General features: G+C 47.1%; 8 protein-coding genes across 12 annotated transcripts; 2 read left to right on the top strand and 6 right to left on the bottom strand.

Annotated features, from left to right (window-relative positions):
- Window positions 1-1,236: 1,236 nt before the first annotated feature.
- Window positions 1,237-5,042, bottom strand: LOC308349161 (spermatogenesis-associated protein 31H1-like; the record flags this gene model as incomplete). Its single annotated transcript, XM_080813682.1, has 2 exons — window positions 1,784-5,042; window positions 1,237-1,256 (listed from the first exon to the last, which is right to left on the bottom strand). The coding sequence occupies exons 1-2, from the start codon at window positions 4,887-4,889 to the stop codon at window positions 1,237-1,239; spliced, it is 3,126 nt and encodes a 1,041-aa protein (XP_080669808.1). The 5' UTR covers window positions 4,890-5,042.
- Window positions 5,043-5,194: 152 nt separating this feature from the next.
- LOC308349160 (uncharacterized protein) lies at window positions 5,195-7,902 on the bottom strand (the record flags this gene model as incomplete). The annotated part of the gene is made up of 2 exons (XM_080813681.1): window positions 5,892-7,902; window positions 5,195-5,224 (listed from the first exon to the last, which is right to left on the bottom strand). Exons 1-2 carry the CDS (start codon window positions 7,836-7,838, stop codon window positions 5,195-5,197), a joined length of 1,977 nt encoding a protein of 658 aa, XP_080669807.1. The 5' UTR covers window positions 7,839-7,902.
- Window positions 7,903-7,950: 48 nt separating this feature from the next.
- On the bottom strand, window positions 7,951-19,243 carry LOC308349159 (uncharacterized protein; the record flags this gene model as incomplete). Its single annotated transcript, XM_080813680.1, has 4 exons — window positions 16,309-19,243; window positions 15,594-15,648; window positions 8,053-15,381; window positions 7,951-7,966 (listed from the first exon to the last, which is right to left on the bottom strand). The coding sequence occupies exons 3-4, from the start codon at window positions 14,502-14,504 to the stop codon at window positions 7,951-7,953; spliced, it is 6,468 nt and encodes a 2,155-aa protein (XP_080669806.1). The 5' UTR covers window positions 14,505-15,381; window positions 15,594-15,648; window positions 16,309-19,243.
- Window positions 19,244-26,224: 6,981 nt separating this feature from the next.
- Window positions 26,225-52,294, bottom strand: LOC308349018 (glucokinase regulatory protein-like; the record flags this gene model as incomplete). Its single annotated transcript, XM_080813556.1, is given in 21 exon segments — window positions 26,225-28,785; window positions 29,248-29,382; window positions 31,424-31,573; window positions 42,642-42,725; window positions 42,832-42,929; window positions 43,087-43,201; window positions 43,586-43,662; window positions 43,996-44,093; window positions 44,319-44,417; window positions 45,063-45,181; window positions 46,299-46,404; window positions 48,724-48,803; window positions 48,805-48,819; window positions 49,778-49,831; window positions 50,015-50,081; window positions 50,436-50,509; window positions 50,876-50,944; window positions 51,545-51,613; window positions 51,781-51,825; window positions 51,828-51,938; window positions 52,235-52,294. Coding segments are annotated over 21 exon segments (1,896 nt in total). The 3' UTR covers window positions 26,225-28,614.
- A 1,605-nt stretch (window positions 52,295-53,899) lies between these two features.
- LOC308349526 (fibronectin type III domain-containing protein 4) lies at window positions 53,900-57,229 on the top strand. 3 transcript variants are annotated; one of them, XM_080814250.1, is made up of 7 exons: window positions 53,900-54,314; window positions 54,521-54,665; window positions 54,746-54,861; window positions 55,091-55,295; window positions 55,928-56,017; window positions 56,319-56,443; window positions 56,617-57,229. In XM_080814250.1, the coding sequence occupies exons 2-7, from the start codon at window positions 54,545-54,547 to the stop codon at window positions 56,650-56,652; spliced, it is 693 nt and encodes a 230-aa protein (XP_080670376.1). In that variant the 5' UTR covers window positions 53,900-54,314; window positions 54,521-54,544; the 3' UTR covers window positions 56,653-57,229. The 3 variants fall into 3 exon arrangements, with proteins under 3 accessions (XP_080670376.1, XP_080670377.1, XP_080670378.1); XM_080814251.1 differs by having other exon boundaries at window positions 53,910-54,314; window positions 54,503-54,665; XM_080814252.1 differs by lacking the exon at window positions 53,900-54,314 and having other exon boundaries at window positions 54,562-54,665.
- Window positions 57,230-59,187: 1,958 nt separating this feature from the next.
- IFT172 (intraflagellar transport 172) lies at window positions 59,188-93,298 on the top strand (the record flags this gene model as incomplete). The annotated part of the gene is made up of 48 exons (XM_080813679.1): window positions 59,188-59,226; window positions 61,879-62,022; window positions 62,247-62,359; window positions 62,791-62,830; window positions 63,129-63,194; window positions 63,406-63,485; window positions 63,698-63,785; window positions 64,837-65,051; window positions 65,948-66,071; window positions 66,469-66,564; window positions 67,898-68,059; window positions 68,425-68,478; window positions 68,696-68,799; window positions 68,976-69,061; window positions 73,376-73,488; window positions 74,312-74,479; window positions 77,524-77,660; window positions 77,828-77,935; window positions 79,376-79,460; window positions 79,768-79,860; window positions 80,385-80,462; window positions 80,685-80,933; window positions 81,113-81,191; window positions 81,385-81,505; window positions 81,681-81,825; window positions 82,361-82,450; window positions 83,038-83,135; window positions 83,261-83,396; window positions 83,481-83,597; window positions 83,916-84,058; window positions 85,160-85,253; window positions 85,366-85,430; window positions 85,612-85,792; window positions 86,039-86,148; window positions 86,262-86,391; window positions 89,020-89,118; window positions 89,286-89,395; window positions 89,524-89,587; window positions 89,709-89,795; window positions 90,089-90,205; window positions 90,756-90,866; window positions 91,043-91,162; window positions 91,672-91,767; window positions 91,976-92,035; window positions 92,122-92,220; window positions 92,550-92,703; window positions 92,843-92,934; window positions 93,144-93,298. The coding sequence occupies 48 exons, from the start codon at window positions 59,188-59,190 to the stop codon at window positions 93,231-93,233; spliced, it is 5,250 nt and encodes a 1,749-aa protein (XP_080669805.1). The 3' UTR covers window positions 93,234-93,298.
- Window positions 93,299-93,372: 74 nt separating this feature from the next.
- Window positions 93,373-94,979, bottom strand: KRTCAP3 (keratinocyte associated protein 3). The gene is made up of 7 exons (XM_080812759.1): window positions 94,908-94,979; window positions 94,583-94,767; window positions 94,435-94,494; window positions 94,054-94,260; window positions 93,805-93,939; window positions 93,582-93,694; window positions 93,373-93,456 (listed from the first exon to the last, which is right to left on the bottom strand). The coding sequence occupies exons 1-7, from the start codon at window positions 94,933-94,935 to the stop codon at window positions 93,450-93,452; spliced, it is 735 nt and encodes a 244-aa protein (XP_080668885.1). The 5' UTR covers window positions 94,936-94,979; the 3' UTR covers window positions 93,373-93,449.
- A 150-nt stretch (window positions 94,980-95,129) lies between these two features.
- NRBP1 (nuclear receptor binding protein 1) lies at window positions 95,130-106,267 on the bottom strand. Of its 3 annotated transcripts, none has more exons than XM_080812756.1 (18): window positions 106,133-106,267; window positions 102,876-103,105; window positions 102,566-102,688; window positions 102,020-102,121; window positions 101,282-101,371; window positions 101,089-101,129; window positions 100,627-100,721; window positions 99,031-99,114; window positions 98,788-98,846; window positions 98,536-98,634; window positions 97,204-97,336; window positions 96,928-97,033; window positions 96,726-96,776; window positions 96,493-96,628; window positions 96,219-96,272; window positions 96,065-96,128; window positions 95,756-95,811; window positions 95,130-95,679 (listed from the first exon to the last, which is right to left on the bottom strand). In XM_080812756.1, exons 2-18 carry the CDS (start codon window positions 103,083-103,085, stop codon window positions 95,575-95,577), a joined length of 1,608 nt encoding a protein of 535 aa, XP_080668882.1. In that variant the 5' UTR covers window positions 103,086-103,105; window positions 106,133-106,267; the 3' UTR covers window positions 95,130-95,574. The 3 variants fall into 3 exon arrangements, with proteins under 3 accessions (XP_080668882.1, XP_080668883.1, XP_080668884.1); XM_080812757.1 differs by lacking the exon at window positions 106,133-106,267 and adding an exon at window positions 105,343-105,542; XM_080812758.1 differs by lacking the exon at window positions 106,133-106,267 and adding an exon at window positions 105,168-105,277.
- Window positions 106,268-111,902: the final 5,635 nt, after the last annotated feature.

Here is a 111,902-nt window from a genome sequence, read left to right as displayed (position 1 = left end):
CTGCGACATCTCCTCTCAGAGGGACGGCGACATCTCTTCTCAGAGGGACTGCGATATCTCCTCTCACAGCGACTCTGAGGGCTCCTTTCAGAGGGACTGTGATGGCTCCTCTGAGAAGGACTTCGATGGCTCCTCTCAGAGGCACGGTGATGTCTCTTCCGAGGAAGAATTCGATGGCTCCTCTCGGAGGGACTGTGATAGCTCTTTAGGGAAGGAATTCGATGGCTCCTCTCAGAGGGACGGTGATGGCTCTTTAGAGAAGGACTTCGAAGGCTCCTCTCAGAGAGACAGTGATGGCTCTTTAGGGAAGGACTTCGAGGGCTCCTATCAGAGAGACTGTGATGGCTCTTTAGAGAAGGACTTCGATGGCTCCTCTCAGAGAGACGGTGATGGCTCTTTAGGGAAGGACTTTGAGGGCTCCTCTCAGAGAGACTGTTATGGCTCTTTAGAGAAGGACTTCGATGGCTCCTCTCAGAGGCACGGTGATGTCTCTTCCGAGGAAGAATTCGATGGCTCCTCTCGGAGGGACTGTGATAGCTCTTTAGGGAAGGACTTCGATGGCTCCTCTCAGAGGGACGGTGATGGCTCTTTAGAGAAGAACTTCGAAGGCTCCTCTCAGAGAGACAGTGATGGCTCTTTAGGGAAGGACTTCGAGGGCTCCTATCAGAGAGACTGTGATGGCTCTTTAGAGACGGAGTTCGATGGCTCCTCTCAGAGAGACGGTGATGGCTCTTTAGGGAAGGACTTTGAGGCCTCCTCTCAGAGAGACTGTGATGGCTCTTTAGAGAAGGACTTCGAGGGCTCCTCTCAGAGGGACGGTGGTGGCTCTTTAGAGGACTTCGAAGGCTCCTCTCAGAGAGACGGTAGTGGTTTTTTAGGGAAGGACTTTGATGGCTCCTCTCAGAGGGACTGAGACGGCTCTTTAACGGAGGTCTTTGATGGCTCCTCTCAGAGGGACTGTGATGGCTCTTTAGAGAAGGACTTCGATGACTCCTCTCAGAGGGACTGTGAGGTCTCTTCTGAAGAAGGCTTCGGTGGCTCCTCTTAGAGGGACTGTGATGTCTGTTCCGAGGAAGACTTTGATGGCTCCTCTCAGAGGGACTGTGATGGCTCTTCTGAGAAAGACTTTGGTGGCTCCTCTCAGAAGGACGGTGATGGCTCTTCTGAAGAAGGCTTGGGTGGCTCCTCTTAGAGGGACTGTGGTGTCTGTTCCGAGGAAGACTTTGATGGCTGCTCTCAGAGGGACTGTGATGGCTCTTTAGAGAAGGACTTCGATGACTCCTCTCAGAGGGACTGTGATGTCTCTTCTGAAGAAGGCTTCGGTGGCTCCTCTTAGAGGGACTGTGATGTCTCTTCCGAGGAATACTTTGATGGCTCCTCTTAGAGGGACTGTGATGTCTCTTCCGAGGAAGACTTTGATGGCTCCTCTCAGAGGGACTGTGATGGCTCTTCTGAAGGAGGCTTTGGTGGCTCCTCTTAGAGGGACTGTGATGTCTCTTCCGAGGAAGACTTTGATGGCTCCTCTCAGAGGGACTGTGATGGCTCTTTAGAGAAGGACTTTGATGGCTCCTCTTAGAGGGACTGTGATGTCTCTTCTGAAGGAGGCTTTGGTGGCTCCTCTTAGAGGGACTGTGATGTCTCTTCCGAGGAAGACTTTGGTGGCTCCTCTCAGAGGGACTGTGATGGCTCTTCTGAGAAAGACTTCGGTGGCTCCTTTCAGAGGGACTGTGATGGCTCTTCTGAAGGTGGCTTCGGGGGCTCCTCTCAGAGGGACTGTGATGACTCTTTAGAGGAGGACTTCGATGGCTCCTCTCAGAGGGACTGCGATGGCTCCTTTCAGAGGAATTACGTGGGGTTCTCTCCCTTAAGAAGCTATATTGGTTTCGCTTCTTGGGTGTGAGTTTCTCTTTAAGGTGACTGTGTGAGGTTCTCTTAAGTGAACCGTGTCGATTTCTCCCTCTGGCTTGAACTCTGGTTCCTCTTTCGGAGCTCTTGGACTCCTGGCTGGAGATTTCACATCTGTAGGAGTTTTTCTTACCTTTGCTGCTATTGTCGTTTTGAACAATAACCACAGGCTGTCCGGCTGACGTGGTTTTGAAAATAGCACTTCTTTGGGAAACTATGGACTTGGGTAGTTGGGTATGTCTAAGTTGGAAAGAGCTACCTCTTTTTGGTTGATGAGCTGATCTGAATTGCTGTATTTCTTCCCATAACATCTTCTGCTTAGTGGTTGTGTCTGTTGGCTTTAGCTTAACCACTGACATCCTATCTCTTTTGATATCTCTTGATGAGGAATAATCTCTGGCTTTTTGTTTTGGATGGTGGTTTTTGCTTGAACGCAAATGGTCTGGCCTTGACCTATCCTCAGGCTTCTGTCCGGGAAAAGCCATAATTCTGCGTGCTGTCTGGAATGCTTGCTTTAGCCCTTGAAAAAGCAGTTGAATGGATTTGGGTTGGGAGGATTTCTTAGATTGTCTTTTTGAAGAGGCAGTAGTTGTCTGAGATGCTCCATTCCTCTTCCCTCTTAACTGGGCTGGTAAATCCCGAGAAGAACTCCGTATTGTGGTTCTACCATTTGTGTAGAACTTTGTGTTTTGTGTTCTGCCTCCCGTAGTGATTCTTTTCTTTGGGTATTTTGAACTACGGGTCTTTTGGGTTCTCCTTTTAGCCCATTTTCTATCCTGATTGCTTTCAGAGTCACTCTGTGGTAGAGAGTGAACTTGAGTAAACTCATAGTGCCCTGGCCCTCCAGTTGTCGTCTTTCCTGCTAGGGCGGGGCTCCTATACCGTCTTTGCCTCACGTGGACTTGTACAGGAGCACGAGACTGGGAAGATACAGACCAGAAATCCATTGTAGAAGTAGGACTCTTGGAAGCTCGAGTATAGACTTTAGCTTTCCTTAGTGATGGTGATCTAGAACTCCTTGGTGTGATGGGTCTGTCTCTTCTGTGATACTTTGGGACTTGGGATCTTTTCCCAGTTTGCAACCTAAAGCCAAGACTCACCTTAATCTCTCCATGGCCTTCGGGAGTGCTTACAAGGTGGAGCTGTGGGTAGATAAGAAGGTAGGGCCCCAAAGTGCCCTGTAATTTATGACAGCAATTAAATCCTACACATCGGCCACACTGTAGGCAGATAGGGTATTTTAAAACGAGATCTGAAGTTAGAGGTGGAGGTACATTGGGGGGTATTTGGCTCCTTAACAGTTTTGCTGCTATTTTTAGCTGCAGATCTTGTAGCAAGTGGAACTGTTCTGACAAGTCAGTCTTGGCCCGGGGAAGGTAACTTGGCTTGAGACAGTGTTGGGACTCAAAAATCCTTGTCTGTGAACTCTGTGAGTTCTCACTCTCTTCCATTGGAACAGAATCTTTCCTAGTGAAAACCATATTGAAGGGAGACTCTAAATTTACTGGGACAGGAGGCTGGCCCTCTGTACATGAAACAGGCATGTGCTGAATGACTTCCTGGGATATATCACTAAGCTTCGAGCTTTTCTTTCTTTTCGCGCTAGCCCCAGAGTATTGCTGTATTATGGAGGACATGGGGCTCCGTGTCCACATCCTTAAGGCTATTCTTTGTTCGTGACCGTGATACGAAGTATGTCTCTGAATGTAGTTTTTGGACACTGAAGTCTGAGAAATAATACTTTGACTCTTCTCTAGCAGACTCTTGGAAAGTTCCATCAGTTCCGCAGGAACCCCAAATAAATTCTGAATAGATTGACAGATACCTGCGGTGGCTCTTTCCGTGAAAGATGTTTGAGAACAAAGGTTCCTTTCCATAGTGGTTCCCAAGACATTCCCTAACACTAGCATATTGGAGAGATATTTTCTGGGTAGTCGCTGTCTCCAGGAGTGATTCTCCCAGACATTCTGTTGTCTGCTCAAGACAGACCAGTTAAGGCCTCTCTGAGTTCCTGATCCTGACTGGAAGGTCCTAGATGGTGATCTCCAGCTTTGCAGTGGATGTTGGGATGGGCGCTGGAGTGAATGCTCTAGCTTCTCCACCTGCTTCTGATCAGTCCTCTTAGATACGACACCCACTCCTGGGATCTCAAAATGTGGGATTTCGACAACGTTAGCTATCTTATCAGAGGGTTGATTGTGAAGGGACAAGGGAAGGGTTGAAGTTTGTATCGTAGTAGGGTCTCTAAAGTATTCTTCAGACTGCAAAATATCTGTCCCAAAGTTTTTTATATCCAAGGCCCTTGACACTTCTGGCATCTCCAAATCACAAAGGCTTCCTAATTCAGATGCTTCGACAGAGCTTGAGATGAGCGAGTTTGAAGAGTTCTGTAGAAATCTAGAGAAATAATTCCCTATTTGGAACTCCTGTCTTGAAATAAAATCCTCAGATTCCCTATTCCGATATCCCTGGACTAGATTCAAATCCTCACGTTCCATGATTTGAGGAGGCCCTATTTTTATCCCCATTCCTTTCACAGCCTGAAGCCCTTGTTCATGAGTGAACACTGTAGATTCCTCCAAAGGAGATGCTGGCTGTGAGAGTGATTCTGAAGATTTCTCTTCGGTATTTGGCCTCAGAGTTAGTTCTACAGGTTCTACCATTTCTTGAAGATGTGGCCTTGGGAAGAAATCCAAGCAATCCATTACTTCAGTAGCTGATCCTAAGGAGACTCCTATTGGTTCCACAATCTGAGGAATTGGTAGTGGTGCTAATTCCTCAGATCTCACAATTTGAAGTGGTGGCCCTGGGATTAACACAGTCTTTACAATGTGAAACCCTGTCAGCTTCATTATATCCAAAATCTGGTGTGTTGGCTCTGTGGTTAATTCCTTTGATTTTACACTTTGCAACCATAGCCCTGAGGTAAACTCAGAAGGTCTCACATCTTGTACTTTTGGAGTCAGTTCAACATAGTCTGCCATTTGAGAGGTTCCCCCTGGTGTTAATGCTACAGACTTTACAACCTGAAGTGGTGGCCCAGGAGTCACTTTCACATACTCAGCAACTTTGGGGGCGCCTACTGAGGTTCTTCCTATTGGTTGAGCAGCTTGAAGCAGTGTCTTTGTAGATCCTGTGACTTGATCTAGCGGCTTTGGACTAATCCTCATAAACTCTGTAATTTGACCCTGTAGTCCTGGAGCTATCTGTGCATATTTCATACTTTGATTCTGTGACTGTGTCAGCCCCATTGGTCCATCCCCTTGCTGCCATGTCTCAGATGGGAGCTCTACAGATTCTGCATGTCCTGGAGCTTGACCTGTTTGCCTTGGGGACAAATCTAAAGATTCCTCCCGTTGAAGCCATTGCTTAGAGGTTGAACCCACAGATTCAGGAACTGGATATTTTAGCCTTGGTGTCATCTCTGAAGATTCTGGGACATGATGTAATGACTTTGTAGTCAGTGCTTCTGATTCTTCCCCTTGCAGTCTTTTCTCGGAGATCACCTCCACAGATTCTAGTGCTTGAGGATAGGGCCTTGGAGCGCTCTCTGCATATCCAGTGGTTTTACTTATTGGCTTTGGGGTCATGCCAAGGAATTCCTTCTCTGTTGGCCTTGCTTTGGGGGTCAACCCCATAGTTTCTGTAGTGTGATGCTTGGGCTCTGGTGTCATCTCTTCAGATCCTGTAACTTCCTGCACTGGCCTTGTATATGATTCCCCCAAGTCCTTAACTTGAGGCCATGACTGAGAGAGCAACTCGAGAGTTTCTGGGATTTTCTTTAAGGTTAATTCTAAGGCTTCAGAGCCTTGATTCCTTAGCACATGAGTCAGGTCAACAGATTCTGGTACTAGAAGATCTAGCCTTAGAGGCACTCCTGAAGATTCCATGGTTTTACTTGTTGACTTTGGGGTCAACCCCACAGATTTTTCTACAGTTTCATTGCCTCGATGGGCCAACCTTTCTGTGGTATGATAAATTGGTACTGAAATCAAATTTACAGATTTGGAGACTTGATGCTTTGGTGTTGGGATCACCAAATTCACAGATTTAGGGACTTGAGGCTTTGGTGTTGGGATCATCTCTGCACCTTCTACAAATTGATGCCCTGGCCTAGGGATTATCTCAGAGGAGCCTGTGATTTGATAGCTCCTCTTTGGAGTTCGTTCCTCAGATTTTGTTCTTTGAAGCAGTGACCCCGGTAGTAACTCTACAGATTTCATATCTTGTTGCAGAGATGCTGAAGACAATTTCACATGTTTTATACTTTGCAACTTTGCTTCTGGAGTAAACTCCAAAGGTTTCTCACCTTGTCGCTGTGATTCTGGGGACAAATTTGAAAATCTAACACTACTCAGCATGGGTCCTCGTATGAACTTCTTAGTTGGCTCTGGTGCCAACTCTATTGATTTCATACCTTGCCATCCTGAAGTCAACTCTTGGCAATTCATACCTTGCTGTTGGGACCCTGGTGTCAACTCTACAGATTGCACATCTTGAAAACATAGTTCCGGTGCAAAGTCCTCAGAACTAACACTTGGTGACCTCAGGCATGGTGGAAGCCCTGAAGAATTCTCACTTTGAGGCTGTAGCTGTAGGTTTGACTTCAAAGATGTCACATCTTGAGAACATGGCTCTGATTCAAACACCACAGATTTCTGCCTGAGGCGAGAAATCAAATCCTTAGAATTCACGTCTTGAGGTTGTGGCCATGGTTTCAACTCCAGAGATTTCACATCTTGAAAACACAACTTCGATGCAAAGACCACAGATCTCTCACTGTGCTGCCTGACGTGTGAGGGCAACTCCCCAGAATTCATACCTTGAGGATGTGGCCCTGGATTTAACTCCACAGATTTCACTTCTGTAAAACATGGCTCTAGTGCAAACATCTCACATTTCAAGTCCTGCGGCTCAGAGCCTGAAGCCAGTTTCACAGAATTTCCACCACAAGACGCTGGCTCTTTGTTCGTCTTCACAGACTTTACATCTTCAAGCAGTGGCTTTGGTAAAAATAACACAGATTTCATACCATTCAGCGAAGCGCCTAAAGTGAACACTGAGTGCACAACTTGTTGCCATGACCCACAGTGATTCTCCAAAAACTGGATTTCTGGAAACTTTGTCCCTGGAATTAACTCAGAAGGTTTTACACCTTGCAGATGTGGTCCAGGGTTGAACAGAATAGCTTTTGTACCTTGATATTCTGACGTAGGATTCAAGTCAGAGGGTTTCATGCCTTGCATCTGTGGGTCTGGATTAAACTTTATGGCATTTATGCATTGACGTTCTGACCCAAAATTCAAATCAGAAGAATTCACACCTTGCAGCTGTGGGCCACAGTTTAATTCTTGTGATGTTATACCTTGAAACTTTGTCCCTGGACTCAATTCATGTTTCACATTTTGTAAATGTTGCACAGGGTCAAACATAAGAGATTTTATACCTAGAACTTCTGACCCCAGATTCAAATCAAAAGATCCCATACCTCGACATTGAACCCCTGAAGTCAGCTCAAAAGATTGTATACCTTGCCAAGGTGGCCCAAGTTCATGCCCCATAGAGTTAGCACATTGTAATTTTGGCTCTGGATCCAACTGCAAAGAATTTACACACTTCATCTGTGGCCCAGGGTTGCATTCCATAGGTGCTACAGCAAGAAACTTTGACCCTGGAATCAATTGGGATTTCAACTCTTGTAAATGTGGTTCAGCGCTGAACACCACAGATGTCTCACTTTGATTCTTGGACCCCGGATTCACCTGAGATCCTGTACCTTGACATTTTGCCCCTGAAGTCAATTCAAAGGACTGCACACCTTGCAAAGGTGGCCCAGGTTTGCACCCCACAGAATTTGCACATTGTACTTTTGGCTCTGGATTCAACTTAGAAGAATTGACACACTTCATCTGTGGCTCAGGGTTGCATTCCATAGGTGCTAGAGCAAGAGACTTTGACCCCGGAATCACTTCAGGTTTCACATCTTGCAAATGTGGATCAAGGTTGAACACCATAGTTGTCTCCCTTGGGATCTCTGAACTCAACTCAGAAGACTTTGTACCTTGAAGTTTTGAAACTGAAGTTAATTCAGAAGGGTTTATACCTCGCAAGGGTGGCTCAGATTTGCATCCAACAGAATTTACACACTGAAGTTTTGGTTTTGAAATACATGCAGAAGAATTCACATCTTGCAAAGGTGGCCCAGGGCAGAACACCTGGGATTTTATACCTCGAGGCTCTGATCCAGAATTCAACTCAGATTGTACACCATTCAGTTGTGGTCTAGTACTGAATGCCCTAACATGTATACACTGAAGCTGTGGGGCTAGATTAAATTCAGAGGATTTCTCACCTTGTAATTTAGGCCGATGCTTCGTTTCCAGAAATTGCTCATATGGAAGCTTCCTGTCTGTGCACAACTCAGGTTTTATCTCTTGTAACTGTGGCCCAGGATTGAACTGGAAAGATGGCATACCTTGAAGCCTTGATCCCTGGCATAACTCAGAGGATTTAACATCTTGCCACTGTTGCTCAGGATTGGATTCCTTAGATTTCACGTCTTGGAGCTTTGTCTCTTTGCACAATTCTGAAGATTGTATATGTTGCAAATGTGGTCCAGGGGTGTATACCACAATTTTCACACTTTGAAGCTCTGGCCCTGGTTTCAACTTAAAAGACTTCTCTTCTTGCCACTGCTTCCTGGCATTGAACTCGGAAGATGTCACATTGCCAATCTTTGATTCCAAGGCTAACTCAGAGGGTTTTGCGACCTGGAACTCTAGGTCATGGTTGACCTCTGTGGTTTCCATTATTTGAAGCTTTACAGACTCAGGAGATTTTGCACCTTGCACCTTTGCCCCAGGGCTGAATTTCAGAGATTTCATGCCTTGAATGTGTGATCCTGGTGTCAACATAGGCAATTTCCTCTTTTGTAACTGTGGGACTGACTCAAACCCCAAAGATTTCACATCTTGCGTCTTTGCACCTAGAGTCAATTCAAGAGGTTTCATGTCTTGCCACGTGGTTCTGGTAAGGAACTCCACAGATTCTCCACTTTGAAGCTTTGTTTTTGGTGTTAACTCAGAAGATGGTATACCTTGTAACTGCAGAACCGGTTTTAACTCAACAGATTTCAGATCTTGGAGCCTGCACTCTAGCATCAGATCAGATTTCTCACCTTGTCTCTGTGGTCTGGGGTTGAACTCCACAGACTTCACACCTTGAAGCTTCCTCATCTGAATTAAATCAGATTTCCCACCTCGTAGCTGTGGACCGTGGTTGAACTCAGAGGGTTTCACTTCTTGAAGTTTTGACCCCGGGATCACTTCAGAAGATCTCATACCTTGCAAGTGTGATCTAGAACCAAACCCTGCCGATTTTTTATCTTGAAGCTTTATGCCCATGATCAACTCAGAACATTTCACATCTTGTAACTGTGGGCCTGCTTTCGTACCTGAAAACTTCCTCTCCAGGGTCAAATCAGAAGATGTCTCACCTTGTAACTTTGGATTAGCTTTCCATTCTGCAGATTTCACACCTTGAAGCTTTTCCCTTGCGATCACTTGTGAAGATTTCACATCCTTCAAGTGTGGTCCAGCCTTGAAATTCATAGATTTTACATCTTGAAGCTTTATACCCATGATCAACCTAGAAGATGTCATGTCTTCCAACTGTGAGCCTGACTTGAAATCCACGGACTTCACTTTTTGAAGCTTTGTCCCCTGTATCAATTCAGAAGATTTCACACCTCTCAGCTGTGGCCCAGGTTTGACATTCACAGATACCACATCTTGACACTTTGTTTCTGAGATTAATTTAGAACATTTCACTCCTTGAAACTGTGGGTCAGGGTTGAACACCAGTTGCACATTTTGAAGCTTTGATCCAGGGGTCCGGTCAGAAGATTTCACGACTTGCACGCGGGGACTGGGACAGCTTTCTTTATGTTTTACATTTTGAAGCTTTGTCTTTGAGGTCCTTTCAGAGGAATTCACATGTTGTAACAATGGCCCAAGGTTGAAATCTGTACATTTGGTACCTTGAATCTTTGTTCCTGGGATCAGTGTGGAACATGTTATACCTTTCGACTGTGAACTTGGATTTGACTCAGTAAATGTCTTATCTTGGGACTTTATCTCAGGTGACAACTTAGAAGGTTTTAGATCATGCCACTGTGACCCAGAGTTGAAATTCTCAGATTTCACACCTTGAAGCTTTGTCTGAAGAGTCAATTCAGATGACTTCAGGCTTGTCAAGTGTAGTGGGGAGTTCAATTCTCTAGTTGTCTTGCTTTGTAGTTGTGACCCTTGGCTTAATACCCCAGATTTCACACCAGGAAGCTGTGGATCTTCCATAAGCACCAGAGACTTCACACCTTGAAGCTGTGCTCCTGGGGACGACTGTAAGGGTTTCACTTCTTGAAGCTTTGCTTTTGCAGTCAATTGAGTAGATTTCCTATCATGCCTGCAAAGCCTAGATTTCAGTGGCATAAGTTTTGTATCACAGAGCTTTGACCTTGAAGTCAGCTCACATGATTTCACACTCCTCACCTGTAGACAAGGATTCAAATCACAGTCTTGAAGCTTATGTTCCTGGAGTGATGCCGAAGATTGTGTATCTTGGAGCTTTGGCCTTGGAGTTAATGCAGATGACTTTCTATCTCTTAACTGTATGAAAGGTTTCAACCCTAGAGCCTTGACACCTTGAGACTGTAACCCTAGAGACTTCACACCTTGGAAATCAGGTCCTGGTATCCACTGGATACACCTCACTCTTTCCAGCTGTGGCTCTTTTTTGAACTCAGTAGTTTCTACATCTTGAAGCTGTGGCTCTGAGGTTGATGCCAAAACCTTCCCTTTTTGCAGCTGTGTTCCTGGGAGCACCCCGGGGGTTTTCATGTTCTGCAACTGCGGCCCAAGGTTGAACTCTGTATATGTCGCACCTTGGGTTTTTGACCCTAGAGTCAATTCAGATGACTTCGCATCTCTCAACTGTGTCGAAGATTTCAACCCTACAGATCTGACACCTTGAGACTGTGACCCGAGATTTGACTGTACAGATTTCACAGCTTGGAACGTAGGTCCTGGTATCCACTGAATGCATCTCATACTTTGAAGCAGTGGCTCTTGTTTTAACGGAACGGTTTTTACACAAAGCTGTGGCTCCGAAGCTAACTCTGAGCCTTTAATTTGGTGCAGTGGCGCCCCTGGGGTCAACTGAGGAGACTTTATGCTTTGCACCTGCGGTTCAGGTGGCTCAGGTTTGAATTCTGTAGGTTTTAAACCTTGAATATGTGATTCTGGAGTCAAGTCTGATTTCATACTTTCAAACTGTAACTCAAAATTGAGGTCTGCTAATTTTTTACCTTTACATTTTAGCTCTGGAATTAGCTCCAAAGACAGCCCATCGTCCGACTTAGCCACTCCCTTCAACGGCTCTGAATTCACACGTTGCTGCTTTGGTGAGATTACAGATAGCGTGCCATCCTGTTCTGGCCCAGAAGTTAAATTCATGAGCGCCGTCTCTTGAAACTGTTGCCTTGGGCCTAAATCCACAGTTTTTCCTCCGGGAAACTTTGATCTTCTCGCCACTTTCACAGATTTTACTTCCTGCTTGTTTAGCCTTGGGGTCAACTTTACAGCTTTTACACGTTGCGGCTCTGAATCTGGAGTTTCCTCTACAGACTGTAAACTTTGATGCTTTAAACACGGGGTACTGTCAACAAATTTACTCTCTTGGGTTTGTGGCTCTAAAGTCAGTTCCTTGGGTTTCACACCTTGCAGTTCAGACCCGTGGAGCAATGGCCCTGGTGCAAAAGGCACAGCTTTCTCACCTTCCGTCTTGGGCTCAAATTTCAATTCCACAGTTTGCACATCTTGCAGTTGTGTTCTTTGGACCAACTCCACAGCTTTGGAGTCTTGAATTCTTGCATGCAGAATCAAGTCAGAAGTTGTACCTTGAAGCTTGGTATCTTTGGTGCTTTTCACAGGTTTGACATATTCTATCCATGGCACTGTGGTGATCTCCATAGATTTCTCACCTTCCAGCTGTGGACTAGGGGTTAGCAAAGTAGATTTTGTACCTTTTAGACCCTGTCCTGTAGTTAAGACCACAGATTTCACATCTTTCAGCTCTGAGGTCAACAGCTCAGATTGTACACCTTGAAGTTTTGAGTCTGGGGTCAGCTCCATTGCTTTCATACCCCCCACACCTGGCCCTTGGATCAATTCAGAAGACTTTATACTTTGGAACTGTGTTCTTCTAGTCAACTCAGAATAGTTTACTCTTGGCAACTGTGACTCGGGAGTCAACCCCATAGATCTTTCATCTGGTTTCTCTGGCTGGGAGACAATTCTATAAGAAATGTTACGTGGAAGTAGAGATGTAGTGGTCATTACTGCAGATTCTGTGACTTGATGCAGTGGCTTTTGGCTCGTTTCCTTAGATGCTGTTCTTTGGCCCAGTGATCTAGGGACTGTCCCTACATGTTCCATTATTTGATGATGTGACTGTTTTGACTCAGTCAGATTTCTGATCATGGGGTCAGAAGCCAACCCCATAGTTTCCATCATTTGATGGCTTTGCCTTGGACTCCTCTCTGAAGATTCTAAGATCTGATGCCATGGGGTCAAACTTGGAGATTCCATGACTTGATGAGGTAGTCCTGGGGTTAATGCTGTAGTTTTTGTGCCTTGAACATACGGTTGTGGAGTCACCTCCACAGAGTCTTGCACTTGAATGCATGACCCAGGAGTCAACTCCAGAGGTTTCCTGACTTGAGATACTGGCCCTGAGGTCAAATCCTGCGTTTCCGCAACTTGTGATTGTGGCGTTATGATCATTCCCATGGATGACCCCAGTGCTACTGGAGTTACCTTTAAAGAATGTATGGATTGATGTGATGGCATTGGAATCATCCCTACTGATTCTGTGACTTTAAGTGGTGGCTTTGGAGGTAAACCCACAGATCCTACCACTCCAGGTGGACCGATAGGTGGAGGAGAGCTAGAAGATGTCAAACCAACTGGTTGAGCTGCTCCTGGGGCCAAAGTTGCAATTTCAGACTGTGAATCTCCAGATTCTATAACGTGTGGCGGTGCTGGTGGAATCATTCCCACGAAATCCATAGCTTGTAATACTGCCACTGGAGTAACTTTCGTGTAATCAGTAACTTGATGCAATGGACTGGAGATCATTTCCAATGATCTTGTATTTGGACATATTGGCCCTGGAGGAATCTTCAGTGGTCCTGTGATTTGACTTTGTGGCTTTGAGGTTATATCCACTGATTCAGTAACTTCAGGATGTGGCCCGAAAGTCATTTCCACAGTTTCCAGAACTGTATATTGTGCCTTTGGACGCATCTTTCCTGATGGTATGACTTTATGGTCCAACGATGTGGTTATTTCCCCTGATTTCATGGCTTGAGATGGTGTTCTTGGGGTTATTCCCACGGGTTTTATGATATGTAGATGTGATTCATTAATCATCCCCATAGAATCCATGACTTGAAGCAATGCTGCAGGAGTTACCGTCACATTATCTGTGACTTGGTTCGGTGGTCTGGAGGTCATCTTTGATTCCATAACTTGATGCTGAGCACTTGATGTTACCTCCACTGCTTTAGTTACTTGATATGATGGTTTAGTGCTTACACTCACTTTTTTTGTGGTTTCCATTGGTTTCCCAACTTTGTCTGGTGGCTGTGGGAACAAACCCACAGATTCTATCACTTCTGAATGTGATTCTGGGATCATCCCCATTGAATCCATGACTTGAAGTAATGCTAAAGGAGTCACCTTTATGCTATCTGTAACTTGACATGGTAGCCTTGGGGTCAATTCCACATTAGTCATGTGGGACTTATGCTGCTGAAGACCCGTGACCCTCTGTTCTATATTAAGTTCTAGAACATGTTTTGGCTCCTTCTGCAGTCCAGTGGTTTTCTCTGGAATTATGTCAGCTCCTAAACTTTTGGGAAGCGGAGTGCCCAGTGATGTAATTAAGGGCCTGCATTTAAGGATTTGCGGGCCATCCCCATGTTGTGACTGCTTACCTGGGATAAATGACTGTGAAATTTTTGTTTCTGTTCTATTTAATCCAGATTCCACTCCAATATTCACATGGAGCTGAAATGATGGACAGTTTGGGAATTTATTGTAGAGACTTTGTTCAGTGCTTTGATGAATGGGCACAGATACCTGGATTTGAGGTTTCTCTGGCTCGGGAACTCCTCCTTGTGCCTCAATTAAGTAATTCAGCATTGCCCACGATTCCCTCACAGGCAGAGGCACTGTCTGTTCCCTCAAAGTATAAACCTTCCAAGCCATATGTCCCTCTAACTCCCCCCTAGCCAAAGGAGAGAGCCGGATTGGAGCCCACCCCGAGAATCGTGGTCTTGCCTTGGTGAAAATCACATCTGGCCCATGATCCAATGGCAAAGGACTCTTGCTCTCTCCCCCATTCTTTGTTTTTTCTTGTTGGCAGAGATCTGGGGATTCAAAAACAGAGTTGATAAAAGAGTTTTGGGATCTTAAGGGTGAAAGAGCTGCCAAATTCTGGAAAAGTTTTGATTTCCCAAACCCTTGGTTCCTGAACATGGAAGACTGGTTTTTGGGTAAACTAGGTAAACCATGGCTCCGGAGTTGCCAGGTTGTTCCTTCAGAAAAGACGGGAAGGTGGGACAGGCTGGAGTTGTTGCATAATGATCCGGAGGAGCTGCTGTCATTAGTAGAATGTTTTGCCTTCTTACAGCCACAACAGGGTAGAACCGGCTCCTGAGCCACAAGCACAGAGGAGGTAGAGGAAGAAATCGTATCCTGTGATTCAGGCAAACTCAGTTCCAGAAGACTTGATCTAAGAAATAAAGAAAAGTTTCCATTTGCTTTGAGGCAGGAAAAAGTACGACAAGGGAAAGGTAGCGGCTATTTCAAATGTGAAATATTTTGGCCTGAGGGAGAACAATAACAACAAAAGAGATTCTTTTCCCCAATATCCATTACTTATGTAAGGAATTCCTCTACGAGGAGGAGAGGAAGGTATGGGTCTCCATTCCAATCAGAAATGATCCATGGACTAAACCTTTGGACCCAGAATTTATCCCCGCTGCCAAAACGAAGTAAATAAGCGACCAACTAACAATCTCTCTTTTCCCTCTCTTTTTCCCTCCCTCTTTCCCTCTCTACTACCTCCCTTCTTCGGTCTCTTGCTCCCTCCCTCTTAAAAGTTCTACCACCTTTGGGGCATCTGGCTAGGTCGGTTGGTAGAGCATGCAATTCTTGATCTCAAGCATTCGACCCCCACATTGCGGGTAGAGTTTACTTAAGACAAAAACAAAAACTTCCACCACCCAACCTCCTCCCAGAAACGACCTTCCCTGACCTTGCACATTCCAGATGTTGGAAGATCTGTTGAAGACTTCTGTCCATTGACCAGAGTGCATACTCCTGGGCCCATCCCATAGGGAGACCTGAAAAGCTGGACACAAGAGTAGGTTAATGTCACTGAAGTGATATTAAAGTACTAGTAAGGAAACCAGTAAGAATAGTGACTTAACTTAGAAAAGGAACAGCTGTCATTGTGAGGGAAGTAAAACAGTACTAGGTACCTTTCTCCTAACTCCTACAGAGTTTATCAGTAGAGTAAGCTGAAGAGAGGAGGAATAGATAGTGAAGGTCAACTCTACTCACTGTGTCGGATTAGCTTCAGAGCAGCTCATCCTAAGATTTTCTTCCCCCTGGGAAGCTGGGAGCAGAGGTAAAGAAGCTTTTAGCACCTGAATTGTTGATAGCACCTCTACCTTGTTCCACCCCCTTGTTTTACAGATAAGAAAACGAAGGTGAAATCATGCCTAGGATCATTAAGTTAATGAGTGGTAGAGCTCAGACTTAACCCAGGGCTCAAGTTTTTATATTTTGAACTCTACTATGCTGCCTTCACCATGTAGTAGATTAAGCTGTTGGAAAGAGCAGGAACAATCATGCGAGTAGGGAGTTGGAGTAGGGGAACCAAAGTTCATAACACATATTTTTTCCCCCCAAAGGAGTCTATCCAGTGCCTATGACAGGGGAAAAAGTTATTGGAACTTCCTGCACCAAACATTAATCTCACCAGATTTCTTTCCTGATACTTTGAGTTCTGCACAAAAGGAAAATTAGGCAAGAAAGCATGGGGAAAGGAAGCATAGGAAGAATTATCAATCTGTTTCTATCTCTTTGGAAGTTGCTAAAAAGAATCTAGCATCTTTGGAGATGCTAGAAAGAATAAGCACATTTCTTTCATTTACATAATCTCTTTCAAATTCCCTCCCTCAACCTGTTATTGAAGTCTGGAGTCTTAAAGCAGACCCACAGTTGATTTGTCATCAGCCTTGAGCTGAAGAATAAAGGATAGGATCTTTCTGACCTGTGAGTTTCTGGATCTTCTTCGGTGTATGCTGCTTTGAAGTCTAGAGAGGCACAAAGAGAAAAAAATAAAATCAGAAAATGTTCTAGGTTAGAGAATCAAGAGCACATTTCCTCCTACAGACACAAATATTGATACAGTTGGTGTCCATAACCACAGCACAAGTGGCACCCCATTCATGTATTCATAGATCATTTAATGAATGCTTACTAGGTTCTAGGCATTAGGTTGGGTGCTAGGACTACAAAGATAAATAGGACCCCTGTAGTCTGGGAATTCACATTAATGGGGAAAACAGATGTCTAAACAGCTAAGTTATAATACAGTGTGGTAAATATATAACCCATAAATAATATGTAAATAAATAGATAACAGAAACATCTAAATATAGTAATAAATAAATTATTAAAATTTATAGATATATTAATAAATAAATATATAACAGAAATATAAGTGTTAGAGAATAAAAGGACAGTGATTAACTGCCTGGGAGAGATGGGAAAAATTACTCAAGAAGTGGCCATTTGTACTGGCATCTGAAGAATCAGCAGAAAGTTTTTAGGTGAAAAAAGAGCATTCCAGGCAAGTCCAAAGCAACATCACCCAGAAGATTATAAAGTCACAAGTGTCAGGTGCACATTTGCTAAGACAAAAGCGGAAAACATAAGGTGGAAGCCAGATTTTACCAAATGATGGAATTTTTATTTTATCCTTTAGGTCAGAATTTCCCGATCAGTAACGTAAACTCCTGAGTTTTTTGCAAGCATGTTCCAAGTCACTTGAAAGGCAGAAATTACATTTGTTACCATTTCAAATAAAACAATTTTGAATCATGATATCAGTCTTGGAGAGTGTATTATAAGAGCCTACATAATATTATTCATAGTATTGCCAAATGTTTTAGCTAAACAATGTTGAATAAAAGTGTTAAAAGCAAAAATTCTCCCAAGAATGGTGGTTCAACCTAAGAAAGTAAATCAATGTGATACACCACATTAATAACACAAAGGGGAAAAAAACTGGACAATTATCTCAACTGGTGGAGAAAAAGGATTGCCAAAATCCAACACCTATTCATGATTTAATAAAAAAATAAAAACACTCAACAAACTAGGGATGGAAGGGAATTTCCTCAATATAGTAAGGGGTATTAATGAAAAACCCATAGCTAATATCATTCTCAACAGTGGAAGCCTGAGAGCTTTTCTTTTAAGGTAGTGAACAGACAAGGATGCTCCATTTCACTACTTTGCTTTAACATTGTGCTAGAAACTCCAACCAGAGCAATTATGTAAGAAAAGTAAAAGCTGGGGCGCCTGGGTGGCTCAGTGGTTAAAGCCTCTGCCTTCCACTCAGGTCATGATCCCGGGGTCCTGGGATCGAGCCCCGCATTGGGCTCTCTGCTCAGCAGGGAGCCTGCTTCCTCCTCTCTCTCTCTGCCTGCCAAATAAATAAACAAAATCTTAAAAAAGGAAGAACGAAAGAAAGAGAAAAAGAAAGAAAGAAGGCAAACCAAGCCTCCTTTCTAAAAAAAAAAAAAAAAAAGAAAGAAAGAAAGAAAAAGAAAAGCCATCCTTTCCTTTGGAAAGGAAAAGTTAAACAATCTCTATTCATAGACGACATAACCTTATTTACAGAAAATCATAAAGAATACACACACACACACAAAACCCAATTAGAACTAATAAATGAATTTATTATCAGTAGAGTTTACAGATATGCAGTATCAGAGTTACAGAATGTAACAGAGTTACAGAATGCAGTATCAACACCCAAAAATCAGTTGTATTTTTTTTTAAGTTGGCTCCATACTGGGCCCAATGGAGAGCTTGACCTCGTGACCCTCAGCTCAAGATAAAGATCAATATCAAGACCTAAGCTGAGATCAAGAGTTGGATGCTTAGGGGTACCTAGGTGGTTCAGTCGTCAAGCGTCTGCCTTCTGCTTGGGTCATGATCCCAGGGTCCTGGGATCAAGCCCCACATCTGGCTCCCTGCTCAGCTGGAAACCTGCTTCTCCCTCTCCCACTCCCCCTGCTTATGTTCTCTCTCTCACTGTATCTCTCTCTCTGTCAAATAAATAAATAAAATATTTTTAAAAATAAATAATAATTTAATTTTTTAGAAAATGATTGAAAATAGAAACCCTGCCTAAGATTCCAGCCTGCCTCAAGAAGTTGGGATTTATCAGCCTCCACAAATATATTAATATCAGCCAATTTTTCAATCTCCCCCCACCCGTGTGTGTGTGGGGTGTGTGTGTGTGTGTGTGTGTGTGTGTGTGTGTGTGGTGTTATAATAAAAACACATCTGGTGTTTGTCCCAGACTCCTGACACAGAGCTTCAAAAACACTGGGAATTTCCTGAGTGATAGGAATGCCTTGGTTATGCTAATGAGGTAGAAAAGAATCCTTACTTCTCCCTTTACTTTAGGAGGCTGAATTAACCTTGATTCTAGAATCTGATCCAGACATTATTAGAAAGGAAAACTCAAGGGGCGCCTGGGTGGCTCGGTGGGTTGAGCCTCTGCCTTCAGCTCAGGTCATGATCTCAGAATCCTGGGATCGAGCCCCGCATCGGGCTCTCTGCTCGGCGGGGAGCCTGCTCCCTCCTCCCTCTCCCTGCCTCTCTGCCTACTTGTGATCTCTGCCTGTCAAATAAATAAATAAAATCTTAAAAAAAAAAAGAAAGGAAAACTCACAGGTCAGTCTCTTTCATGGAAACAGACGCAAAATTCCTAAACTTAATATCGGCAAACATCATCCAACAATGTCTAAAAAGGATCATGAACAGTATCACAAACATGTTATATTTGTTTCAGGAATTCACAGTTGGTTTAATATTTTAAATATTCATTGTAGGGGCGCCTGGGTGGCTCAGTGGGTTAAAGCCTCTGCCTTCGGCTCAGGTCATAATCTCAGGGTCCTGGGATTGAGCCCCGCATTGGGCTCTCTGCTCAGCAGGGAGTCTGCCTCCCCCTCCTTCTTTGCCTGCCTCTCTGCCTACTTGTGATCTATCAAATAAATAAAATAAAATCTTATAAAAAATTTCATTGTAATTCAGCACTTTAATAGAATAAACAAGAAAAATCGTATGAACATCTAAATAGAGGCAGAAAAAGTGCTTGATAAAATTCAACACCCATTCATGCTAAAATTCTTAGCAAACCAGAAGTAAAAGGGAGCTTTCTTCATCTGCTAAACAGTATTTACAAAAACCACACAGCAAACATTACGCATAAATGGTGAATTAAAGAAAACCTTCCTCTACATAAAAAAAGAAGATAAAAATCCCCACGATCTACTGGACACAGTCCTGGGAATCCTACTCCATGCAATAAAGCAAGGAAAAGAAATAGAAGTCATAGCATTAGAAAGGAAGAAATAAAATTATCATATGCAGACAATGTGACTGTGTAGGGAATCACAATATGCTTTTGGAAAAGCATCTACCGATATATTTTCAGGATTGATAAGCAAATTTAGCAAGATTTTTAGATAAAAGGTCAATATAGAAAAACCTTTTTTTTTTAAAAGTCCATTTTATTTTGAGGTATTTATTATTATTTTTTAAAGATTTTATTTATGGGTGCCTGGGTGGCTCAGTGGGTTAAGCCTCTGCCTTCGGCTCAGGTCATGATCTCAGGATCCTGGGATGGAGGCCGCATGGGGCTCTCTGCTCGGCAGGGAGTCTGCTTCACTCTCTCTCTCTCTCTCTCTCTGCCTGCCTCTCTGCCTACTTGTGATTTCTGTCGGTCAAATAAATGAATAAAAAAAATCTTTAAAGATTTTATTTATTTATTTGAGATAGAGACAGTGAGAGAGAGCATGAGAGGGGAGAGGATCAGAGGGAGAAGCAGACTCCCTGTGGAGCTGGGAGCCTGATGCAGGACTCAATCCCAGAACTCCAGGATCATGACCTGAGCCAAACGCAGTTGCTTAACCTACTGAGCCTCCCAGGCACCCTATTTTGAAGTGTTGACATAATTAGAAAATGACATTCTTTTTAAGATTTTATTTTTAAATCATCTCTACACCCAGTGTGGGGCTCAAACTTACTATCCCAAGATCAAGAGTCACATGCTCTACTGACTGAGCCAGGGAGGTGCCCCTAGAAAATGACATTTAAAAGACCAGACGTTGGGGCACCTGGGTAGCTCAGTGGGTTAAAGCCTCTGCCTTCGGCTCAGGTCATGATCCCAGGGTCCTGGGATCGAGCCCCGCACCTGGCTCTCTGCTCAGCAGGAAGCCTGCTTCCCCCTCTATCTCTGCCTGCCTCTTTGCCTGCTTGTGATCTCTGTCTGTCAAATAAATAAATAAAATCTTAAAAAAAAAAAAAAAAAGACCTTCGACATCTTTTTTTTTTTTTTTTTAAGATTTACTTATTTATTTGAGAGAGAGAGAGAGAGAGCGCGTGGAGCAGCGGGAGGGGAGGGAGAAAGGAGGAAGGGAGAGAGCCAGACTCCCTGCTGAGCACAAGGCATGACGCAGGGCTTGATCTCACAATCCTGAGATTATGACCTGAGCCTAAATCAAGAGTCACAGACCAACTGAGCCACCCAGGTGCCCCTTGACATCTTTCCATTGCATATACAATTATACACACACACACACACACACACACACACACACACACACAAACACATATATATATATGAAATATATACGAACTCTTCAGCCTGGCATTGAAAGCCCTCTACAATGTCACCTCTGTCAATTTTCCAGATTTTTCTCTCACTGACCTCCCTATACTTCTACATTCCACCCACATAGGTGTCCTCTCTTCAAACATACCCAACATTCTTCAGTTTCCCCTGCTTTTCCCCAATCCATCCCTTCCAACTGGAAAGTCTTCCCTACTTTCTTCCATCCAGCCTATCCATCTTCAAAGCCCTTCCCTTCTTCTGAAGCACAATTCAAACCTGAGCGCCCCCAGAGGCATTTTCTAGATCCCCCTGCTTCAAAAGACTGCCTCCAACCTCTTCAGCAGTGTTTATACTTCTGTTAACTCTTATCATTTTCTCTTTCATTATGTATAAATCCCTCTGTCTCCCCAGGCTCGCCTAGAGCTCCTAGAGGGTGGGGTTGGGGTTTTGTTTTTCCTCAACGTCCAGTACGCCACCATATATAATAGGAGCTCAAGGTTTGTTGAAGTAAACTGAAAGGAACAGGATTGAGGATGATTTACACTTACAGGAAGACATCCATAGGCACTTATCTCAACTCCCCTCTTCCCCCACCCTGTTCCTCCCCTGGCCCAAGATGTAGGAGTTTCCAGTGCTTCAGAGGCAGGGACCGGGAGCAGTGGATTTCCAGGGAAGGTGGCATCACATACCTCTGAGGCTCTCTTGGCTGCCACCTGCTCCCTGCTCTGTCTCCCAGAGAAGAGCAGCCAAAGCCCCCAAACGAGGAAACCAAATAGTAGTAGGAGGCTGACACATGACGGAGGCGGTATGGCCAGCCCCCAAATCGCTGCCATTTCTCAACCCCATGCCCCTCTCAGCCCAACAATATAACCCCTCAAGGTTGTGACTCCACAGGACATCACAATGGTCATTGCAAGGTAAACCTGACAGGGCCCAGCCAATGTGGGAGCCGCTTGGGTCTCTTCTCTGAGATGTGTGTCCATCGGAGGCCCCTTCCTGCAGCTGCCCATGGGCTCTGCCTTGGCAGCAAATGCTCAGGGAAGACCTCCCTTACCATTCTACTAGGATTGGGTTGGACAAGTTGGCATAGAGCATATGGAGGCAAGATTTCAAAGGAGCAGCCCCTCCAAAGGGCTGGGCTTGTCCTATAAGCATCTTCTCTGGAACCATTCACTCCCTAGAGGTCCAGGTCTGCTGTCATATGTTCCCAATCACGCATTAGAATACTGAGGCCAGTCCATTTAGGAAAGCTAGGCTATCTTCAGTACAGATACTCTCAGGAAATGTGATTATATATGGTTTCCTAACTCCAAAGTTTGACACCTTTCTTAGTTGCTATAGCATTGAAACAGAGAAGAGATGTCACTTAGGGAAATTAAATGATCTTAAAGGATCACTCAACTCCAAAATCCATAGTCTCATTTTCTAGAAGATGTATTATGTCATTACACCCAGAGTTAACTGGATTCTCTATGGTGAACTCACTGTAAACAAATTTGACAAAGAAATAACTTATGCTACAGTAAAGATGAATAAAACTGGCCAGGGTTTTTTTTTTTTTCTTGTAGGAATGTTAATTTGGAAGATCAATTTAATTAAATAACTATGGAATAGCAGGCACTGTTTTTGAAAAAGACAATGATGGTATCTCACCTTACAGAAGGTTCAACCCACTGGGGCCCAGTGGGTTGAAAATAATAAAGTAATATTCTCAGTAAGCCCATCATCAAGGAAGTGGTTAAAAAACACATGATATGCCCACATTATGAAAGACTTTGCAGTCACTATGAAGATTATAAAGAATGATACTTGATAGGCTGAGCACACCTTACGTGGCAGGTTACTGGTATATGCCAGCCTGGAGTTCCAAGGTTAGGGGTGGAGGTAGAGTTTTGGTTCTTAGAACACGTGTGTACAATTTGACAAACCCTTTTTAAAAAGGATTTTATTTATGTATTTGAGAGAGAGTGAGAGAGAGAGGAGTCTCTAAGCAGGGGGAGGGGCAAAGGGAGAGGGAGAAGCAGGCTTCCCACTGAGCAGAGAGCCAGACACAGGGCTTAATCCCAGGACCCCAGGATGGTGACCTGAGCCAAAGTCAGACGCTTAAGCAACAGAGCCACCCAGGCGCCCCACTTTTTCCTCTATGTGTTTAAAAATGTATTCTTTGGGGGTATCTGGGTGGCTCAGTGGATTAAGCCTCTGCCTTCAGCTCAGGTCATGATCTCAGGGTCCTGGGATCGAGCCCCGCATCGGGCTCCCTGCTCACTGGGGAGCCTGCTTCCCTCCCTCTCTTCCTGCCTCTCTGCCTACTTGCGATCTCTGTCAAATAAATAAATAAAATCTTTTAAGAAATGTATTCTTCGTGTCTTGAATATTCACTCACCATTATGTTTGAGTTATCCACGCTACTCTGTACCTCGGGGATTCATTTTTATTACTTCATTGCATGGTAACCATTGCATAACTTACTTTTTTCTTTTTCAATTTAAACTCAATTAGCCAACATATAGTACATCATTAGTTTCAGATGTAGTGTTGCGTGATTCATCAGTCATTGCATAACTCATTTATCTATTACGATACTGATGGACATTTGTTTTCCATGTTTGGCTGTTATAAACAATGCTGTTAAAAACACCCATGTCCTTGTATCTTCATGGATATATATTCTTGTTTCTCTACGGCCATGGCTCTTCAGCTTTAACATACATCAGAATCACCTGGACAGTTTGTAAAAACACAGACTGCTGTGTTTTTACAAACACAGCCCTACCCACTAGCCCTACCCCTAGAGTTGCTGATGGATGGAGTTTGGAGTAAAGCGCAGGAATCTGGCATTTCGAAGGCGTTTCCAGTCGTTGCTGGTACTGTTGGACCCAGGACCACACTTTAAGGACCCCTGCTCTATAGCATCAACCAAGGAGTGGAATGGCTGGGTTATCGAGTGCGTGTGACGTGAGCTTTAGGAGACAGTGCCAAACTCTCTTCTCCTGACTGGCCGTGTCAATCTCTCCCCCAGTGGTGAATGGCAGTTCTTCCTGCTTCATTTTCCTGCCGACGTGGGGTATCAGCAGGCTGTTTCCGTTCAGCCAATCTGGTATATGTGGTAACAGTATTCCATTGCTTGACTTCAATCTCTCCGGTTACTAATCATTACTAACTTGTGAACACATTTTCAGGAGTTAATTGGGCATTTTGTTTTTCAACATAATGCTGCATTCCAGCTGCTAACATTTTGTTTAGGATTTTTGTTCCCTACGTTCATGAATGAGGCCATCCTGTGATTTTTCTCTCTTGTTCTGTCTTTGTCAGGCTTTTGGTATCAAGGTCAGGCTAGACTCCTGAGTTGGGGAATATTTCCTCTTTTTTTTAATGCCTGAAAAAGTTTGCATAAGATTGAAACTATTTGAGGGGCGCCTGGGGGACTCAGTGGGTTAAAGCCTCTGCCTTCGGCTCAGGTCATGATCTCAGGTCCTGGGATCGAGCCCCACATCGGGCTCTCTGCTTGGCAGGGAGCCTCCGTCTCCCTCTCTCTCTGCCTGCCTCTCTGCCTACTTGTGATCTCTGTCTGTCAAATAAATAAATAAAATCTTTAAAAAAAAAAAAAGATTGAAACTATTTGATTCTTCGACATTTGGTACAATTTGTCAACAAAGCCATACAAGCTTGGAGTTTTGAGTGTAGATTTTTTTTTTAAAGATTTTATTTATTTACTTGACAGACAGAGATCACAAGTAGGCAGAGAGGCAGGCAGAGAGAGAGAGAGGGAGAAGCAGGCTCCCTGCTGAGCAGAGAGCCAGGTGCGGTGCTCGACCCCAGGACCCTGGGATCATGACCTGAGTCGAACGCAGAGGCTTTAACCCACTGAGCCACCCAGGCGCCCCACCAACCCCATTTTTTAATGCAACCCCTTTAAAATGCAATATACACACTTAATGTATCATTCTTAAATTAAAACCTCTGTCAAGGCCCTCTGAATATTTTAATTATATTTACCCCTTTCCACATATAGGTTACTATGGCCAGGAATTTTATTTTCTTAATAAACTCTATTTTGGAATAATTTTAGATTTACAGAAAAGTTGCAAAGGGAGCCCAGTGAGTTCTCATACGCCCTTCACCCAGTTTCACCCAATGTTAACATCTTACAGAACTTTGGTACACGTGTCAAATCTATGTGATTAACACTGGCACATTCACTTTTAACTGAGCGCCAGACTCCATTCAGGTGTCACCAGGTTTTCCACTAAAGTCCTTTTTCTGTCCGGCATCCAACCTAGGGCCCACACTGGATTTAGTTGTCATGCTTCTTTAGTCACCTCTGGTCTGTGACAGTTTCTCTGACCTTGACAGTTTAGAGGAGTACTGGCAGGCAGGTTCTTACATTTGGGTTTCTCTGTTTTCTGGAGGCTTAGACTGAGGTTATGTACTTTGGGAAAAATACCACAGAGGCGACATGACCTTCTCATTACATCCTCTCAGGTAGTACATGACAGCAGCTGGTGTTTTGAATCTTCATTACTTGGCCAAGGTGGTGAGTGCCTGCCAGGTTTCTCCCCAGTGAAGCTATCATTTTTCTCTTTCCATACTCCGTTCTTTGGAAGCGAACCCCTATGTATAGCCTACGTCGGAAGGAGAAAGGGGTTGTTCAGCTCCGTGTCTTGCAGTGGGGTATATCTACCTATGTTATTTGGAATTCTTGTGTAGGGAAGATTTGTTTCCTCCTCTAATTTATTTATTCAATTATTTTGTTCTATCCGTATGAACTCATGCATCCTTATTTTGAACTCTGTGTTACAGTCCAGTACATTATTTCTTTTGTTGCTCACATTGTTCCAACGTTGGCCACTGGGAGCTCTCTCAGGTTGATTTCTAGGTCCCTTTTGTTTTTATGGGCGCTTCTTTACTTTCTGGCATTACAAGATGCTCCTGGCTCCCCTTTCTGTCTCTTCCTCCCATGCCAGAGCACACCAGCCTCTAGTTTATACGTAAGCCCGAATCTTCTCTCCTCCAGGATGGAAGCATTTCACAACTCCTAGGTTCAGTGCCTAGGATTTGGACCCCCCCGTCCAAACCATAGCTGAATTTGGATTGGATCTTAGACATTTTGCTGTGCTGTAGGGCCCATCCCTGGAGTCATATCGAGGCCCTGTGATCTCCTACCTGGTCCCAATGTCTTCCTTCAGCCTTACTGTCCCATGTGCCTGGCCCAGCCTGTTTAATATTCAAGACCGCCTATGTTATGAAAAGAATGGCTGATTGGGAGGAGAGATCTTGGGCTCCAGTCTTTAATATATTAAGTTTGAAGTATATGCAATATCCAAATATCTCCCACCCTTCACTGCTTACTTTTGATTGAGCAAATGAATATAGCAGGAAATTGTTTCCTTCATTTTCCACAATCCAACCCAATCTCCTGGGATAGATCCTTTCATCGCTTCAGCACAACTGCTGCCTTGTGTTGATAATAGATTACAGCTTTCTTAACCTCGGAAGTTTGCTTTGCTTTATTCAAAATTATGGTAAATCTTGTCACCCTACCATTTGTCTCTGGATAATTCTAAAAAGTCTTTGAACCTCTTTAGCTCTGCCTAGAGGTCAGGTTCCATTGACAATGACCTGACTCCCTGATATTGGAACCACATATCAGTACAAGTGTCCAAACATTCCCAGGTTTTCTTTGGATGTTCCCTCTCCCCACCCCAAACTCCTCTCTTTCTTTCTTTTCTTTTTTTTTTTTTTTAAAGATTTTATTTATTTATTTGAGAGAGAAAATGAGAGAGAGCATGAGAGGGAGTAGAGTCAGAGGAAGAAGCAGACTCTGCACTGAGCAAAGAGCCCGATGTGGGACTCGATCCTGGGATTCAATCCTGGGACTCCAGGATCAAGTCCTGAGCTGAAGGCAGTCGCTTAACCAACTGAGCCACCCAGGCACCCCCCAGCCTCCTCTCTTCCAAAATTTTCCTTGACTCTTGGCCTACCCCGTAATCTCCCCAAATAAGCCTGCTTTTTTAATCCATTTCGACTCTCTCTGTCTTGTATTGGAATTATTCTTTTGTGCTTGTGAATTCCTAGGGGGTGGGGATCAGACCTTAGCCGTCTTTATCTCCCCCAGCTGCCACTCCATCGAGTTCATTATACCTGAACATCACACACAACTGAACAAGACTTGAATTGACTTGATACTACGGCACCATCCAAGTACTTGGCAACAGAACAAAACAAAACACCCTCTGGACTTCTAGAGTCCTCCTGCACCCAGCACTGGGGAAATCGGACCCTGAACCGTACCCATCCCACATCTGGGAGCGAGGCTACTGCAGGCCGGCATCATCAACAGCATCAACGGGGTACTCTGCCCTCTCCCGTGCTAGAGAGCTGGGTACCTCTTCTGACGACCCTGCTCACGATGCCGAGAAGAAAGAGGAATTTACCCAATGCAAACAAGCAGGAGAGTTCTAGGTAAAGAGAAGCAGAAATCTTTTACAGGACCCTTTCCTCACTTTACCCATCTTGAGCTATGGAGTTAGGAAGAGGCATTTGTGGAGGATGAAAAACAAAGGGATGAAACTGAAAAGTCAGGGGAGTGGTGGCTGAAGAAAGTGGCCCTGGTTAAGGATCTCGGGTCCAATATAAATGTCAATGTATGGCAGGGAAAGAGCGCTCCGATAGAGGATGGAGGCCCCCAGACATTTTAGGGGCGCTTCCAGCCGCCTTTATAAGGCTGGTGACTCTATCCTCATAAAACCAAAATCTGTTTGGCTCCTTAGCGGTTACCCTACTGCCCGAAGGTTCCAGGGAGCTCCAGAGCTTTTACCTGTGTACTTCTCGGGCACAAGGGGGAGCCAGCTCTCTTTTATCAGAGTCGCACGCCCTAGGCACTGAAGGGCTGGAATGGGTCTGCGATGGGCAAGGTTTGCCTTCCCCACGTCCAAAGAGCCGAAGCTGAGGTCTCTAATGGACAGACCCGGGTTTCTAGTGTTCGTCGCACCCCACCACCAGAGGCTGTTCAACACCCCCAGAGTTCCGTATGTCCCCCTTACAAACTAGGGCAGGGGAAGCAGTTCTCACTTCAGGGTCTACTCTGTGGATGTAGCTTTCAATTCTAGTGATGAGGAGCCTGCTGTCCTCCCTAATTGGGATCCTTTCTCTGGGTGTCCTATGTTGGGGATACAACTTTCCCCCTTCCTCTGGAATCACCTAGGTTCCCACTTCTCCCTGCGTGTATGAGTCCGTGCAGGAGCCGAAGGTGTGTGCAGGTGCGCGCTCACACAAATCCACATGTTGGAGATGAGGGATACAGAGGTGCTGGGATAAGGTCTGGATCAGTGGACAATGAAATGGGTTTGAGGGGCAGGGCGGATGTAAAGAAATAAACCGGTTGTTGGGACCAACCCATGCCACCCGTCTTGGCCCACCTTTAATTTACTGACTCTGATCTGCTGAGATCGGAAGGTTAACTTTCCCAAACAAGGCATTTCGTTTCATTTCTGAAATCAGAATATGCCAGTGGGTCAAGGGCAAGAACCACCCACCACCAAAGCACAGAGCCGCTTTTCCCCCACCCTGGGCTGCGGGTGGCCCCGGGAACTGGGCCTGTCCTCCTCCCGTGCTGCGAGTCCACCACGCCTCCAAGGGCTTCACCCGCCCAGAAATAGCAGCTCACAGCGGGGTAGGCTCTGGGCCTTCCAGGGGGTCCGCGCCGCGCTTCCGACCTGGCCCAGAGAGGGCGCTCCGGACAGCCTCACAGACGGACGGAGCGGCAGCCAGCTGCGCCTGCGCCTCGGGGATGGCGCACCGGCATAGGAGGCTCCGCAAGGCTACCGGGATCACCTGTGGGGAAGAGGCAGGGAGAACTGAAGCCAGAGAGAGTGAGGCCATCTGCGAAGAGCCCCGGAAGAGCCTGAGCATTCGGTGTGGGAGTCAGAAGCCACTAGGTTGGATGCAAGCACAGAAGGGAGTTATCAAGACCAGAAAGTGTAGTCAGATGGGTTAAGAACAGAAAGACGCCTTCCCCCGGACCCAGAAAATTCCTATTCATCCTTTAAGACCCAGTTCAAAGACCCTTCCCCCTCTTTCCTGGCTCCCCTCCTAAACAGACCCCTTTTCTGCAGCCCTGCAGCAGCCTTTCCGCACCTCTGTGCCTCCTTGTCACGATCACAATGCCCAGAGAAACAGGGAGCTCGTTGGCAGAAGGTCTCTAACTTTGTAAACCCAGTACCAAGCAAGATTCCTGATACAGAGTCCTAAGGACTCAGTAAATGTTTGCTGAATGATTAGCTGCCGGCGAGATACCTGCTCCTTCTCCTGTGCGAGCTGGATGTGGAAGGAGATGGGAGCAGCCCAAATGTCATCCGACAGTGGCTGGGGGAAGTGGATCACCTGCAGGAGGGTCTCGATGCATCGAGCCTTGGGCTGTCCAGAGAACCGCTGTGGAAGAAGCAGTAAGGTCAGTGTCCGGCTGGAAGGCAAAGTTGGGGGAGCGGGGGAAGAGAGTGGAGGAGGAGAAAGAAGTGGGAGAGTGGGAGGCAGGCGCCTGGGATCCCGAAGACTGGCCACAGAGGCTGCAGGGAAGTGGTCCCCATAGGTGATCCCAAACTCACAACCCCCAGGTGTGAAGAAAAAGGGTTAGTGGCGGGCTTTGATTGGCTGGGTTAAACTGGAGGATTAATGGCAAACTGGTCACACTTTCAGCCGTGTGCCTCCAACCCCATAGGCTGGTCATCTTAAACTGAACTCACTCTTGCGGTTTCCTCCTCAACCCTATCCTTCTTTTATACCCTGCCAAGGTGGCTCATTGGCAAATCTGTTCCTTTTTGTCACCCTCCTCTCCCCTCCACTAGCTCAGCACTGCCCAAGAGTAATATAATGCGAGCCACACATGTAATTTAGGATTTCCTAGTACTCCATTAAAAAAGAAACACGTGGAATGCAAAAGAAACAGGAAATTAATTTTAAACATGTTTTATCTCATCCAATAGATCTAAAATATTATTTCAACATGTCAATAATATTAAAAATTATCGGTAGGATATTCTACAATATTTTTGTATCATGTCTTTGAAATCCAGTGTCTAGTTTATAATCCCAGCTCATCTCAGTTCAGGTACTGAGTTTCGATGTAAAAGTAAAATGTAGTTCTACCAAAACAATAAAGTTGCATTTAATGAAGAAAATTACCCTGCTTCAGTTTTTAAGTAAAACTTCAAGTTCAGCTCCTCGGACACACTAGCCACATTTCAAGGGCTCAGTAGCCACATATGGGTGGTTGCTGCCATTTTGGATGATTTGGGTCTAGCTGTATTTGGCAAGCTCGAATTCTGGTCTGGCTTTCAGTCTTCCACGTAATCCTCCGATGGGCCACTCTGCGATGGCGAGGCCTGGATCAGACAGATCTCTGATTCCCCCTACCCACCCCAACCCCAGCATCTTAAAGAGCATAATGCACTTTTCTTTTTCTGGTTGGTTGGTTCTATTGATTTGAGAAGGTTTTAGGGACCTGGTGGGTCCTCACTAAAGCTCTTTGATTGATTCCCTTTCCACAGGGTTGTCAGATTTAGCAAATAAAAATACAGGATACCCAGGAACAGGAATGTCAAGTGAATAATGAAAAAAATACTGTAAGTACGCCTCAAATATTGTATGAAATATTTCATATTTGTATGAAATACACTTATGCCCAAAAAATCCTTTACTTACCTGAAATTCAAATCTGTCCTGTATTTCTATTCGCTAAACCTAGCAACCCTCCTTTCATGACCAGCTGTTGTGCTATGTGCTCTGCAGCCATTCCTCCTCCTCCTAGTACCAGCGCCTTGAACTTCCTCCAGAAAACTATCGTCCCTCCATTCTCAGGCCAGGCTGTTTGACTGAGACTCACTTCCCACCCTTTCCTCCAGTGCCATCCCACAGGGAGAGCACATGAGCCAGGCCTGGGCAGACTGACCAGCTCAGGGATGGCATGTGACCCAAGACAAGCCACCTTCCTCCCAGGCATGCGTGGGAATCACGGGCACAGATACACTCTCCTTCCATCCGGGTTGCTAAATTGGTAGGAAGCAGGGCCGGCACTGCTGGGGCCCAGTTTGCCACCTGTTGGAGAAAAGCTGCCTGAGAAGGAGAGCAACATAGAAGAAAGTTCAAGGCTGACATTCTCTGGAGTACACTGTTTAGAGTACTGGGATCTGGCTATCCTGGGACCCGAGTTCCATGAACCAGTCATGTGCCTTGTTTAGCTTAAACCAGAATGAACTAGGTGTCTGTCCCATACTTGTAACTCAAAGAATTGTCTGATAGTTATGATCTCACAGGCATGCCCCAAGCATGCACATGCATTCCCTAGAGGAGAGGATGAGCCCAATAAGACAACAGCTGGAGGAAAGTCAGCCCTTAGCCCCACCCACGTCCATAGCTCCGTGGCAGCCCAGGCAGGAGGCCAGGCCCCAGCCGGCCACGTCCCATCGCCGCCTACCTGCAGCATGGCCAGCGCCCTCCAGAAGAGCTTGGAGCTGCGAATGCGCAGGTCTAACATGTGGTTTTGGAGGATCTTCCCAAGAAGCACGTGGGCCCCTGTACTCACGGTATTCAGCACCCACTTGGTGCTTAGCTCATGCTGGAACTTCTAAACAGGGCACACGCACACGGGGGTTTGGGAAATGAGAGGACGGGAGAGCAAGAGGGTGCAGAGGGCCCTACTGTCAGACAGGGATCCAGGGATCAAAAACCAGGGCCCTAAATACAGATGGAATTTGTTTGACCAGCCCCGAGTTTAGATGTTAGGACGGTAGTTGTAAAGCAGGACTGTCCCCGGCAAACCTGCTGGTGTCACACATTTGTGGTATTGACCCCCCAGGACACACATCTCTTCCCTGAGTTCTTGCCCAGAAGGGTTTTGCACTTATCGGAACGTTCCTTTTGCCCCCCAGGTGCCCGACAGGGGAGGAGTGAAGGTCCTGGGACTCATTCCACTAAACCAAAGGCTCCCGGAGCAGAGATGGTGTCTTACTCTGCTCCAGAGCCCCAATCTTTTTGATAATGGCTGATACATGGTTATTGATCAATACACATTTGTTGACAATTAGTTCAGTTTAACCCCTATAACAACCCAATGAACTAGGCTTTTTTATCCCCATTTCTACATCTGTGGAAACTAGAGGTCAAAAGTAAAGTAACTTGAGGGGCACCTGGGTGGCTCAGTCGGCTAAGCCGACTCTCGAGTGTGGCTCAGGTCACGATCTCAGGGTCAGGAGCTCGAGCCCTGCGTTGGGAGCCCACTGGAGATTCTTTCTCTCCTTCTCCCTCTGCCCCTCCCACCGCTTGTACTCTCTCTTTCTCTCTCAAGTAAATAAAGAAATAAATCTTAAAAAATAAAAAGAAGTAACTTGAGGGGTGCCTGGGTGACTCATTCGTTAAGTGTCTGCCTTCATTTCAGCTCAGGTCATGATCCCAGGGTCCTGGGATCAAGCCCTGCATCCAGCTCCCTGCTCCGCGGGAAGCCTGCTTCTCCCTCTCCCACTCTCCTGCTTGTGTTCCCTCTCTCGCCATGTCTCTCTCTGTCAAACAAATAAATAAAATCTTAAAAAAAAAAATTAAAAAAGAAGCCACTTGAATAAGTTTATAGGATAGTGACATGAAGAATTAGGACCTAAATCTAGGTCTTCTGATCTGTGATGAAGGCATTCCCTACTTGGCCACCATCATCTCCTTGGGGGAATAAGATAGTGTAAATGAAAGCACACTGAATACTAAAACACTGTGCAAACACACGGTACTGTGAGTGAAAGACCACCTGTCCTTGGCCCTCATCTCTTGCCCTTATATAACCTTCTATTACTGCACTTTGCATCTAACTGTAACAAGAGTCCAGAAAACGAATCGAGGGGATTAGTGACTGGGTCCTTGCCAGGCTAGGGAACAAGCTACCACTACCTCTGCCTCCTTATTCTGGCCTTCTAGAAGGAGCAGGTCACACACACCCCTTGCAGAGGGTATAGTGAAAATACTTAACAAGTGACTGACAAGGACATGAAGACTGAGTAGGAACATTTGCAAGGATGTGGATGGAGCTAGAGACTATGAGGATAAGGGAACTAAGTCAGTCTGAGAAAGATGAACACCATAGGATTTCACTCGTGTGTGGAATTTAAGAAACAAAACAAACAAAGGGGAAAATGAGAGAGAGAGAGAGAGAGAGAGAGAGAGAGAGAAACCAGGAAACAGACTGTTAGCTACAGAGAACAATGGTTACCAGAGGGGAGGTAGGTGGGGGCAGGGGTGGGGGTGGGAGGGTTAAGCAGGTGATGGGGATTAAGGAGTGCCCTTGTGATGAGCACCAGGGGTTGTATGGAAGTGTTGAATCATGATACTATACACCTGAAACTAACATTACACTGTATGTTAACTAACAGGAATTTAGATAAAAAGTGAAAAAAAAAAAAGAAAGAAAGAAAAAGATATTGTGGCTCATTTGGGGGGAAAAAAAAGAGTGCCGCAGAACTCTGACCAATCAGAATAAAGCTAACTAGTATGCAGTACACAGACTGCCCTGTGGGAAAGAGATCAGTCAAATCTGGGTTATATCATTTATGTCACTGACCATCAAATAACCATTTGTACCATGAACTATCATTAACACAAAAATATTTTAAAGTGCACATAATCTGAATCCAGACACATTCATTTTAAAGTCCATGTAGAAAAAAGGCAGCAACTGTACCTAGAAAAATCCTTAAAGAGAAGAGTGAGAGAAGCATTAACCTTTCAAATATTAAGCCCACAATAAGCCTCTATATTTAAACTGAATGGCATCATCACATCAATAGACAGACTGGTAGAACAGAACAGAAAGTCCAGAAATAAACCAGTGCACATGGGAACTAAGTATCTGATAGAGGTTGCATCTCAAATCACTCAGGAAAAGATGAATTTTAAAAATGTATTGAGATGGGGCGTTTGGGGGGCTCAGCTGGTTAACGTCTGCCTTCAGCTCAGGTCGTGTCTCGGGGTCCAGGGATAGAGCTCCCCATGGGGCTCCCTGCTCAACGGGGAGCCTGCTTCTGCCCCTCCCCCAGCTCCTTCTCTCTCGCTCTCTCTCTCTCTCTCTCTCTCGAATAAATTTTATATATATGGAGAGAGACAATCTGATAGTCACGTAAAAAGAAATTAAATTGGGTTCATACCTTAACCCATAGACAAGAATAAACTAATGAATTGCAGGTCTAAGTGTTTAAAAAAAAAAAGAAGGAAAAGAAAAAAGAAACCATTTTTATTAGAAGAAACATGTACTAGAAGAAAACACAGGCGGAGTCCCTTTACAACCTGGGGGTAGCAGAGAGCTTTTTGTGCCTCAAGGTCCAGATTCAACAAAAAATGGATTAATAGGGCGCCTGGGTGGCTCAGTGGGTTCAGCCTCTGCCTTCCGCTAGGGTCATGGTCTCAGGGTCCTGGGATCGAGTCCCGCAACGGTCTCTCTGCTCAGCGGGGAGCCTGCTTCCTCCTCTCTCTCTCTGCTTACACTTGTGATCTCTCTCTGTCAAATAAATAATAAATAGAAAATCTAAAAAAAAAAAAGGATTAATAAGTTCTACCCCAGTAGAATTAAAACAAAGACATTTGCATGGTTAAAACCCAAATGAAATATTCACGATGCATATCAGAAAGAAAGAACTAATGCCCCTGATTTATGAAGTACTAAAAAATCAGGGGCTCAGTCAGTTAAGCCTCTGCCTTCATCGGCTCAGGTCATGATCAAGGCCAGCATCGAGGTCATTGCTAAGCAGGGAGCCTGCTTCTCTCTCTCTCCCTCTGCGTGTCGCTCCCCCTGCTTGTGCTCTCTCACTCTCTGTCTCTCAAATAAATATATCTTTAAATAGAAATAAAGTACTAAAAATCAAGGGGGCATACAGACCCCAGTACCATTAGAAAATGAGTATATTTCATGTATTTACATGAACACACAGTTCACAAAGAAAAAGATTTACTAAAGACCTTTAAGCATGTGAAAAGATGCTCAACCAAACACATAATAAGTAAAATAGAAATGAAAACCACACAGAAATAGAATTTCTCATCTACCAGACTGGCAAAAATTCAAAAGCTTTTGAATGCTTTTAAAGAGGCTATGGGGAAGGGGTGCCTCGGTGGCTCAGTTGGTTAAGCATCCAACTCTTGGTTTTGGCTCAGGTCCTGATCTCAGGGTCACTGATTGAGCCCCATGCTGGGCTCCACACTCAGTGCAGAGTCCGCATAAGACTCTCTCCCTCCGCCCTCCCCTCCCTCAAATAAATAAATAAATCTTTTTTAAAAAAGGAACTATAGGAAACGGGCATTCTCCTATATTGCTGGTACAAGAAGCAAAATGGGACAATCCTTCCGAGGGGAAATGTTGCCGTATCTAATGGAATTACATATGTATTTATCCTTTGATCCAGCTCTCGTTCGTCTAGGAATTTACCCAAAGATACACTTCTACATTACATAAACACGTGCATATTCATCGCATCATTATTGGTAATAGCAAAACACTGGAAACAACCAAATGCCCTACATCAGAGACTGCCCCAATCATTCTTGCACATGTACAATCTACACACCAATGTAAACAATAATGAGGAAGGGTTTCATAAACCCAAGTGGAGTTATTTTCAGGATATCTCATTAAAGCACAAAAGAATATACATAGCACAGTGCCTCTTGTAAAAGAAAAAATTGCAAAGTACATACAAATATGCTTTTTTTGCAAAGAGAAACATAGGAAGGCAAGTCAGTAACTAATGAAATTGTTTACCTGCAGGGATGAGTGGAAACAGGTGGAAGGAAGAGTGAAGGGGATGGGACATCTCCTTATGATACAGTTTGACTTTAAACCACGTTATGTTTTACATATTCAAAAGATAAAGTGATATCGAAAACCAAAACTCAGGGACACCTGGGTGGCTCAGTTGGTTAAGCGTCTGCCTTTGGCTCAGGTCATGATCCCAAGGTCCCTGGATCCAGTCCTGCAATTGGGCTCCCTGCTCAGCGGGGAGCCTGCTTCTCCCTCTACCTGCCGCTCCCACTGCTTGTGCTCTCCCTGTCTCTCTCTCTGAAAAATAAAAAAAAAACAAAAAAAAAAAAAACAAAAAAACCCTCTAAAATGAAAAAAAAAAAAAGGAAATGAAACTCACTATATATCATATTGATAACATAACTACAGAGAGAGGAAAAAATTTAATCCCAGTAACTTTTTTTTTTAAAGATTTTATTTATTTATTGGACAGAGAGATCACAAGTAGGCAGAGAGGCAGGCAGAGAGAGGCGGAAGCAGGCTCCCCGCTGAGCAGAGAGCCCGGATTCGGGGATCGATCTCAGGGGGGCTCGATCCCAGGACCCCGAGATCATGAGCCGAAGGCAGAGGCTTCAACCCACTGAGCCACCCAGGCGCCCTAATCCTAGTGACTTTTGAACACTTTATGTGTCTTTTGTGGAATATGGTCATTAGACAAAAAGAACTGCAAAGAAATCTTGACTGTTTCTTGGTAAGTTTGTTGATGATAGTGGTATCAGGGTGGCAATTTCAAAATGGGTATTTATTGTAGGACTAAGGAAATGGACAAATAAATTGATGATGTTGGGAATCAACGTTCTCATTAAGGGAAAACAGGAAAGGGAACATATAAACATTCATAAATGTATATGTATGTATATATACATCTCTATATATGTACTTATGTGAAAAAAATCATATACAGTTGACCCTTGGACAACAAAGGTTTGAACAACACAGGTCTACTTATATGCAGATTTTTTTCAAAAATACAGTGTGGTGTACTATAAATGAATGTTCTGTATGGTTTTCTTTTCTTGTCTTTTTTTTTAAGGTTTTATTTATTTATTTGACAGAGAGAGACACAGCAAGAGAGGGAACACAGCAGGGGGAGTGGGAGAGGGAGAAGCAGGCTTCCCGCAGAGCAGGGAGCCAATTTGGGGCTTGATCCCAGGAGCCTGGGATTATGACCTGAGCAGAAGACAGATGCTTGACAAATGAACCACCTAGGCACCCCTCTGTATTATTCTCTTAACATTTACTTTTCTCTAGCTTATTTTATTGTAAGGATGCAGCATATAATACATACAACTTAAAAAATATGTGTTAATTGAGTGTTTATGTTATTGGGAAGGCTTCTGGTCTAGAATACGCTATTAGTTAAGTCTGGGGGAGTCAAACGTTATACAGGGATTTTCAACCGTGTGGGTTGCCAGTGCTTCTAAGCCCCATGTTGTTCAAGATCAACTGTATTTCCTCGTTCGTTCGTTCGTTCGTTCTTTCTTTCTTTTTTGAGACAGAGGAGAAAGAGAGAGCGCACACGCACACATGCAAGCAGGGAGAAGGACAGAGGGAGAGAGAGGATCTCAAGCGGACTCCACGCTGAGCTTGGAACCAGATGTGGGGCTCAGTCTCATGACCCTGAGGTCATAACCTGAACCAAAATCAAGAGTCCAACATTTAACCGACTGTGCCACCCAGGTGTCCCTGTATTTCCTTGTTCTTTCTACCAAAGAATTTTGCTTAGAGGCAAAGTCAGCAGGAGCAGTGAGCGTACCTAGCACCTAGGTTTCTAAATACGGCAGCCCCCACTTACCCCGGGGCTTAAGTTCCAGGCCCCCCATAGATGTCTGCTACTGCAAACAGTACGGAGCCATACACATACCATTTTTTCCTCTACATACATTCCAACGATAAAGATGAGTTCATGCATTAGGCACAGTAAGAGATGAACACCACCAATAATAAAATAGAACAATTATAACAGCATACTATGATAAAAGTTATGTGACTGGGGTCTCTCTCACAAGGTATCTTATTGTACTGTGTTCATCCTTCGCCTTCTGGTGACGATATGAGATGGCAAAATGGCTGCTCCATGACATGGAGGGACGGGAATGACGTAGGCATCGTGACATAGGGTTAGACTACTACCGACCCTTTGGCGATCCGTAAGGGGGTCATCTGCTTCTGGACTACCAGTAGATTAGGGTAAATGAAGCTGCGGGAAGCACAACCGTGAGAAGGCAGGACTGCCGTACCGATCCCCACGGACAAGCACCAGCGCTCCTCGAAAATTACGGATTCCAGCCAGGACTGGAACTAGGAAAGTACAAGGTGAACCTGGGACCACATTTCTGTTCTCCTACATAGATGGCTGGGGACACTACTGTAGAGACACACATCTACATACACACACACACAGGTAAATAATAATTAAGAGAGTTAGAAACTGAAGCGGAGTGATTTCCAAGATACCTTGTTAAGAAAAAACACAAGGCACAAAAGACTGTCATACGCTACTCTTCTGCATTCGAGAAAAGGTGCATTTTTTTCTTTTTCCAAAAAGAAACACAGCAAAGAGTGTTCCAACACTAATGTGACCATGTCACAATGACAAAGGGGCCAGCTTGAATGAGCTCTCATTTTGAGTATTAAAATCAGTAATGACAGGAATGGGTTAAAACACATTTAACAACAAAAAATTCATGACTCCACACTGAGTCTGAATAAATGTAGATGGGGTGGGGAGAGAAGGGAGAGATTTTCTTTACAGAAGAATCCCAACTAGTAAATGTAGACAGAAAGATAGAAAAACCAGCATTTAAAAACCACCATAGTTATAAATGGATTCAACCAAGAATGATCTGTGGATGCTAAAACCATTAGGTGAAAGATCACTAAGGAACAGGATGCAAAGAAATCTGACACTACCAGGGCGCCTGGGTGGCTCAGTTGGTTAAGCTTCTGCCTTCAGCTCGGGTCATGATCTTGGGCTCCTGCGATCGAGTCCCACATTGGGCTCCCTGCTCAGTGGGGAGTCTGCGTGTCCCTCTCCCGCTGCCCCTCCCCTGCCGCTCGTATTCTCTCTCTGCCTCTCTCAAATAAATAAATAAAAGCTTAAAAAAGAAAAAGAAAAGAAATCTGACACTACTTTGAGTAAGTGATAAAACGTAACATCACCAGTAAAGGAATGAACTGACACCAGGCATCTCCCAATGTGATACACTCATCGATGAGCCTCATCTCTGCGGCACTCCCGCCAAAACACGTCACCTGAATATAATGAAGAAACCATCGGGCAAATCCAAGGTGAAGCACATTCTGGAAAATAATTGGTCAGACTCCTGTACTATCAATGTCATAAAAGACACAGAAAACAGCTAAAGAATTCATCTAGACTAAAGAAAACTAAGGAGACCTAATAACTAAGTGCAACGCATTCTCCCTGATTGGGTCCTGGACCTGGAAATAAAAATAATGCAGAGATAATTGGGGAAATTTGAATACAGTCTGCATATTCAATAATTGTACTCACGGTCCTTTTTCCTGAGTGTGAAAATTATATTGTGGTTATGTAGACAAATGTCCTTGTTCTTAGGGGACACAGTAATTTGTGTCAAATGTCACCTTATCTCCAAGTGTCTTTCAAATAATTCAGAGGAAAAGAGGGATGAAGCAGATGTGGCAAAATGTTAAATATCGGTGAATTTAGGGGTGCCTGAGTGGCTCAGTCGGTTGGGCATCTGCCTTCGGCCCAGGCCCAGGTCTCAATCCTGGGATCCTGGGAGGAAGCCCCATGTCAGGTTCCCTGCTCAGCGGGAAGCCTGCTTCTCCTCCTTCCTCTCCCTCTGCCTGCCACTACCCCTGCTTATGTGCTGTTTTTCTCTGTAAAATACATAAATAAAATCTTAAAAAAAAAAAAAAGATTGGTGAATCTAGGGAAAATTGTATGGGTGTTCACTGTTCTGGCAATTTTTCTGTAGGGTGGAAAATTTTTCAAAATAAAAGTGTGGGAGGAGTTTACATCAACGATATTTCTGCAACTAAAGACTTACTAATGGAAGCCTCTTTATTTCAAACAATCGCAATATATTTGGAAAGATACAAACCAGAATCCAGCAAAAGACAGAAGCTATACGCACCAGAAAAAGACTGATTGATGTGACTATGTAAAAATGTAAAGAAAACATCTCTCCATCAACAATGGAAAGATAAAAAATAGTCATAAACTAGAGGAAAACATAGAACAGGAATTTAAAAAAGCCTACTGTCCTTGCTATATACACACCCTCTTATAAATTAGTAAGAAAAAATTAAATATGCCCAAAAGAATGGGTGAATATGCGCAAAAGGCATGAAGAAGTAACACAATAAAGAAAAAAAATAATAGCCAATATATGTCTTTAAGCGGCCAATCTCCAAAGTCATCACAGGAATTTGACTTAGGGGCCCCCGGGTGGCTCCGTTACCTTAGTGTCTGACTTCAGCTCAGGCCATGACGTCAGGTCCTGGGATCTAGCCCCTGCGTTGGGCTCTGCCCTCAGCAGAGAGTCCGCGTCTCCCTCTGCCCCTCTGCCCCTCCCCCTATTCATTCGCTCTCTCATATACATAAATAAAAATCTTTTAAAAAATGATGATATGGATATATTTGTACAGAAAGGTGTTCATAATTTCCAGTGAAGAGAAGCAAGTTAAAAACAGCATGGCAAAGATGGTCCTATTTTTGTACAAATATATTGACATACTTACATATACATAAAAAAGCCTAGAGGGACATTCTCCAAAATTTGTCTAAGTGGGTTTTTGGAAGAAGGTTGGTTTTTTTTTGTTTTTGTTTTTTAAACAGATTTTATTTATTTATTTGACAGAGAGATCACAAGTAGGCAGAGAGGCAGGCAGAGAGAGAGAGGAGGAAGCAGGCTCCCTGTGGACTCGATCCCAGGACCTTGAGATCATGACCTGAGCCAAAGGCAGAGGCTTTAACCCACTGAGCCACCCAGGCACCCCATTCTAAGGATATGTGTTGAAATGGGAAACTGGGTGTTTTGTTTTCATAACATTAAAAAAAAGCATTTGTATCTGAGATTTATTCTTTTCCTTGGCACAGTCAAGGTCGAATTTAAGGAATATAAGGGATCCCTTAGATCCTCTAGTCTCCTGAGAACACTGGGGCTCAGTGAGCCCACTGAGCCTCCCAGGCGCCCCTGGAAGGAGGTTATTATGGATGCTTCTCTCCTTTTGATTTCTGTATTTTCTAAAGTGTTTACAATAAAAATATTGCTACTATAATTATAATTTTCTTTAAAAACACAGATCTTTTTCAAAAGATCACAGGTTAACATTCCCTACTACATCCCCTATCCCTGGAATAGGACCTGGCACGTGATAGGTGCATAATGAATGAATGAGTAAAAGAATCTGGCTCAATTCGTGGATATGGTTGAAATTTGTACTGCAAAGTGAAATAAACCAGGGACTTAGAGTCACAAGACCAGGGTTCGAGTCCTGGCTCCTGCTTTAGCCACGTGGCTATGATTACAATGCCTTAATCTCTTAGTTTCAGCTTCCTTATCTGAGACGGGGGGAAAAACCTACATCCCTTAGGAACCCGTTATGAGAAATGATATTATAAAAGAAACAGAGTCCTACGTGTGTATTAGGTATGATGACTGCACAGGGAAGCTGGAAGGAGGGTTCTAGACAATGTGGGTTTCATCGGAGAAGACTTCTTAGAAGATGTGAGATGTCAAAGGAGACAACGAATGTGGAAAGTATGCCACAAAAGTAGAGCTGTGACCAATGAACACCATTTGGAAGGGAAGACAAAGGTACGCATTGGAAGGAGCATGGACCCCCTGGCTCAGGGGGAAGGGCTTCCTTTGAGTTCTGAGTGCAGATAAGAAAGCATGGCAGCTGTTTGGTCAAGTCAGGAAGCTTCCTGGAGGAGGTGATCTGAATAATGGATGAGACCACATCTCTCCAGCGCAACCCTTCAGGGCCCTGGTTGTGCCCCGTGGATGGTGGGCAGGTGTCAGGTGAGAAAACGGAGGAACCACAGATGCAAAACTGCCTTCTTTCTTGGGCCACAAAGCACAGGTGAACTAACACTCAGATGTCCCAGTGCCCTCTCCAGACCAAACTGCAAAGTATACCCAAACTGATAATTATTTCTATGATTATTTTCAGGGCTTGTACTGATAATGTCTTGCTAAAGCATTATCAGTGCTTCAGTAGTAAAATTATAATCAGTAAAATGATAATTACAAATATTATAATAAATTATAATTAGTGAAAACTAGTGAAATTATAATTTCATTATATTACAGACAATATCAGTAATTTTGTCTGCAGTGAATTCAGCATAGTGAACTTGCAAGGATATAGCTTAAAGACTTCTGTATAGTGAGGATGACTATAACATCAACAATGAACCTGAAACAAGGGACAAATAAGTATCTGTGAGGTGACTGGTGGCCTGGCCTGTCTTTTTCACATATTCCTGGAGAGAACAGAGCCATTGCCTTGGAAACACTGACCAGTGACCCGGTAACACAAGAACTTGCCCAGCTGGCTTTCTGGGAGTCCAGCAAAGCTTTCCACCCTCCAGCCTTGAGGGGTTGTATTTCTTTTTTTAAGATTTTATTTATTTATTTGCCAGACAGAGATTACAAGTGGCGGGGGGGTGGCGCGGAGAGGAGGCTCCCTGCTGAGCAGAGAGCCCGATACAGAACTCGATCCCAGGACCCTGAGATCATGACCTGAGCCGAAGGCAGAGGCTTAACCCACGGAGCCACCCAGGCGCCCCAGCCTTGAGTTTTCTAATTTCTGGAACCCTTCCCCTCTGAGTCCCTCAGCACAGATAATTCCCTCTCATCCCGCATACCTGGATGAAGCTCCCTTCGTATTCGAAGAAAAGCAGTGGCCACGTGATGCTGACGATGGAGGGGAAGAACTTCTTCAGAGGGGTCTGGAGAAACAGAGAGAGAGAGAGAGAGAGGAGCCAGAGCTGCATCCCCAGGAAGGCCTTGCTGTAACTGCCACCCCAGGTTCCGTCCTCAAGGCTGGACCCTCACCGGCAGGGTCTGCCCCACGGTGCTATGCGCCAGGGCCTGGATGTTGGCAGTCTTCTCCTTCACCTGCTCCACCAGCATCTGCACCTCCGTGAGGTTGTCTAGGAGAGGGGGAGGCACCAGAGATGAAAGCTGTTCTTCCTGATCCCTGCGGTCCCGTCAAGACACCCCTCTCCCTGCCTCGGAGCAGGTGCTTTAAGACCCAGAAAAATGACAGCTCCCCCGAGTCGCTCCCCTGCCTCCATCTGCTCACCCCACCGCTCCCGCCTTCCCTCTCCCCATCCAGGGTGAAAATGAAGACCACAGTGTCGGTTTCCGTGAGGGATGGCAAGATGGAAGTCAGGAAGTCCTCTTGGGAGAAGAACTGGGGACCCTGGGCACAAGAAGATGGGGATCCCCCCCCATGAAAAACTCCCCCACACAGACCTGGAGACCACAGAGGGCCTCACAGGACCCCTCACACAGCGTGTTTGTACACAGATGGAAGAACCGAGGTTCAATGAGGTCAAGTGTTTTGCCCAAGATGATGCACCAAATTGAGGGAAGAGCCCTGGACTAGAGCCAGCTTTAGAGGGAGAATCCAGAGCCTTCCACCCTCCCTGTGCTCCCCCAAAGCCTCCCGACCTCTAACCCATATTCCCTTCCCTGGACTGTCTGCCCTGCTCTACTCCCCCACCTGTCCCCACCTCCCGTCACCTCCCACTCTCTGCACACCAGTCACCTTCACAACCTCCCCCATGTCCCGTCATCCTCCCACCCGGTTGAGGAGCTCAGTCCTCTGGTTAAACATATCACTGTGATCACCAATGAGAAAGCCGCGGACATCTCGGTAGTCTGGAAAGTTTAAGGACAGGGAGAAAGGAGTGATGGGCTTTACAGGAAAGAAAGATTCTAGGCTTGGGGGACCGTTCATGGGTCTTGGAGGAAAGTGCCAAGTGGGGTGTAGGGTGAGGTGTCACACACATGGGAGGCCACAGCTAAGCAGGGCTGGGAGTTGAGGGACTAAGGCCTGAGTAGGGGTTCAGAGCAAGGAGCATTTGACTGAAATGCCTATCCAAATAGGACAGTCTGGACATCGAATGAGGAACCCCCGTGGCTGGCGATGGGGGTAGAAAATCGGTTTGCATTCAGGAGGAGCCAGGAAGAAAGTCTGGACTGGGGTCCCACCGGCACCAAAGGTGTGGATACACTCCACTCCATCCATGATGGCAGTGACGCCCAGGGTCTGCCAGCCAACCAGGTACACGCGGCCTTTTTTCTCCAGGCTGAGCACGGGCCAGAGGTCAGGACACGAGAGGAGAAAAGATCAGGGATCAGAGAAAGACGCACACGGCCAAGCACAGGTGTAAACCAACAGAAAGGTTACCGTGCCCCTCCACCACGCAGACCTGCTCCCCTCACCGTGTTAAGGAGTCCTGTAGAGTCTCCGCTGTTCTCAGGACAGTCCCCCACCCACGCCACTTCCCCACTCCTGACACGTTTCCACACACCTGGTGCTGGCTTGCTTCATCAGGGCAGCGATCTTCGGGCTTTGACTACAGGTCACCTGATGAGCCCGCTCAAATGTCCACAAGATTTCCAGAAGGCACCTGGGGGAAAGGCCACCAGCTCCCGGGGTGGGCCCAGAGCCCCCTCTAGATAGCATGGGTACCCACCCCTGCCCAGGGGAGGGTACAATTCCCTGAAAACTAAGTTCTGCTGGTCCCTAGCGGAGGTGCGGCGAGTACTGTCAGAACGCATGACAGAGGACAGGAAGGGCTTCAGTGAGCAGAACACAAAGATCCAACAGAGGGCGAAGGACATGAAGAGAGCGGTGAGAGGAACATGGGATCAGAGTGGACGAGGAGGTAAGTGGGGATTCTGGGAGCCAGGCCAGAGACCCCGGTAAGGGACACAGACGCCCAGCAGAAGGAGTTCTTCCTGCACAACCTGGACCATCCCAAGCCAAAGACTCTCTCTAACTAGGTGAGCTTTCCGTGTCCCAGGTAAGCTCAGGGAGTAGGTGTCCCAGGTGGGCACAGAGATCATTGGGACCTGAGGAGCCCACGGTCCACTGGAAACAAGTGAGACTTTGTGTGCTAAGAGACCCAGGCCAGCTCTTTTCCCACGGCCCAGGGTGGGGTGTGGGGGCCGTGGTACTTGGCCTCCGTCTTGTGGCCTTTAACCCCTCTGTCTCTGCATCCCCCAGCCCGTACCGACCCCCTCCCTGCCTGACTCTGATCGCGCTCTCCTACCTCTGAGAGGCTGTGATGCCGCCGTCCACAGTCTTATGGGCCGCCAGTAGCAAGGTTTCCAGGAGGATCTTGGTCGGGCTTCCACCTTTCATCCAGGAGGAGCCACTGAGGCCCTCGGGCTAAGGAGGTGATGACACCGGGAGAGATTGGGAGAGGAAGGAGGATCCTGTAGCTCACGAATTAGTGGCTGCTGGGCATGTGCTCTGGTCAGAGACCACTGGGCCTGCATTCAGCAGGACTGGGGGGTGCCCAGTGCACTATGAGGAGGGCTGGGCTGTGGGCTTCACTGAGACAAGCAGAAAGAGGGCAAGGGCCACCTCTGGTCATTTCCATGGCACATTCAGGACTCTAAGGAGGAGGCCACAGTGACTGAGTGTCCTGTTAGCAAGAAATAAGTGTTTTTTGGAGAGGGTTTTGTTTTGTTTTGTTTTTTCAAGAAGTTTCTTCCAACCCAACCCTCCACTTTTTTAACAGCGGTTTGTCAATGCAGACATCACATTTCAGGTCCTTTGGACAGACCAATGAAGCACCCATTGTAATGGACAGGGATATAACAGGACACACCAAGCATAAAGAGATTGTTGCAAAGAGAATGACCAAATTGGTGTCTGAGAAAGGAGATTTAAAGGAAACAACTGCAGATGGGAGGAGAGATGAGGACCTGAGAGCTGAAAGATACAGACCTCACACGGGGCGGCTGCCTTCCCATCTCACAGAAGGTGAGGAAAATGTCACACATGGGCCCATCCCTGGCAGAGAGGCCCAGGGGCAGGAACTCGGCTCAGGGCCGTGTCAAGTCAAAGTGAGGGTAGACCACACTCAGAGAAAGAGCAGCATGGAGGCTTGGAAGGTCCACCCAGTTTGGGAGAGGATTAGAAAGGCAGAAGAATGAAACTGCATCCCACTGTTCCAAAGCCCACCTCTGAAAGGAGAGTGTAAGAGAAACAGAAAGCAATTCACCCTCCCATTCAATCCTCTCTACTCACAGATGCGAAAGAGGTTCTTCAAAGGGAAACCTGCCCTAGATGGGTGAGCTGTTTAATGATTAGGGATTTAGCAGACAGGGTCAGGACAGAAATACAACATCTTAAGGTGAACCAGGAAATGGGAAAATAGGATTTGCTTTACGACGTTTTAGTTGACATACAACGCCAGGAATTCAGACAAGATGTAACAAGATCGGAGGCATCCAGGAGGCGGCAAGCATTCCCTAGCTGAGGGTGGGGAGGATCCTACCCCAACAGCAGGATCGAGCACGAAAGCTTCCTGTTTCTCTTGCAGCTTCTGCATGCGCTCTGCTATTTGTCGGAATGTGGAACTCCAGTCTTCTATGGGGTCATTTCTGGGGCCCACAGAGAGAGAGACGTGGGGAGATGGTGAGAATCTAAAGGAAGGGCCTCAGATGAGAGTCGGGATCAAAGACCACATTGGGATTGGGGTCTAACGTCAACATTCTCCTAGAGATGTGCTTTGGAGCTCATAGGGGCACCGTGTCCCTGAACCCCAAGGAAAAGCGTTAGTAAAATATGCAGCCATTTAATCCCAGAGCAAAGCCAACACTCAAGTTTAAAGCTCCAGCCTGAGACCAGAACTTTCTTCGCTCCTGGTCCTTGCCCATGTCCTGCTGCCATGGCCACAATACCCACAACTCTCTGTAGGCCCCTGGAGGAGTGCCTATCACCAGAATGTCAAAAATGCCACTTTATTTTCAGTCTTAAGGTCCATCAGAAGCCCTTCCCATTCCTGGAAATATAATCTGACCATCTCCCCAAAGAGCGAACCCCTCACTACCTGAGGGAGGGACAACCGCTCCTACTGAAGGAGCACGGCTACAAGGCATGAAGCGTAGCATCCAACAGTTGGCAAACATTTCTCGAATAAATTAACCACGAACAAAACAATGTGCTAAGGGGACAAGAGAACATCAGGCTTGTCACCTGCTTAGGTGCAACCATGGAATCTCAAAGAACGGGGATCTTCTGTAGTTGACCTCTACTGGTCAACTCTGCTAGGGGATACCCGGCCAAGGACCCACTGTGGCAGGAGCTCAGAGAGTTACCTCTGTATAAGGCCTCCCTAACCTCCCCTCATCCTCCCATCCCTGCAAAATGTCTACCCCTTCTTTAACTACTTTTGTATTTTTTCATTTGTATTTCCTCGAGGGCAAGCAAATTTCACATATTGCATGCCCATTTTGTAAAAGGGTTTCCTGTCATTTGTCCTCAATCTACTTCGGAAAGTCCCTAGAGACCTAAGCAGAGCCCGGAGCCAGGGTTCGTTGTGCGGTCTAACACTGAGATCCCCAAACTTGGCTAGTCATCAACATCACCTGGGGAGTTGGTGTTGGTGGTTTTTTTTGTTCTTTGTTTTTTTAAACTACCCATTTCTGGATACCACGCCCACCCTGAGAGTCAGTTTCAGGAGTTCTGGAGTGGAGCCCAAAAATCTGTATTTTTAAAATGCTTCCCAGACGACTCTGAAGATCGGCCAAGTTTGGGAGCCACTGATGTAAGGAACAACTGGGAGATCTCCACGCCCACATTGTTTGACATCCGTCATTTCACTTAGTCACAGGACCTGAAATTAGCATCCACTGCAGCACAGACATTTTGGGTGAAGGAGAGTCCTCCATCAAAAGGAGCAGGGTTAAAAGTATCTCAGACTCATTTATATCTTCACATGAATTACGCTACAAGCCTGGAATCTGGGAGTTGAGAAAAGGACCTCAGAAAGCACCCGGCTGCCCCTCCCCCCAGGACCACCACTGCATGTGCAGAGCTGCTCTTGAGGAATCGACAAGCTTTCCCTGGAACATTCCAGCGACAGGAAGCCTTCAGCTTCATCGAGAGGCCCACTCCAATGGTTAAGTCAGCAGAGCTCCCCGCACCTGGCTGGGCACCAGCATCTCCAGGGATGGTCTCAAAAAATAAGGTATTTCAGGGCCTCACCCCAAAGCGCCAACATCAGAGCTCTCCCACAAGGGCCTACGAATCGACTCTCTTCTTGCTTTAACACTCCTGAGGCTGAACATCCAGGGAACCACACCTGAGCACTATCGGTTTCACATGCTGACCTCTGGGATCAAAGCGGCCATCTACATAGAGAATAAGCTGGAGGTGATTGGGTGGCACAGAGTTCTCAGGAAAGGGGGACAGGGTGGGGGTTTGAGTAGCCAGAGGGGGACACAAGGAGAGCCTAGGATGACAAAGGGTAATGGTTGCTACAGTAAGGGAGCTGGGCAAAGGGGAATCAGAGGCCACTCAGCACCCACGGCTCCTTTGAAAAGATGCTTATCTTTGGGGTATGCATCTTCCCGACCCTATTCTATCTTCTGGCCCTTGTTTTCCTTGTCTCTTTACTTCCTGTTTTGAATGTCTGCTTTCTGGTATTTTATGTGCCCTTTGCAACTGCCTTCAATCCTTTCCGAAACAAGAGACTACATCAACCAGTGGACCAAAAAAAAACCAAAACAAAAACCCACCGAGAACAAAAACCTCATAAGCTCAGAGACAGGATTTACTCTAATGTTCTGAGATGCGGTGAATAAGACCACAGCCACCATGCCCTCCTCCTTGTGGCTGTACTGTAGATTTTGATGGGTTTCCTCTCAGCCTCCCCCACGGGCCTGGCCAGTCACTGCCTTTCAATACAGTGGGCTCACCTGGCCGTGTTCACGGGGTTGAAACCAACCAGGACTGGCAAGAAGGTGGCTGGGTTGTCCATGCAGTAGTCCATCTGGCCCTGCCACAAAGGGAGCCTGAAGGTAGGGGGAGAAAAAGGGCATGATGAGAGGGGAGGGGTTACTCTAGTGTTTCCTGAGGCCCAGGAGCATCAGAATCCCCCTGAGTGCTTGTTAGAAATGCACAGTCCCAGGCCCAGGTAAGATCTACTGGATCTGCCTTGGGATGGGACAGCCCCAGGCCTGTTTTTTTTAACAAGTTCCCCCAAGGAAATCCTCTGCATGGTAAAGTTTAAAAACTCCTGAACTAAATTGTATACTCTTTAAGGTCCGTGTCCTGCCCTCCTTGTGGGCCTCCTTCAGCATCTAGCATTGCTGGACCTGTTTCTGCTTAGTGAATTGTTAGAATCACTATACTGCAGTGGTGAGAGAAAACTGGGGTCACCAAATCCGGTGCTTGGAATCTTGTTAAAATGCAGATTCAGAATCAATAGGTCTTGGTGGGGGGCGAGATTCTGCATTACTAGCAAATCCTAGGAGATACTGATGTTGCTAAGCAAGGACCATGCTTAAGTAGCAAAGAGCTGGTCCAGGGGTCAGCTTCTTCTGTAAAGAGCAAGAGAGTAAATATTTTAGGCTTTGGGGCCCCTATGAACTCTGTGCAATACTCAACCCTATCGTAGCATGAAGTGACCATAGATCTTATGTAAACACAAATGGCTGTGTCTCAATAAAACTTTATTTACAAAAATGGGCAGCAGCATGATTGGCCAGTGTGGTTTGCTGACCCTGGGACTAGTCCATCTACATTGGTTGTTGAATGGACTGATACACAGGTATTCTGGAATAGGATCCTTTCCCTGTCATTCCACATTCATGCAGCTGGGTCTTAATTAGTGAAAGTAAAATCAAAATTCCTTGGGCGAACCTTTTCTGTTTTCTAGTACCCACTTCGTCAATCTATTTTCCATGCTGTTCTGCCTCCACCCCCTTCCTCCCTATAGAATGGATCCCCCCAGGCTGTCTTCACACTCACAGAGAGTCCCACGGAAATGCCAATGACAATCACCCTCTTCTTCCCAGTGGCCACCTAGGAGAGGAGGGTGGGTGAGACAGTGCCACCGGGAGGATTCTAGGATACAAACCTATTGCATGGAGATGTCAGGGTCAGGACTGGGGAAGAGAACGGGCTTTGGCTGGATGGGGAATTCTGTGTCCTCGTGAGAAGGAACAGACAGAGATGTCAGGTTGAGTACGAGGGGAAAACACAGACCTTCTTCAGTTCTTCAATCCCGTGCAGGGCACTATCTTCTGTCCCCTCCCTAGATGCCACCACAGACCTAAGAGGACAGACTCAAAGTCAGTGGCACTGGTTTAAAAGCAGAAGATTATGGTATACAAGGGAAGAAAAGGGAATGTTTTAAGAGAAGGGAATGATGGGAAAGATATCATTGACTGAACACCTACTATTTGCTAAACACCATGACAGACGCTTTCTAGGGCTAAAAAAACTCCAATTCCTACAAGGGCCAGTCAGGTGACATGAGTATGTGAAGTGGGCCAAGGATAAGGCAATAAGAAATGATGGGGACCAAAGCAAACTGGGCACGATCTCCACCTGAAAGCCTTAAAATTCTATTTCTAGAAAACACTATCCAGGCCAACGAAAATATGCATGGGCCAACTTGGCTTACCTATCACCACCTGCAATGAGGTAGGTGTAAAGAGGTTTCCGTCCTAGACCTTTCATCAGCTGGTTGAAGGAGACCTATCGGGGGGAAGGACATGAGGTAGTGATGAAAGTGAAGGGAGCGGTTACCTTGGATTTTGACAACTAGTATGAGGATTCCCTCAGGCCAGCGCTTAAGCCAGTCCTGCTTGGAATTTGGCACTTTGAAAGCTACTTGCAGATGACGGCTTGGGGTGCATGGGATGTAGAGACACGTGCAATAGACGGAGTGGGGCGCAGGTGGGTTCCGAAGATACGGGGGTTCCATGGTGAGATCTGGCTTTGAGAAGAGAGGGAGCCAGGCCTCAAGAGGGCCACCTAGGAGCTTAGCTATGATGAGCTTTATGGTCCTGAGGGTTACCCCGAGAAGGCAGAAGAAGGAAAATCGGGGATCAGGGTACTCACCGACATGAGAAACACCATCCTGCCAGAGTTGCCCCCTCCACTCAGCACCACCAGCCCCCCCTCAGGTTCCTGAGAAAGAAAAATTGCCTGTGTCGCCAGGGCCTACCTCATAGCTCAGGTTGGGGGAAGCACATTCCTTCTTTGTCAGCAGCAGAAGAACACCTGGGGAGACTCCTTAACCCTCCTTTTACCACAAAAGGGAACAGAAAGATGCCTGGATTTGAGAAAGAAACTTCAGTCTGACTCCCAACTCTGGCTTAGCTACTTATTCAAAGCTTACTCATTCCAGAAAGGACTGAGAGCAGCTTTGTCATCAACCAATCACTCAATAAAAAAGAGCGCTACCCAGCAATTATTAGCTGGATATATTTGGGCAAGCTACTGTGATTATCCTTTGTTTTCCTATCTGAAAAAAATATGGAGACAATCACACGAATTTCACAGGTTTTTGCAAAGGTAATGAGTGTGAAAGCAGAATGTCAATTACAGAGTGAGATGTAGTTAATAGTTATTATAATGACTGTTGATTAATAAGATGACAATAAAGAGGCCAGAGGGAGGACTGGGAGAAAGGAGAACGGAAATGGAGTAAAATGAGAAGTGGAAGCCAAGAAAAGAGAGAGGAGGGAGGGAGAGAAGTTAGGAGGGGAGAAGACAGAGAGACTGTACCTTCAGCACTTCCTGAACTTTGCCAGCCACTTGGACCATGGTGGTCAGAATTGATTCACTATACAGTCTCTGTCGGGAACAGGTGGGAATCAGACGCCAAGAAAAGGACAGTGCATTTGGGGGAGGGGGAGGAATGAATGGTGTGGTGGAGGGGCTCTCAGGTCTCAAACACTAAGGACCATTGGCATGGAGTTGGCAACTTTATTTTCAGTGTCCAGGGGATGGGTCTGGGTCACCTGGTCTGTGGGCATGACTTGCCCCTCCTCCTGGAAGATCTCAGCATATCACCTTGTCCCAGCAATCGAACCATTTGCTCGGCATCTGCTTTGTCGAGGTCCTGGGTCAGTGGGTTTGACTTCTCTGTGATTGGCAGGGCTGCCTCATACCCAGACAACTAGAGGGAAGGGGGCACAAGGATACAGACAGGAAGCCCAGGCCTCACTCATGCCTCTTGATCTGGAGGTGGGAGCGGCAGCAGGCACAAGGTTTGGGGACACACACACACACACACACACAGCCCATCCAAGGATTTAGCCTGAACTTGGTACTCTGGGCGCAATAGGGGAAGGTCAGGAAAACGATGGGAAGGAGGAGAGGGAAAACAGAAACCCAGGGTGGAGGGAAGTCCAGATGAGAAATGATTCTAGGAATCAGTGCAGAAGACCAACATGGAGAGGGGGTGGTTCTCACCTCCCATTTGCCAGGCTCTGGGGTCTCAATCACGTGTTGAAACCGTTTTGTGCCCGGCATGGTCGCACGCTGTGGACACCCTGTCATGCCTCGGTCTTCAGCCACACAAACCCTTCTCTCACGCTAACTCTGCTTCCAGCTGGTGGGGCCTTATGTGAGCCACAGTGATGATTAACCCAGGTACCTTGGCCTCTCTGAGCACCACCCCCTCTGAGTATCTCTCCCCGCACCCTTTCCTCATCAGTGGGCCCCCAGCCCTCTGGGCACCCCAGGGAAGCTCCAGGGGTCCCTCTTTGCATGCATGCAGACTGCCCAGCCTCTGCTTTGCCCCCATGAAGGGGGAAACCTGAGGTTCATTACTCTTAACCTTTGGACACAATGACCTCTTCTCTGGAGGGCCTGGAGCTCAGAAGTGCAGGGTAATACCCAGTCCCAGGACAAGGAGAATCCCTGAGCAGAGTGCTCCAGGACCAGGATGCAACAGGAGGCCAGAGATCAGGGTCCTCAGGCACAGCAGAGGTCACAGGACCTGAGCCATGGCTTGATCACGTGTCCAGAACACACAGTCCTCCGGGCCCCTCTTGCTCCACTTCACTCTTTCATCTCAGAAGGAAGGTAACAGAAGCTTTGGAGCCCCAGGGGGACACACGCTGAACTGAATATTGCAGGAAAAAAGTGCCACAGAAATAGAAATGCTGCAATGAAAATTAGAAACCAAAGTATCTGCCCTAAATACAACATGAGCCAACATTTATTTACACTGAACAATGCACTTTTCACATACAGTATCTCACTGGGTACATTCACACTAAGGAGACCATACTGACACCCTCGTTTTGCAGATGGTAAAGCAGAGGCTCAGAGAAGTTAGGTCCATTGCTGAAGATCACACAGTTGACAGAAAGGGGACTCACACCCAGGTTGTTACTCCAGATCTCATGAAATAGTTTAAGGATTTCTGTTTGTTAAACGAATGAAGTTAACTAACAGACTGGTGCAAATTAATGATAATCCCTCACTCACACAGTGTCATACGATTTATAAAGACATTGCCCAACATTATCTCACTGGATGCTGCCAACAGCCCTCTGAGGTTCTGGACGCTGATTTTAGGAAACCTGACACTTAGACGACCAATTTCTCCACGCCAGGCAGGAAGAAGAGCTAAAAACCATAGGTTACTACTCTTTAGACTTCCGCCCCTATAAACCCAGCCTGCTGTCTTAACCGCTGTCCTCCAGCTCTTCCCATGCGCAGACACCTAGCTGACGCTCAATAAATATTTGTTTAATAAATTAAAGAATGAATGAGAGCGAAGAGAATCAGTATCAGATTCTGAATGGGGAAGAGATTTAAAAGCTGACGCAGTCTACAAGTAGGAGATTTTAGAACAATTATCTCGCCACTCTGTCCCCTCCCGCAGGGGAAGTGGGATTCCTCCTCCCAACGTGGCTAATTCCACCCGGGGAGGGAGGGGCCCTCCCAGGTGCCCGAGACCCTCGAACCTGCGCCTCTCCCTACGCCCCCGCGGACTCCTCGAACGGAGCCGGGATCAGAGGCAAGGGGACCCGGGAGGCCGCCAATGGGAGGGTCGTGGGAGGGGCCCCGGGAGAACGGGGTCGAAGGAGGGGGGGTGAGGGGGATGACGGCGGCGAGAACCCCGGCGGGGCGGGGCGGGGCGGCACGTCCCGGTCGGGCTGCGGCGGAGCGAGCGCGGCCAGCTCTGCAGAAGGCGGCGGCTAGCTAGCCGGGACGGTCACATCCCGCTGCAGGGGCCGGCGGAGCAGCCGCACTGCCTCCCGCACCGGGACTCCGGCCAGCGGCCAGGCCGCGCCGGCACCGCCCCCCGCTCAGGGACAGACTACGCGGCCCGTCCGAGCTCTGGGGGCCCCCGCAGCCCCGCGGCCCGCTCCCGCTACGCCTCCGCCTGCCCTCTGCCCGGAGATCGGTCCCGCGCTGCCCGCCGCGCCGGGCCCGCGCCGGGATGGGGTAGGGGCAGCGCCACGCAGCCGGGCGATGGGCCGCCCTCTGGGCACCGAGCAGCCCCCCGAGGCCTGACCGACCGCGAGGACCGGCGGAGGTGGGTGTGGGCCGCGCAGCGCGGCGCACTGGGGATGCCCGGGTGATGCGGGGGCGGGGAAGGCGTGAGGAGAACGGGGGGATCCGGTGCTGCTGTGGGCGGTGGGGAGCCCGGGAGAGCTGCTGCCACCCGTGCGTTCTGGGCAGTCCTGGACCTCCCCCCACCTCCCCCCACCTCCCCCCGCCAAGAACTCCTGCCACCTCCAGGAGCCCCGCCTGGATGTCAAGCGGATGCCCCAGTGCCTCCCAGCAGACTCGGTGGGGACCATGGCTTCGCTGATGCCCCTCTCCCCATATTTAAGCCCTACGGTCCTCCTGCTGGTCAGTTGTGACCTGGGCTTTGTGCGAGCAGGTTAGTAAAGGGGTAGTGGGGTCAAGCAGAGCTAGTCCGCAGACGGGACCTGTTAACCTATTCACTCTGGCACCCAACAGACCGGCCTCCCTCTCCTGTGAATGTGACAGTCACTCACCTCAGAGCCAACTCGGCCACTGTGTCCTGGGACGTCCCAGAAGGCAACATCGTCATTGGCTACTCCATTTCCCAGCAAGTATGAACGAATCACCCTTCTGCTCCCTCAGCCTGTGTCCTTGGAACTCTGAGCCCTCCTTCCGTTACCCCCACCGGGGACCAAAGCTCCCCTCCCCGTGGTGGGGGAATCTGGGAGCTGGTGTCCCCTGGCTCAAGCTGCCCTTGTCATCCTACTCCGTGGAGTGCTTGGATGTTTGAATCCTGGGACTGGTGTGAGACCGCCCTCCTGTCCCATCATCTCCCCGCAGCGACAGAATGGCCCTGGGCAGCGTGTGATCCGGGAGGTGAACACCACCACGCGGGCCTGTGCCCTCTGGGGACTGGCTGAAGACAGCGACTACACGGTGCAGGTCAGGAGCATCGGCCTTCGGGGAGAGAGCCCCCCAGGGCCTCGGGTGCACTTCCGAACTCTCAAGGGTTCCGACCGGCTACCCTCCAACAGCTCAAGCCCAGGTGAGAGGCTCAGCTATCCTCCACTCCCGAAAGCTTTGGATTCTCTGGCTTTTTACCTGCCCTTTAGCCTTTTGTTTACTTCCCCCCAAACAAGCCAGTCTAGCTTAGATGAATAAAAGGATGACTTAATTCATCATACTGCCAAGAAACGAAGGAAAAAGGTTGGCAGGGGACTGGGTATAAACAGGCTGATAATGAAACGTTTGGGAGAAGGGCTTTTTTTTTTTTTAAAGATTGTATTTATTTATTTGACAGACAAATCACAAGTAGGCAGAGAGGAGGAAGCAGGCTCCCTGCTGAGCAGAGAGCCCTATGCGGGGCCCGATCCCAGGACCCTGGAATCATGACCTGAGCTAGAGGCAGAGGCTTTAACCCACTGAGCCACCCAGGTGCCCCGGGAGAAGGGCTTTTAAGCTTCCTTTTCCCCACCCTCTGTTCCCAGCCACCGCAGTCTGCGTGAATACTTGCCCGCAACGGTCTGCTGTTTTGGTCTCTAACTACCTGTCCACCAACAGCTTCCTAGAGAGGGGCTCTCAGGGGCAACCCTGGCCCCAGACTCTCCATCCTTACGGGTCTGCATAGAAGAGCTCTGTGGCCGCTCCCCGTAACCTGGAGTCCATCTTTCTTCTCAGGTGACATCACAGTGGAGGGTCTGGAGGGAGAGCGACCACTGCAGACAGGGGAAGTGGTGATCATTGTGGTGGTGTTGCTCATGTGGGCCGGTGAGTGAGCAGCTGCACGGGGGACCAAGGACTGGGGGAGTGGGGGCTCAGTGAAGGTGGGAGGTGGTGAAGGCTGTCGGGAGAAAAGGCAGGGAGGGAAATGCAGCGGGGAGATGCTTAGTTGGGGTGAGCAGAAGTTTGAGGAGAGGAAGGCTAAGAGGGTGGTGCTCGAAGATGAGCACCAGAAATTCGAGGGTTTTCTTCTCAGATTTTCTAGAAACCGTGTGGATATCTCACTGCCCTTCAAGGCTGTGAGTGGGGAGGTCAAGATCAAGGTGCAGATTGTATTGTTGTGTTTCAGCTGTAATTGGGCTCTTCTGCCGTCAGTATGATATCATCAAGGACAACGACTCCAACAACAACCCCAAGGAGAAGGGGAAGGGGCCGGAACAGAGTCCTCAGGGAAGGCCAGTGGGGACGAGACAGGTGATGTGATGTGGGGCCGGTGAGGGAGGGAAGGGTGATTTTGCTTCTAGAAGCAGTCAGGGAAAGGGAGAAGGCCAAAGAGGGGCAGGAAGAGAGGGGAAATGGATATTTGGGATGGAGGAGGCTCTTACCTTCCTGACATGAGACTCAAGCCATTTTTTTTTTTTTAACAGAAAAAGTCACCATCCATCAACACCATTGATGTATGAGTGAAGAAACCGAACTCAAAACCAGATGCACTAACAACCTGGGGATGGGGGTAGGGTCAGGGAGAGCCTCAGTTGGTGATCTGCCCAAGACTGAAGGATCCCATAATCTCCTAGAGGGTAATGACACTCCCACAATCTCAGGCCGGGTACCCATCCTCTTTCCACTGTGAGCAGGGCCAGAAGGTAGGTCTCTTAGGGTCTGTGCCCCTGGACCTGGGGAATGGCTATCAGATGGGATATGTCCTTCCATCCCCCAGGTCCAGGGGAGAGACACTTGTTCAACTGTATCCCACTAGGTCCCAGATGGGGCCCCCATCACACCTGCATCAGGACTCTCGGCATCCCCAGCTGCCCCCACATCTTGCCTCTGGGTCTCAGAGAGGGGTGTTTCTTTGGGTACTCCCCCTCCCCCAGCAACTCAAAGGAATTGTCTGGGTCTGGAGGCAGATGCCACACTGCACTACTCCAATGTCTTCCACGGAGCCTCAGGTGCTCCCCCTCTCACCTGGTAGCCCCCCCAGCTGCTGGTGACCTACCCGTTGGACATTTTTCCAATAAACGTTCTTGGACAAACTGGAGATGACTGTATGGGATACTGTACAGTATGCTGAACACACTTCCCCACTGTCTCTCCCCCGACCACAAGGGCCTCTCACACCACCACCAACTCGACAGGAGCACTCTCATTGTTCTAAGGTGTTTGTTTTGATTCTGTAGCCTGGGATGGGTGGGGAGAGGACAGAAATGGGTGTAGAAAACTAGAGCCCTAGTTCCTTTTGTTCAGTGAGAAGGGGGGAGAAGGAAGAGAAGGGGGGGATATAAATTCTCCTGCACCCGTGGAAACGAAGGTTATACCACATGAGAGGGGCCGGTAACCTTTTTAAGTTCACTGCCCACATTGACACCCAAGCTTTTCACCATTTATTCCTCTGACTCCTCCATCAACCTTGAGTTAATTTCCATAAAAGGACTGAACGGTGTTTGGGGACAAATGAAAGAGCAGCTCCACTAATGGATCCTTCAGTGCCACGTGCTCCTCTCCTGTGCACTCCTCTACTTATAGTCTTCCCCGCCCTCACTTTTCCTTTTGTTTCTGTCTGCCTCTGTCTCTGCTGATTCGGTCAAAGTCAATAAGAACTGTGAAGTGTAAATGAGTTTATAGCCACTCTCTGCCACTATATCCAGAGGAGGATTATGGAAATAAAACTGAGGGGTTGGAACGCCCCTGTCAAAAGACTTATACTTTGGGCTCTGGGGCTACTTCCTTCCTGTGAAAATAGAGGTTTTCCTCTACTGTTGCCTAAATTCCAAGGGTGGGGGGATGGTGCCAGTGAGAGAAATACCTGTTGACGTTTGCAACCACTGTGGGGGAAAGGCTGCAGAACCCAGAATCTGGACATCATATGCTATACTCCCTGGAGAATTATAGGTCTTCTCAACTTCGGATCTTTCCAGAGATGTATGAACGCTCCTTTTCTGCATCTCAGTCTCTCTGGCATGTTACAAGAATTTAGACCAGTAATTCTGAAAGGGACCCGAATCCAAACAGATCAAGAAGACATTATCCTTTCTATTTCACCAAGCTCCAACCCCAGGTATCACAAGACTTAACTTCACCCTGTCAGATAAGCCAAGTTCTCATTTGCCCTCTGCCTTGAACCACAAAAGCATCCAGATCTGGGCAGCAGTCTTTGATCCACTGCTACCCAGTTCTGAAGTAGTACCTCTCACTGGCCACTGGAGCGGAAACACTCACATCTCGGACTCTGGACACCTCATCTCTTGGGATGGGAAGTGGCACGGGGTATAGGAGCATGGCATAGATATAGGGAGCCAGAAGTTCAGAAGATAAAGGCTGTTTAAATGCATCAGCTCTGGGTTGAATCCCAGTTACATCATTTACTGTTAGTTTGTTAAGTGACCCCTCTAATCCTGAGTCTCCTGGCATGTGAAATGGAACTAATAATGCCATCCCCTTCAAAAGGTGTCTTTGAGATTAAATGAGATAATGCGTCGACAACCTTTTGCACAGTACCTGGCAGACGCATACTGAGTATTCAGTTAGCTATCATTATTAGCCTTGTGATACCCCGTGCAAATCATATAGCCTATTTGGGTTCAATCCGGGCCGCTGCAAAACGTATGAAAGCAACCGCCCTGCCTTCGTCCAGGGTTGTAAGGATTAAAAGAAGTGTTCAGCCGCACTTTACTCACAATCCCAGCGCGAGAAAGACCGCCATTACGTAGGACCTCGAGTTTGCGGAGGGCTTGTGGGCGTGGCTTGAGCTTGAGTTTGCAAGCAACGACAGGATTGGTTGAAGAGAGGATTCGAGTCCTCTCGGGGTCCCGCCCTAGACCTCACTGCGCCTGCGTACGTTCTCTTTGCTTCACGGCGAGCTACGTGGTGACCTTGCGAAGTGTGTCGCGCTCTAGTCGCCTCTGCGTCAGCGGCAGTCGCTGCGGCTGCGTGGGGGTTGTCCAGGTAACGACGGGAGTTGTCGCTGACTGGTGGCATCAGAGAGGCAGGTGTTCGTCATGCAGTTGAAGCACCTGAGGACCCTACTGAGCCCTCAGGTGAGGAGTTGCGTGCCTGTTCCCTCCCTCGCCGGCCTTAACGTTCCCAGAGAAGTGGGGGAACTGACATCTCACGATGTTGAGCGCCTACTGTATGCGGAATCGCTGCTCGGTCGGTAGTGTGCAGTAAAGACAGACCGCTAACGTCGGTAGCTTTCATTCCGTTTCATTTGATATCAGTTGTGCACGAGACCCCGTGCTGGGCGCCCATGTAAACAGCGAACCTAAGTCTGCGCCCAGATAAACAAGCGCTTTAGGTAAAAGCCCCAAAGACGGAGTGCGGAAGACCTCACGTTCGTTCTGATGATGAAGATCTCAGATTCGGAAAAGGCTGGGCACCGGGAGAGGAGCCATGCTAAAGAAAGGCTGGGTTTTGGAGCTAGGAGACCAGCATTCAAGTCCTGGTGGCAGCTCCACTTGAAATAAATGGTCCAATCCCGCTGACTTGAAGCCCTCGGGACACAGTCTCTGAGCGCCCACCCAACTACTTCATTTGGAAAATGGGAGGAACAGTAATAGCAACCTGAGGGGGGTTGGAGGAAGAGTTACGGAAAAGTCACGTGCGCAAAAGCCTTAGCGAACTGAAAAGTCCTGTAGAAACTGGTAGACGAGAGAGAACATTCAAAATTCAAAGGATAGACTCATACAAAGCTAATGATAGTATCTGCCATAAGTGAATGTTTCATATGTAGCAAGACGGCATAATTTAAGGAGTTAGGACTGTGGTTTGTGGAGTCAGGCATACGTGGATTTAAATCTTGGTTCCACCCCATTATGAACTGTGTATGTAAATTGGAGCAAATGACTTAACTTTTCTGAACCTCAGTTTCCCCATCTGTAAAATATGCGTAATCATATCTGTCTCAGCGTTATGAAGTAAAAGGACAATGCATATTGAGCATTTATGAAAATGCCTAGTCTATGGTAAGATCTTGTTAAAGGTTAGTTTTTATTCGTCTACTCCCTGCCCCCATTTAATCCTCAGGACAGTGCTGTGAGGAATGAGGAAGGCTTCACAGCAAATTTGGTATGAGCAGAATAGAGGGAAATTAGAACAAAAGAGAGAAGTGCTCATTGCTCAGGAAACTGCCCCCGACATTGTAATTTAAAAATTCCTTTACCCTCATGGAATACTTGGAAGTGAAAATCCCCTTCAGTCTTTCAAAATAAGATGTCATGATGCAGGGTAGGGCAAACGACCAGAATTGGCAAAATGATGAAGGAAGATGATGAGCAAGGAAAATGAGGAACCCTCAGCCCTTGGAACCTAATTTAATGAAGCGATGGAGGGGGGTAAAGGTGGTGGTGTGGCTATTTTCTGACTCTGAGGACTGTGATGGAGGGGAGAAAAAAAAAAAGGCCTTTTAAACCTGGGACTTTGGAGGTAGGTGGGTTAGGAGTGAAAAGTAACAACGTTTCAAACCAGAGCTCTGGAGCCCAAGTAATTAATCACACAATTGGAGCAGAAGCTAAATGTTTTATTTCAAGGAGGGAAGTCCTTAGTGCAGAACCATTGAGGACCAGGTGGTGGACAGATGTGGAAGAGAATAATCGACTGGGAGATGATCATTTCAAAATTGGACTTCTGAGCAGTGTGTAGTTTGGAAGGGAAATTAAAAAAAAAAAAAAAAAAAACTAAGCTGGTGGCATTTTCATCCTAAATCTCAACTCTGATTGTTTTAGTCCCCATTCCAGAACTTTCACTGTCTTTTTCCTACCAAATAAGCCCAAACTCCTTGGCCAAATTTCAAAGTTTTTTTGCGCTGGCCTCACTGTTCTTCCTGCCTTACTTCGTCTGTTCTATTTGCAAGATAGTTTCAGCTAAATTAAATTACTGTCTCTTAATGAGATTTGCCTTTGCTCCTATCATTCCTTCTACTTCAGATAACTTCCCCATTTAAATACATCCAATTCCTCAAAGCTTAAAGTTGGTCATTTAAACATAAAACGATTTCAGGCTTCTCCAAAGTACATCGTGCTTTGTACATGCCTCTCTAATGGGATTTTTCCTGTTTTGCACCATGTTATTAGCCTGGGGGCAGGGACCGTATTTTGCTCTTTGTCTTCCTCTCAGCCCCTGGCTACATGCCTTTCTCCATAAGGTATTCAAAAATATTGAATGAGAAGTGCCTGGGTGGCATGATACAGGGTTGTGGGATTGAGCCCCACATTGGGCTCCCTGCTCACTGGGAAGCCTGCTTCTCCCTCTCCCGCTCCCCCTGCTTGTGTTCCCTCTCTCTCTGTCTCTCTGTCAAATAAATAAATAAAACCTTTAAAAAATAATATTGAATGAAAAAAATGTATATATTGAATGAGTGGCTGAAGACCAGAACCTATTAAAAAAAAAAAGAAGCTTATCAGACCAATTGAATTTATTTCAGTTGAGCTATGAAGGAGCAAGGCCATTGCAGGGGCACATTGGTACACTTGATTTTGCGTGGCACCTCGAAGTGTATTTGCATTATGGGTTTCTAAAGCACCTTGTTCTCCTGGGCCAGGGTTTTATACCTTGGAGACCAGGATGCATCTTTTGTTTTAAGGACTGTGATGTGGAGAATTGACCAAAGTCACACTAGAGCTAAAGGAACTAGAAATGCTTTTGTCAGTCTAGATGAACAGCTGGGCTTATTTTTGCCCCCTCTGCCTCTGCAGGATGGAGCTGCAAAGGTGACCTGCATGGCTTGGTCCCAGAACAATGCCAAGTTTGCCGTCTGCACAGTGGACCGAGTGGTGTTGCTATACGATGAACATGGGGAGCGGAGAGATAAATTCTCCACGAAACCAGCTGACATGAAGGTGAAGAGAGTACTCTGTGTGTCCTTAACCTGTTCATAGGGTCTTCGGAATCTGGAAAACTTCCTAACTAACTTCCCCAGCCATCTGCACAGGAAATGGCCTGCCCCATCTTTTCTCAGGATAAACCCCTCACGCTCAGTACAGTCACACAAACACCTTTCCTTCTCTTTTCTCTACCATGTGTACTCATGACTTTTTTTTTCTTTTCCTTTTTGAACTCTTAGTACGGCAGGAAGAGCTATATGGTGAAGGGCATGGCTTTTTCTCCTGATTCCACTAAAATTGCCATAGGACAGACCGACAACATCATCTACGTGTACAAGATTGGCGAAGATTGGTGAGGATAGAGCCTGGGAGGTGGGGGTGACCTGGGAAAGAAGGGAAAGAAAGAAATGTCTCATCGGGGAAAGGGGAGTAGAGAAGATAATGGTCCAGGCTGGGACGTGGAGAGCAAAGGCCTTCCCGAGTCTGTTGCTGCTTCCCTATCTGTGCCTGCCTCGTGTTGTGAGATCCCATCCCTGGTGGAATCAGCCTAAGGTCAGCATGAGGACCTGTGATGGGAGCCCTTGGTGACACAGCATCTTTGTTCCTGTTCTAAAACTGCTCGGGCTCCATTTTATGCCTCCTTTCAAGGCTCCTATGCAACGGTAGGAAACATTAGGGCGAGCAGGGAACGTATCTGGTCTTTCTTCCCTTCCCCCAGCAACACGTGTGGCACTTTATTTATGGAAGTGTTTTTAATATGTTTTCCCTCCTTTTATTTGGCAGGGGTGACAAGAAAGTCATCTGTAACAAATTCATCCAGACGGTAAAGTTCAGACCTGTCCCTGGGAGATTGGGATGAGCAAACATATATCAGTATATCTACTCGTAAATGTAACCAGAAGTTGCATTTTTAACTTGTCAGTCTGCCCTTTCCAATTGAGAGGATGGAGGATGGTGCTGGGTGGCTGCCCGTCCTCCTTGCTTTCCTCCTTGAGCCCGGCTGTGTCCTCTTCTCCGCTGTAGGCGACTGGGGTGGTGGCATGTGGTGGGGGGTTCAGTTTGTTATAAATGCACTGGGCTCCATGGACAGGGTTATCCTTTTCATGATTTCCTCCTTCCAGAGTGCTGTCACTTGTCTGCAGTGGCCAGCAGAGCACGTCATTGTTTTTGGACTGGCTGAAGGGAAGGTAAAGGAGGAAGAGAAGCACAGGAGAGCCTGTGGGTGGGGACAATGGTTCTGGAGAGAGAAATACGGTTAAATGTCTCCCTTAGAGTCCAGTTATATGTTGGGGGAGAAAAGGGAAGGACCAGTTTTTTGTTATTTCCCTTTTTTTCCTTAGGATCTGGGTGGGATTGAAAGGAACCTAACCAGACTTGTATCCATTTTCCCATTTTCAGGTTCGTTTAGCAAACACTAAAACTAATAAATCATCTACCATCTATGGAACAGATTCTTACGTGGTGTCACTGACAACAAAGTGAGTAAGGAAGAGCAGTATCCCAAGCTTTTAGGCATAGGAAGAAGCAATGGGGATGTTGGGACTGGGAGACTATAATATGGAAGATGGGGAGGACTGGTAGCAGGGAGCCCAGGTAGGGTATTTTTTGACACAGAAGTGGGATTTCTTGGTGAGACAGAGTAATCTCTTTATTCCTCTTCCTCTTCCTTGTAATTCACTCACTTTTTTAGTTCCTCTGGGAAAGGAATTCTCTCTGGTCATGCAGATGGCACCATTGTTAGGTATTTCTTCGATGATGAAGGCTCTGGAGAGTCACAGGTATGACTAAAGGATGCTGTGAGATGGGAGTAAAGAAACGCAAGATCCCTCCTAGGGGAGGTTGAACATTCAGATTGAGGTGGTTGGTAGGGGGCACATTTAGATGCAGCCACAGAGAGAATTTTTATTCAGGAGGCCACAGCTTAATATTTGTGGGCAAGGAGGAATCGAGTGGAAAGGATTCTGAGAGTAAGGGAAAGTGAAAATTATTCTTATCTATGTAAAAAATGTATTTATATGTATAATTTCATAGAAAAGAAGAGTCATTCTCACGAGAGAAAAGGGAAAGGGTGGGGGATAAAGGAATGTTTATGTTTTACTTTATGTAATTCTCTATTGTTTGAATAACTTACCTTAAGAATTACTTGTAGAGGGGTGCCTGGCTGGCTCAGTTGGTGGATCATGTGACTCCTGATCTCAGGGTTGTGAGTTTGAGCACCACATGAGGTGTAGAGATTACTTAAATAACTAAAACTTAAAAAAAAAAAGTAACCCCTTTCTGCCTGGGTGACTTTCTCCAAACTAGGAAAAATCCGGCCTTAGCCTAAAGCACTCTCCCCTGAAACTAGAGAATCTCTTCTTCCCTTTTGACTCCAACCTAAAAATATGACATTAAAGGCAGGAAAGAGAAATTCGTACTTTATTGGAAGCCAAAAGAGATTAAAAAAAAGAATTACTCATGTAATAATTAAGTGTATTTCTTGTGTAAAGCAAGAGTTGTATGCTCCATGTGGACCTACCCAGTGTTAGTTAATGTGTAGGATATGTCCCTTTGGGGGCCTTATAGGTGTTTACTAAAGAACTCAACCTATAAGCCTTTTGAGGTTTCCTCTTGAGGACAATGTCAGACGTGTGTGTGTATGTCATACATTTGTGTGTAAGCGTATAAAACCTAAAGACAGTTTGTGAAGTTCTCCAGATTAGGATGTGTTGGGATGGGAAAATGTTGGGAGGAAGATTTATACAGGGTATAAATTTTTCCTAGAAAGGAAAAATTCCTGGCTGAGACTGTCAGAGTCAGAGTGATTGGAACCCTTTACTTCTGTCTTAGGGGAAGTTGGTGAACCACCCATGCCCACCCTATGCCTTGGCTTGGGCAACCAACAGCATCGTGGCTGCAGGCTGTGATCGGAGAATTGTAGCCTATGGAAAGGAAGGCCACGTGCTACAAACTTTTGATTATAGCCGTGACCCTCAGGAGCGGGAGTTCACCACGGCTGCTGCAAGCCCTGGGGGCCAGTCTGTTGTGTTGGGAAGTTATGACAGGTGGGTCCCTTTCCATGTGCATCTTCTGCCTACTTTCCCTGTGTACACCTTGCTCTAGCCCAGTTATTTTCAGCCAGAGTGGGAGAATGGTTGGAAATCAAGTGTAGGTTGAAAGAGATCCTCAGGTTTTAATTCACTCACTTCCCTTGTCCTGCTCCCACCATCTGCTGGGACTCTGGAGTTCCACAGTACACCAGGATTTTGTGTCTCTGTGCCTCTGCCTGGGCCTCCACAGTGGAATTCATCTCCACTCTCTTTGTATTACCATTGCCTCTTTTCAGACCACTGGCTCAGTGTTTGTCGCATGATATTACACTTTGGTGTTTATAGTTATCTGGGTAAACTGAAATGCCCTTGAGAAGAGGACCTGTTCATTTTTTTTTTAAATCTCCAGTGGCTAAATTAGCATCCAGTACATAATGTATGCTTAAATGTTTGGTGATGGAAGGAAGGAAGGAAGGAAGGGAAGGAGGGAGGGATGTTGGAAGGGTAAATAAAATAAATAAAACAAAGAAAGGGCCCCGGTCCCCTCACATCAGCTTTGTCAGTCCTGTCCTTTTATCCCCTTTGATGTCACGTGGGTCTCTTCCTTCCTTTTTCTCTGTTTCTTTTTCCTTATTTCTCCCTTGCTAACAGCTCATTTTTCTCATCAACTATGATCTCCTTTTGTTTTCTCCACTCCTATCGCTCTCACACCATTTTGCTTTTGGCTTGATTTTCCCAACTTCCTTCCTTTGAACCTTTTTGTCCTCTCCTATGAGATTCCCTAGCATGTGTATTCTCTTGCACTTCCTTTCTTCTCTGATACAGCGAGACTCATCGCCTTCAGTTACCCACCCATTTCCACCCTTTCGCTCAGTCTCCATCTCTTCTGAAATCCACCTCCTTAATTTCAGACTTCGGGTACTCAACTGGAGCCCTCGAAGAAGCATCTGGGAGGAGGCAAAGCCCAAGGAGATTGCCAACTTATATACCGTCACTGCCTTGGCCTGGAAACGGGATGGCTCACGACTCTGTGCGGTGCGTTTTACCAGTAATCCCTTTCCGCCTGGGTGACTTTCTCCAAACGAGGAAAAATCCGGCCTTAGCCTAAAGCACTCTCCCTGAAACTAGAGAATCTCCTCTTCCCTTTTGACTCCAACCTAAAAATATGACATTAAAGGCAGGAAAGAGAAATTCGCACTTTATGGGAAGCCAAAAGAGACAAAGAATTCTGTAGGCAGGGCTGATTTCTCCTTCTCATCCCATCACTATCCCTGAGTCCTGTGAGTGCCACCTCTTTCCATCTGGTACTTCCCAAAACTGCCAGCCCTTTTACTGCCAACTCTTTCCTAGATTCTAGAACTTGGGTTTCAAGGGTGTCTCTAGATATCCTTCCGATGCCTGTTACCTTTTATGTTGTCGCTTTCCCTTCTAGGGCACACTCTGTGGTGGAGTGGAACAGTTTGACTGCTGCCTCCGGAGAAGCATTTACAAGAATAAGTTTGAGTTGACGTATGTGGGACCTAGCCAGGTAAGCAGCCGATAGCCTACTGCACCAAAATCTCCTTCTGGACACTGCCACGGTGCCAAATTTAACCCCTGGCAGAGCTGTTCTGGAGAACAGAGTGTATCAGGCAACTCTTTGGCAATTTTCCTGCTGTAGCCCTTCCAGCTTATTGTAAGACAAGATTTAAACACCAAATTTAAGGGGTACAGAGATCGCCCCTTCCATCTTCCTGGTTTAAAACGTTACTACCTGGGGCGCCTGGATGGCTCAGTCTTAAGTGTCGGACTCTCGATTTCAGCTCAGGTCATGATCTCAGGCTTGTGAGATCAAGCACCACATGGGGCTCCACGCTGGGCATGGAGTCTGTTGAAGATTCTCTCTTTCCCTCTCTCTCTGCCCCACCCATGTCTCCATCCCTCTCTAAAACAAAACAAAACAGAAAAAGCTTTATTACCTATATGTTGTTAACTGGGGAGTTTAGGATTATGCAGGTGCATAACATTGCCTTAGGGCCTCTGAACTCACCGTGTATGACATTGCAAGGTAATTTCTTAGTTCCTGAGCCCACCTTTCTGTTTTCTCTACCTCTGTCCTCTTTTCCTTCCGTTTATTATTCATTGGTTCCTTCATTCTTTTTCTCTTTTTTGGAAATGTTGTTCACTTATTTGACAGAGTGTCCACACAGGAGCAGGGGAAGGCCAGAGGGAGAGGGAGCACTCGGACGTGGGGCTGAATGTGGGGCCTGATCCCAAGACCCAAGATCATGACCTGAACTGAAGGCAGATGCTTAATCAGCCGAGCTACCCAGGCGCCCCCTCTTTTTTTTTTTTTAAGATTTTATTTTTAAATAACTCTACACCCCACTTGGGGCTCAAACCCACAACTGAGATCAAGAGTTGCATGCTCCTCTGACCGAGCCAGCCAGACACCCCTGTTCTTTCATTTTCGTCCATTCTCTATACATGAGCACTATCAGGACAGAGAATACAAAGATAATTGCCTGTATTATATTGTTCCTTAATCAGGATCATTTTAGCAAAGAGGTATATGAAATGAGAGTATACACCATGATTAAAGTAATCACAAAGATTTTCACAAGAGGTACAGGAATGTGAAGAGCGTGATTAGTTTTACCCTGTATGTGTTATGTATTAGCATTGAAAGAATCTCTGAAAACATTTTATAAATAGTAGAGCACTGTGTGAACGGGAGGTGTCATTTTTACCAACAATAGCCTAGGCTAGGTGAGGAAACGAGAGACTAGCTTTGTTTAACACTGTGGAGGTGGGCACGGCAGGTTCACCCCTCTTTGGGGTTGAGGGAAGCCTCAGGGAGCTCAGACTTGTACCTTACCAAGGTGATTGTGAAGAACCTGTCATCGGGGACCCGAGTTGTACTCAAGTCACACTATGGCTATGAGGTGGAAGAGGTGAAAATCCTCGGAAAGGAACGTTACCTGGTGGCCCACACGTCAGACACGCTGCTGCTGGGGGACCTGAACACTAATCGCCTTAGTGAGGTAGGAACCCCAGGCGGAGGGGCGGGGAATGGAGCATCGTGAGCTGCTACTTCCGGGGAACCCGGGTCCCTGAGGGGGAAGATCTCTAAGGAAAAGCTCTAAGATGCTGGCGTTGGGGACCTGGTGGGCCTGGGAGTGAGACCCTGGAGATTTAGAATCCTGGAATAGGAATTCCCACTGTTGGACTGTTTTTACAGCATCTCTCAGAAGCCTAGAAGCCTAGGGCAGAATGTGACACAGCACCCCTCTTGTGCAACATCAGGGCCTTCCGAAACTCCTTCTCTCTGCCTCCTACCCCGTCCTTCTCTCAGCGTTGTCTTGGATACTTATCCACATTGTTGTTATGGCCTCTCCCTCTTTTACAGGTGGCTTGGCAGGGATCTGGTGGCAATGAGAAGTATTTCTTTGAAAATGAAAATGTGAGTAGAACTTGATTAACCAGCCATCACCATCTCAGTAGACCTCCTAGCTAAGAGAGAGCAGATGAAGAAAGAAGGGCGAGATAGGCAGAGGAACAGAATAAAGAGGAAAGTGGGAGTTACTTTGCACTGACAAGACATCTCCCTCTACTACCGTTGACCATGCAGACTTCTTCATGCAAACTTCCTACCACGTGACAGTTCCCTTCATCCCCAGGTGTGCATGATCTTCAATGCTGGAGAGCTAACCCTGGTGGAATATGGGAGTAATGATACCCTGGGTTCTGTACGTACTGAATTCATGAACCCCCACCTCATCAGGTAACCCCACAAGGTTCTCTAAATTTTTGAAACCCCAAAGAAGTCCCTTTTAACCTCTAACTCCTGTATCCTCAAGATTAATCTAAAAACTTCATCCCATATGGTACTTTGGGGCCCTTGCGAAACATCCCGATGACCCAAGTCCATTCTGCCTTACCTCACCCTTCGTCTTTCAGTGTCCGTATTAATGAGCGGCGTCAACGAGGGATGGAAGACAATAAGAAATTGGCTTATCTTGTTGATGTTAAGACTATTGCTATAGGTAAGACTCTCTCATAATTCTGATAACAAAACAGATGTTTATAGTATGCTTCCATATCACAGGGGTGTGTAGAGTGGAGAATGCAGGAACCTGAAAGGCACCAGGTAAATGTATGGCCCTGCTCTCACAGAGGTTGTGGGAAGTGTTCTAACCCACGTGTGTGAGTCTGCGTCTAGCTGTAGAGATACAGATACACTGTTACGCATATCAGCTTGTCCCTGTAATTATTCATGTTCTTTAGGCTTGTATCTTAGGGCTAGGAATTGTGAACTGTAGAGTGGTACCATTAGTAAGTTTATGAATTTTCCTGTTTAGACTTAGGACATAGGATAATAGACTCTTCGAACTTGAAGGGGACTTATTTTCCATAGAATTTGTCATTAGTAGCCAGTGATGACAAAATTTATTTGAATTTCACAAGTGTTCACATAAATAAATACATTTTATTTTATATATTAATAATTAACTCTGGGGACAGCTGGGTGGCTCAGTCAGTTAAGAGCCTGCCTTCGGCTCAGGTCATGATCCCAGAGTCCTGGGATCAAGTCCCACATCAAGCATCTTGCTCAGCAGGGAGCCTGCTTGTCCCTCTGCTTTCTGCTCTCCCTGCTTGTGCACTCACTCTCTGACAAATAAATGAATAAAATCTTTTAAAAAAATTAACTGTATCGTGAAATGTTTCAAGCATAGAAAAATGTATTTAGAATAGCACAGTATTCCCTATGATGTATAGAGAATAGCATATCCATATAGCGTCGGTAAGAATAAGGGTCTAGAGTCAAACCTCCCCACTTCTGCAATTATACCTGTGTGATCTTAGGTCAATTTCTTAACCTTTCTGTATCTCAATTTCCTCATCCACAAAATGGGGATAAAAATCATACCTACCTTATATGAAAAGCACTTAGACTAATGTCTGGCACATAATAAGCACTTAATAAAGGTTAGCTATTAATAATATCATTATTACTTGTGTACCCATACCTAGTTCTTTTTTTTTTTTTTTTAAAGATTTTATTCATTTATTTGACAGACTGAGATCACAAGTAGCCAGAAAGGCAGGCAGAGAGAGGAGGAAGCAGGCTCCCCGCTGAGCAGAGAGCCGATGTGGGGCTCGATCCCAGGACCCTGAGATCATGACCTGAGCTGAAGACAGAGGCTTTAACTCACTGAGCCACCCAGGCGCCCCCCCATACCTAGTTCTATCATGTCCTGACCTTTCATTATATTTACTTGAGATCTTTTGTCTCTCCTCTTACTGAGGGACATTTAAGTTGTTGATTTTTCACCATTTCCAGTGTCTTGGTTCTCTCAGGTTTACACCTAGAGTGGAACTGCTGAAACATAGAAGAGGTACATCTGTAATTTCGCTAAATCTTTCCAAATTGCTCTCCAAAGAGATTGTACCAATTTACATTCCCACCAGCAGTTAGAGGTCCCAGTGTTCTGCATCCTCTCCAATACTTGAAATTGCCTGACTTCATAATTTGGCTCAATCTGACTTAATGTGAAATAATACTTCATCGTATTCATTTTTGTTGTTGTTCATTTGTTTATTGGTGTTTGGATTTGTTCTGCATTTTGCCAGTTCTTATCCCTTGCCTATTTTTAAAATCAGGCTGTCTTTTCCGTATTGACTTGAAGGAGTTCTGTGTATGTGCATATCTAGCCTTCGATGGTGATTTGTGTTGCGGATATTTTGTCTCAGCCTCTTTTAGTGTTCAGACATTTCTAATTTTAGTGTAGTTCATTTAATCACTTTTTAAGAAATAGTTTATGATTTTTCTTAAGATTTTTCTTTATATATTTGACAGACAGAGATCACAAGTAGGCAGAGAGGCAGGCATAGAGAGAGAGAGGAGGAAGCAGGCTCCCTGCCGAGCAGAGCCCGATGCGGGGTTCGATCCCAGGACCCCGAGACCATGACCTGAGCCAAAGGCAGAGGCTTTAACCCACTGAGCCACCCAGGCACCCCTTTTTTTAAGATTTTATTTATTTATTTATTTGACAGAGAGAGAGAGAGAAATAGGGAGATCACAAGTAGGCACAGCGGCAAGCAGAGAGAGAGGGGAAAGCAGGCTCCCTGCCGAGCAGAGAGCCTGATGCTGGGCTCGATTCCAGGACCCTGAGATCATGACCTGAGCCGAAGGCAGAGGCTTTAACCCACTGAGCCACCCAGGTGCCCCTAGTTTGTGATTTTTGAGGTCTTGTTTAAGAAGTTTTCCTGGGGCACCTGACTGACTGAGCCAGAGGAGCATGTGACTCTTGATCTCAGGATCGTGAGTTTGAGCCCCAAGCTGGGTGTAGAGTTAAATAAATAAATAAATAAATAAAATTTTTCAAAAAGAAAAAGTTTCCTACTCCCTCCTATATTTTAATATTTTTAGATTTTGCTTGTCACCTGGAATTAATTTTTGTGCATAATGTGGGTGTGGCTCATATTTTACTTTTTCCGTGTTTAACCATTTATTGGAAGTCCGTTCTGTACTCACTGATTCGTAATGTCACCTCTTATAAATTAAGTTTCCAAATACACATGGGTCCGTTCTTAAGATACTTTTATAGTTCATGAGTTTTATGTTTCACATCAGATTGTTGAGTTGTAATGGAAATGATGTAGTATGGCGGCCCATGTTCCAGTGGCAGGAAGGAGCTGTGAGACTTTGGACAAGTCATCCCACTACACAGGGCTCGTCTTCAATAGTATGTAACATGACAGAGTTCCTCTCTTAACCTTTTTTCACTAGTGACCCCTTTGAGTATCTAATTAAAATCATAGATCGTGGCGTGCCTGGGTGGCTCAGTTGGTTAGGCGACTGCCTTCAGCTCAGGTTGTGATCCTCGAGTCCCGCTTTGGGCTCCCTGCCTGGCAGGGAGTCTCCTTCTCCCTTTGACCCTCCCCCCGCTCATGCTCTGTCTCTCTCTCTCTCCCTCTCAAATAAATAAATAAAATCTTTTTCAAAAAAAAATCATAGATCCGGGGCGCCTGGGTGGCTCAGTGGGTTAAAGCCTCTGCCTTCGGCTCAGGTCATGATCTCAAGGTCCTGGGATCCAGCCCCGCATTGGGCTCTCTGCTCAGCAGGGAGCCTGTTTCCTCCTCTGTCTCTGCCCGCCTCTCTGCCTACTTGTGATCTCTGCCTGTCAAATGAATAAATAAAATCTTAAAAAAAAATCATAGATCCTTTCCCAGAAGAATATACATAAACGTATAATTTTGAATATAATTTCAGGGTGTTCACAGAGATAGGGTCCCACAACTCTAGTATTCTCTGATTCAACTTATAAATTGAGACGCTGAAACATGGCTTTATCAAGTTGGTTTTTTTTTTTTTAGATATTTTATTTATTTATTTGACAGAGATCACAAGTAGACAGAGAGACAGGCAGAGAGAGGAAGGGAAGCAGGCTCCCCGCCGAGCAGAGAGCCCGATGCCGGGGCTCGATCCCAGGACCCTGGGACCACAACCCGAGCTGGAGGCAGAGGCCTTAACCCACTGAGCCACCCAGGCGCCCTATCAAGTTGGTTTTAATTAAAGGAAATTTCATTTTTAAGTTGGTCTTCCCAGTTGTAGACATTAGCTGGCATTTGGTCTTGAGCTGCAGCACGGATCACGGCAGGACATTGCGCATTGGTAACGTATACAAATAAGAGCTGTGAATGCGCCGTGTTCAGGAGACTCCCTGAAAGCATCCTAGCCAGGCCTTAAGTGTGATCATATCTTACATTGTCTGCAAAATTCACACCAACCTAAAATTCTTATCCTCAGCACTCTCAGCCTGACTTTAATCAGAGGTTCCTTCTGTTTTGTCTGTGTGCCTTCTCCACTGTTTGCCCCTCGGGGCTCTTACATCATTGACACTCAAAGTGCAGGGAACTCCTTGCAGCAAATATGTTCATCGAGGTCATTTCATCCATCAGCTTTCTCTTCGTGGTTGTGCTGGAACTGGGGCTCTTCCTTAATGTGCTCAGTGCTGCCTTCCAGAGGATTTCTTGAGTAACGGATGCCCGTTGCTCTGATGTGTTCTGATCTGCTATGAGACAACTCCAAGATCCCAGAGAGGAATCTCATTTCTTGATGGATCTGGACCTTTTGAGTTAGCTACAGAGTTAAACAAAATCTCTACGATTTTAGTAGAAATCTAGTATTGTAAGCATCTTAGCAAAATTATGTCATCTTCCTCATACTCTACACGGATGTAACATTCTTAAAGTCCAACATAATAATTAAAGGCAAGACCTTTGCAGGCTGCCTTGTGTCCTGTCTATGATTATGTGGAATCTGTCTTCTTAACCCTGTCTCCTTTACTTTGTAGTGGATCTGACTGGTGGCTACAACATTGGCACCATCAGCCACGAGAGCCGTGTGGATTGGCTGGAACTTAATGAAACGGGGCACAAGCTTCTCTTCAGGGACCGGAAACTTCGTGTAAGAAGGGTTACTAGGGCCTTAACCATTGAGTAGTCCATAGAGGATGTCGTACTGCCTGCTGCCAGGGATTGCGGGGGGCAGGATGGGCATAATTTCTTGGTGCACTATGCCATTAACATAGCAAAAGGCACAGAAGAATCAACACTGTGTCTGTTATCATAGCCCATACCTTAAGAAGATGGTATTGTGATCGCACCAAAGTCAAGAGGGAAATTTGGGAGCTGGTTTCTCTTTTACTGTTCCCAAGTCTGTGCCCTCGTGAGACTGCCTCACCCCCGCATGCCTGGCTGACCTTTACCCACACCTGTGGTAGCATTCCTCAGCTACACGTACCCCACAGCGTTAAGGCTGGCTCGACAGTCTGCCCCGAACTCCTTATTGACTCTGATCTCAATATGGTATCACCAAAGAGCTCAGCCTCAAAGGCAAAAAGACTATCTGGTGATTTTTCATTTCATGTTCATTGTGATGTGAAAGCCACATCGCCGATTTCCAGACCATTTAATGTGCGGGGTGGCCTTCCTTTTGTGATCCAGTCTGGCAACTCTGGCCCAGAGTTAAACTCTAAGAACGAAAGTCTGACCTTCAGCTAACTTAAATTTCTGGGTGTAGCTCTGGGCTCACTTGGTCATCCCTTTTGGGCCAGAGTCAGGATGTACCAAGTCAGCATAAACGTCGAGCACTGCAGGCTAGTAAGCTTTGAAATTCAGCATCTGCCTGACTGGTGGGTCAGCTCGCCACATTTCGTCAGAGAAATGGTCGATATCAGAAGCCGCCCCATAGCCCCTTCTGTTGCGCTGTCCACCTCTTCCTTCCGCAGTTGCATCTATACGATATTGAAAGCTGCTCAAAGACGATGATCCTCAACTTCTGCTCCTACGTGCAGTGGGTCCCAGGAAGTGACGTGCTGGTGGCTCAGAACCGAAACAGCCTGTGTGTGTGGTACAACATTGAGGCACCCGAGAGGGTCACCACATCCTCTCTTAGGGTACGTCGGTGCCAGGGGACCTCAGACATAGTGTCCCACTGATCAGTTAGGGCCCTGCGGAAGCTCCAAAGGTTATTTGGTTTTCTGTGGCCCACCACCCATCATCTCTGTGATAGAGTCGGCAAGTAAAGCTTAGATCCTTGCCCACAGTGCGCTAGGCCCCAGAGCCGTCCTTGTTCAGATTCCTGACATTGTATCCTGTCCTCTCTATTACAGTGGCCCTGGGGAATTCACCAGGTCATAATGAGTTCTCTTAGGCTGGAAGAGCCCCCATAGCGGGGGCAGTTCTGTCAGTTCCTGGGTGAGGATTCTCTGTTGTAAGCTGTTCAGAGCTCCTTTTTTTATCAGACTGAAGATCAGTCCCTCTCCCGTCCTGCCAGCATCATATACATTCCCGTGACCTTCCAGAATCTGGGAGGGAAAACAAGAGAGGCCCCTGTGCTAGGCTAGGATGACTGATGTGGGTACAGAGCGAGCATGTGATAGTTCTTTTTGCCTTTTTTTCTATCTCTCTTCTTTCCTTCCTTTCTTTCCTCACTTTAGACCAGTTAAGTTTGGCGCTTGGGGGTTGTTTTCTCCTTTTTGAAACACATTTTTCACATTTTTGCTTTAGAGGTCATACATTTGACTCCTAGAGTGGTTACCCTTGGAAGTTTACCATACCCTTAAATTATTCTGAATACTTTCAGCTTATTTAGCATCTGACCCCTGGCAAATGATACAAGGACCTGAACTTTGATTACCTCCCCTTTGCCATTATTGCCCAGCATTTGTTTATCCCCAAAGTGAGACGTTATTCTGTTACACAGCCGGAATTTGGTTACATTTGCCATCATGGTGCCAGTTTCTCTGCTCACTCTTTTTGCATTGCTGACCTTTGCTCTGGAGTTAACCTCCTTGAGAAAAAGTGTTTCGAAGATGAATCCTCAGTTTCTGAAAATTATCAGAATGGAATGATCTGAAAATGTTTTTATTTGGCATGTTCTTGAAAGAACAGTTTGACAGTTTTTCTTAGTCTTTTGCAAATACTGTCATCCCATTGACTGACCCCCTTAGTTCTGAGAAGTTTATTAACAGCTCCTTGTGTTGTCTTGTTGGCTTTTTTAAAAAAGATTTTATTTATTTATTTGGGAGAGCAAGGGGAGGGACAGAAGGAGAAGCAGACTCCTCGCTGAGCAGGGAGGGATTGCGGGGGTCTTAATCCCATAACTCCAGGATTGTGACCTGAGCCTAAGGCAGAGGCTTACCCGACTGAGCCACCCAGGCGTCCCGGTCTTGTTGGTTTTAAAGTCTTTTTTTTTTTCAGCATTCTGAAGCTTCAGTACATTATGTCTGCATATAAATGTCCTTTTACTTAACTGTGCTTGTTGTGTATGCGCACGCGTGCGAGTGTGTGTGTGTCTGTGTGCGTGTGTGTGTGTCTGTGTCCCATCTGCGAGGACACCTTGTTTCTCAGCCATGAGCTCTTTAAATGTTGCTGCTTCTCTCGAACTCTCTTTCTCACCCTCAGAACTCTAATTAGGTATGTGTTCCATTTCTTGTCCTGTCTTTGTGCCTCTATCACCTCTTATTCTTCCTTCCTCCTTCTCGCTCTATGCTACATTCTGCATAATTCCTTAAGAAACATCTTGCAAGGGGCGCCTGGGTGGCTTGGGCCTTAAGTGTTTGCCTTTGGCTCAGGTCATGATCCCGGGGTCCTGGGATCGAGCCCCTGCTTGGGGCTCCCTGCTCAGCAGGAAGCCTGCTTCTCCCTCTCCCACTCTCCCACTTCCCTTGCCTGTTTGCCTCTCTCTCTGTCAAATAAATAAATAAATATAATTTTTTAAAGATTATTAAAAAAAAGAAGAAACATCTTGCAAGTCAGGTGTTCGCTTTCACCATTGTCTCATCTGCTATTGAAATCGCCCACTGAGTTTTCTTACTTCAAATATTGAATTTTTCATACTGTTTTATTTGGTTCTTTCTCTACTCTGCCTGGTCATTTTTTCTAGTATATTTGCTGCTGAAGTGAACACAACCTGGCCATTTTTTATAGTCTCTTGTCTCTTGCTTAATTTTTCATTCCATCTCTTAGGTCTTTAAACATTTTACATTTCTTTCATATTCCATAACTGGTTTCTTCCGTAATTATTATTTTTTATATTGGAAATCCTTGGACGTCCAAAAGTGCTGTAGTTATTGTTATTGTTTACTCCTTTATGGTGGTTAACTTCTATTTTGGTACCTTTTTTTATTGGGGGGCTCACATTACATTGAATATAATTTTTAGAATCTCAAGGGCCTAACATGGGCATGTTTTCCTCTAGAGATGATCAGTGTTTGCTTTTGCAGGAATCAGGCATACTAATGACTTTTGTTCCCTTTCCGGAAGAGAGGATCCCAGATTTCATGAGTAACAGATTCTCAGAATCGCCCCCTCATCCTGCTGGAGGACCCCTGGTTTATTCACCCGCTGCTGTGTTTGCCATCAGGGCAACTGTACCCTTTCCACTTGCTCCCCTGTTTTTTCCTGCTCAGGTTTTCGCTTACCGGCTTTTTCCTGTTTTTTTTTCTTTCCTTTTCTGTTTTTCCCCTTTGCTTTCTCTTCTTCCCTTCCTTCCTTTTCTTCCCTTCCTTTCCTCCCTACTTTTCCTCCCCTTTCCTCCCTCCCTCCCTTCCTTCCTCCCTGTGGGAGACTAGGAAGCTTGCCTAGTGATTTCTTCAGGGGACCTAAGCAACGAATGTATTCAGAAGTACGGCCCAGGTTAAAGTTGTATTTTAACAGGACTCAAGCTGGAAGCAGAAGTGGTTGCACACTTTGTCAGGTTACCTCCAGGCATTAGTGCGGGCACAGCTCTGAGTGTACAGGAACCTGAGGGCATTTGTGTAGATAAGGGATTCTTAGCTGCTTGAAGGAAATTAAACGCTGGGCAAACAAGGGGGCCGCTGTAATTCCCTCAGCGTGTAAGCGCTAGGGTGGGGTAAGGCGGGGTCTGTTCTGCAGTGGAGTCGGTGGAGACACTAACCTGGAATTCGGGTGGGGTGGGGGGATTGAAATTTTACAGGGTGATGTGGTAGGTCTGGAGCGGGGCGGGGGGAAGACCGAGGTGATGGTGACCGAAGGTGTGACAACTGTTGCCTACACGCTGGATGAGGGCCTGATCGAGTTTGGAACGGCCATTGATGACGGCAACTACACCCGGTGAGGGGCTGGGCTGATATCCCCGTGAGGTGGTGGGAGAGGCTGGTTCTGAGGCTGGAGGACCTGGGATGGGCCAGACAACTGGCCCCGTCACCCCTGCCCCATCACCAGTGCTCCTCTGCACCCTGTGGCGCCTGGACTGTTGCTTTCCTTCCTTTTCTCTTCAGGGCCACGGCTTTCTTGGAGACTCTGGAAATGACCCCAGAAACAGAGGCAATGTGGAAAACCTTGAGCAAACTGGCACTCGAGGCAAGGCAGCTCCACATCGCGGAGAGGTGAGGCAGACCAGAAGTGAGGTGCTGACAGCTAGGAAGGATGGCCAGAGGCCTTTTTTGGTCGGGGGTGTGTGTGTGAGACGCTCCTCCCAGGGCTAAGGCACCAGTCCCCTGCCATTACAACCAGTAACACCTTCTTGGTAGTTATTCCAAACATTCTTCCATCCAAGTTTATAAGATTTTTTTTGCTTTTGCTTCCCCTATGTAGGTACCCCTCCAGAGTTTTAACACCCATGCCCTCCAGTCCAGGTGTTGACGTGTATTTCCAAATGCGGCATAGGAGTATAGTTAGTAGGACAGACTTGGGATTTTAGACTCTTTCGAGTTATCTGACTCTTTCGAGTTATTTAACAGCTTGTATGACCGTGGGTTAAGTGAACCTTTCCAAACCTCGGTTCCTTGATTTCCTCTCTGTAAATGGGAGTAATGATAGTTAAGTGAACTTTTCCAAACCTTGGTTTCTCAATTTCCTCTCTGTAAAGGGGAGTAATGATAGCATTTACCTCCTAGGGTGGTAAAGAAGAATCATAGGGGCGGTGAAGAAGGTAGGAGAATTCTCAGTGCTCAGTAAATGTCAACTGCTGCTGTTTTGCCAGGAGTCCTCTTGGCTCCTTCCTTTCCCGTGGCCCCACAGCTAGATGACCAGCTCATCCTAGGGCCCTGACCCAGCGTCTTCAAAACACATCCCGAAGCTCTTACTGTCCAGCCTAGAACAGACCACACCTCTACCTGCAGTGTCACAAAAACCTCTTAGTCTCATGGATCCTGTTCTTACACACCTACCATCCATTCATCCCACAATAGCTGAAATCATTTGTTACACCATAAATCACATTGTGTCCTTTTTTTGCTCAAACCTTCTAGTAGCTTAATGTTCTACTCAGTATAAGATCCACAGCCCTTGGCGTGTCCTAACTCCTTACAATATTTGGCCTCTGCCCCCTTCATCTTCCAGGTACCCACTTGCCCGTTAGTCTCCAGCCACACTGGCATCCCTTGGGCCCTTTGAGTATCTCAAACTCATTCCTGCCATGGCACCTTAGATGCGCTGTTCCCTCTGCCTGGAATAATTTTTCCCCATATTGCGTGACTGACTTTTTCTTGTATTTAGGTCTTGGCACAAATGTCAGCTCCTCAGATAGGCCTTCTCTGAGTACCAGCTGAACTAGCCCCCTCCGTTACGGTTTATATGTACTGTCACGTTATTCCATTTTACTCTTCTTTCTCTGGAATATCATTGTTTGCGTACTAACTACTTGTTTCCCCTAGAAAGTAAGTTCGCTGAGAGCGAGGCCCTCATCCGTCCTATCCCCTTGTGTCTCTAGTGGCAGAAACCGCGCGCGGCACTTAACCGAGGCTCAGTGTACGGCTGCTGGGCCGGTGCGTCCGCGCTGATCCTGTAGTAATGCTGCTGTTACTGTGATTGCTTCCATCCTGTAGGTGCTTTTCTGCTTTGGGCCATGTAGCAAAAGCTCGATTCCTGCATGAGACCAATGAGATTGCAGACCAGGTGTCTCGGGAATATGCAAGTATTATCCTCCTGAATTATTCAGTCTCTCGAGCTGAGATTTCTCTTCACGCGCAGCCCCACGACCCCTGGCTTTCCGGCCATGGCTCGCGCCCTCTGTTCTGCCCAGCCCACCTGCACCTTCGAGTCAGACCGCTCTGGAATGGCTTGCCAGACCTCATCCTTTAAGCCCCATGAAGGTTTTCAGCTTTCTGGTCTTTTAGCTTCCTCGTCTCTGTGGCCTTCCTGTCTAATAAGCTCACAATAGTCCGAATGGCTCCTGCAGTGCTGCCAGGATAACCAGAGCCTTCTTCCTCCCCCACAGGGTGGAGAAGGAACGGACTTTTACCAGGTGCGAGCACGCCTAGCCATGCTGGAGAAGAACTACAAGCTGGCTGAGATGATCTTCTTGGAACAGGTGATGGGAGCAGAGGGACCAGATTGAAGAGGGGAGCTGGGCGGGAGGGGGAGTGAGGCAGCCTGAGGGGAGGAGAGAGCCCTGGGGGAGAGCTTTTAGAAAGGTTGACACAGCTAAAATGCCACTCCTTCCTTCCGGCTCTGCTCTGCCTTCCTCCTTCCAGTTAGGTCTTTATAAGCTGTCTGCTGCCTCCCCATCTGCCGCCTCCCCCTGCCCCAGAGCCTGCCCTGGCCGTGCTTGTGCACACAGGCAAATCCAGGGTTTGTGGGGCCTGAGGCTGATAGAATTTGAGGAGCCCTCCTTAAGAAATAATGCCTTGGAAGGGGCCTATGCAAATAAGGTGCCCTGGGGCTTAACCTCCTTCTGCTTTTCCTGATAAATGTGCCACTGCTTGTGCCTAAGTCAAGGGTGAGGCTTTCAGTCCCTGCGGGCTGGCATCATGCCCGGGCTGAGGACAGCCTGCTGATCCGTGATGCTCCTCTCACTTCTTGGTGTCCCTCTCTCCTCTGCCCGGCTTCCCCTAGAATGCCGTTGAGGAGGCTATGGACATGTACCAGGAGCTGCACCGTTGGGATGAGTGTATCGCTGTGGCTCAGGCCAAGGTACTACCAGTTCTGTCTTCTCCATGGTGCTCGCAGCTCAGTTCCACCAATATCCGAAGCCTCCTCTTACCAAGGAGGCTATAGGAGCTGGAACAGGATTGGGCTGGGAGTTGGCACGTTGGTGTCCGGGAGGCTTTCCGTTGTTACAGTGGGATTGGAGGAGTTTGGGAAGCAGCACAGGAAGGAGGGAGGTGACTTGTCTTGCCTCTCTTGCACGTCCAGGGGCACCCAGCCCTGGAGAAGCTGCGCCGGAGTTACTACCAGTGGCTGATGGACACACAGCAAGAGGAGCGAGCCGGTGAACTACAGGAGAGCCAGGGGGATGGACTAGCAGCCATCAGCCTCTACCTCAAAGCCGGGCTCCCTGCCAAAGCTGCCCGACTGGTGCTGGCCCGGGAGGAACTGCTAGCTAACACCGAGCTGGTAGAAAACATCACTGCAGCCCTTATCAAGGGGGAGCTGTATGAAAGGGTATGGCTGGCTTCCCGTTCCTGTCCCTCATCTCCAGGACTCAGCGCTCCCTCCTACCCAGGGGAGTCCTGGAGTGCACAGCCCCCAGAACTGGTGGCCGAGTCTCCACCTTTGGGGGCTGATACTTGATTCTTAGTGTAGTAGGGCTGTGGTTGTAGTCATGTGGTATGTGTCGACAGGCAGGTGATCTCTTTGAGAAGATTCGAAACCCGGAGCGGGCCCTGGAGTGCTACTGTAAAGGCAGCGCATTCATGAAAGGTACTGCCCCGGACAACCCAGCCTTCCCTGTTAGAGTCTTGCCCGAATAGTCCCCCTGCACCAGTTTTGTGCATCTGTTCTGGTGGATCGGCTCAGTTCTCCATCCCTCCACTTCTCACCTATTTCCCACACCCCATTTCCCTGAGTCCCTCCCCTGGAAGGCTTAGCCGAGTGCCCTCTCTGTCCTTGGCAGCGGTGGAGCTGGCTCGGTTGGCATTCCCAGTGGAAGTGGTGAGACTGGAAGAGGCCTGGGGGGATCATTTGGTGCAGCAGAAGCAGCTCGATGCAGCCATTAATCACTACATTGAAGCCAGGTAGAGGGGTGCAAAGGCGACTGGGCGTGAGGTCCAAGGTGATGGGGCAAGTAAGGGCACCGAGGCTCCAAGAGAGATGGCACCATGTAGGTTGGAGTAGGGTTGAGGTGTCTCCCTACCTCTGCCTGTCTTCCCCTTGCCTCATAGGCACGGATGCCTTTCCCAACTCTGCCAGGTGCTCCATTAAGGCAATTGAAGCTGCCCTGGGCGCCCGCCAGTGGAAGAAGGCCATTTATATATTAGATCTACAGGACCGGAACACTGCGTCCAAATACTATCCCCGCGTGGCCCAACACTATGCGTCTCTGCAGGAGTATGAGGTGAGGAAAGTCCCTTGCTGGAGCTGGAGGCAATGCAGTACCGAATGAGATGAGAACCCCAGAACCGAAAGTGGGGGCCCCCTCACCAAATCCTTCTTTCTGGGTCCTAGCAGCACCAGCCACCCTGAGCGAGAAGAAAGCAGTTTATTTCCCTTATTTCATTCCAACATAACATAGACCCCTCTCCCAGATCTATAAAGCGAGTCTCCAGCTCTCCTCCTATGTAACTCCATGGGAGTTCCAATGTGGAATGGCCCTGTGTTGCAGAAGTACAAGGTCCTTTTAGGTCCTTTTAAACTGCCTGTTGTAGTGTCCCCATTCTGGTTTTGGCTGTTTTTTTGTTTCTGTTTTTGTTTTCAAAAGAGTAGAGGGTGTGAGACGCGATAGCCCTCTTTTCTTCTGTGTTGTGGACTAAGGGTCCCGTCCCCTCCCCGCCATCCCAGCTGAGGTTCGCTCTCCCCCGTGCAGGCCGCTCTAACGCTCTTGCTCTAATGCTCTTGCTCTTGGCCTTTTGTATCTGCTGTCTGGAGCGCAGATTGCGGAGGAGCTCTACATTAAGGGAGACCGAACAAAAGATGCAATAGACATGTACACTCGGGCCGGCCGCTGGGAGCAAGCCCACAAGGTAGGTAGCGGGGCGCGGTTCGTCCGAGGGCTCCACCTCTCTGGGGCCGTCCCCACTTTCCTTGGGCTCTGATGTTCCCTCTTCACCGGCCTCCTTGAAAGCTGAGAAAGAGCACCAAAATAGAAAAGTCTGGAGCGCTTGGAGACCTAGCCACAGGGAAAGGCAAGGATGAAGAGGCCCTTGTTCCAAACCTGTAATTCCGAAGCGAGCAGAAGGGTTTGGGAGCTGGGGAGCCCCAAATGCCCCTCCCCATGCTGTAGTCAGAGTGGCAACTTCGTTCCCTGCCTGCGCCCAGAACCCGGTGGGTACGCTGGGAGCACGGGAGTGGGAACACGTGCCCTAGCACAGGGCATCTCTGGCCTTTCTGCCTGAGCAGAATATAGTTCTGACTTTGCTCCTTATGGTCTTGGAATTCCCTGGACTGACCAGGAAAGCATCCGTACAGAAACCCCTGTGGTTGTTGGGAAGGTTCAGAGTTGCTGGGAACACAGGTCATCCCCGAGTCGCGCCTCCTTGGCCACTCCGCAGCCCCCATTCTTCCCTCGGAAGCGCGCCTGAGGCTACTGGGGCTCTGTGTGTCTGCACAGCTGGCAATGAAGTGCATGAGGCCAGAGGACGTGTCGGTGCTGTACATCAGCCAGGCTCAGGAGATGGAGAAGCAGGGCAAGTACCGGGAGGCGGAAAGGTGAGCCGCAGCCCCAGGGGAGGCGTGCAGGGAGAGGGGTGCGTCTGAGGATGCGCGCCGTCTGCCTAGAAGGCAGTGATGCAGGAATCTGGGTCGAGGAGGCCCCGGGTGTCTCCCCTCCGCAGGCTCTACGTGACAGTGGAAGAGCCTGATCTTGCCATCACCATGTTCAAAAAGCACAAGCTGTATGATGATATGATCCGTCTGGTAGGGAAGCACCACCCAGATCTCCTCAATGACACACACCTACACCTGGGCAAGGTGAGCCCTTCTCCAGTCTTGGCCATCTCTTCCCCAAACAGTCTCCACGTCCCCCTTGCCCCATCCTGACCCTGCTTTCCCCAGGAGCTGGAGGCTGAAGGCCGACTGCAGGAGGCCGAGTATCACTACCTCGAGGCTCAGGAGTGGAAGGCAACGGTGAACATGTACCGGTCCAATGGGCTTTGGGAGGAGGCCTACCGGGTAAGGAGTCCAGGTCGCTCTGGGGATACGCCTGTCCCTCTTCCCCACTCTCAAGGGACGCATTCTGAACTGGTCGTGGGTCTCTTTGAAAAATGTCCATACCGACAGGCAAAATTTCACATGCGGTAGGAGGGGTCTGTGGACTACCTGAAGTCCATCCTTGGCCCCTGAGCAGGCTAACAAACCCCAAAACTGAGCCCTCTCCCTGCTCTAGTAGAAAGCCCTGACCCTTGTCAAAGCTGAAGTCCGATCAGAGGGGAGAAGGGAGCCGCCATGTGGCCCTGCGTGGGAGGATTGCCAAATAGCTTTGCTTCACAGGTGGCCAAGGCTCACGGAGGAGCTAATGCCCACAAACACGTGGCCTATCTGTGGGCAAAGAGCCTGGGAGGAGAGTCCGCAGTGAGACTGCTTAATAAGCTCGGACTCCTGGAAGCTGCCGTTGACCACGCCGCTGACAACTGGTGAGGCCTCAGGGCTTCTCTCCACTGGCCCCTTTCGAGAGAGAGCCTCTGCATAGACAAGGAAAATTGCTGTATAGCTGAGAAGTGTTTCTGAAAACGGAGGCAGGAGTGAAGAAATCCTTGGAAGAATGTGATGGAGAGGCAAGGAATGAATCAGTAGCTCTGCCCCTGTTCCCCGGGGGCTCAGAACAGTGTTTAGCTGTTCTAAGAAGATGGAAAGTGATCAGCTTTTTTCCTTCTTTTTCAAAAAGACCTTTTTAAGTAATTACTGTCCCCAGTGTGGGGCTTGAACTCAACCCGAGATCAAGGGTCATTCATTCTACAGACTGAGCCCCAGAGAGAAAAGCTTTTAAAACTAAGGTGCACTAAGCCAGTAATTGACTTCTGAGTCAGGGTAGTGTGCTTCTGTTAAATGCAAAAAGAGCTTGGGACGCCTGGGTGGCTCATTTGGTTAAGCAACTGCCTTCAGCTCAGGTCATGATCCCGGTGTCCCCAGATCGAGTCCCACATCTGGCTCCTTGCTCAGCGGGGAGCCTGCTTCTCCCTCTGCCGGCCACTCTGTCTGCCTGTGTTCTCTCTCTCTCTCTCTCTCTGACAAATAAATAAAAAAATAAATTTAAAAAAAAAAAGAAAGGGCATACCCTATTAAATGCAAAAAGAGCTTTTCTTAAGCAAATGTTGCAAAGACCAGTAATAATCCTGCATCAAGTCAGATGGCTGAGGGTCGTCTTAATGTTTTAGAGAGACAGTTTTTCTGCTAGCGTAAATGTGGCTCAGGAAGAAGTGGTGGAGAACCCGGAGCCCTTGCTCTCGAGGCAGAGTAGTGCTGTGAGGCTCACTGCGGTCCCCTGGCTCGCGCCCATCCCATTCCTTTATGCCCACTCGTCGCAGGAAGCACAGCCTTTTCCGAGTGTCCCCTGACCCACGTCCTCCTTTACGTGTCTGTGTGCTTTTGTGTCACGTCATATGGATTGTCTTCTCAATCTGTCCTTTCCCTCCCCCGGCCCCGTCTCGACCCTTTCTGTTTTCTCTTGCCCTGTTCCCCCTCTTATAAAAGGAAAGTACTGAGTAGGCCGACCTTACCTACACCTTCCATTTCAGCTCATTTGAATTTGCTTTTGAACTCTCTCGGCTGGCCCTCAAGCACAAAACCCCTGAGATTCATCTCCGATATGCTATGTACCTGGAGGATGAGGTATGGACGTGCTCCTGCTCCCTTGCCTTTGACCTTGACCTCCTCCTGTCTCACGGCTGCTATGATGGCACTCTGCTTCTGATCATGTGCGGCTGCCCTTCTGTCCCTACAGGGTAAATTTGAAGAGGCTGAAGCTGAATTCATCAGGGCTGGTAAGCCCAAGGAAGCAGTCCTCATGTGAGTTACCCATCAATTCCTTACTCCCTCCTCCCAACTGCAGCCCCAGGACCTGGCATTGCCACCTTCACCTGAACCTGGCACCAATAAATCTTCTACCCCTCTGACATGGCTGCTTGTCTCCCGCTCTTGAGGCCTCAGTCCTGTACTGAGCCTCCCCTGTGTCCTCTTCTGGGAGCAGGTTCGTCCATAACCAGGATTGGGAGGCAGCTCAGCGTGTGGCCGAGGCTCACGATCCTGACAGTGTCGCCGAGGTGCTTGTGGGGCAGGCCCGGGGGGCCTTGGAGGAGAAGGACTTTCAGAAAGCAGAAGGGCTGCTGCTTCGGGCCCAGAGACCGGGCCTGGCCCTCAATTATTATAAGGTAGGGCACCAGATTCAGGGCCATGAGGGGGAGGGGGAGAGAGTGTAAGAACCCACAGAGCACTACACTAACCACTACTCCTGGGAAAGATCCAGAGAGTTAGCATTGGAGAGGGGAAAGGAGACGAGAAGGAGAAGAGAGGTCCAAGGACCTAGGGATCCGTGGCCCATAGTAGAGAGCACCTGTGTGGCAGGGGGAAGGTGTCATGCCGGCCTCTGCCTTCCTGATACCTGGAAATCTGAGCAGGAGGCTGGATTATGGAGTGATGCCCTGCGGATCTGCAAGGACTATGTGCCGGGCCAGCTGGAGGCTCTGCAGGAAGAGTACGAGCGGGAGGCTACCAAGAGAGGGGCCAGGTATGACGCCAGGAGGCAGCAAGCGTGGGCAGGGCTGGAGAGTGGGTCACAAGGTATGCACAGGATAGGCCAGGCTGCCCAGCCCGTTCTGGTCACGTGTACTCTCATCTCAGGGGCATGGAGGGGCTCGTGGACCAAGCTCGCCAGTGGGAGCAGGCTGGAGAGTATAGCCGCGCTGTCGACTGCTACCTCAAGGTGCGGGACTCAGGCGGCAGCAGCCTGGTGGAAAAATGCTGGATGAAGGTGAGGCGGGCTACACCCTTCCTGGCCGTCCACTTCCCGGACCGCTCTCACAGCCAGCATTCCTCCTCCTCAGACATTGCTTTTTCCTCCTGGGCCTCTCATTTTCGCTCAGGCAGCAGGTACCTGCTGAGTGCTTGCTAGATGCTAGAGCCAGAGCTATGAAAACTATAAAAGGGGATCTGAGGCAGAACCCCTAACAGCCTGAAATTGGGGGAAGTTGGACCACTGTGGCTCGACTAATTGAGTACCTGGGTGAAAACTAAGGGATGTGATTTGAAGTGGAGTTCAGAGGAGGGTGAGGTCTCGACGGAGAGGGAGGGAGGCTGTGAGAGGGAGGGGGTAGACCTGGGACCAGAGCTGGAAGGGCAAATCCAGAGGCCAGAGCTGGGGCCAGATGGAAGCCAGGAAGAAAGCAGAGGCTCCTCCTCTACATAGGAGCTCCTAAAAAGAAGCATCTAGCCGGTTAAGCTAAGTCAGTAGGTTTCATCAAATCCTAAACATATATATAATCACATTTTATTATCTTAGAAATTGGGTTGCATGTGACGTTTTATGTTTTTTTTTTAAGATTGTATTTATTTGACACAGAGAGATCACAAGTAGGCAGAGAGACAGGCTCCCTGCTGAGCAGAGAGCCCGATGCGGGGCTCGATCCCAGGACCCTGAGATCATGACCCAAGCCAAAGGCAGAGGGTTAACCCAGTGAGCCACCCAGGCGCCCCTGCATGTGAAGTTTTTAATGATGTCTCTGGGGTACCTGGGTGACTTGGTGGGTAAAGCATCTGACTCTTAATTTTCGGCTCAGCACATGATCTCAGGGTTGTGAGATCAAGTTCTGCATTGGGCTCTGCACTGGGTGCGGAATCTGCCTCAGATTCGCTCTTCTTCTCCCTCTGCCCCTCCCCACTCGTGCTGTCTAAAACAAAAAATAACCAAAACTAAGTAAATGATGCATCTTTGATTCAGAGAAATATGGTATTAGGAGTTTGAGGGGGATGGGATTGATCAACTCTCTAAATAAAATGTTGGTGCAGTGATGCCGCTGCAGAATTCCCCTCGGGTTTCAGAGGCCTTGGAACTGAAGAGCCCTTAGTAGTTGGTGGGGGGGAGGGTGGGTAGAAGGAAGGACTGGTGGTTATGCAAATTTAATCAGTAAGTGTGTATGAAGCACCTGCCGTGTTTTACTTTGGAGCATTGTTTTTTGGCATCTGTACAGGACGATACCTTCTATAGATAAGTCAACTTCCCAGATGGGGTACTTTAAGCTTTGGGGTTTGGCAGGTAAAGAAAGCAAGGCAAGAATAGGTGGGGGAGGGGTGCCTGGATGGCTCAGTTATTAAGCCTCTGCCTTCAGCTCAGGTCGTGATCCCAGGGTCTTGGGATCAAGCCCCAAACCTCTGGTTCCCTGCTCAGCAGGAAGCCTGCTTGTCCCTCTCCCACTCCCCCTGCCTGTGTTCCCTCTCTCGCTGTCTCTATCTCTGTCAAATAAATAAATAAAATCTTAAAAAAAAAAAAAAGGTTGGGGAGAGACTTGGAGGATTTAGGCAGACTATAGCTAAAACAGACCATGTATGTGGAAATTAAAATCCAATGAGGATGTCAGGATCACAGTGGAAAGAGTAAACTTATAGATTGCTCAGGTTTATAGAATTACTGAGTTTTAGGGCTAGAAGGGGTCTCCAAGTTCATCTAGAGTAGCACTGTCCAATAGAAATAGAATGCAAGTCACAAAGGTAAGTCATACAGGTAAGTTTAAAATTTCCTAGTATAGCTGCATTCAAATAAGTAAAAAGAAACACAAGAAAATAATAATATTTTACCTAATCAAATACAGCTAAACTCATGTCAACATGTAATCAATACTTTGTTGATTTTTTTAAAAGGTTTTATTTATTTGAGTGAGAGAGAGCGTGTGTGCATGCACTCATAACGGGGAGGGGAAGCGCAGAGGAGGTGGGAGAAGCAGACTCCCCGCTGAGCAGACTCGCTGGATCCTAGGATCCCAGGGCATGACCTGAGCCAGAGGCAGACGCTTAACTGATTAAGCCACCCAAGCACCACTTATTGATTGATTGTATTATTGACACTACTTATTTCTCAACTTACTGAGGTACTTTGCATTCCTTCTTTCCTACTAAAACTGTGAAAACCGTGTATATTTATATGTGTACATATTTAACCGGACAGCGCATGTCAGTTGGAACTGGCCGCATATGACCAGTGGCTTCTGTTCTGGATGGTGCAAATCAGACCAGCCGTCACTTACAGGTGGAGAAACTGAGGCACAGAAAAGCCCAACACAAATAGTTGCAGAATGCCTTCTTTCTCTGTACCACACTGCCAAGATTCTGTTTGTGACAAAGAACTTGAGAAGCCAGTTTGTCTGACAGGGGCAGGATCAAACGCAGTGACCTCAGACAGCACAGAGAGTGTCTGACAGATGGGTCCCCCTGGTGGTCATTTCAAGGCTCTGAGGGACCATGAGGCAGGCCTTGCCCGGGAGGGTAGAAGGTGAAGGAGAGTGCAAGAGAGAAGGTTGGCAAGTGAAGGGAAAAAACAGACCAGGCTGAGATCGCGCAGTGGTATTTGTCTCTCCTTCCCATTGTCATCTTCTCTTCCACCTCTCAGGCAGCTGAACTCGCCATCAAATTTCTGCCTCCCCAACGCAGTCTGGAAGTAGTTCGGGTTGTGGGACCCCAGCTGATTGGAATTGGAAAGCACAGTGCGGTAAGTAGAGTGCTGGGACTGAAAAGAAATGGATTGCCCGGAGAGGGGTGGAATGGTGCCATCTACATGAAAGGCATGTGAGGTGGGCCTCCTGGCAGGTGTGACCTGCAGTTAGTTCTGTGGAAACAGGGGAGATGGTCTCCAGGCTCTGATTTCCCACCGTGCAGGCTGCAGAGCTCTATCTGAACCTGGATCTAGTCAAGGAAGCGATCGATGCTTTCATTGAGGGTGAGGAGTGGAACAAGGCTAAGCGTGTGGCCAAGGAGTTAGATCCCCGGTAAGCTGCTGACCCCTTCTCTCCAGTAAATTCTCTTACTTCGTTTTGTAAAGAGGAGGAGAAAGTTCTCATGGGAAGGGTGTGCATGCTGGGACCGCGTGGCGCTAGATCCCTGCACATCTTCACAGGTACGAAGACTACGTGGACCAGCATTATAAGGAGTTCCTCAAGAACAAGGGCAAAGTGGACTCGGTGAGACTTGCAGAGAGTTAGCAAGAGGCCGAACGCATGAAGGCTCAAGGGACTTTATCCCTCCTCTCCCTGCTCATGTCCTCTCTGTCCTCTTAACTCTGTGTTTTCCACTGATCCATAGCTGGTGGGTGTGGATGTGGTGGCTGCTTTGGACCTGTATGTGGAGCAGGGCCAGTGGGACAAGTGCATTGAAACGGCTACCAAGCAGGTACTGCTCTCCTCCTCCCATCCCTAGCTCTTCTGGACATTATCCCTTGGCTCCCCTTGCCCCAGAGCTGTATCTCTCACTTCCTCCAAAGCTCAACCCCAGAGATCCCTAACCAGCATCAGAGAGTCAGTCTTCCACCCTTTTGAAACTGGAGTCAGAGGCATTGCTGGGCCTGACTTGCAGAGGCCTTTGCCTCCTAAACAAATCCATGGCCTCAGGTTACCACCCCACCCTCACTGCCTGGTCTTACTGATGCCAACCTTCCCCATGCTTTTCCTCCATCTCTGGGACAGAACTACAAGATTCTGCACAAATATGTGGCTTTGTATGCGACTCACCTGATCCGAGAGGGTGGCTATAGCCAGGCACTGGCCCTGTATGTGCAGCATGGAGCCCCTGCAAACCCACAGGTACCAGCCTGCTCCTTGGGGTGATGGTCTCCCCAAGGAAATTCTTACTTCTCCTCAAAACCCACCCATTCCCTCAAGAACTATCCTCTCAAAGGATTCTTTTAGAGAACATCCTGCCCAGAGACCCACACCAGCCTCTTATGAAATGTACAGCCTCTCAAGATTTACCATTTGAGGAAACACTAAGCAACCTCCCCATGCTCTTAGGGAACAGCCTTTCAGAGATGAATCCTGAACACACCTCTAGGGCCTTACTAACCTCCTTCAGAGACCAAACGCTGCTCTCCTATCTGAGCACCCCAGCTCCCTGGAATATCGGCCCATTAACACTGGGACTGCATTCGCGTTCACACATCTGTCCACACGCAGACCACCAGTTCTAAGTTATTTTCTTACTTTTGTCTTCCAAAAAAGGATCAGTACTTTCTCCATCATCGTCCCCTAGCTCCTCCACATGCACACTGACAGCCGGTTTCCTCTTTGGCCCCACATGTACTTTCTCTTCTAGTTACCCCTTCTCACTTAGCTCTCCTTTTGCCACCACCCCTAGAACTTCAACATCTACAAAAGGATCTTCACAGACATGGTGAGCTCCCCTGGGACCAACAGTGCTGAGGCCTATCACAACTGGGCTGATCTTCGGGACGTGCTCTTTAACTTGGTGAGGAAGTCGGCTCTGTGACAGAGTGACAAGGCTACCCTACTTCTTTGTCCTCCTCTCTTCTTTGAGGCACATAAATATTTACCTTCAGATGGGCTGCACTTTTGTCCACATGGCCATGAGCTCTCTGGCCCTCCTCTAACCCCTGACCGGGCTGTGCTCTCTTCCTGCTCTAGTGTGAAAACTTGGTGAAGTCTAGTGAGGCAAACTCTCCAGCCCATGAGGAGTTTGAGACGATGCTGCTGATTGCGCATTACTATGCCACTCGCTCGGCCGCCCAGAGTGTCAAACAGCTGGTGAGATGGGGGGGAGGGGCACTCAGTCTTAATGGAAGCATCTTCAATGCATGAAGTTGAATAAGTTCAAGTTCCAGATTCTCAAGCTTGGTCCACTTCTCTCCTAGCTTCTCTTCCGTTTAGACAAATCTTTACCCCTCACTGAGGTCGTTTTCTTCCTGGACTCCTCCACTGTCCTTCTTAGGACTCTGACCACATAGCTCTAGCCTCATTATACTTAAACATTCAAATCCCACAATTTCTGCATTGATCTCTTAAGATATACACATGCCTTTGGCTTACTTGTGATCGTGTATTGTAAATTTGCTGTGCGTACTTGAATGACAGAAATAATCTAGGCTTAGGTTCTCTGTGCAGATGAAAAAGACCCCGAACTGCTTGAGATCCAGAGCAGTTTAATATGTATTACTGGTTTTCTGGTTCTGTGGCTGCCTTAGCCATAAGGTCACTGGGCTGGTAGCTCAGTTGCTACAGTCCCAGGATCGTAATGCTTTGATTTTAATCTGTAGGAAACTGTGGCTGCCAGGCTTTCTGTTTCACTCTTACGCCACACCCAGCTCCTGCCTGCAGACAAGGCCTTCTATGAAGCAGGCATTGCGGCCAAGGTGAGCTGGAACGAGGAAGGGTGTGGCAGAGGAGGCAGGGAAATCAAAAGTTGGAAGGTGGAATGCCCTGTCTGAGCAAAGCAGAGTGTGGGGCTGATGTTATGGAAGATACCATATTCCTGTGTCTTCTTGGATTCCTCCCCCTCCCTGGAAGAGCAGCATCCAAGCCCAGCTGCTCACTCCCACTTGCAACTTTTCTCTGTTGCAGGCAGTTGGCTGGGAGAACATGGCATTCATCTTCCTCAACCGCTTTTTGGATCTGACCGATGTGAGTAAAGAAGTTGTGCCCAGAGGGCGGGAGATTTCACCTGTCATAGAAATGTGTCTATCTCATGGGTGCCCACTCTGCCGCAGGCAATTGAAGAAGGGACTCTGGACGCCCTTGACCACTCTGACTTCCAGGATACAGACATTCCCTTTGAGGTGCCACTCCCAGCCAAGCAGCACGTACCGGTAAGAGCATGAGACTGGAGACCGGGGAAGGCCTCACCAGTGTGAGGGTGTTGTGAAGGGAGGACACTTTATCCCTTTATGTTGGTCCTCCTAACCTTTGTAATGGGCATCAGCTGGCAATGTCTTTGGAAGGGCCTCTGCCCTCACTATTCCTTCAGTGAAAGTAGAAGCAGAGAAAAAAGAAAAGGTGGTGACGAGGAATCCCATCCAAGGAGGATCACATACAGGGAAAAGATGATGCACAGGATGACAGTTTAGTAAGACTCCCAACTCCCCGCCTTCCACTTGCCCAGCCCTGCGTGAAGATGCTGCTTCTTTGTCCTTCCCAGGAGGCTCAGAGGGAAGAGGTTCGAGACTGGGTACTCACAGTCTCAATGGACCAGCGGCTGGAGCAGGTTCTGCCTCGGGATGAGCGTGGTGTGTACGAAGCTTCCTTGGTGGCAGCGAGCACTGGCGTTCGGGCACTACCCTGCCTTATTACAGGTACACAACCCTACACCTGTCCATGTTTCATGGTGGGCGGAAAGGGAGGGGGAACAACAGGCTCAAGAGAGTATTTTACTCTGAAATTGGTCTTGGTTTTCCCTCTCAAATGCCAGTTCGTTTTTTTCTTCTCCCACAGGATACCCCATTCTGAGGAACAAGATTGAGTTTAAGCGGCCAGGGAAGGCAGCTAACAAGGACAACTGGAATAAGTTCCTTATGGCTATCAAGGTTAGAGAGGGAGACTTGGAGGGTGCGGGCAGGGAGAGCAGCACTGAAAAGTGAGAAACCGCTAGAAGGGTGGGTGGGAATGTCAGGAAGGCAGGTGCAGGCCCTGGACTCTGCTCTCCTTACTGAGACGGGGGCTGATTTTCTTTAGAGAAGGAGCGCGTTTCCTTAGCACTAAAGAGTTCCTCTCTTGTTCTACTGTTTGTCCACAGACTTCCCACAGTCCAGTGTGCCAGGATGTGCTGAAATTCATTAGTCAGTGGTGTGGAGGGCTACCCAGCACCAGCTTTTCCTTTCAGTAACTAGTAGGCCTCAGGGAAGAATTAATTGGATTCTCTCCCTCATTAAAGTCTTGTAGGTAATGGAGACCACTGTGTTCTTTGATCAGAGTCATCCCCAACATCAGCCTAGTGCCCTCCCCCACCCCAAAGGAAATCATCATCAAGTTTTAGTACTTTTATTACAACTGTTTATGTCATCTTGGGGTTTATGTCACCATTGTGAACTGAGCCTCCGGATCAGCACCTGCTCCATAGAAGGGAGAACCTGAGTCAGAGCAGAGGGCAGGCAGCACAGCAAAGGACTTGACCCAATTCTAAGAGTGGTTCCCTGCCTCCCCCCTTTCCTAGGCCCCAGTTCTCATGGATTACCTGTCCTCAGCCCAGCTTTTCTGTGATGCCTGCATTTCTTGATTTTGATCCAGTAGCTGCTCATTTTCCTGTCTTTGACACTTGGGAAGTTCAAGCTCTGTCAGTTCCTTTAGCTGTAGGGGAGGATGGAGTTAGTACTCCTGCCCTGAATTATACTACAGTTCAGCACCTTTAAACACAGCCAGTCCTTGCTGAATGAGCCCTTCCTGTTTATTTTCCTTACCTGCTCCTGAAGCCCTTCCTTCCTGCAGGGCCCAACCCCACGTAGGGTGAGGGCAGCCACACAGCAGTAACCAGACAGGGCCGCCTCCGCTGCAGACATGAGCAAAGAAGGGATCCAGAGAGCCAAGGCTGTATCCTAAAAGGTGACGAGAGAAGGTGGGGGACTGAGAGGGAGCAGGACAGAAGTGGCAAGTAGGGGTGGTTGAAGGCCCTGTAGACTGCAAAAAGGCCGAGAAGAGCATGCACTCACATAGATTCTTGTGGGGTCAAACGGGCAGTCAGACTGTCCAGGCCCCTGGTCCACCGGTAGCAAAGGATCCAGCAGTCCTGGATGGCAATCAGCAATGAGACGACGGCCACCGTTGGCCACAGTGAGTGACACAGCGAGGAGGAGGCCCAGGGAGCAGGCCGCGGACAAGAGCAGGTTCCCTAGAGCTACTGCCAGGAGGGCCCAGTGCTGGCAGGGGCAGAAGATCAGGGTGAGCAGCTGCTCGCCCGCCTGACACTCCCACTGATAAGACACCTTGCTGTCTCTATCTGAGGCTCCTCCTCCCATTTGAAGACGAAGCCCAGTCAGGTCCTTATTTCCCTGATTCCAGGCCCCATTAAAGCTCCAGAAATCCCCTCTCACCAGTGGTGGGCGCAGAAGGTTCCTGGATGCCAAGAGGGCCACAAGTCCCACGGAAACACTCTGCAAGACACAAAGCCTGAAGCCCGCGCCGGTCTACGCCCCGCCTCCTCTCCCCCACGCTCGTGGACCCACCCCACCCCGCGCTCACCAGCAGCCCCGAGCCCACGGAGATGACATTGGCCGTGGTGTACTCCGGGGTGACCGCGCCGCGGGGATTGGCCACGTGTCGCAGGACTGTGCCGTGCAGCACTGCCCCCAGGAGCAGGTTCACGTGGCCCACCAGGATCAGCGCGAGGCCCACGCGCATAAGCCTCCGGGGGCCGCGGGCCGCGTCTGCAAAGCACGGGGGGGAAGGGTAGGCCTGAGCCGGGAAAGGAACCGGAGGGCCCCCCGTGGAGTGCCCCTGGCGAACCAGGGGCCGTGGGACGGCTCGCCGGTGGACGCAGGGGCCCAAGCTCGGGGCCGGAAATTACCGAATTCGTAGAGGCTGCAGCACCTCATCGCAGCGGTCCGCGCCCTGCCGCAGGGCAGCTCTACCTGGCTCCGGCTCCGCCCCCGCTCGCCCGGCCGCCCCGCCCCCTCGCCACCTGAAGGCCCCGCCCCTCACCACCTGAAGGCCCCACCTCGAGCGCACCCCGCCCGGGGCTCCGAGGCCGCGCCCCCTAGTGGGGAAGGCGCACACACACACCACGCTCTTAGCAAAAAGTAGACTTTTATTACAGCAGCAACTGAGGCGAATCGAATGGCCCCCCAGGGCCACCACTGCAGCACCACCCTTCTCTCCCGCCCCGTCCGCCCCAGCGGGATTGTAGAATTCAGCTCCCCCAGTGCCCGTGGGCCTCCTTTCCACACAGGCTGGGCGGGAGCCGCCAGATCAGCTACTAGCCCCCAACTAGAAGGCGGCTGCTGAGAAGGCCCAGGCCCACGTCTGTGCAAAACAAGTAAACAAAGTGCAGAGGGGAGGAAGAGAACGGGAAGGGGGAGGGTGATGCTCAGAACCAGGGAGCCCCAAAGCCCTCCTGAATAATAAAGGAGAGAAGGGGCTTCACAGGGTAATACTGACTGGGGGGAGGGGGCAGGAAGGCTGCTGCCATCTAGTGATGGCCACAGCTCTGATTAGGGGCCTGGCCCGAGGGAGCTCTAAGAGGAGACGGTGACAGCGGCTGAGTTGAGGGTGCTGTTCCTGGCAAAATTGAACTTGTTCAGGGTCTCCTCTAGCAGAGAAGTCAGTCGGCTCTGGTCAGCCTGGGGGAGAAGAGCTGGGTGAGACAGGGCAAGAGGAGAATGGAGTTGCCAGGGTGGCTGGAGGCGGAAAGCTCACCTCGCTGATGAAGCCCAGCTGCACCAGCTCGGCTGCCAACTCGGGGATGTTCTCATCTGACAGAGAAAAGGGAGAGGGTGAGCACAATGTGGGAGTAGTGGGCCCCCAGCCCTAGTCGGGTCAGCCCGGCTGGGAAAGAACGACACAAGCAGAACTGTCACGTCTACCCTCCGGTTTTAGGAGCCAAGATATTCGTTCTGTGAGTGTCAATGTTTTGCTGCCTTGTAACCTTCCTCCCCGCCCCTGAGAATGTCCCTCATAGATAAGACTTAAGAGACTCTCATCCTCTGAGGGAAAGGAGAGACTCACTTGGCATTAGGTCACAGCTCAGGTGCCGGTTGAGTTTGTCCTCCAGCTTCAGAAGAAGCGTCAGCTGGAGAAGAGGACAGTCAGAAGATGAGGCTCCTCTTTCCCTCTTTCCCACTCCCACCCAGCCCTCTGCAGCCCCGGCCCCCAGCCTTACATGGTGTTTGACTCCCTCCTCCACTGACTCGATGTTGCACTGCATCAGCACCACCTAGGGAGAGGACACGCACAGGGTCACAATAGTAGTATCACCAGGCAAAAAAAAAAAAAAAAAAAAAAGCCCCCAACAGCTAGAAGACTTTCCAGCCCACAGGACAAGCTTGCTAGAAACCAGAAACACACTCTTTTCCCTATAGGACAAAGCCTTATTTGACGTGTCCTCTTCTCCCTTCCACCATGACCATAGAGACCTCCACATCCACAGAGCCCACCTTGCGGGTCTCCACCTCAGCTGGTTCAGGTGTTGGAGTCTTGACAGAGGGGGGCACAACAGGTGATGTCACCTCCTCCTGCTGTGGCTGCTGGGGCCGAGGTAGCCCAAAGGCTGTCAAGGGGTAGATCCCATTCCTAGAGTGAGATCAAACAGGTCACATGGGCTCCGTGAATGCCTCAGGACACCCACCCTGCTTCCTATAGCAAGCCTTTCCTCTCACCCTTCTCTCACCTGACATCTTCAAGGAATTTATCCAATTCCAGAGCTGGTGACTGAGAGTACCTACAGAAGAAAAGACAGAAAACACGTGAAAGGAAGGAAGTAAGCAAAACAGCAGGTTCAACAATTCCCAAAGAATTAACAGTTGACAGAACCCTCAGTGAGAGTGACAAATCTGTCCCTTTCAGACCCTCTCAGAGAGTGAGTTACTCACAAAGTCTGAACTGGTTCTCTTCCTGGTCCCGCAGGGATTTCAGCCAGTACAGCACTGGTATCCATGTTTTTCGTGATCTCCTCCAGAGCATTCTCTGGGATCATGTCTGGAGGACGTGATGAAATGGAAAGAATAGATTAATGTCATGGAAGGTCCAGGGGTCCTGGGGGGAGTAAAGAATTCCTTTGGAAGTGGAAAAGGAAAGAGGGCATTGCTAGTGGTACTTGTTAATGCTCCGAGAGGAAGAAAATTCTTAGCAGGGCCAAGGGGACTCACGTTGGTGTCCCACAATGCAGTGGGCAGCAAGGAGTTTGAGCGAGGGCACTTCAAACAGTGCTGGGTGGAAAAGAAGTTCTCTGGCTGTTGGTCTGCGAGCAGGCTCAGAATGCAGGCACTTTTGAATGAACTCCTGGAAAAGGGAAAAGAGGAAGCAGAGTGGGCAGCTGGCAACCAGACCACTGTGTTCATCATGATACTTCGTCATTCATTACACTTAGCACAGGCTTCGTACATACTAGGCAGGCAGCACTGGTTGAGGAAGTAACTGTTACTCCTCCTGAAAGGGCTTTGAAGATTCTAAGGTATTAACATGAAAGGTATTGTTCAGGGTTTTTATGGTTTTAATTGTTTTTCTACTCTCCATCCACCAACTTTTTTTTTTTTTAAACTATTCAAACTTCCAGATTTTTTTTTCTGATTTTCTACTTCTATGCTTTAACAGCCCACTCACTGCCTCCCTTCCTCTCCGTCTCTCACTAAAATTACCTTCTCTGTTCCCAAACCTATCTGTTGTGGTCAAGAGTATTCACCATCTTTTTCTTTTCCAAGCCAACTACCACAATTTCCTTTGTCTCTTACAATCATTTATTAAGTTCACTGATTTTCCCCAAGCTTCCTCTACATGCACACACACCTCATTTCCCACCTCCCATAGGTCGTCCCATGATAATTAACCTGCTTTTCTTTTCCTCCTTACAAACTTAAAAGCCAAGAAGGTCAAATACCTAATCTGTCACTTGAATGCCCCAACCTGAAGCTGAACTAGAAATTTATACTCCACACTAGCCTCAGGACTTCCCAATAGTCTCCCTGTCACACCACCTAATGAGTTACAAACTATCCTTGTTTGGATCTTCCTGTCCCAGCCTCTTACTATAGTCTATCTACTGATTCATAACCTTATACCCTTCAAATCTCTAGCTCATTATTTCAGCACACTTTCCCTACCTAAAACCATATAAATATAAAACCCCACATGACAGATTTAATTCAAACTGATCAATTTGTTTAAAAATATCAAGATGGCTGTCCAAGAGCATATACCAATTACCTGAGGTAACCATTAGTTTATCTCCAGGCAGACACAACTAAATTAATACACAACTTTATCCCCAATACTACCCATCTTAAACCCTTAACCAGTGTGTGTATATACAAAAAACGGTAGGTACCACCTAGGGAAGTAATTCGAATAGTCACTGCTTTTGCCTGTCCTTGCTGCTTTCTGTTTTCTTGCTCTTAGAAGAGTATATTCCCAGTAAGTAAAAAGGAAGAAAAACCTAAAGACATTTCTAAGTCTGTTGATGAAGTGATCCAGAAGATTCTTACTCTCTGTAATGGGTCTTCTAGAAGCTGAATGGCACTGCTGATAGCTTCCTGTGGCACATATGAGGACTCTCCATTGCCCTGAATCTCCAGCACTGCCATCTGTAGGGAGGGGGAACAGAAAAGCCCAGTAGAAACTTCAGAACTTCAGTGCTCCAGAATCACCCTCTCAAGACCTTACTTGTCCTCCCTCCATTTCCCCTTCCATCTTCTAACTTGACCCCTTTCCATCACCACTGCCTGTGGTTTCCTCACCTCCAGTGCACACATGCCAAAGGAGTAGATGTCCACTGCTGTTGTCACATTAGTGACTTCTGGGGAAAACAGAGAAGCCTTTGTTTAATCAGAGGATGGGGGCTAGGGGAGGCAGAAATGCCTTTTAAACACTTTTTGTAAGCCAGCAGAGAACTACAAGTTTTAGTTCTGTTACCTCTGGGCCTCAGGTTATAAGGTAGAAACCTGGGGAACAGGGAGAGGGGAGAGAAACTGGTGCCTCACCTCCATACTCTGGTGCAAAGAAGTGTAGATTCTTCTGCTCTTCCCGACAAGTCTTCACATGATTGTTGATAGTGTCAGGAGCCACTGGGAGTAGGGGAGATACCCACAATCTGACCACCATCAACAAAGTACAGTCTCACTCCAGAGAGAGGTCCCCAGAAGCCAAATTCTCTCCTGAAGACTCTAACCCTCAAGGCGCAAACCTGTCCTTTTCCCATCTTGAACCACAGACTAAACATGAACACCACCTACTTCCCCTTTCTGGGGTCTACCGCTTCTCATTTAAGGTCCCTAGGTCAGTAGCAACAAACACTCCACACTAAACTAATAGGCATATAGGGGCCTTGGGCTGGCCAAGAAGCAATGGAGGCTAAGGAAAAACTTTTGCTTGTGATCTGCTCACCTTCCCCAAAGTTCAGGAATATATAATCCCTATCACATGAAAATGTGTGGTCTAGCTTTCAGCCACCCTCAAATAGCATAAAAGCATAGGCAGCCCTTCCTAATCTGGGACACTTAAAGATCCCAGAAACTTGGATGATTAAAAAAAAAAGGGTAAGAAGGAATAACAATACTACAACAAACTAGACAGCCTCCTTCTTACCCACCTTTACTGACTGAAACTCAAAAACAGCTCAAAGTTGAACCAATACCCTTGAATCAGTCTCACGTTTAATCCACCAAAATTTTAGACTCCTGCTCTACTCCCTATTGTTCAACATTGCTGCCATAGGCCTGAACGAGGAACCAGGGCCGGGCCCAGTTTGGACTCACTCAGATCATAAACAATGACTACAAGTCACAGAGAGTCTGGGAACACAGTATGATTTAGGGAACCATCCTGATGATGAAGGGAAATAAGAATCCAGGACATAAATGGCCAGCCAAGCAGAAACCACAGGAAACAAGCAAGTTATGGAAGGGCAAGCAGGTAGAGGGCTGGTAGGGAGAAGCCAAGCAGGCATAACTAGGCAGGGAGGCAGGGGCACAGGGCTTGCTCCCACGACTGCATGCACTGGGCAGCCACAAAGGGGAGCAGAGGGGGCACGAACAGAGCCCCACATGGGGCAACAGGGAGCTCTCACCATTAGCAAAAATCCTATGAAAGACTGTTGGGAACAGAGCAGCCCGTAAGCGGGAGGGAGGAAAACAGAGAAAAGTTGTGAGCGATGGAGCAGCCAAGCCCCAGACAAATGGACACACAAACCACACACAGACATGGCACACAGAAATGTTATACACAGCACACAGATACACAGCAAATGAAAGCACTCACAGCAGGCACAGCCTGGAACCTCCTTTGGTAGGGTCTGGCCCCAGGGGCTCAAATCAGACCTTAGACCCATCTCTTTGCCCTTTCCCAACCTCCTATCAAGGTGTCTGGATTAACCCGCTTCCCTCCAAAAAAGGTGTAAGATTAGTCCCTACCCTCTAACTGACTGGCCTCTCCCTATGAATTACCCCTAGCAAAGTCCTATCTCTTACCACCAGCCCGCATCTCAGAATTTTGCTCTACTCTCCCCACTCCTTGCATCTTACCCCCATGGTTCCCAAATTCCCGAAGCTCCCCTGCCCAGAACTTCTCCCTCCCCTCACCAGAGCCAATCTTGATGAGTCCGTTGTGCTGGATGAAGATGGTGTCACAGGTCAGGTTCCCATGGATGATGGGGGGGTCACAGGAGTGCAGGTAGCTGTGGGGGCACTGGGCTGTTAGAGGGGCCACTGGGAAATTAAGGGCAGGGGGAACCCAAGGGTTAAGAGGAGCAAGGGCCTGGTCTCCTGCTGGTCACCACAAAGATAATCCCCACACTCTGAATCTCCATTATGCCTGGTGAGTTAAATAGCTGGATAAGCACTAGGAGAAAGAGCTGGGAGACAGTATCGTGGTTACGGCATTAGAATGGACCCTTTACAAGACCACAGGGGCCTAATCTTGACAGTACAGGACTCAAAAAAAGTGGGCAGAGGCAGAAAAAAACAGCAGAGTAGTGCCCTAAAATCTGTTTGGAGGAACTAAATCAGGAAATAGGGGAAAAACGCTAACCAGATCCTACTTACCTAAGGGCAGAGAGGATTTGCGTGCACCAACGCTTCCAAGCCTGGAACAGTTTGATCAAAGGGTCAGCAGTAATCCCCTCTCTTAACCCTCCAACTAGTTCCCCTCCATCCCTTCCTGATTAGCTTCATGATTACTATAATCTTTTTAAAACCCCCAAACCAGCCTAAAGCTTTGTCTGTTCTTCCTCCATACCTTTTCATTCATAGTCTTGTGGTTCTTTTTGGTCTTCTTCAGAAACTGCTTAAGACTCCCAGATGACATGTATTCTGTGATAAAAATGACCTGGAGAGGCAAAGCACTCAAATAAGGTCGTAAAGTAGAAATGATAGCCTACCTGATGACATGTACACCAGATACATATTAGATCTGGAAGCCTGGTGGTGGTGGTTGTTTTAAGTTTCCCTCCTTTTGTTGTTAGCACCACATCCTTAGATTTAACAGGATGAAAAAAAACTACTCAACTATAAGAGCTATGGAAGTTAGGATGCCTGGGTGGCTTAGTCTGTGAAGTGTCTGCCTTTGGCTAAGGTCATGATTCCAGGATCCCGGGATCAAGTCCCACATCTGGCTCCTTGCTCAGCAGGGAGCCCGCTTCTCCCTCTGGCTACCACTCCCCCTGCTTGTGTGTTCTCTCTTTGACAAATAAATAAAATCTCAAAAAAAAAAAAAAAAAAGAAAGAAAAAAGAAAAGAAAGAAAGAAAGAAGGAAGGAAAAAAGAGAAGAGCTGTGGGAAGGAAACAGAAATTTGCTCATTTCTGCCCCACCCATCACCAGACAAAAGGCACAGGACATAGGCAAAGCCCTGCTCTCATCTCCACAATAGCTGATTCCAGTTTTGTTCCAAAACTACCTTATTTTCATCTCTGAATGTAAAAAGAACAATATATGTAGCTGGTCTCTTTGCGGTAAGCTCAAGAAAAAGTTCTTACCCTGGCCTTGTTCTCTTTAATGTCAGCCCAATACTTGTGAAACTTAACAATGTTGAGATGTTCCAACTGAATCAGATTATCAAACACAGCACGGACTTTTTCCTGAGAGCAGGGGAGAGAGTGGGATTAACAGGGTTCAGAAACCACTATAATTCTGAAAAGCCATTCCTTATCCCTCCCCAGAAATGATCTAATCCCAACATACTCTCCTCCTAATCGGCTTCTCAACACCAATTCCTCTTTAACACCTGCATTCTTTTTTTAATTTAAATTCAATTAATTAACATATAATGTATTATTTAAGGGGTACAGGTCTATGATTCATCAGTCTGACATAACACCTAGCACTCACCACAACACATACCCTCCCCAGCATCTATCACCCAGCCACCCCATCTCCCCACCCACACCTCCCCTCCAGTAACCCTCAGTTTGTTTCATAAGATTAGGAGTCTCTAATGGCTTGTCTCCCTCTCTGGTTTCGTCTTGTTTCATAACACCTGCATTCTAACACCACACAGGCTACATCCTTTCACTATCACCTACCTCCTGCAGCTTGTAGTTCTTGCGTTCAGAGAACTGAACCTCATTCCACACAACCTCTACACCCTCCTCTGTATCCATGGCCAGGTATGCACTGTCAATACCTGGTACGTTCCGCTGATTCACCTGAAAAGAAATTCAAATGGAAAGGAATTACTAAAGTAACCTTGTAAACCCTCCATTTTAATATTCCACATGATCATCCTCTCCTAGGCTCTGATCTGTTAAACTTTGGTCTGCCCCTTTCATACTTTCCTCTTCCACTTCACGCTTAGAATTCACTCCCCCAAGAGTGACACTACCATCACCTTACCTCTTCTCGCCTCTTCTGCCACCGCCCACATGGTGACTCTTCCAAGATCTCAGACTCATCTTCACTTTCTTCTTCTTCCTCTGGGGAAGCAGCTGAGGTCGTGGAGGTCACAGGAGGTGACACTGATGTGAGGCCAGGAGCTGAGGATGAGGATTCTACCTTTGGGTCTGAGCCACTACTGACTACTGTCTGGGACTCCCCCTCCGACATGCTGGAACGAACACTCAGGCCTGCATTGGTTGGGGCAAGGATGGAGAGAGAAAGAAGAAAGGGTCAGGACAGATCTGGGGCATCTAGGTGGCTCAGTCAGTTAAACATCCAACTCTTGATCTCAGCTCAGGTCTTGATCTCAGGGTCGTGAATTCAAGCTCCATGTTGGGCTTCACGCCTAATCTTAATAACCTCCTCTGGGTTTCAAAAGAAAGCAAAACATACACCACCCTTTAAATCCAAAATCAAATTAATCCTGTCTGAACACTAAAACATTAACTACTCTCTTAGTCTAGAGAAGGGAACTTATCTTGGTTGAAGATGACCCACCAGGAGTGGCAAATCTAAGATTTATGACAATATAACCCCCATTAGTAAGGTCCAAATGAACACCAAATCAGGGACAGATACCACTCCTTCTCAGCAATACTCACCCAACAGCCTTCCCTTTGAATCCTCACCTGTCTCTATTTCCACTGTGCTCAAGAACTAAGCTACACGGGCCTTGTTCAGAACAGATGACTCCAGACCCCAAAAGGTTCCACTGATTCAGCCCTAAGGCTGGACCTGTAACACTCTCAGCGAATTTACCCAGCTGAAACCCTCAGCTAATTTTTCCACTAGAATTCTGGCATTTGCTATCCATCCCTCCTATACGCAGATCAAGTCTGCCAGTCCAGGCTGAGGCTACCCCTGGCCCAAGTGACTAGCAGTGGTTAGTGACTTCACCCCTGATGACCTCACCTTCCCTGTGATGTGAGTGTGCAAAGGGGTACTGGTTAGCAACATTTTTTTTCATTCACTCATTCAACAAATGTTTATTAAGCACTTACTGTAGGCCAAGCACTGGGCTAGGTACTTGAGATACAATAGTGAATATAATAAATGAGGTGCCCACATTCATGCAGCCACAAGTTTAAACAGATCTAGGACTTTCAGCTTCCATTTCATTCACATGGCTCAAAGCTCCACCCTCTGAGATAACAGATCTGACAGAGATAGTCCCTCAAGAACAAGTAACTCAAGGGGCACCTGGGTAGCTCAGTTGATTAAGCATCTGTCTTGGCTCAGGCCATAATCCTGGGGTCCTGGGATCAAACCCTGCATCTGGCTCCCTGCTCAGCAAGGAGTCTGCTTCTCCCTCTGCCCCTTTGCCACCCAGGCGTGCCCACACACGCACTGTACTTCTATCAAATAAATAGATAAAACGTTAAAAAGAAAAAAACTAAAAAAAGAAAAAAAAAGAAAAGAGTAACTACAAATATAGCAGTTACAGGAAAAAGTACTATATATATATAGTATATTTTTTTCAAGGCACACAGCTACTTGGAAGAAAAACAATTCTCTGAAGGTAAATGTCATTAGCTTGTCCAGACAGGCACAGGACAACTGCTGAATGTTATTCCAAATCTCTAAGAACAAAGGCTGTGAAGGAGTTGAAACCTGTGTGTGCTGGGCTCAAAGGAGTGCTCCAGTATGAAAGTGGCATTCTGGAAAGTAGACTTCCTCCTCTAAATCCACTCAGTATACAGAACCCTCTGATCAAAACCAATCTTGAAAAGCCCTCATTTTAGAACTCTTGGATACCCACTTCTGCCAATCTTCACCCCCAGCCTACACTATGTATAACCCAAATCAGGAGATTCTTAATAGAAGACATTCTAGTAAATACCAGAGAACCATAACGCACTACAGAGAAAATCCGGCAAGATATTTTTTCCCTGTCATTTTCTAGGCCCTGCCCTTCACAGAGTGTATTCAACCAGCCAAGAAAGCTACTATCTGTATGTCTTAATAATCGATCCGAAAACGACTTAGAAATCATTTTCCTTTTCCTTCCCTTGAAAAATAACTAAGAAAATGGTAAGAAAGTTCATATGGATTACTTCCTAGAGCAGCTATATTTATAGACTGTATCTTGAATCTGAACAGCTCAGTAAAATTTCCAGCTAGATTACAAAAGGAAATACCAGTGACGTTCTAATACAGGAAGCCAGTTACCAATGGGCTCTAAGGAAACCTCTGAACTCAGGGCACAGATAATTAATCCACAGAACACCACAAAAGAAGCCAAACCTTTACCAGTCACAGGCATGTCCTTGGAATGTGCTGGTCTTCTCCCTCCCCAATCTTTCCCCAGCAGGCAAAATGAAGGCACTGCCCAAGATCCCCCAGCACTTCCCCTCCTGCTGAAAAAATCTTTGTAACGCTGGGATTTTCATCTCAGGGTCGTTCAGAGGTGTAAGAGATCACATACGGAAAAGGTCATTTACGCCCCTACAAGGGACTCTCCTCGCCGCCTCCAGCAACCCCGAGAATAGTGTGTTCACTTCTGAGCAGTGTAGGTAGATCGTCGCGCAAAGTTTTTCTCGGAGACTTTTATTTATTGGACTGCAGCCCCTCTGCATGTCGACTCCTCAGCAACAGCTCACAGGCCACCACAGGCCTCTGAGTCACCCTCACCCCGAGCAGACCAAAGGGCCTCCGGGACCCACAGGACCGTCCGCTCAGACGTCAAGGAAGCGCAGGGGACGGCTTCGCGCTCCAACAGGTCGCCCTGGCCGCTGACTGCAAGGGAGCACCCGCAGCCCCGCAGGCCCGGGAGCCAGCGGCCGCCACCTCATCAAAGGCCGGCCCGCGGCGCCGTCAGGGGCGCAGGCCACGCCCCCGCGCAGTCAGCGCGCCGGCCTCCGCCAGCAGGCGCGGCCCCGACGCTGCGCTTCCGCAGGCCGCGGGGCCCGCCACCACCGCCCCCGCCGCCGGCCCCGCCTCTCGTCAGCCCCAGTTCGACACGAACGCCAGGGCCTCGCGCCCCGCGCCGGCAGAATTCCGGGTCGCCGCCACTCAGGGCAGGCCGGGCGGGCCCGGCAGCGACCGTGGAGCCGCGGCCGCCCCTCGGCTCCGGCGGGCCGGGCCTGGGCCGCCGAGCGAGCAGAGCCGCCACCAGACACCCGCCTGCCCGGGTCCCAGCGCCCCGGGCCGCGGAGACCGACCCTTCCGTCCCCTCGCCGAGCCCCTTCCTCCCGCTCAGTCCCCTCGGTGCTCACCTCCCGACTCCGCTCCCCGCAGCCTGCGCTTCAGCTCCAGCTCGGGTTCGGGGCCGCGGACCAGAGAGACTCCCTCACAGCTGCGCTCCGCAGCGCAACCGAACTGCGGGCCCCGCCCTCGCGGCGTCCGGACCAACAGATGGGCGGTGCCGCACTGCCGTTGGGTTTCCATTGGATAAGGCGGTCAAGATGGGCGGTGCCCCGGGAAGACTGTCGCTCGCTGGCATAGTCTTCAACCCGGTCTCCTCCCCTTGAGCCTGTCCGGCCGAGACCTTTCCGAGGCTACGGTGTGTTCGTATCAACTGGGGCTGATCGCTCTGTCCACCCCTCCGTCCAGTCCAGGTGCCCCCGATGATTCTGCTGGGCGAAAGGAAGGCCTTCTCTCTCTTCTTGAAGGCGCCATGACAGTTCTGGTCCGACTAAAAGACAAAAGGAGCGAAAGACGCAACCTCAATCCGGGAGGAGCACCCACCCACTTTAATTATTTAGGGGGGCGAGACTGCGCAGGACACCAATTCTTCAGAAAGCTTAAAAATTTTCCTGAATATATGCTGAAAGTTGCATAGCACGGATATTTGCCAAAACTTTGCAGGAGGTTTTCACAGATAAATCGTTTGACCCTCTTAAGAAACCGAAATTATCATTCAGTGCTAATTGACAAATGCAAAAAAATGAATCAGAGACATTAAGCTATTCACCAAAAGTTGATAGGAGCCAGATCTAGCATTCAAACAGTGAGATTTGTCAAAGGCTTCCTTGAAAAGATGTTTGGAAAGAATTTGGGTTGACTTCGAGTAAGTGGAAAGAAAAGATTCTGGGTGAGCCCATTGATCTGCGAAAACTAAACACTGAGCCTGAGCGGTATAAATTCGCTGTGCCATTAGACATACGTTGTGGAGGGAGGAAGATGAATCAACTATCACAACTTGGGAATGTAATAATCACTAAATTTCACTGCCCTTAAAGGGACTCTCTCATCCTTCTTAACTAATAGAAAGAAGGATACCGTATCTGGCAGAAGTCCTCTGTTTTCTCAAGCCTTCACCTCAAAATAGTTATTTTTGAAATCTTTCATCCTTTGATTCTTTTACCTTTAAAAGAGAGCACTCACACACTCTTATAGAAAGCTGGAAGTTGCGGATCTCGTTTTGGATGTTTAAAAAAATGCATTTGTCCGCCAAATTTAGCATATAATTTCAGAAGAGTTGAGGTTAAATCTCTTTGTTCTAATCTTCGGAGGAAGGTTATTCCTCCTCCTCTCCAGGTTAACTTTTTTTCCTTGTGGGCTCCAAAGCAATTGGAGCCCCTGGTCCACTATAAACATTCATTAAATATCTGTACATATTATTATATCTCATTCTCTTCTCTCTGGTCCTTATTAATCAACCTTTCCTTTTCAACTAGCTCCTTTCAAATATGCGTAGAGGACCCATTGGCATCCTCCAGCTCTCATTTTGTTTTTAACTTTTCACTCTTTTAACTCTTTTATTTTAACTTTTCACGTTTAAAAATCTCAAAAACTGCATTTTCGTCACCTCATCATTTTTTCTCTGCTTTAAAAATATGTTTTAAAATCAAGTATTTCAAAAATATTTAACAGAGTGTAACAATATTGAATAGCTTCTATGTGCTGTGGTCCACTGTTTTAATTGCCTTATGACATATTAACTTATTTAATCTTCCCAAGAATCCTATGGAATATTGTGAATTAACAATTGCTATAGAATGTGAAAATCTCTTGTAACCCTACTTCACCAAAATAATTAAGACTTTGATGCTTGTGTCCCCATTTTTCCCCATGCATACATTAATATATGTGTATATAATTTAAAAATGAAAGCAAGCTGATACTACATAATCTTTTTCAGTTTACTCTGTTGCTTTTTTCCATGGCAGCTCATATAGCATTACTTTAATTTTTAACCACTGTAGAGTATTCCATTGTCCAACATTTAATTAGTAACAGGGGGCATCAGGGTTATGTCCAACATTTATTATTATTTATTTATATAATTTATTATAAATAAAGCTGTAATAAAGTCTTGTTGCACACATCTTTGCTTGTTTGTGAAAATTATTTTTATACATCCTTAAAAATGGAATTGCTAAGTCAAGAGCTAAGAACATTTTAACTTGAATAGATATTGCCAAGTTACTCTTCAAAAAGAGATCAAATAATATCAAGAATATGCTAGAGTTTAGGGGTGCCTGGGTGGCTCAGTGGGTTAAGCCTCTGCCTTTGGATCAGGTCATGATCTCAGGGTCCTGGGATCAAGCCCCGCATCAGGCTCTCTGCTCAGCAGGGAGCCTGCTTCCCCTTTTCTCTCTCTCTGCCTACTTGTGATTTCTGTGTGTCAAATAAAATCTTAAAAAAAGAATATGCTAGGGTGGTCCCTGGGTGGCTCAGTCAGTTAAGCATCCAACTCTTGATTTTGGCTCAGGTCACCATCTCAGGGTCCTGGGTTTGAGCCCAGTGTCGGGCTCCTTGCTGAGGACAGTATGTGCTTGAGAGTTTCTTTCCCTCTCCCTCTGCCCTGCCCCCACCACTGCCTGCACTTGTGTGCTCTTTCAAAGAAAATCATTAAAAAAAAAAAAAGAGTAGTTTTAGGTTTACATCAAAATTGAGATGATTCAGAGATTTCCTATATATTTACTGTAGCCCATATGCATAGCTTCTCTCCCATCACTCACCCAAATGGTATACATTTTACTGGGGATGAACCTACATTAACCTATCAGAATCACCCGAAATCCATAGTTTACTATGAGGTTCACTCTTGGTATTGTACATTCTATAGGTTTGGACAAACATATGATGACGTATATCCATCATTTATCTTACAAAGCATTTTTACTCCCCTAAAAATCCTCTGTGCTCTGCTTTCCCATCCCCAGCAACCACTAATACTAATATCTCTATAGTTTTGCCTTTTCCAGAACATCATGTAGTTGGAATCCTACCAACTTTTTAAATTGGCTTCTTTTGCTTAATGATATGCATTTAAAGATCCTTTGTGTGCTTTCATGGCTTGATAGCTCATTTCTTATTAGCACTGAATAATATGCGATGATCTAGATGTACCACAGTTTATTTTATCCATTCACCTACTAAAGGACATCTTGGTTACTTCTAACTTTTGGCAATTATGAGTAAACCGCCTATAGATATCTGTGTGCAGGTTTTTGTGTGAATGTAAGTTTTCAACTCCTTTGGGTAAATACCAAGAAATGAGATTTCTTTTATTAATAGGTAATTTATGAAGTTTATTTTTACTTAAACTCAATTAATTAATATAGAATGTATTATTAGTTTCAGAGGTAGAGTTCAGTGACTCATCAGTTGTGTATAACACCCAGTGCTCATCACATCATGTGCCCCCCTTAGTGCCCATTACCTCACCTTAGTTAACCCATCCCCCTTCCCCTCCAGCAGCCCTCAGTTTGTTTCCTATGATTAAGAATTTCTTACAGTTTGTCTGCCTTTCTGATTTCATCTTATTTTTCCCTCTCTTCCCCTATGCTCCTCTATTTTCTTAAATCCTACATATGAGTGAAATCCTGTAATTGTCTTTCTTTGCTTAGCATAATACCTTCTCGTTTCAACCATGGCAAGATTTCTTTTTTTTTTTTTTGATTGCTGAGTAATATTCCATTGTATATATACACATCACATATATATATACACATATAGAAAATAAAATCTTAAACATATATATTTATATATGTGTGTATGTGTGTGTATATATATTCTTATAAATATCTACATATATATGTATAATAAAGTCTTAAAAAAAAAAAACTAGCTGGCTGTCTTTGAAGTGGGTTGTACCGTTTTGCATTCCCACCAGCAATGAATGAGAGTTCATGTTGCTCCACATCCTCACCAGTATCTGGTGTTAGTTTTCTGGATTTTGGCCATTCTCATAGGTGTGTTATGATATCTCACTTTTTTTTTAAGATTTTATTTATTTATTTGACAGAGAGAGAGATCATGAGTAGGCAGAAAGGCAGGCAGAGAGAGAGGGGGAAGCAGGCTCCCTGCCGAGCAGAGAACCTGATGTGGGGCTCGATCCCAGGACCCTGAGATCATGACCTGAGCCAAAGGCAGAGGCTTAACCCACTAAGCCACCCAGGTGCCCCAATATCTCACTTTTTAAAAAAGATTTTATTTATTTGAGAGAAAGAGTACACAAGCAAGGAGGGGGGCAGAGGGAGAAGCAGGTTTCCTACCCAGCAGAGAACCCAAAGTGGGGCTCAATCCCACGACCCTGGGATCATGACCTGAGCTGAAGGCAGATACTTAACTGACTGAGCCACCCAGGTGCCCCTGTATCTCATTTTTTGAAGTTTTCATTTCCATGATGACAAATGATGTGGAGCACCTTTTTATGTGTTTATTTGCCACCTGTGTATGTTTTTTGGTGAGGTGTCTGTTATGGTCTGTGGCCCATTTTTTAATAGGATTGTTTTCTTCTTGCTGAGTTTTAGTGTTTTTTGTATATTTTGGATAACAGTCTTTTATCATGTGTCTTTTGCAAATATTTTCTCCCAGTTTGTGGCTTGTCTTCTAATTCTCTTGACATTGTCTTTAGAGCAGAGTTTTTAATTTTATTGAAGTCCAGCTTATCAATTATTTCTTTCACAGACTGTGTCACTGATATTTTATTTTAAAAGGCATCAGCCTACTCAAGGTCATCTAGGTTTTCTCTTATATTATCTTCTAGGAGAAGTAGAGGTCTGCGTTTCCTATTTAGGTCTATGCTCCATATTGGGTTAATTTTTGTGGGGTGTGTACATGTTGTATCTAAATTCATTTTTTTTTTTGGCATGTAGATGTCCAGTTGTCCCAGCACCATTGTTTTCATATGTTTATTGCCAAATTGTATTTCCTCCTCCATTTTTTGCCTGCTCATGTTCTTTGTGAGTTGCTTTTTGTTTTGTTTTGTTTTGTTTTTTACTGGGTTGGTTATCTTTTTATTGGCTTGTAAGAGCTCTTTGTATATTAGAAAAATCCCATTGTCTTCCTAATCTCTTGCAATGTGAATCCCATCCTCTTCCTCTGCTAAAGCTTTTTTTTCTGTTATTTTAACTTCCACTCCCAAAATCCTTTCTCAATCTTCATTCTGCATGACCTCTTTAGCATTGGGGATCACTGAACAGCTCTCCTGCTTTTCCTAACACTGATTTATTTCATTTCTCTTTCAACTTACCCTAATTTTTCTCTTATTATTTTCTATCCTTCCCTTCTAACTATTAAAGTGCTTGTTATTGTGGTCAGAGTTAAATTCTTTGTTCTCTCTATACCATGCTTTAGAAAATATATCCATTGAGTATATCACCTGAATAATATTTATATTTATCTCTAGCACTCTTTCTTGCCAAACTCCAAGACAGATTGGGTACTCCACTGTCACTTAGAACTTAATATACCTAAATATTCCCACTGAAGGTCAGTAATCCACCTCAAGAATCAAATTATTGGGAATAGAAACCAGATGACTGGGTGACAGGGTGGGAGGGAAACCCACTTATGCCTTTCGAATTTTGTGACCTACATAGGTAGCACATACTTTTTCTTCAAAAAAGACATAATATTTAACAAAGAAACAATTTATTAAATAATCATAGAATAAAGAAAGGCACTGGTTCCTGGGTGGCTCAGTCAGCTGAGCATCTGACGCTTGATTTTGACTCAGGTCATGATCTCCGGATCGTGGGATCTAGTCCTGCATGGGGCTCTGCGCTGGGCATGGAGCCTCCTTGGGGTTCT

Source organism: Martes martes (assembly GCF_963455335.1).
Source record: "Martes martes genome assembly, chromosome: 9".
In the NCBI taxonomy this organism is placed as follows: Eukaryota; Metazoa; Chordata; class Mammalia; order Carnivora; family Mustelidae; genus Martes; species Martes martes.
This window is presented reverse-complemented; position numbering and strand designations above follow the sequence as displayed.

Coding starts and splice junctions, on each gene's coding strand:
- LOC308349526 (XM_080814250.1), top strand. CDS start 54,545: ATGCCCCAGTGCCTCCCAGCAGACTCGGTGGGGACCATGGCTTCGCTG. Junction 54,862..55,090: donor GCTACTCCATTTCCCAGCAA/GTATGAACGAAT, acceptor ATCTCCCCGCAG/CGACAGAATGGCCCTGGGCA. Junction 56,444..56,616: donor GGCCAGTGGGGACGAGACAG/GTGATGTGATGT, acceptor TTTTTTTAACAG/AAAAAGTCACCATCCATCAA.
- KRTCAP3 (XM_080812759.1), bottom strand. CDS start 94,935: ATGAGGTGCTGCAGCCTCTACGAATTCG. Junction 93,940..94,053: donor TTGACCCCACAAGAATCTAT/GTGAGTGCATGC, acceptor GTCACCTTTTAG/GATACAGCCTTGGCTCTCTG. Junction 93,695..93,804: donor AGGAAGGGCTTCAGGAGCAG/GTAAGGAAAATA, acceptor CCTCCCCTACAG/CTAAAGGAACTGACAGAGCT.
- NRBP1 (XM_080812757.1), bottom strand. CDS start 105,493: ATGCAGAGGGGCTGCAGTCCAATAAATAAAAGTCTCCGAGAAAAACTT. Junction 99,115..100,626: donor ACTCATCAAGATTGGCTCTG/GTGAGGGGAGGG, acceptor CCCTACTCCCAG/TGGCTCCTGACACTATCAAC. Junction 98,847..99,030: donor CTTTGCACCAGAGTATGGAG/GTGAGGCACCAG, acceptor TGTTTTCCCCAG/AAGTCACTAATGTGACAACA.